The sequence below is a fragment of the Pristiophorus japonicus genome, chromosome 10 (assembly GCF_044704955.1).
Source record: "Pristiophorus japonicus isolate sPriJap1 chromosome 10, sPriJap1.hap1, whole genome shotgun sequence".
NCBI classification, from domain to species: domain Eukaryota; kingdom Metazoa; phylum Chordata; class Chondrichthyes; family Pristiophoridae; genus Pristiophorus; species Pristiophorus japonicus.
Window position 1 is genome coordinate 202,967,870 of NC_091986.1, and position 144,179 is coordinate 203,112,048.

General features: G+C 45.7%; 1 protein-coding gene across 7 annotated transcripts; it reads right to left on the bottom strand.

Annotated features, from left to right (window-relative positions):
* Positions 1-18,486: 18,486 nt before the first annotated feature.
* Positions 18,487-103,866, bottom strand: LOC139275270 (interleukin-5 receptor subunit alpha-like). 7 transcript variants are annotated; one of them, XM_070892504.1, is made up of 12 exons: positions 61,116-61,349; positions 60,021-60,110; positions 52,191-52,341; positions 48,663-48,820; positions 48,274-48,427; positions 42,770-42,890; positions 42,499-42,677; positions 42,239-42,378; positions 40,144-40,285; positions 29,605-29,698; positions 26,673-26,763; positions 18,487-20,210 (listed from the first exon to the last, which is right to left on the bottom strand). In XM_070892504.1, exons 3-12 carry the CDS (start codon positions 52,273-52,275, stop codon positions 20,124-20,126), a joined length of 1,251 nt encoding a protein of 416 aa, XP_070748605.1. In that variant the 5' UTR covers positions 52,276-52,341; positions 60,021-60,110; positions 61,116-61,349; the 3' UTR covers positions 18,487-20,123. The 7 variants fall into 7 exon arrangements, with proteins under 7 accessions (XP_070748605.1, XP_070748604.1, XP_070748602.1 ...); XM_070892503.1 differs by having other exon boundaries at positions 60,009-60,110; XM_070892501.1 differs by having other exon boundaries at positions 59,938-60,110.
* Positions 103,867-144,179: the final 40,313 nt, after the last annotated feature.

The following is a 144,179-nucleotide window of genomic DNA, read 5'->3' on the forward strand; positions in this document are numbered from 1 at the left end:
CCCTTCTCTTACCGCCCTTCTTTTTCACTGGAATATATTTTTGTTGAGCACTATGAAAGAGCTCCTTAAAAGTCCTCCACTGTTCCTCAATTGTGCCACCGTTTAGTCTGTGTTTCCAGTCTACTTTAGCCAACTCTGCCCTCATCCCACTGTCGTCCCCTTTGTTTAAGCATAGTACGCTCGTTTGAGACACTACTTCCTCTCCCTCAATCTGTATTACAAATTCAACCATACTGTGATCACTCATTCCGAGAGGATCTTTTATTAGGAGATCGTTTATTATTCCTGTTTCATTACACAGGACCAGATCTAAGATAGCTTGCTCCCTTGTAGGTTCTGTAACATACTGTCCTAAGAAACAATCCAGTATGCATTCTATGAATTCCTCCTCCAAGCTACCCCGTGCGATTTGATTTGACCAATCGATATGTAGGTTAAAATTTCCAATGATTACTGCCGTTCCTTTTTCACATGCCTCCATTATTCCCTTGATTATTGCCCGCTCCACCGTGAAATTATTATTTGGGGGCCTATAAACTACGCTCACCAGTGACTTTTTCCCCTTACTATCTCTAATCTCCACCCAAAATGATTCAACATTTTGTTCATTCGAGCCAATATCGTCTCTCACAACTGCCATGATATCATCCTTTATTAACAGAGCTACCCCACCTCCTTTCCCTTCTTGTCTATCTTTCCGAATCGTCAGATACCCCTGTATGTTTAATTCCCAGTCTTGGCCACCCTGCAACCACGTTTCTGTAATTGCCACCAAATCATACCCATTTGTAATGATTTGTGCCGTCAACTCATTTACTTTATTTCGAATGCTGCGTGCGTTTAGGTAGAGTGTTTTAATACTAGTTTTTAAACCATGATTTTTAGTTTTGACCCCTCCTGCAGCCGCTATATCTTCAGTGGCCCTTTTTGTTTTTTGCCTTGGGTTTCTCTGCCCTCCACTTTTACTCATCTCCTTTCTGTCTTTTGCTTTTGTCTCCTTTTTGTTTCCCTCTGTCTCCCTGCATTGGTTCCTATCCCCCTGCCATATTAGTTTATCTCCTCTCCAACAGCACTAGCAAACACTCCCCCTAGGACATTGGTTCCGGTTCTGCAGGGGTGCATACCGTCCGGTTTGTACTGGTCCCACCTCCCCCTGAACCGGTTCCAATGCCCCAGGAATTTGAATCATTCCCTGCTGCACCTCTACTCAAGCCACGTATTCACCTGATCTATCCTGCGATTCCTACTCTGACTAGCACGTGGCACTGGTAGCAATCCCGAGATTACTACTTTTGAGGTCCTACGTTTTAATTTAGCTCCAAGCTCCTTAAATTTGTCTCGTAGGACCTCATCCCTTTTTTTACCTATCGTTGGTACCAATGTGCACCACGACAACTGGCTGTTCACCCTCCCATTTCAGAATGTCCTGCACCCGCTCCGAGACATCCTTGACCCTTGCACCAGGGAGGCAACATACCATCCTGGAGTCTCGGTTGGGCCGCAGAAACGCCTATCTATTCTCCTTACAATCGAATCCCCTTTCTTAAATATAGATCCATAGATGTTTACAGCACAGAAGAGAGGCCATTTAACTCATTGTGTCATTGGCTCTCCAGTTTTTTCTTTTAAAATGCAATAATCTCTACCTGAACCACTCCCTGTGGCAAAATATTACATGCTGTAACACACTTCTTTTCTCACTCCCTTACTGATAATTTTAATTATTGACCACTCAGTATGTAAAAAAGAAAGAAAGACTTGCATTTATATAGCGCCTTTCACGACCACTGGACGTCTCGAAGCACTTTACATCCAATGAAGCACTTTTGGAGTGTAGTTGTATTGTGGGAAATGCGGCAACCAATTTGTGCACAGCAAGCTCCCACAGGCAGCAATGTGATAATGACCAGATAATCTGTTTCTGTTATGTTGATTGAGGGATAAATATTGGCCAGGACACTGGGAACAACTCCCCTGCTCTTCTTCAAAATAGTGCCATGGAGTCTTTTACATCCACCTGAGAGAGCAGGCGAGGCCTCCGCTTAACTTCTCATCCAAAAAATAGCACCTCTGACAGTGCAGCACTCCCCTGGAGTATCAGCCTAAATTTTTGTGCTAAAGTCCCTGAAGTGGGGCTTGAATTCACAATCTTCTGACTCAAAGGCAAGTGTGCTACCCACTGAACAACAGCTGACACTACTCCTCAACCGGAGGAAATAGTCGCTCCCTATTCACTCTATTCAAATCAGCGTAATTTTAACCACCTCCATTAACTCTTGTCTCAGCCTTCTTTATTTCAGTGAAAATAGTCCCAGTGTCTAAAGTATCTCCTCCTTATATTTTCCAACCTTAGCATCATTATGATGAATCCCATTGTTGTTTTAATGTGCTTTTTATAAGCTGAATTTTTCTAACAGGCCTTAACTTCTGAAAATCCTTATCTATTTCATCCTTTATCTATCGTATTGGTCACTTTTTCAAAGAACTTTCTTATTGGTTTCTTATTTGTATATTCTCAATTCTTACTCATTTTTAACAATGTAATAATGTAGGATTGCCAATAGTATTAAGGATTGTAGGTATAGATCGCATTTTACTGAGTTCATGGCTGCTAATACATATCTCACAGCCACATTTAAATCTTTCAATATTCCCTCTTATTTCAAAATACATAACATACTTGTCGGCAATTTCCAATAATAGAACATGTAAAGTTACATTTTTGATTCAAAGCATCTTCAATGCACCTCCCTAGTTGTTCTCATCATCATAAGCAATCCCTCAGAATCGAGAAAGACTTGCTTCCACTCCTGAAGTGAGTTCTTTGGTGGTTGAACAATCCAATATGAGAGGCACAGACTCTGTCACAGGTGGGACAGACAGTGTTGAGGGAAGGGGTGGGACTGGCTTGCCACATGCTCTTTCTGCTGCCTGCGCTTGATTTCTGCGTGCTCTCGGGGTTGAGACTCGAAGTGCTCAGCGCCCTCCCAGATGCACTTCCTCCACTTAAGGTGGTCTTTGGCCAGGGACTCCCATTGTCAGTGGGGATGTCGCATTTTATCAGGGAGGCTTTGAGGGTGTCGTTATAACATTTCCGCTGCCCACCTTTGGCTCATTTGCCGTGGAGGAGCTCCGCCTAGAACACTTGCTTTGGGAGTCTCGTGTCTGGCATGCGAACTATGTGGCCTGCCGAGCGGAGCTGATCAAGTGTGGTCAGTGCTTCAATGCTGGGGATATCAGCCTGGGCGAGGACGCTAATGTTGGTGTGCCTGTCCTCCCAGGGGATTTGTAGGATCTTGCGGAGACATCTCCAGCAACTTGAGGTGTCTACTGTACATGATCCATGCCTCTGAGCCATACAGGAGGGCGGGTATTACTCCAGCCCTGTAGATCATGAGCTTGGTGGTAGATTTGAGGGCCTGGTCTTTGGACATTCTATTCCTCAGGTGGCCGAAGGCTGCGTTGGTGCACTGGAAGCAGTGTTGAATCTCCTCATCAATGTCTGCTTTTGTTGATAAGAGGCTCCCGAGGTATGGGAAATGGTTCACGTTGTCGAGGGCTGCGCCATGGATCTTGATGACTGGGGGGCAGTGCTGTGCAGTGAGATCAGGCCGGTGGAGGACCTTTATCTTCCGGATGTTTAGCATAAGGCCCATGCTTTCGTGTGCATCAGTAAATACGTCGACTATATCCTGGAGTTCAGAATCTGAATGTGTGCAGACGCAGGCGTCATCCATGTACTGTAGCTCGACGACAGCTGCAGGAACAATGCAGCCATCCTTTATACATGGCCTTCTTCGACCTTACAAAGGACTTTGACATTGTCGACTGCGAGGGTCTATGGACTGTCCTCCCCCATTTTGGATGCCCCCAAAAGTTCGTCAACATCCTTCGCCTGCTCCATCAGCCATGAACTCATTGAATGGCGGTGCAGGCTAGAAGGGCCGAATGGCCTACTCCTGCACCTATTTTCTATGTTTCTATGTTTCTATGTGATCCTTACCAACGGATCCATTACAGACCCAATCCACGTCCGGACTGAGGTCAACAGGGCTGCGTCATCGCCCCAACACTCTTCTCAATCTTCCTTGGTGCCAACAAGCTCCCCGCTGGAGTGGAACTAAACTACAAAACCAGTGGGAACCTGTTTAACCCTCACCTCCAGGCCAGGTGCAAGACCATCCCAACCTCTGTCGGTTTTTAACAACTGAGTGGCTTACTTGGCCCTTCGCAGACCATTAACCTCATACATGCAACACAAAACATTAGTGTGCAGGTACAGCAAGTAATCAGGAAAGCAAATGGAATGTTGGCCTTTATTGCAAGGGGGATCGAGTATAAAAGCAGAGAAGTCCTGCTACAACTGTACAGAGTATTGGTGAGGCCACACCTAGAGTACTGCGTCTAGTTTTGGTCTCTGTATTTAAGGAACGATATACTGGCATTGGAGACTGTTCAGAGAAGGGTCACGAGGTTGATTCCGGAGATGAGGGGGTTGACTTATGAAGATAGGTTGAGTAGGCTGGGCCTATACTCATTGGAGTTCAGAGAGGTGACCTTAGCGAAACATATAAGATAACGAGGGGGCTTGACAAGGTGGATGCAAAGAGGATATTTCCACTCATGGGGAAACTAAAACTAGGGGACATAGGGCCCGAATTTGGTGGAAGCTAAGTTCCGCCCAAGTGCTGCCCAAAGGACCGCTGAGATCCTGACGGTACTTTGGGTGGAAGTTTCAGAGGCGATTATTCGGCGGCAATTATGGGGCTTATCGCCGATTCTGGGCAGCAGCGGGCGGTAGCTCCCAATCTCGGCGGCAAATGCAATCCTTGCCAAAGTACCGCCGAGGATTGAGTCGGGTCCAGGGAGTAACTGATCAAATAAAATATTTTCAAAACATTAAAAAAAAAATCCACTAGAAATCCTTCAGGGGACCCCATCCATCTAAATCCCTGCAAAAAATAATAAAGAAAAGAAGTGTACTAACCTTTTTTTGCAGGTCTTCATACTTACCGTTGAGGTCAGACCTGCCTCCATGTGGCGGTCTTTTCCCCTGCTGCAATGGAGCACCACCCGGACCAAATTGGCAGCTCGGCGGGCGGGAGGACTCTTACGCACGTTGTACACCAGCGGCCATCAGCGGGCGGTCCCCAGCGGTCTTCCCTCCCCACCGGCGGGAGGCCTCCACCAAACTCGCTGGGAGGAGGGACCGCCCAGAAACCAGGGGGACCCGCAGCGGGCGGTAAGTTCACCAATTTAAGGCCCATTGTCTCAGAATAAGGGGCCGCCCATTTAAAACTGAGATGAGGAGGAATTTCTTCTCTCAGAGGGTTGTAAATCTATGGAATTCTCTACCCCAGAGAGCAGTGGAGGCTGGGTCATTGAATATATTTAAGGCAGAGATAGGCAGATATTTGAGTGATAAGAGAGTAAAGGGTTATGGGGAGTGGAAGTGGAGCTGAGTCCATGATCAGATCAGCCATGATCTTATTAAATGGCAGAGCAGGCTCGAGGGGCCAGGTGGCCTACTTCGGCTCCTATTTATTATGTTCTTATGTTCACTCTCAAGAGAAATTGTATTTGCCTCATTATAAGGTGACCAGTGTTGCATATAATACTCCTGATCGAATTTGACCAATGCGTGATTTCGCAACAATGCGATCCATTAACTTACTTTTTTTTAAAGTTTCAGCCAATCACTGTGTTGATGTTTTCATAAGAATATAAGAGCACAATAAAATAGGAGCAGGAGTTGGCCAAATGCCCCCTCCAACCTGCTCCAGCATTTCAATAAGTTCATGGCTGATCTTTGACCTCAAGTCTGCTTTCCCGCCCGATCCCCTTATCCCTTGATTTCCTTTGAGCCCAAAAAATCGAAGGAGTTCCGGTGGGTTGGGTCTCGTGTCTGGTCTTTCATATCCACCATAACCCTGATCCGTTTTCCAGGGTTGAGGCTCATTAAATATGCATGGAGCAGTGTGTAACGTATGCACCTGTGAATGTGCTCACAGATTGGTAGAGCTGTTGAGTTGTGAGCGGCTTAGCCAGCCACGTGATGTTCACAAGACTCAATAAAACCCCAACCAGTTGGATTCAGGGGATCCATGATGAGACAGGTGGTTGTGAGCCTGGTGGATGAACTGGTAATGTGTCGTGTGATTGTTAAACCTTTGCTAATAAACCAACTAGTTATTAATAGCAATGTGTTGGAATGGCCAAGGGGGCCATCAGCCGGTCCAGGCAGCGGGCGGTCGAGGAAATCATTCAGCCCGACTGCCTACCTCTCTTCCGCGGTTACATCCGAGCCAGGGTGTCCCTGGAGATGGAGCACGCAGGGTCCACCGGTACGCTCGCGGCCTTCCGCGAGAGGGGGGCACTGAGAGACTGGGGTGCATCATCATCCCCAGCAAACAAATTTTAATTTGATTTTATATGTTTATAGTTTAATTTGTTTATGTATTCGGTTTTAGTGTCCCCCTCCCCTTTTATAGGGGGCACTTGTAAAATATATAATTTTAATGCCCCAAAAAAAAAATCACAAAAAGAAACACGAAAAAAAACAACAAAAAAAAATATTTTAAAAGTGGGCAGTTAAAAGTGTCTGGAGTGTCCCCCAGATCGGGGAGGCACTTGATCTAATGTTTATTTTGTTCCCCCCAAAAGAGTGGTAGAGCTGTTGAGTTGTGAGTGAATTAGCCAGCCACGTGATGTTCACAAGACTCAATAAAACCCCAACCAGTTGGATTCAGGGGATCCATGATGAGCGAGGTGGTTGTGAGCCTGGTGGATGAATTGGTAATGTGTCGTGTGATTGTTAAACCTTTGCTAATAAACCAACTAGTTATTAATAGCAATGTGTGGGAATGGCCAAGGGGGCCATCAGCCGGTCCAGGCAGAGGGCGGTCGAGGGAATCGTTCAGCCCGACTGCCTGCCTCTCTTCCGCGGTTACATCCGAGCCAGGGTGTCCCTGGAAATGAAGCACGCGGTGTCCACCAGTATGCTCGCGGCCTTCCACGAGAGGGGGGCGCTGAGGGACTGGCGTGCATCATCACCCCCTGCAAACAAATTTTAATTTGATTTTATATGTTTATAGTTTAATTTGTTTATGTTGTCGGTTTTAGTGCCCCCCGCCCCTTTTAGCCAGGGGGCACTTTTATAATTTGTGTTTCTAGTGCCCTCAAAAAAAAACAACAAAAGAAACCAAGGGGGCACTTGAAAAGTTTTTGGAGTGCGCCCCCCCCAGTGCCCCCCACCCCCCGCCCCTCCTCCCGCCTTTAATCAGAAGGGCACATTTGATTACTGATACAACTCAAATAGTTGTAGAGCTATTGAGTTGGGAGTGGCTTAGCCAGCAACGTGATGTTCACAAGACTCAATAAAATCCCAGTCAGTTGGGTTCAGGGGATCCGTGATGAGACAGGTGGTTGTGAGCCTGGTGGATGAACTGGTAATGTATAGTGTGATTGTTAAACCTTTGCTAATAAACCAACTAGTTATTAATAGCAATGTGTTGCGATTAATTCTTAAGCAAAGAAACCATGAAGCAAAAACATTACACAGTGGGATTCTCACTGTCAAGAGGCAGCCCACCAGTACAACTGAGAAAACACTGACACGGGCACCAGAAGAAATGACGAGGTACCATAAGGGGTCAGAGATCAGAATCAAGACCAAGGCCTACAGTGGGGAAATGCTTGGCCCCGCTTGAAGGGATGGGAGACGGCTACAGGGTCCTCTCCCTTCATTGGGGGATCTGCCGGCCCTTAACATCGAGTTCCTAGGCCTTTTGCTACCTTCTGTATGTTGTAGGAGCTCTACTCGGCAGAGGAAACATTTCAAGGACACCCTCAAAGCCTCCTTGATAAAGAGCAACATCCCCACCGGCACCTGGGAATCGCTGGCCCAAAATTTCCCAAAGTGGAGGAAGAGCATCTGGGAGGACGTTGAGCACCTCGAGTCTCGTCGCCGAGACCATGCAGAAAAGAAGCGCAGATAGCAGAAGGAGCGTGTGGCAAACCAGACTCCCCACCCACCCTTTCCTTCAATCACTGTCTGTCCCACCTTTGACAGAGACTGTAATTCCCACATTGGACTGTACAGCTACCTAATAACTCACTTTTAGAGTGGAAGGATTTTGAGAGACTGCCTATGATAATAATTGTTATATATGCAGACTATAGATATACTCTCTGTGTAGTCACTGTATAGTTGCATAAGATGGAGACTTGTTACCTGATGTACTAACAATAAGGTTCACACTATGTTTATACTATGCTGGCACCACTAGAGGGTGCAACTGGTGGAGACCCTGTGGCAGAGGCTGTCCACCAGAGGGCACTGTGGTGGGAGACCTGAGGGTCACCTGCATAGGTGTGCAGGGCCCAGTATAAAAGGCTGCCCACCATGTTTGTGTCTCACTCTGGAGTTACGAATAAAGGACCAAGGTCACTACAGTTTGAGTTCAACACATTGCCTCATGGAGTCATTCATAAGTGCATTACAAACATAACAATGATGATCGCCCAAGTAAGTAGCGGTAAATAGGTGGACCTGAAAGAAATTCTGCTGGGGTCCCAGCCCACATCACCACCACCAGTTTAATGTGGCTGGAGGGGAAAGAGTTGCTGGAAGCGGTCCTGGCAAAAGGGAAATCCCGGTTGGAGTGTGAGGCAGCAATCTCTCCCAGCACCTGAATTTCCCATCTTTCCCTACTACAGGCGCACTCAATTTTGGGCAATTACATAATGCCTTTCATGACCTTAATACATCCCAAAGAGCTTTTCAGCTAATGAAGTATTTTGCAGTGTGGTCATTGTTGTAAAGTGGGAAATGCGGCAGCCAATTTGCACACAGCAATCTCCCACAAACAGCAATGTGACAATGACAAGATGATCTGTTTTAGTGATGTTGATTGAGGGATAAATATTCACCAGAACACCGGGGATAACTCCCCTGCTCTTCTTCAAAGTAGTGCCGTGGGATCTTTTACGTCCACCCAAGAGGGCTGATGTGGGCCTTGATTTAACATCTCATCCAAAAGACGGCACTTCCAACAGTGCGGCACACCCTCAGCACTGCACTGGAGTGCCAGCCTAGATGTTTGTGCTCAAGTCTCTGGAGTGGGACTTGAATCTCACAACCTTGCTGACTCAGAGGTGAGCATGCTACGCACTGAGCCACAGCAATGCCAGCTAAAACAGAAGGTAGCCTTATCAGTGCTGCATCTGCTGATACATGCGAGCAAGTTTCGGCATCCTTCGGCACTCTACAGATACAGAGCAAGTGCTCTACTCGGAACTCGTCCATGGCAAACGAGCCAAAGGCGGGCAGAGGAAATGTTACAAGGACACCCTCAAAGCCTCCCTGATAAAGTGCGACATCCCCACTGACACCTGGGAGTCCCTGGCCATAGACCGCCCTACATGGAGGAAATGCATTTGGAAGGGCGCTGAGCTCCTCGAGTATTGTCGCCGAGAGCATGCAGAAATCAAGCGCAGGCTGCGGAAGGAGCGTGCGGCAAACCAGGCTCCCTGCCCACCCTTTCCCTCAACGACTATCTGTCCCACCTGTGACGGAGACTGTGGTCCTCGTATTGAACTGTACAGCCACCTGAGAACTCATGCTAAGAGTGGAAGCAAGTCTTCCTCGATTCCGAGGGACTGCCTATGCTGACAGATACCTTTCATTCACGGATGGGGTTTAATTAGACATTGGGATGGCCTGTATTGCATCCGTTGCCCGTTATACATCCCGTCCGATATCCAGTTCCATCAATATCAATCGAACTGAGTATCGATGGTGTACAATACTGGTTCACAAATGCAGCTCCACCTGTATAACAACTCCACCCCTTTTCAATCTCATCCCCAATGTGCTCGACTGAATAAGGAACTTAAATGCAAAAAGCAAATAAAAAAGCAAATAATACATACTTTTAAGCACATAGAAGATTATTTTTGGGAACAGGAAATGACAATTAGGCCCAACAAGCCTAAATCCTTTTTGTACATCAACCGTATCTATCTGCCTTTGAACCATGTTCCTCAGTACCTTCTCTAACTCTAACTACATGTCTAACTGCCTTTTGAACCTGTTCAATAACCCATCCGCACAATTCCATTGTATTTTGAATAACCTCCCCTTCAACCTCCTAACATCCTCATTTTTAATTTACATCTTTCTACATAGCAGTTCTGACATGTCAACACGCCATGTTTTTCTAGTTGCATTGTACACCAAAGATAACAATTGCTTGCGTGTAAAGAGTGAAAGCATAGTGGTTAAGTTATGGGATTTAATAATCCAGAGCCTTGGGTGAATGATCTGGAGATGTAAGTTCAAATCCCCCCCACATCAGCTGGGAAATTTAAATTCAGTTAATTAAATAAATTCTGGCATAAAAAGCCAGCAGCAGTAATAGTAACTGACCTCAAAACTACTGGATTGTTGTAAAAATCCACCTGGTTTGCTCATATTCTTTTGGAAGGAAGTTACCTTCACCTGGTTTGGCCTATATGGTGACTCCAGGCCTATATCAATATGGTTGACTTTGAAATGACTTAGCAGAGGTCAGTTGTACGAAACCACTTTCACCGTGCAGACTGTGCCAGTTCAAGAAGGCAGCTCAATTCTCAAGGCAGTTTGGTTGGGGATGGTCATTATCACATTGCTGTTTGTGGGAGTTTGATGTGTGCAAACTGGTTGCTATGTTTCCCACATTACAACAGTGACAACACTCCAAAAGTACTTTATCAGCTGTGAAGCGCTTTGAGATGTGAGGTGCTTATATAAATGCAAATGTTTTATTTTATTTTATGGGCAATAAATGCTGGCCTTGCCAGCGATTGCCCACAATCCAGGAACGAATGACAAAGAAAAGATGCCTGTCCCTGTGCAATTTTTTGACATCTGCGCAGAGGGTGGGGGTGCCTTCTGGAGCTGTGAGAAACATAATCCAAAAGCAGCACACTGGTATTTCCGACAACATGTCCAGCAGTCTGTGTTGATGATCTTTATCAATGGGGAACCGTTCTGCAGCAGCATATTATCTGTTTAAATCTGTATTTGTGAGCTGTCACACGACTGCAGAAACCATGCCCTTGCAATTCGGGAACTACAGTTCTGATAAAAAAAAACAGTTCTTGAAAATTACATTGGAGGACTGCGATAAAGAAATGTTATGCTACTTGCGGTAAGCTTTGTCTGCAGAGCTGTCAACATTGAACACGGTCGAGAGGTGAGAGTTTTGTCGTGAGTTGTATACCCGAGGCACTGACTCTAGCCAGAAACATGAACATGGATGACACCGGTAAGCTGCAACTGGCAATCAGAAAATGAGTTGACCCAGTCAAACTCTCTTCTCAACCCTCAGCATTAACGCCACATGATCGGCAGGGATGTGGCATTGGGTAAACTAAACCAGGCACATCATTCAAGGCAGTCATACAAAGTGTTGGAAGGCATGAGGTTGTACTCTCACCTCTCGAGTCAGCAGGTTGTGGGTGCAAATCCCACCTCGGGACTTGAGCACATAATGTGGGGTGACACTTCAGTGCAGTAGTGAAGGAGGGCACAGCACGGGCCAATAGCGAGGCTGTGAGGTCATTAGGCTCACATTGTGTGCTATGAATTCTACGTAGAGAGAGGTCCTGTGGGAAGGAGGAAGGAAGGACAGTAGGAGTATGTTTGAGTTTGTGTGTGTGTATTGGCACATGCGACGGAGTCTGGTCTCCAGTTGTCTTGGACCCCCTTGCCACTGGACCAAGACCTTGCTCCGTCAAGCCCGTGTGGTGGCTGGTGTGCAACGGCCATCCCACATTAAAAGAATTCACGCACAGGCAATTTCCACCGTTTAAAATGAGTTCATCAGTCACCTGAGTACTCATTTTTAGTGTGGAAGCAAGTCATCCTCGACCCCGAGGGATTGCCTATGATGATGATGATGATGATGCAATGGCACATAGGCTTCAGTGCATATCAATAGCTTCTTCTCTACCTCTCTCATTTTTTTCCTTACAGCCCATTGGAAATGGGATGTGTTTGCTCTTATTGAAGTGTTGTGTATGCGTAAATAACTGACAAACTGAACCAGGAGTAATGTAACTTAACTTAACTGTGCTTTTATACAACCCAAAGTAGAGTCTCAAACCGGCATGAACCAGCATGAGGACAGCAACTGTGAATAGCTCCCGCAGGATCCTAATGCCCGTCATGTGAGCTGTAACAAACAGAGTATGAACACAACATAAAGTGCGAGAGAAAGCAGAATGTCACTGAGACAAAGCCATCCCACCATCCACAGCAGTGGTGGTCACCGTTAAAAACGCAGGCCTATATACAGTGTCAGTGGGAAGCACTTTACATCTCAGTCAGAAAGTTGCAGGTTCAAGTCCCATTCCAGAGACGTCAGAACAATATCAAGGCTGACATTCCAGTGCAGCACTGTTGGAGGTGCCATCTTTAGGATGAGATGTTAAACCCTGTCTGCCATCTCAAGTGAGCATAAAAGGTCTCATGGCACTATTTCGAAGAGCAGGAGAGTTATCCCCGGTGTCCTGGACAGTATTTATCTCTCAATCAACAGAATAAAAACAGATTATCTGGTCATTATCACGTTGCTGTTTGTGGGAGTTTTCTTGTGCACAAATTGGCTGCCACATTTCCTACATTCTTCTTAGGAAGTCCCTCGCAGTCGAGGATGACTTGTTTCCACACTAAAATGAGTTCTCAGGTGACTGATGAGATCAATGCGGGACCTACAGTCTCTGTCACAGATGGGGCAGACGGTGGTTGGAAGGGTGGGTGGGGTGCTTGATTTGTCGTACGCTCCTTCCGTTGTTTGTACTTGGCTTCTGCATGCTCCCGACGAAGAGACTCGAAGTGTTCGGCACCTTCTCTCCTCCACTTTGAGCGGTCTTGGGCCAGGGATTCCCAAGAGTCGGTGTGGATGTTACATTTTTTCAAGGAGGCTTTGAGGGCGTCCTTGAAGCGTTTTCTCTGCCCTCCTGGGACTCATCTGCCGTGATGTAGCTCGGAGTATTCGGACTGGAGGCGACGGAGGTTGAATAATTTCCCGCTTGTCCTGTAGATTAACTCCACTCCAATGGGGAGCTTAATAAAGATGAGATGAAGCATTGCAGTGAGGAAGTTTGAGCAGAGTGTTGGAGCGATGACACAGCCTTGCTTGACCCTGGTCTGCACTTGTATTGGTTCTGTGGTTGATCCACTGGTAAGAATCATGGCTTGCATATCGCCGTGAAGCAGGTGGAGAATGGTGCCAATTTTTTGAGGGAAGCTGAATTTGAGGAGGACACTCCATATTCCCTCAATGTGTGTTTCCTACATTACAACAGTGACTACACTCCAAAAGTACTTCATTGGCTGTAAAGTGCTTTGATACGTCCGGTGGTCAAGAAAGGTGCTATATAAATGCAAGTCTTTCTTTTCAATAAAGTTCTAAATAATTACCATCACTGTATTAGTAGCATTCAGACCTGCTGCAAGGAATCCCTGGGGCTGATACCACACTGAGGAGGGCATTTTTTGTGCTGCGATTGAAGGTGGGCCTTTCTTTGCCTGCATTGCGATATTTTTAGTGCTTTGAGGGATGAATCATAACACTTGCTATTACCTTTACTCACCTCTGTTCAAAGTTCTGCTTTGCACTTTAAACACAGATTTCTCAATCCATAATCAAACGTTATTTTGTTGTTATGAAGAGGGGGACGATGAAGATATGGAAGAGGCTAGATTGTTTTAGAGTTTTAGTCAGAAGACTTTTCATTTGCTTTGTTAGATTAATGGAAGTAATACTGTTTATATTTGAACCTTATTGCGAAATTACTACTTGGAAAATACCGTTTGAAGTACTTTTGTTCGGTCTGGAAAGCTCAGAGACAAACAGGCCCGAAAATAAATCTCTGCCTGCACCATTCTTGTCCCCCTGCCTCTGGCTACTCACCACATCCTTCTATGGTGCTCAGTGCCTGGCCTCTTTTTTTTCTTTGGCGGGAGAAAAGAAAATGGCCGAGAATATCATCCAGGTTGCTCCTTTCCACCGCCATAACTTCTTTTATGCCGGCATTCGATAAAGTGCCAGAGGTTACTGCACAAGATAAAAGTTCACGGGGTTGGGGATAATATATTAGCATGGATAGAGGACTGGCTAACTAACAGAAAACAGAGAGTCGAGATAAATGGGTCATTTTCCGGTTGGCAAACAGTAACTAGTGGGGTGCTGCAGGGATCAGTGCTGGGTCCTCAACTATTTACAATCTATATTAATGACTTGGATGAAGGGACCGAGTGTAATGTAGCCATGTTTGCTGATGATACAAAGATGGGTGGGAAAGCAAATTGTGAGGAGGACGCAAAAAATCTGCAAAGGGATATAGACAGGCTAAGTGAGTGGGCAAAAATTTGGCAGATGGAGTATAATGTTGGAAAATGTGAAGTTATCCACTTTGGCAGAAATAATAGAAAAGCAAATTATAATTTAAATGGAGAAAAATTGCAAAGTGCTGCAGTACAGAGGGACCTGGGGGGTCCTTGTGCATGAAACACAAAAAGTTAGTATGCAGGTACAGCAAGTAATCAGGAGGGCAAATGGAATGTTGGCCTTTATTGCAAAGGGGATAGAATATAAAAGCAGAGAAGTCCTGCTACAATTTGTACAGGTTTTGGTGAGGCCACACCTAGGGTATTGCATACAGTTTTGGTCTCCGTATTTAAGGAAGGATATACTTTCATTGGAGGCTGTTCAGAGAAGGTTCACTAGGTTGGTTCCGGAGATGAGGGGGGTTGACTTATGAAGATAGGTTAAGCAGGTTGGGCTTATACTCATTGGAATTCAGAAGAATGAGAGGTGATCTTATCAAAACATATAAGATAATGAAGGGGCTCGACAAGGTGGATGCAGAGAGGATATTTCCACTCATTGGGGAAACTAAAACTAAGGGACATAGTCTTAGAATAAGGGGCTGCCCATTTAAAACTGAGGTGAGGAGAAATTTCTTCTCTCAAAGGGTTGTAACTCTATGGAATTCTCTGCCCCAGAGAGCTGTGGAGGCTGGGTCTTTGAATATATTTAAAGCGGAGATAGACAGATTTTTAGCGATAAGGGAGTAAAGGATTATGGGGAGCGGGCAGGGAAGTGGAGCTGAGTCCATGATCAGATCAGCCATGATCTTATTGAATGGCGGAGCAGGCTCGAAGGGCCGAATGGCCTACTCCTGTTCCTATTTCTTATGTTATTATGTTCTGTAAACGTGGTTTCTGCTGCACTTCCGATGAAGTTACAGCAGCTGCAAGGAAAATTCCCGACAAATGTCGCAGGTCTGCAAGTGCCATGGGAGACTTGCCCCAGATGAGGTCATGCATTTCATGATGAGGAGAGGTGACAGTATCGTGACACTTCAAGAACCTTGAAGACTCGCAGAAACCATTGCGTTAGGGTGGGTGCGTGGTTTTCAGTAAAGAAAGTGTTGGGGTATGAGGTAACGTTTAGTAGACGTGAGTTTTTCTGTCGCCTGCTGCTGAGAGAGTATGATAGGCAAGGAGGTAAGTCAAGCTATATGAGCTGTAGAGGATGTATATTGTGACCAGAACCTTGACTTACCTTAGCCCTTTTTGTGGGGTAATTAAACTGCTTTCTGCACCATATGGTAGTTCTTGGGTTGTTGGAGCCTGCGCTAGCCAGTTCTACTATCTCCCTCCCCGCAAGACTGCACCAATCTCCTATGGGACCTGCTCCTCTCAAGAGTTCATCAGAAAGTCTTCCCTGACCCTCACTTCTGCCAGACTCCACTGACTCATTGACAAATCTAGAGGCCCTACCAGCCGCTGATGCCCCCAAGGCTGCTGTTCCTTCTTGCTGAGAAGTGATGGTCTTTTCTACATTGGGGAACACCTCCGCTCAGTAGATAAGCATGACCCCAAGCTTCCGATCGCCTGTCACTTTAATTCCCCTCTGCACTCCCACTCCGACATCTCTGTCCTCGGCATCCTGCACTGTTCCAATGAAGCTCAACGTAAACTCGAGGAACTGCATCTCATCTTTTGTTTAGTCACTTTACAGCCTTCTGGACTCAACATTGAGTTCAACAATTTCAGACAATAACCTCTGCCCATATTTGTTTCTCTCCCCCTCCTCCTTTCAGTGCTCCTTAAGAATTCTTTCATTTCAAATATTCACCAGTTCTGACGAAGGGTCATTGAACTGAAAATTTAATTCTGTTTTTCTCTCCACAGATGCTGCCTGACCCACTGAGATTTTGTGCATTTATATAGTGCCTTTCACAACTACCGGATGTCCCAATGTGCTTTACAGCCAATGAAGTACTTTTGGAAGTGTAGTCACTGTTGCAATGTGGGATCCCTGTCGGCCAATTTGCGCACAGCAAACTCTCACATACAGTAACGAGATAATGGCCAGATAATCTGCTTTTGGAGTTTGTTAATTGAGGGATAAATACAGGCCAAGACCCCAGGGATGACTACCCTGGTCTGCTTCAAAATAGTGCCATGGGGTCTTTTACATTCACCTGAGAGAGCCACAGGGCTGTGGTTTAACGTCTCATCTGAAAGATGGCATCTCCAACTGCACAGCACTCCCTCAGTACTGCACTGGAGTTTCAGCCTAGGTTTTTATGCTCAAGTTCCTGGAATGGGACTTGAACCCACAACCTTCTGACTCAGAGGCGAGTGTGCTACCTACTGAGCCACAGCTGACACTGAGGGCCAATTAACTGGCTACCAAAATTAATTCATTGGCCCAGTGAGGTTTCTGGCTGAAAATTGTTGCGAGATAGTGGTGGTCGTTGTTAGTGTAATGACTCAAGAGTCTGGTTACGGTAAACTCACTCAGGTGCCACCTGATCCATCTTTATTCCAGCCCAAGAGTGCCTGCGTGACCAAGACACCCAGCTTATATACAGGTGACCAAGCACACATGCCGCATGTGTACAGCCCGATGACCTCCGACCGCAGCGCCCTCTGGTGTCTGGTGACCCCCAAGCTTTAATACATAACAATTCGGACCAGCCCACTGCAAGCAGACCTTGATGTTTTGAGCTGAAGGGGAGCAAGGGGGAAAAGTTCAGAGCAAAACCGATAATTGTGGCATCAATTCCCCACGTCTGCTACTGTATAGTCCATAATGTCTACTTGTCAGCTCGTGTACATGTTCGCAGTTATACATTTACTAGAGAGGGGGAGCTGAGAGCAGGATGTCAGTGATGAAGAAAATAACTTCCATTTATTTATCTGCCATCTCAAATGGGTTCAATGGTTGCACAAACAATGAGGTTTTCCCTTGCTGAGTAGCTCGTGGCAATTCCCTCCAGACAGATATGTTGGCCACAGTGAGTCCCCTTTGGGAAGGTCTGATTTCCTCCAAAATACGGAACGCCACTGCTCATGAACAAGTACTGCAAAATCGGAACATTAGTTCCTATGAGCAAACTTCAATAAAAACATTGGGACGCACAAAGAAAAAAGAAAGACTTGCATTTATATAACACCTTTCACAACCACCAGACGTCTCAAAGCACTCTACAGCCAATGAAGTACTTTTCGAAGTGTAGTCACTGTTGTAATGTGGGAAACACGGCAGCCAATCTGCGCACAGCAAACTCCCACAAACAGCAATGTGATAATGACCAGATTAACTGTTTTTAGTGATATTGATTAAGGGATAAATATTGGTCAGGGCACCGGGGAGAACTCTCCTGCTCTTCTTCAAAATAATGTCATGGGAGCTTTTACATTGACCTGAGAGAGCAGACAGGGCCTCGGTTTAAGGTCTCATCCAAAAGACAGCACCTCCGACAGCGTAGCGCTCCCTCAGTGCTGTACTGGAACGTCAGTCTAGATTCGTGTGCTCAAGTCCCTGGAGTGGGACTTGAAGCCACAACCGTCTGACTCAGAGGCTGCCCACTGAGCCACTGCTGACATATATATTGTACACGCGACCTTTGTGAGAACACCACCACAGGTCGGGGCTATAAATACAACTGGAGCGCTGGGCCCTGGAACATCGCGGGCGAAGATGCGGCGAATGAGGGTACGGGGCCCAGAAGAGCTGAGGGCCCAGAGACAGCACGGGCCAGCCCACACTGTGATATGTGTGTGCACTAGGTCTGTGCAGCAGAGCAGGTCTCCAGTCGTCCTGTTAACCCTTGCTACTGGCTAAAGGCCGAGCTCTGTCGATCCCATGAGGTGGCTGCTGTGCAACGGTCACCACACGTTAAGTAAAATCCACGTACAGGCATCTTCCACCCCTGGAGTTCAGGACTGGAATATCGGGTCTTTCATTGAAACATCTGTGACCTCTTGTGGAAGCAAGTCATCCTCGTTCGAGGGACCGCCTGTGATGATATGTATATGAATCTATTCATTACACAATTAAAATAAATCACAGCTTGGCAATAATTTTATCACATGACTATTTGCGTAAAGTATGAAACTAAAGACACGCACAGGTCAACTTTAAGTTTTGCAAAAATAAGTCTTTAATGTACTGTGACAATCTCACCAATGACAGAGAACGATAACCTTTAAAATAACCTACAGCTCCGAACTCTTTGCACATTTCTTCAACTGCAAGCTGCAAGGCTGTGTTCAAAGAACATTTTAGTTAAGAATGACAATGGATGTTTGAGATAGACTGAAATAGATACTTGCCATCAAACTGCTTAATATAAAAATGACTGTCGCTGATGTAGCTGCCTAACACGTGCTAATACATTCTCGCATCTGCTGTCACACCTTTACACAGAATTAGCCAAGTGGCTATTACAACAGAATTTTCCCTCGTGATGTGCAAAAAGCTACAAGGAGGATGTCCAAGTAAACTTAGAAATAGAATCATAGAAACTTACAACACAGAAAGAGGCCATTCAGCAAATATTAGGCTAACTGGTCTAGAATTCTCTGGTCTCACCTTTCTTAAATAGTGGACTTGCATGCACAATTTTTCAATCTAAATGAACAGTTCCTGAATCGAGAGAACTTTGGAAGATCATAATAGTGAGGGCATCTGCAATGCTCTCACTTACTTCCATTAGAACCTTGGGATGAAAGCCATCTTGTCCTGGATATTTGTCAGTCTCTGATGTTTTTCAGATTTGCTACAATAACACACCACAAAAAACCCCACAAAATTATCAGAAAAAAAAGTTACAAAAAAAAACAATTTTAATTATTTTCACATTATTCATTTTTTTTTCATTATTTCGTTACCTATTCACACAGTTTGGAAGCAATGCACGTTCTGTATATCAATTTAAAGTACACAGTTATTTATCTCTAAGCAAAGTTATGTACCCGTTGTTCCAGTAGCGAGTAAGATCGGCCAATGAAGTAGTCATTGTTGTAATGTGGGAAACGTGGCAGCCAATTTTCGCGCAGCAAGCTCCCATAAACAGCAATGTGATAATGACCGGATCATTTGCTTTTGTTATGTTGATTGAGGAATAAATATTGTCCAGGATAGCAGGGATAATTCCCCTGCTCTTCTTTGAAATAGTGCCGTGGGATCTTTTGCGTCCACCTGAGAGAGCAGATAGGGCCTCAATTTAAGGTCTCGTCCAAAGGACAGCACCTCCAACAGTGCACGCTCAGCACTACACTGCAGTGTCAGCCTACATTTATGTGCTCAAATCCCTGGAGTGAGATTTAAATCCACAAACTTCTGACACAGCTGCAAGTGTGCTCCCCACTGAGCCACAGCTGACACTCAGAATTGAGCAAATATAAAAATCATACTTGAATAAGCGAAGCAACATTTTTATACATGCACACCCAATGCTTGAAATAAATTCTTATTTAAGGGAGGAAATTTAATTACAAGAGAATAGATTGGGATAAAAACAGAAAAAGCTGAAAATACTCAGCAGGTCAGACAGCATCTGTGGAGAGAGAAACAGAGTTAACGTTTCAGGTTGGCGACCATCCACCAGAACTGGCCACTGAGCCACAAGGGAACATTGATTGACGATGACTATTGCAGTTTAGAATAAATAAGACATGGGGAGAAACTAAACATTCTGATTCGCGCAATTAGGATTGTGGTAGTCTGCCGGATGTAAAGATTTGTGGTGATGAAAGTAGTCCATGTCTTAATTCATGCTTCAAAGTTGATGCTTTCTTCAATGACAACGGGATAAAATTCGTCAGCTTTTGAGATTGGTATCTGATAGCCAATCCATTTCTGTTGAGCAAGGAAACACTCAGGTTAATATGAATGCTTTTGGTTTGCTTTCGTTATCATAGAATCAGAGAATGATGCAGCACAGAAGTGGGCCATTCGGCACATTGTGCCGATACTGGCTCTTTGGTAGAGCTATTCAATTAATCCCACTTCTCCGCTCCTTCCCCATAGACATGTAAACTGCTTTCTCTTCAAGTATTTATCCAGTTCTCTTTTGAATGTTACTATTGAATCTGCTTCCACCACACTTTCAGGCAATGGATTCCAGATCACAACAACTCGCTGCATAAAAAACTGCTTCCTCATGTGGCCTCTGGTTCTTTTCTCAAACACCTTAAATCTGTGTCCTCTGGTTACTGACCCTCCTGCCACTGGAAACAGTTTATCTTCATTTATTCTATCAAAACTGTTATGTATGTAATAACTCGATAGGCTGAATGCTGTACAAACCTGGCTCTGCTTTATTCGGGCCCAGAGTGATTACATTACATGATGGCATGCCTTTTATATCTGGGCCGCACACACATGCGTACAGCCCAATGACCTCCGACCGTGGCGCCACCTGGTGGCTAGTAACCCCAAGCATACATACATGACAAAATCCCCCCTTTAAGATATTAGTAACAGTCCTTTTACAAACTGAGATGCTCCAGGGTTTTCCGCTCCCGAGTTGATCGTCTCAGTTTAACTCCAGTCTTGGGCGAGCGCTCTGAGTCTGTTATGACTGGGGGCTGGGTGGCCGATCTGATGGGAGTGGCAATCACCATGTCTGGGATTGAAAGTCCAGTTTCATTGATGACAGCGGAGTCCTCTGATGACTGAGGGTAGGTTGGTTGGTCACTGATTGTGTCTTCCTCACACTGTTCCGCTTCATCCGTGTGCCGCAGCTTTATCTGATCAACACGTTTCCTGCATGTTTGCACATTCTTGAGCTTGACGATAAACACTCTGTTACCCACCTTGGCCGTAACAGTACCGGTGATCCACTTGGGACCTTGACCATAATTTAGTACATACACAGGATCGTTAACAGAAATGTCGCGTGACACAGAAGCGTGATCATGATACCACTGCTGACTTTGACGTCTGTATTCAACATGATTGTTCACGTCAGGGTGGACACAAGAGTGACACTTAAAAAGATGGCATGCATGCTCAGCCAATTTAAAGGGACCGTGCATGTTCTGTTTTTATTTATAATAGTTTCTTCCATCCAATTCAAACACTTCCTAATTTCCATCTGGCCCTTTTGGTATTCAGTAGCTAATAAGTATTTACTTATGCGGTTTGGCTTGAAACTGGTGGGATGCATCACATTTTGATGTGTGTCTCTCCATATCCTTGTTCATCAGAAGCCAATAAACCACTTCTCTAGCTATCCATAGAGAACATTGAAATCTGCTGTGGCTTGCGTGAACTCTGTACTTTATCTCATCTCATCCAGAGTGGTCTACCTACTCAATCCTCCTTAACTATCAATGCACCCTCTATGCTCATCAATAAAATATAAGATACTGAGAGGGATTGATAGGGTAGATGCTGAAAGGTTGTTTCTCCTGGCTGGAGAGCCTAGAACTAGGGAACATAGTCTCAGGATACGGGGTGGGCCATTAGAGACTGAAATTTGGGAGACATTTCTTCATTCAGAGGGTTCTGAATGCTAGGGAATGGAAGACCAGCAGGAAGAGCAGTGCAAGGAAGGTAGTGCAGGGGTCCCCTGTGGTCATCCCCCTGCAAAACAGATATACTGCTTTGAGTACTGTTGAGGGGGATGACTCATCAGGGGAGGGCAGCAGCAGCCAAGTTCATGGCACCGTGGCTAGCTCTGTTGCACAGGAGGGGGAAAAAGAGTGGGAGAGCGATAGTGATAGGGGATTCAATTGTAAGGGGAATAGATAGGCGTTTCTGCGGCCGCAACCGAGACTCCAGGATGGTATGTTGCCTCCCCGGTGCAAGGGTCAAGGATGTCTCGGCACGGGTGCAGGACATTCTAAAAAGGGAGGGAGAACAGCCAGTTGTCGTGGTGCACATTGGTACCAACGACATAGGTAAAAAAAGGGATGAGGTCCTACGAAACGAATTTAAGGAGCTAGGAACTAAATTAAAAAGTAGGACCTCAAAAGTAGTAATCTCTGGATTGCTACCATGTGCTAGTCAGAGTAGGAATCGCAGGACAGCCCAGATGAATACGTGGCTTGAGCAGTGGTGCAGCAGGGAGGAATTCAAATTCCTGGGCATTGGAACCGGTTCTGGGGGAGGTGGGACCAGTATAAACCGGACGGTCTGCACCTGGGCAAGACAGGAACCAATGTCCTAGGGGAAGTATTTGCTAGTGCTGTTGGGGAGGAGTTAAACTAATATGACAGGGGGATGGGAACCAATGCAGGGAGACAGAGGGAAACAAAAAGGAGACAAAAGCAAAAGACAGAAAGGAGATGAGGAAAAGTGGAGGGCAGAGAAACCCCAGGCAAAGAACAAAAAGGGCCACTGTACAGCAAAATTCTAAAAGGACAAAGGGTATTAAAAAAACAAGCTTGAAGGCTTTGTGTCTTAATGCAAGGAGTATCCGTAATAAGGTGGATGAATTAACTGTGCAAATAGATGTTAACAAATATGATGTGATTGGGATTACAGAGACGTGGCTCCAGGATGATCAGGGCTGGGAACTCAACATCCAGGGGTATTCAACATTCAGGAAGGATAGAATAAAAGGAAAAGGAGGTGGGGTAGCATTGCTGGTTAAAGAGGAGATTAATGCAATAGTTAGGAAGGACATTAGCTTGGATGATGTGGAATCTATATGGGTAGAGCTGCAGAACACCAAAGGGCAAAAAACGTCAGTGGGAGTTGTGTACAGACCTCCAAACAGTAGTAGTGATGTTGGGGAGGGCATCAAACAGGAAATTAGGGGTGCATGCAATAAAGGTGCAGCAGTTATAATGGGTGACTTTAATATGCGCATAGATTGGGCTAACCAAACTGGAAGCAATACGGTGGAAGAGGATTTCCTGGAGTACATAAAGGATGGTTTTCGAGACCAATATGTCGAGGGACCAACTAGGGGGGAGGCCATCTTAGACTGGGTATTGTGTAATGAGAGAGGATTAATTAGCAATCTCGTTGTGTGAGGCCCCTTGGGGAAGAGTGACCATAATATGGTGGAATTCTGCATTAGGATGGAGAATGAGACAGTTAATTCAGAGACCATGGTCCAGAACTTAAAGAAGGGTAACTTTGAAGGTATGAGGTGTGAATTGGCTAGGATAGATTGGCAAATGATACTTAAGGGGTTGACTGTGGATGGGCAATGGCAGACATTTAGAGACCGCATGGATGTACATTCCTGTCTGGCGTAAAAATAAAAAAGGGAAGGTGGCTCAACCGTGGCTATCAAGGGAAATCAGGGATAGTATTAAAGCCAAGGAAGTGGCATACAAATTGGTCAGAAATAGCAGCGAACCCGGGGACTGAGAGAAATTTAGAACTCAGCAGAGGAGGACAAAGGGTTTGATTAGGGCAGGGAAAATGGAGTACGAGAAGAAGCTTGCAGGGAACAGTAAGACGGATTGCAAAAGTTTCCATAGATATGTAAAGAGAAAAAGGTTAGTAAAGACAAATGTAGGTCCCCTGCAGTCAGAACCAGTGGAAGTCATAACGGGGAACAAAGAAATGGCAGACCAATTGAACAAGTACTTTGGTTCGGTATTCACTAAGGAGGACACAAACAACCTTCCGGATATAAAAGGGGTCAGAGGGTCTAGTAAGGAGGAGGAACTGAGGGAAATCCTTATTAGTCGGGAAATTGTGTTGGGGAAATTGAGGGATTGAAGGCTGATAAATCCCCAGGGCCTGATGGACTGCATCCCAGAGTACTTAAGGAGGTGGCCTTGGAAATAGCGGATGCATTGACAGTCATTATCCAACATTCCATTGACTCTGGATCAGTTCCTATCGAGTGGAGGGTAGCCAATGTAACCCCACTTTTAAAAAAAGGAGGAAGAGAGAAAACAGGGAATTATAGACCGGTCAGCCTGACATCAATAGAGGGTAAAATGATGGAATCAATTATTAAGGATGTCATAGCAGCGCATCTGAAAAGAGGTGACATGATAGGTCCAAGTCAGCATGGATTTGTGAAAGGGAAATCATGCTTGACAAATGTTCTGGAATTTTTTGAGGATGTTTCCAGTAGAGTGGACAAGGGTGAACCAGTTGATGTGGTATATTTGGACTTTCAGAAGGCTTTCGACAAGGTCCCACACAAGAGATTAATGTGCAAAGTTAAAGCACATGGGATTGGGGGTAGTGTGCTGACATGGATTGAGAACTGGTTGTCAGACAGGAAGCAAAGAGTAGGAGTAAATGGATAATTTTCAGAATGGCAGGCAGTGACGAGTTGGGTACCGCAAGGTTCTGTGCTGGGGCCCCAGCTGTTTACATTGTACATTAATGATTTCGACGAGGGGATTAAATGTAGTATCTCCAAATTTGCGGATGACATTAAGTTGGGTGGCAGTGTGAGCTGCGAGGAGGATGCTATGAGGCTGCAGAGTGACTTGGATAGGTTAGGTGAGTGGGCAAATGCAGGCAGATGAAGTATAATGTGGATAAATGTGAGGTTATCCACTTTGGTGGAAAAAACAGAGATCAAGACTATTATCTGAATGGTGACAGATTTGGAAAAAGGGAGGTGCAACGAGACCTGGGTGTCATGGTACATCAGTCATTGAAGGTTGACATGCAGGTACAGCAGGCGGTGAAGAAAGCAAATGGCATGTTGGCCTTCATAGCGAGAGGATTTGAGTACAGGGGCAGGGAGGTGTTGCTACAGTTGTACAGGGCCTTGGTGAGGCCACACCTGAAGTATTGTGTACAGTTTTGGTCTCCTATCTTGAGGAAGGACATTCTTGCTATTGAGGGAGTGCAGCGAAGGTTCACCAGACTGATTCCCGGGTTGGCGAGACTGAGATATCAAGAAAGACTGGATGAACTGGGCTTGTATTCACTGGAGTTCAGAAGAATGAGAGGGGACCTCATAGAAACGTTTAAAATTCTGATGGGTTCAGAAAGGTTAGATGCAGTAAGAATGTTCCCAATGTTGGGGAAGTCCAGAACCAGGGGTCACAGTCTAAGGATAAGGGGGAAGCCATTTAGGACCGAGATAAGGAGAAACTTCTTCACCCAGAGACTGGTGAACCTGTGGAATTCTGTACCACAGAAAGTTGTTGAGGCCAATTCACTAAATATATTCAAAAAGGAGTTAGATGAAGTCCTTACTACTAGGGGGATCAAGGGGTATGGCGGGAAAGCAGGAATGGGGTACTGAAGTTGCATGTTCAGCCATGAACTCATTGAATGGCGGTGCAGGCTAGAAGGGCCGAATGGCCTACCCCTGCACCTATTTTCTATATTTCTATGTTTCTATGTTCTGAATCTTTGAAATTTTCTGCCCCAGAGGGCTGTGGATACTCAGTTATTGAGTATATTCAAGGCTGAGATAGAGAGATTTTTTGTTCGTAAGGGAACCAAGGGATATGGGGATTGGGCGGGAAAGTGGAGTTGAGGTAGATCAGCCATGATCTTATTGAATGGCGGAGCAGGCTTGAGGGGCCGTATGGCCTACTCCTGCTCCTAAATCTTATGTTTTTATGGGACGTAATTTGGGCACTGTTTATAACTAGTGGGCGACATACTCCACCAGGTTACCACCCATGCAGCAAAGACAAACATTTGCCCCACCAACTCTTCGTCTCCCAACTCGTCCCCCCACCATCCTGCCAATTATTTTATTTCTGTTTTGTTGAATATGAACAGTAAAATGTTTGAACCCTGAAACTCTCATAAGAACATAAGAAATAGGAGCAGAAGTAGGCCATACGGCCCCTCGAGCCTGCTCCGCCATTCAATAAGATCATGGCTGATCTGATCATGGACTCAGGTCCACTTCCCCTCCCACTCCCTATAACCCCTTACTCCCTTATCGGTTAAGAAACTGTCTATCTCAGTCTTAAATTTATTCGGCCTCTCTGCCACTTGGATCATCAATCAAGCCCAGTATTCATTCTCAGATGAAACATTGAGCGTGAGAAAGAACTTGCGTTTCTACAGCACCTTCCCCACCCAGGTGAGGGCACTCAAAAACCAACCCCGAGTACTTTGTAAAAATGACTCATTGGCATCGTTCCCGCTAAGCCGCATGGCCGAACAGTGATCTGGATGTCCCACGCAGGCCGCTCACCGGCTTCTCAACGGAAGAGACGGAACAGGCGCGGAAATCTGAATGGGCCACGCAGCCAGTTAAAGGGACCACGCACAAAAAAATTCAGGAGGAACATTGGTCACTGGGTAAGTCTTTTTTGACAATGTGCATTGCATGCCTTCCTTGTAACGTTGAGTTTTTCCATTCCACACAAAATACAAAATGCAGCATTAGACACAAATATACGTTTCATTGGTGCCTACCTGAAAATCACCATTGTATTCCTCAAACAATTCTTTGAACTTCTTCTGAGGATCGGGGATTGGTTTGAATATAATTGCCAACACTTTGTACCTGAGCGATGTTAAACACATTCAGTAAATCCAACTTGGCTTTAAAATATTTTGCGTAGCAATATAGAGGAGAATTTGGGGTAGATCGTGACTTTGTGCGAGAGAATAAAGCGGCAGTCGCTCGTGTAAAACGTGCGATGGCAGGCCGACAGCCCGCGTTACATCATCCTGGTTTTTATTTCCATTGAAGTTAATGGAAGGGATGTAACAAGGGCCACCGACTCCCTATCACCCATTTTACACTATCGCACAAAGTCAAAATCTACCCCTTTGTGTGTTCATACAAATCTTAAATGTAAGTTAAAATAATATGGCTTATACACTACTCCATAGGAACAGACTTTGCATTAGCTTCACCAGTGTGATTTCAATAGTATTCTTTTGGACAAGGGCATCCGGGAGGGCACTGAGCACCTCGAATCTCATCACTGAGAGCATGCAGAAACCAAGCGCAGGCAGCGGAAGGAGCGTGCGGAATACCAGACTCCCCACCCACCCTTTCCTTCAACCACTGTCTGTAATTCCCATATTGGACTGTTCAGTCACCTAAGATTTCACTTTTAGAGTGGAAGCAAGTTTTCCTCAATTTTGAGGGACTGCCTATGATGCTGATTGATACTAACTTTTTATTCCAAATTTATTTAACAGATTTTAAATTCACAAGTTGCTGCAGTGGGATTTGAACCCACATCTCACAACCAGTAGTCCACACTTCTGGGTTAATAATCCAGTAACACTACCACTATACTATCATTTCCCAGGCTAATGAGGGCATAAAAAAATAGCCAAGCATCTTGTTCCTAATTGTTAGCACTGTCCTCTGTTGGAACGTGCACAAGGATAGACATCAAAGAAGGACAGGGTCAGGCTTGGCTGGGAATTTTCCTCCTCTTGAATAACCTGCAAATGCTCAGGATTGAGGCCCAAATTATTCAAATATCGACCCTGAATTTCCCGGATGTTCTTACCTGGTCTCTTGTCTAAGAATAAAAGTGTTCAGTAATGACAAAATTGATTCTGTGTATGTATAAATGTTGAAAGTATAGATTATATGGAAAGGCTGCAGTTTGAAGAGACAAAATGGATACCTTTTCCAAGTTCATATCTCCATGGATTTGAAACTCACCAAACTAGAAAAGATGTTAATTGGAAAGCCATTAACCTAATCAAGGTGTGGCACCGGGTCCTCCAGACAGACACATGTGTGAGGAGAGTCAATAAGGAACTGCCCTGGATCTAAGACCCAATCCTGGGGCTTTCTGAGGAATAATGGACTTAAGGGATATAAAAACCCAAGCACAGATTGCTCTCTCTTTTCTTCTCTCCTGAGTACACGGCAAACCGTCCCCTCAAGGAAGGATATACTAGCCTTGGAGCGGGTACAGAGATGATTCACTAGGCTGATTCCGGAGATGAGGGGGTTACCTTATGATGATAGATTGAGTAGACTGGGTCTTTACTCGTTGGAGTTCAGAAGGATGAGGGGTGATCTTTTAGAAACATTCAAAATAATGAAAGGGATAGACAAGATAGAGGCAGAGAGGTTGTTTCCACTGGTCGGCGAGACTAGAACTAGGGGGCACAGCCTCAAAATACGGGGAGCCAATTTAAAACCGAGTTGAGAAGGAATTTCTTCTCCCAGAGGGTTGTGAATCTGTGGAATTCTCTGCCCAAGGAAGCAGTTGAGGCTAGCTCATTGAATGTATTCAAATCACAGATAGATAGATTTTTAACCAATAAGGAAATTAAGGGCTATGGGGAGCAGGCAGGTAAATGGAGCTGAGTCCACGGCCAGATCAGCCATGATCTTTTTGAATGGCGGAGCAGGCTCGAGGGGCTAGATGGCCGACTCCTGTTCCTAATTCTTATGTTCTTATGTTCTTATACGGCCGAAACAGCAGGCCGTATGCTCAGCCAGCCAGCCAGAGGAGAGTGACGTATACCTTTTTAATAAATCATTATTGTAACATTGTATCTGTTGTAACTAAGTCGATCCGTATGATAGCTGATGACTGCTGATAGATGTGCATGTGTGTGTGTGTGTGTGTTTAATAAACTATTCCAAATTATTTTAAAAGAATCAACCTCGCTGACAATTTAATGCCAGAGATTTAGAAATCTTACACTTGTGGGGTTGCCAACATTGGTTGGACATATTCCGAGAGGTGCCATCACATGACTCTACCTCCTGCCCCCAACTGCCCCACCCCTACACCCCTGCCATTGGTCACCTGACATGTCCTTACCCATGGTGCACTGCTTTCCACCACCAATTGGGAAAGCGATTAGACTCTTAATGACCCTACTGGCTGATGCTTGACTGCCCTTATTCCAACCAATGTCCAATATTTTTATAACTAGTGAGCTAAAAAGTGTTCAAAGAAAATTTAAAAAAAAATACACCTATAATTTAATGCCCCTATGATTTTTCTCCTGGGTTTTTCTCAGCAGCTACCTGAAAATTAGTTTTTAATTCCCTGGAGACACTAGGAAAATCCTGAAGGGTTGGTGACCCTATCTCCCACTGTAATTTTGGCAGGAGATTGACGGACCCCCAGAGAAAAGGCAGAGCGGCCATTTACACTGCTTCTCCGGAGATTCTGCTGGTCTCGTGCCAAATTTGCGGCAGGAAACTGGGAGAACACACCCAACGCGCCGCCCCCCCCGCCACCCCCACTCCGCAATGAAGTTCAGGCCCGTTGACTTTAGCGAGGCGCCCCGGGGCTGCTGAAACCCGTCGGAGCTGAGCCCCAATGTCAGTCAGTGGTATCAGGATAAGAGGGGCAAGGGGAGAAACATGGAACTAGTCACAACTCAATAAACCTTTGTTATGTAGAATTACCTTCTGAATGCAAACATGAGAAGCAGTATTACCAATACTGTAATCATGGCCAATGTAAACACAGTCTGCATTACATTAAACGTGTGTTCAGGTTCTGTAAATAAACAAGGCAGTTATTGTAGGTCACACGCGATATTCATTGTTTGAGAAGACATGAAAGTTGCTTAAAAAGGAGTTGAGATGCCATGGGGATAGGACAAATCGTAAAATTGATTAGTATGGACAAATTCAAAGAAATGGGCCTCGAAATTGGGCATAAAACAAGTGAGGAAGGGACCAATATGGCAGGCAGAGAGCGCGCAGTAATTCTGCACCGGAAGTGATAACTTGGTCAAAGTTCCTTCATAGGCTGTGTACCTGAAACTGGTGTTAGGCCCATTGCTACAAATATCCAACCCTTTGCATATTTGGCCTGCGAATTGCTAAAGCCGTGGCTCAGAGGGTAGCACTCTTGCCTCTGAGTCAGAAGGTTGTGGGTTTAAGTCTCACTCTGGGGACTTGAGCACATAAATCTGGACTGACACTCCAGTCATCATCATCATAGGCAGTCCCTCAGGATCGAGGAAGACTTGCTTCCACTCCTGTAGTGAGTTCTTTGGTGGCTGAACAGTCCAATACGAGAGCCACAGACTCTGTCACAGGTGGGACAGATAGTTGTTGAGGGAAGGGGTGGATGGGACAGGTTTGCCACACGCTCTTTCCGCTGCCTGCGCTTGATTTCTGCACGCTCTCGGCATTGAGACTCGAGGTGCTCAGCGCCCTCCCGGATGCACTTTCTCCATTTAGGGTGGTCTTTGGCCAGGGACTCCCAGGTGTCAGTGGGGATGTCGCACTTTATCAGGGAGGCTTTGAGGGTGTCCTTGTAATGTTTCCGCTGCCCACCCTTGGCTCGTTTGCCTTGAAGGAGCTCCGCATAGAGCACTTGCTTTGGGAGTCTCGTGCCTGGCATGTGAACTATGTGGCCTGCCCAATGGAGCATTCAAATGTGGTCAGTGCTTCAATACTGGGGATGTTAGCCTGGTCGAGGATGCTGATGTTGGTCCGCCTGTCCTAGGGGATTTGTAGGATCTTGCGGAGACATCGTTGGTGATAAATCCCCAGCAACTTGAGGTGTCTACTTTACATGGTCCATTGTCTCTGAGCATCAACGCCCCAGTGCAGTGCTGAGGGAGCACTACACCTGAGAGAGGTGCCATCTTTCGGACTGGACGTTAAACCGAGACCCCATCTGCCCTCTCGCGTGGATGGAAAAGATCCTCTGGATCTTTTTCGTCCACCCGAGAGAGCAGATAGGGTCTCGGTTTAACGTCCAATTTGACTCTGTTCATTATGTGCATACAGGCACATCTACATGAAGAGGAAATGAAGAATCTCAGCCATAAGTAATCACTTTAACCAATCATCTAATGGAAGCCAAGATGACCATGAATAAATTAACAGAAGACAGTGTAAGCACCCATAAACAAACACATCCCCAGAGCTTCACATAAAACATTAAGCAATGCGACCCTATTCACTATTTCGAAGAAGAGCAGGGGAGTTATCCCCAGTGTCCCGGCCAATATTTATCCCTCAATCAAGATAACAAAAACTGATTATCTGGTCATCATCACATTGCTGTTTGTGGGAGCTTGCTGTGTGCAAATTGGCTGCCGCCTTTCCTACATTAAAACAGTGACTACACTCCAAAAGTTCTTCATTGGCTGTAAAGCACATTGAGACGTCTGGTGGTCATGAAAGGCGCTATATAAATCCAAGTCTTTCTTTTTCTTTTAAAGCATAGCCATGTGTACTGCGATCAGTTTCTTCAGGCACTCGGCAGTCCTTAAAGGGATGGCTGAAGCCTGCCACCCGAAAGACAAGTTTCATGTTGCCTTACTTACCCTACTGTAGAGTTAGTAGAAGTGGGAGAGCACATTCTCACTGCGGACCACTTGCCAGCCACTGCTTGCTCCGCTCCACCCCACCCTCTCCCTGATTGGCAACACCAATCTCCTTTTTTTAATATTCGTTCATGGGATGTGGGTGTCGCTGGCAAGGCAGGCGTTTATTGCCCCTCCCTAATTGCCGTTGAGAAGGTGGCGGTGAGCCGTCGCCTTGAACCGCTGCAGTCCGTGTGGTGAAGGTACACGGTATACAGTGAGTATACTTTTTGTAGCGGTTTGGTACAACTGAGCTGCTCACTAGGTCATTTCAGAGGGAAGTTAAGCGTCAACCACATTGCTGTGGGTCTGGAGTCACATATAGGCCAGACTTGGTAAAGACGGCAGATTTCCTTCCCAAAAGGACATGAGTGAACGAAATGGGATTTTACAATAATCCGGTAGTTTCATGGTCACCATTACTGATACTCGTCCCGTCTGCTCTCTCAATTGGACATAAAAGATCCCATGGGAGTTATCCCTGATGCCCTGGCCAATATTTATCCTTCAATCAACATAACAAAGAAACAGATTATCTGGTCATCATCAAATTGCTGTTTGTGGGAGCTTGCTTGTGCGCAAATTGGCTGCCGCATTTCTTACATTACAATAGTGACTACACTCCAAAAAAATACTTCAATGGTTATAAAGCACTTTGAGACGTCCGGTGGTTGTGAAAGGGGCTCTATAAATGCAAGTCTTTCTTTCTTTCACCATTACTGATACTGGCTTTTTATTCCAGATTTATTTAATTAATCAATGGAAATTTATATCTCTGGATCATTATTGCAGGCCTCTGGATTACTAGTCCAGAAACATAACAACTATGCTACCGTACCCCTTGTGTTTTGGCCTACCCGAGGCCTCAGCCTGTGTTCAAACCGATCGATCTTGCTGTTGCCCCAGTGAGTTGCCTATGGCGATGCCAATAGCAGCCTGCAGGTACTATATTACTGAGTCTGGTGGGTTAACTTGGTGTGGTTCTGCTGCCAGTCTCATAAGGCACGTGCAGGATGCACGTCTCCAGAAACACACCCTCATTTGGGTGCGAACAAATTTTTAGGCCCTGGTCTCAAAAACATTAGTAGGCTAATACTCGAAACAAAACGATAAAATGTGTAATATAGCAAAAAGCATTCTTCTTTCAAAATATTTGACAATACAGTGGGGGTTCAAACAATTGGGATCTCGTATTAAAAATAAATCTTGCAAATGAATGAAAATGTTACTGAGGCTCTTGAATGCTTCACTTTCCAGGTGTGCACTCAACACATTGCTTCTTGTTGTCATATGTCGAGAGTGGGAAAAGCAAAATCTCCTTTGCAAAAGTCACCGCCTAGCGATTAAGCTGGCAAATGGCTCCAGAATAAGTACTAGATTGTTGAGGAAGTGCATTCGGGAGGGCGCTGAGCACCTCGAGTCTTATCGCCGAGAGCATGCAGAAAACAAACGCAGGCAGCGGAAGGAGCGTGCGGCAAGCCAGATTCCCCACCCACCCTTTCCTTCAACAACTCTCTGTCTGTGACAGAGACTGTAATTCCCGTATTGGACTGTTCAGTAACCTGAGAACCCACTTTTAGAGTGGAAGCAAGTCTTCCTCGATTTCGAGGGACTGCCTATGATGATGTTTTTTTGAAACGATGTGCCATATATTGCGGCCTCTCCGGGTGCGTACGATGCTGGTGTCGGTGAGTCGTTTGTTGGGCCCTCGCTGGGCTGCTGCGCAGCTGTCCTTGCTCGGCTGCCGCGGGTAGTGAGTCCTGCTGGGCTGCTGCGGGTGATGGGTTCTGCTTCGTGGTCAACTGCTGGGTCGGTTGCCACGTGTGTGTGTGTGTTGGAGGGTTGAAAAAGGTGGTGAGTCTATTGTGGGTTGTTCTAGATAGTCCATAAATCTGAGTTTGGTTTGGTCCAAGTATTTCCTGCAGGTGAGTCCATTTGAGAGTTTGACCACAAAGACCCTACTCCCCTCTTTGGCCAAAACAGTGCCAGGAAGCCACTTGGGACCTTGTCCATAGTTCAACACAAATACAGGATCATTTATCTCAATTTTGCGTGACACATTTGCGCGATCATGATATGTATTCTGTTAAAGCCGCCTGCTCTCTACCTGTTCGTGTAGATCTACGTGTTCTAACGAGAACCTTATCTTAAGTGCCCTTTTCATGAGCAGTTCAGCAGGAGGGACCCCAGTGAGCGAGTGGGGATCTTGTGCGGTAACTAAGAAGGACTCGGGATAAGCGAATCTGCAGTGAGCCTTCAGTTACCCTTTTCAAGCTTTGCTTGATTGTTTGAACTGCTCGTTCTACCTGACCGTTGGACGCTGGTTTAAACGCGGTAGATGTGACATGTTTGATCCCATTGCGGGTCATGAACTCCTTGAACTCGGCACTGGTAAAGCATTGTCACTTACAAGGACATCAGGCAGGCCGGGTGTGGCAAACATGGCTCATAGGCTTTCAATGGTGGCAGTGGACGTGCTTGCCGACATTATCACGCATTCAATCCATTTGGAGTACGCATCTACAACCACTAAGAACATTTTTCCCAAGAATAGAAACATAGAAACATAGAAAATAGGTGCAGGAGTACGCCATTCGGCCCTTCTAGCCTGCACCGCCATTCAATGAGTTCATGGCTGAACATTCAACTTCAGTACCCCATTCCTGCTTTCTCGCCATACCCCTTGATCCCCCTAGTAGTAAGGACCTCATCTAACTCCTTTTTGAATATATTTAGTGAATTGGCCTCAACAACTTTCTGTGGTAGAGAATTCCACAGGTTCACCACTCTCTGGGTGAAGAAGTTCCTCCGCATCTCGGTCCTAAATGGCTTACCCCTTATCCTTAGACTGTGACCTCTGGTTCTGGACTTCCCCAACATTGGGAACATTCTTCCTGCATCTAACCTGTCTAACCCCGTCAGAATTTTAAATGTTTCTATGAGGTCCCCTCTCATTCTTCTGAACTCCAGTGAATACAAGCCCAGTTGATCCAGTCTTTCTTGATAGGTCAGTCCCGCCATCCCGGGAATCAGTCTGGTGAACCTTCGCTGCACTCCCTCAATAGCAAGAATGTCCTTCCTCAGGTTAGGAGACCAAAACTGTACACAATACTCCAGGTGTGGCCTCACCAATGCCCTGTACAACTGTAGCAACACCTCCCTGCCCCTGTACTCAAATCCCCTTGCTATGAAGGCCAACATGCCATTTGCTTTCTTAACCGCCTGCTGCACCTGCATGCCAACCTTCAATGACTGATGTACCATGACACCCAGGTCTCTTTGCACCTCCCCTTTTCCTAATCTGTCACCATTCAGATAATAGTCTGTCTCTCTGTTTTTACTACCAAAGTGGATAACCTCACATTTATCCACATTATACTTCATCTGCCATGCATTTGCCCACTCACCTAACCTATCCAAGTCGCTCTGCAGCCTCACAGCATCCTCCTCGCAGCTCACACTGCCACCCAACTTAGTGTCATCCGCAAATTTGGAGATACTACATTTAATCCCCTCATCTAAATCATTAATGTACAGTGTAAACAGCTGGGGCCCCATGGGCCTGCATAGTTGACATGGACCCTGGACCACGGTTTGTAGGGCCAGGACCAAACATTTAGTGGCGCCTCCCTGGGTGCATTGCTTAACTGTGAACATGTATTACATTTGTGCATGCAGGACTCTAAGTCTGCATCAATACCGGGCCACCACCCATGGGATCTGGCTATCACTTTTATCATTACGATGCCTGGGTGGGTGCTGTGGAGATCACTGATGAAAGTGTCCCTGCCATTTTTTGGCACCACTACCCGATTACCCCATAGGAGGCAGTCTGTCTGTATAGACATTTCATCTTTGCGCCGCTGGTACGGCTTTATTTCCTCCTGCATCTCTAATGGGACACTAGACCAACTCCCGTGGAGCGCACAGTTTTTCACTAAGGACAGTAAAGGGTCCTGGCTCGTCCAGGTTCTAATCTGTCGGGCGGTAACATTCCATTGACTCTGGATCAGTTCCTATAGAGTGGAGGGTAGCCAATGTGACCCCACTTTTTAAAAAAGGAGGGAGAGAGAAAACAATGAATTATAGACCGGTCAGCCTGACCTCAGTAGTGGGTAAAATGATGGAATCAATTATTAAGGATGTCATAGCAGCGCATTTGGAAAGAGGTGACATGATAGGTCCAAGTCAGCATGGATTTGTGAAAGGGAAATCATGCTTGACAAATCTTCTGGAATTTTTTGAGGATGTTTCCAGTAGAGTGGACAAGGGAGAACCAGTTGATGTGGTATATTTGGACTTTCAGAAGGCTTTCGACAAGGTCCCACACAAGAGATTAATGTGCAAAGTTAAAGCACATGGGATTGGGGGTAGTGTGCTGACATGGATTGAGAACTGGTTGTCAGACAGGAAGCAAAGAGTAGGAGTAAATGGGTACTGTTCAGAATGGCAGGCAGTGACTAGTGGGGTACCGCAAGGTTCTGTGCTGGGGCCTCAGCTGTTTACACTGTACATTAATGATTTAGACGAGGGGATTAAATGTAGTATCTCCAAATTTGCGGATGACACTAAGTTGGGTGGCAGTGTGAGCTGCGAGGAGGATGCTATGAGGCTGCAGAGTGACTTGGATAGGTTAGGTGAGTGGGCAAATGCATGGCAGATGAAGTATAATGTGGATAAATGTGAGGTTATCCACTTTGGTGGTAAAAACAGAGAGACAGACTATTATCTGAATGGTGACAGATTAGGAAAAGGAGAGGTGCAACGAGACCTAAGTGTCATGGTACATCAGTCATTGAAGGTTGGCGGGTACAGCAGGCGGTTAAGAAAGCAAATGGCATGTTGGCCTTCATAGTGAGGGGATTTGAGTACAGGGGCAGGGAGGTGTTGCTGCAGTTGTACAGGGCCTTGGTGAGGCCACACCTAGAGTATTGTGTACAGTTTTGGTCTCCTAACTTGAGGAAGGACATTCTTGCTACTGAGGGAGTGCAGCGAAGGTTCACCAGACTGATTCCCCGGATGGCGGGACTGACCTATCAAGAAAGACTGGATCAACTGGGCTTGTATTCACTGGAGTTCAGAAGAATGAGAGGGGACCTCATAGAAACGTTTAAAATTCTGATGGGTTTAGACAGGTTGGATGCAGGAAGAATGTTCCCAATGTTGGGGAAGTCCAGAACCAGGGGTCACAGTCTAAGGATAAGGGGTAAGCCATTTAGGACCGGGATGAGGAGAAACTTCTTCACCCAGAGAGTGGTGAACCTGTGGAATTCTCTACCACAGAAAGTAGTTGAGGCCAATTCATTAAATATATTCAAAAGGGAGTTAGATGAGGTCCTTACTACTAGGGGGATCAAGGGGTATGGCGAGAAAGCAGGAAGGGGGTACTGAATTTGCATGTTCAGCCATGAACTCATTGAATGGCGGTGCAGGCTAGAAGGGCCGAATGGCCTACTCCTGCACCTATTTTCTATGTTTCTATGTTTCTTTAGCACACGCGCCCAAAGAGGCCCCGCAAGTTCTGGGTTGCGTTCCTGGGATGCATGGGCTTCTGCGCTGGGCTATGTATCTCGGGCACGGACCGGAAATGTGCGTTTCTCCGGGACTACCAGGTATTTTTGTCATTTATTTTGCGGTCGGAGGCATCTCCCCGCAGGAAGCCTTCGAGCGCAATTTCTGGGCCAATTTGTTTTAAATCTCTTATTATTTCTATTTACAGGACTCCTCTGTGTGAAGCCCTTTATGTCTTTCGTTTTATCTGAACTTGTGGAGTGGATCTGTTGGGGTAACACAAGTCATAGGGAATTCCCTTTAAAACAGTTTTGCTTCCAACCATTCCCAACAGTGACAATCCAGTCATTCAGTTTCCTCACCATTAAACAATAAAAATACCACGACTGCCCATCAGAATGTGTCATTTGCCTTGCACCATCATCCCCTTTGTCATGTAATCACTCTTGCCTCCACCTGACCACAAACCTTTCCCTTTTGTTCTTTTCCTGATGCCCTTTTTCCTGGCTGTGCACTTGCTTAAAAGCTTAGAAACATAGAAACGTACAGCGCAGAAGGAGGCCATTTCGGCCCATTGTGTCCGCGCCGGCCGACAAAGAGCCGCACGGCCCTCGGTCAGCCCTGAAGGTTACATACAATGAACATACTACGAACAATGAACAATGGCAGAAAGGTAAAGAGCACCCAGCCCAACCAGTCCGCCTCACACAACTGCGACACCCCTTATACTGAAACCCTCTACACTCCACCCCAACCGAAGCCATATGATCCCCTGTGAGAGGCAAAAAACAGATAAAAACCCAGGCCTAATTAGGGAGAAAAAAAATCTGGGGAAGTTCCTCTCCGACCCATCCAGGCGATCGAAATTAGTCCAGGAGGTCATCCTGGCCATATTCTATTCCCTGCAGTACTTACCATTATATCTGCGCCGGCCAACAAAAGGTCATCCAGTCTAATCCCAATTACCAGCTCTAGGTCCGTAACCCTGCAGGTTACTGCACTTTAAGTGCCCATCCAACCATCTCTTTAAAGTCTGCATCCACCACCCTTCCAGGCAGTGAGTTATCATTTTGAACAACTTCCAGGTCTGATGAGAGGTCATCAGCCTGAAACGTTAACTCTGTTTCTATCTCCACAGGTGCTGCCTGACTTGCTGAGTGTATCCAGCATTTTGTATTATTAGTTCAGATTTCCAGCTGCATTTTGCTTGTGTTTGAGGTATGTAAACAGAGCTGGTTGACTGATGAAGTAGAGAATTTGTACCTCTTTATGAAGGAACATTGTAAATGGGATTATTAAAAAATTAAAATTAAAAAAAAAAGTAAATATAATTTTAAATCATGAAGGGTTTAGAGAGAGTAAATAAAGAGAAGCTGTTTCCAATGGCTGAAGGGTTGGTAACCAGGGGGCACAGATTTAAGGTGATTGGCAAAAGAACCAGAGGCAACATGAGAAAAACTTTTTTACGCAATGAGCGGTTAGGATTATGGGATGCACTGCCTGATAGGATAGAAACATAGAAACATAGAAAGTAGGTGCAGGAGTAGGCCATTCGGCCCTTCGAGCCTGCACCACCATTCAATACGATCATGGCTGATCATTCACCTCAATACTCCTTTCCTGCTTTCTCTCCATACCCCTTGATCCCTTTAGCCTTCAAAAGGGAATTGTATAAGTATTTGAAGAAGAAATAATTGCAGGGATATGGGGAAAGAGCGGGGGAGTGGGACTAACTGGATTGCTTTTCGAAAGATACTCGATGGGCCGAATGGATTCCTTCTATGCTGTACGATTCTATAACCTGGCTCATACCCAGAGCTAATTATTTATTCATGGCCAAGTCATGAACACATTATGGGTCAACATTCAAAATTTGATATATGTTTGTTACCGAATTTTATTTGCTCACTGTTTTTTTTAAAAGCAAAATATATCCATGTCCTTTTAGGGACAAGCTTATCAGACGAACTAGAGTTAAAGCAATTTGCTCCGAAGCATATTAGGGGAAAAAGCAGGGGGAGTGGGACTAATTGGAGAGCTCTTTCAAAGAGCCGGCACAGGGCAATGGGCCGAATGGCCTCCTTCTGTGTTTGCATGATTCTATGATTTGCTCTTCGCAAATGTTTCATCCACCATTTCAACACGGCACGTTTTTCTGTCTTGGCCTGTGCAGCAGACTGAAAAGGAGAAGGTTGAGGAAAAGAGACATCACAGGACCTTGGGGTCGAAATTCAGTTTCTTACGCCGTCCGTTACCGCCGGAGATGGGCGGCTAATTCCTTACCGCCGGCGCCGACCGAGGTCCTGGGCTTTCGGCAGGTTTAGTTGGGCTGCGCGCTCGGCTGCCACCCACGGGGTGACGTCATCGAGCGGGCAATGCCCCCTTGCCGCCGTGGCTCCGAAATTAGTCGAGTACGGTGTCCTTACCGGCAGGCTTCCGTACAGCCTGGGAAAGGTGGTGGGACATCGGGGATCCCGGGGTGGTAGCGTCCGGGGATCAAGGTAACTATTTATGTTTATTTTGTTTTGCATTTGGCTATTATTGGGACCTGTGGGGAAGTGTGGGTGAGGGAAAGTGTGGGAAACATTTTTTTTCATTTTTTTCTTTTAAACTCGCTTGCCGGCAGCCTACCGTCGGGAAATTCGGTCAGCCTCCTGTGGTACCACTCCGTTAGCGCCTGTGCAACGCCACTTTTAGCACTGCTCTTTCATCTTTGAGCGGCAAAGCTGAATTTTGCAGTTGGAGGCGGCATCTACCGCCTGCCATTAAAACCAGCACTCAGCCGGTGTCACCGCCTCAAAAACGACAGGAACAAATTTCGACCCGCCTTGTTTCTTGCGTAGAATAATGGGCCTGTTGCCTGCGGGCGCTCAAAGATCAATGGTAAGTTTACTTATTATTATTCTCATCTCACTGCCGCCCTATTCAAGCTGGAAAAACAAGTCAGTCGAGAGAGACAAAAAAAAAATCAGCCCAGGATCTCTCTGGCAGCAGTAGTGGAATGTTTCCATGCATTAAAATCTTCAGTCCGCGACAAAACAGAAACTACGGGAAGGGGACACGACAGTTAACAGAGGTTGAAGAAAAAAAATCGCGGGAGCCTTACCAATAAAATCCTCATTGCTCCAGTCACTCCAGAACTTAGTCTCTTTGCAATACTTTAATTTTACCCTCACTTTCACCGAGTAACGCTTCGACGGGTTGATGTTTCCAAGAAGGAATTTGGTTTTACCACTGGCAGATAAAAGCTGATAAAAAAAAAACAAACAACAATTAGGGATACAAGCACTAAAATACACTATAACAGAGCCAGAGGCGGCGATGAGAAGATTTATTTTTCTAACGCAGCGAACGTGATCTGGAATGCACTGCCTGAAAGAAGTGGTGGAGACGGATTCAATTGTAACTTTCAAAAGGGAATCGGATGAATACTTGAAGGGGAGACAATCTGCTGGGCTCTGGGGAAAGAGCGGGAGTGGGATTAACTCTTTCAAAGAGCCGGCACAGGCACGGTGGATGGTTTTAAGATTCGATAATGAACTGCATGTCGTGTAATGCCTTACTTGGTTCACGCTTGGAGAAAGGGATTAATTGGCTACGAAATCCCGTGGGGCTTCTACCAGTCTCCTGCCAGAACACCCTTGGTGGACAGATGGAATTTCCAAGGGAAGCGGCATCAACAGATGAAAATGACCATTTCTCTGGGGGAGTTTTCAACAGTTTCTCACCAGAGTTCGGCAGGAGCGGCTGAGAGAAGCCATGTAGAGTTTGAAGACTATTGAGTATAGACTCATCCTCAGTCTTTGCCTCAATAGCACCCTTTAGGCTCTTTACCTCTTCCCTGACTGTTCTCTTATGTTTTTTGTTAAAAAAAAAAATCAAACTATAACTTGTTGAGGGTTCTTCACATCAGCTAAAAAGAATTGTGGTTTACTTCAAACAGTAATATCACACTGAAACTTGTGCCGATTTTTTTAAACAAATGGTACAGTTTTCAGTTATAGCCCCGACCACTGATACCAGAACTGAGAGGGTTCAACTGTCAGGAAAGGCTGAACAGGCTAGAGCTCATAACTCAAGAAAAGAAAAGACTGAGAGGTGACCTGATAGAGGTCTTTAAAATTAGGAAGAGGTTCGACATGGAGAAGATGTTTCCACTGGGCGGGGCGGGGGTGTCTAAATGTCGAGACCATGTATATAAGCTAGTCACTGATTAATCCAATAAGGAATTAATGAGAAACTTCTTTACCCAGAGAGTGGTTAGAATGTGCAACTTACTAACATAAGGAGTGGTTGAGGCGAATAGCATAGATGCATTTAAGGGGGAGCTAGAGAATTACATGAGGGAGAAAGGAATAGAAGGATATGTTGATGGGGTGAGATGAAGTAAGGTGGGAGGAGGCTGGTGTGGAGCATAAACACCATCATAGACCTGTTGGGCCAAATGGCCTGTTTCTGAGCTGTAAAATTCTACGTAATTCTAATTTATGAGACTTTGAAAAATTGCTCTTTGGCGACACAGATTGGAGAAAAGAGTGCAGCGGACAGTGCAGCTGATCTGCTGGACATTAAGATCAATGGCCCGAAAACTGGGAGCAGCGCAACTAAACCACGCTGACCTCTGCTCCCAAATATTCAATCTATGCTCCCCTTGAGTGCGATTCACTGCCGGGTGCAGTGTCGCATTTTTCAAGCTTTTATTCATACACGTTATTATCTCTGTATCATTTTTGGTACTTGTGTTGTGAAATAAGCTCTACCTTAATACAATAAGCACATAAGAACATAACAATTAGGAGCAGGAGTAGGCCATCTGGCCTCTCGAGCCTGCTCCGACATTCAAAAAGATCATGGCTGATCCTTGACCTCAACTCCGCCCGATTCCCATATCTCTTCGTTTCCCTAGAGTCCAAAAATCTAGCGATCTCTATCATGAATCTCCTCAACGACTCAGCATCCACAGCCCTCTGGGGTAGAGAATCCCAAAGATTCACAACTCTCTGAGTGAAGAAATTCCTCCTCATCTCAGTCTTAAATGGCCGACCCCCTTATCCTGAGTCTATGCCCCCTAGTTCTAGACAAAAGGGGTATTGTACCTGTAATCGCTACTTAAATAGACTGTAAACTCAAGGTGGATTTTAAAAAAATGTCAATTGTTCGCAACTCACAAGAGAGTGAATCAAGGAATATATATGCTTTACCTCAATACGATTCTCAGCCAATTCTCTGACTTCCAGTTGATATTCAAAGCAATCATCTTGAATAGCATAACCTGGAGCCTTGTCCCATTTCACAGTCAGATTTGGTAAAATCTCAACATTTAACGGTGGGTCGTACTTCTCTGAAAGTCAGTAATACGAAAACCACACAATCAATTGAACATGTAAAGCATTGAGCATCGCAATAATCCAAAAAAATGTCGGGGACGATACACTGCATTAGGAAAGGGGCTATTTTATACCATAAATCTGTGGGTCAAAATCTGTATAATATGGCAGAATCATTGTAGAATTACTAGATCCATTGACACACACTAGGACATCCTCCTCGAGGTCAATTCTGTCTTGCTCAATGTGGCATCCGTGCCTCCCTTGCGCATCCATAAAATATTGAGCACATCTCGTGGTGGTCTCACTCTGTCTTAAAGGGAGAATATTTGTAATTAAGGTAACAAATTTATCACCAAATTTGGAGGCATTTTAACATATTACATGCCTACATTTCACACTTACCTGTAATACATTATATATAATGTGTCACTGGGTGCTTTGCTGCCAATACTCCACGTGCAATTCATGTTTGAATGGTTATACACAACACAAGAAAAATTGGAAACCAATGTTTCTGGATCACCTGCATTAATAAAATAAACAGGATATTAATTAAAAGATATTGGGAGAGAAATTGGCCTCCTTTGCACCTACCGTTAGTGCCTCTGGGGGGCGCTCTCGGGGCGCTACTGGTTCTGCGAACGGGCGTGCTGAGAGTACCGACGCCTGCGAACTTGCCTTGCAGGTCAGTGGTGGCGGTAAACCCTAAGGACATGATCTCCAGCGTCCCGGTACCACCCCAGACGCAAACTTCGGTTCCGCTGCATCAACACCGCTGCAGGTGCAGGAGGCATTGCAAGGGCAGCCAGCCGCTTGGGGAGCAGTATTTAAAGGGATTGCCGGTGAGGTAGGGGAAATTTTTTTATTGAGCACTCATGTCATTTTTTTTTTACATTTTCTTCTGGCGCGATTGATTAGCTTTGCACTCTGTTAAAGTGCTTGGGGCTAATCGTCGGGGAATCACAGGTGCCGTGGGCGAACAGGCGATTCGATTTATTGCAGAGCCCTCAGCAATGGGCTTTCTTTTATGGGAGGGAAGGAGCCACTGCTCCTGGCAGCACTGCACAGGACATTGTGCAGCGCTCTGCCGCTACTGCCACGCCTGCCTGGTTTAGCGCTCCACCTCCCTCCTGGAGCGCTAAACCGGAAGTTTGCGTCTGCTAGATTGGGTAGCACCGGCGATACTTTTGCCCTCCCGCAAAAGTTATCACCCCAAATGGGGCGGTAACACAATTTCTAGTCATAGCATATCAGTGGTCCATTAACAATACTTTTAGGCCACATGATTTTGAAAGAAAAATTATAGCACAAAAGGGGTAGAGTTTCCGCATTGGCCGCAATCAGAGATTCCGGTGCAAATTGTGCTTAAAATTGCGTCCGTTTTGAAAAGTGTTTTCTTTCCCCCAGAGTTTCCACTCAAACACATTTTTATATTGCCGAACGCAAAATCTGCCATGAACCAGTACAATCAGGCAATGTTTCAAAATATAATTTTTTAAAAATCAGCTTTAAAAAATATTCATTAAGGACCAAATATATATTTTTTACTTTTTTCGTGTCTCTTTTATCTCTTTCTCTTTATCCCAGTTGTGTTTCCCAGTCTTTATTTTGCTTTCTGTGCATGATTTAAATCTAATTTATAATCCTGGTTTACACTTCCTGGTTTTGACTCTGCGTGTCTCAGTGAAGATTCTTCAATCTGATTGGTTGAAGAGCCTTGCTGTTTCATTTCCCTGTTCAGAGATGCCACAGAGGCTCAGTAGAGGGCGCCGCGCTGGATCTGACGCTGGATTAGAGCAAGTGTGGACTCAAAAGCCCGCATAGATTTTGTGGGCAGCTGTCAGCGAGGTGAATGGCAAGCGCCGTTCCTTCACCATTGACAACAAAATTTGGGCCATTGCCTTCTTCTGAAATTTCTGTGTGCTATTTCAACAGAGGCAATTACTTAAAATAGATTGAAATCCTTTCATTAGAAAAACGACAAACAAATTTCATTATGAATGCATCAAATGCTGGTGCTAAATTTGCACCGTGTGATTTCACCCGATTCATTTTTGATCCTAGTAGATTCCGAAACAGCAAGAGGTCACGGTAAGCAGTTCTGCACAGATTAGCTGTTCCCTGACTGTCTGCAAATTGATAATATAACAATAATTTGCAGTTATATAGCGCATTTAACTTTGTAAAACCTTCCGAGGAGCTTCACAGGAACACAATCAGACAACAATTGACAAGAGACATCAGGTCAGGTGACTAAGAGCTTTTTCAAAGAGGTAGATTTAAAGAGGCATCTTAAATGAGTAGAGAGAGGCGGAGTGGTTTAGGAAGGGAATTCCAGCACTTAATGGCTGAAGACACAGTCCCCATAATATGGTAATGATGACTGAAAGACACAGATAACATGATCAGAATGCACTTTCACAGAAGTGAAACTAAAGGATATGTACACCACATTTAAAAAGTATTTGGATGTGCACATGACATGCCATGACCTACAGGGCTATCGACCAAGAGCTGGACAGTGGGATTAGGCTTGATAGTTCTTGGTCGGCCGGCGAGGACATGATGGGCCAAAATGGCCTCCTTCCGTGCTGTAAATTTCTAGGATTCTATTGTACCTCCCACATCAAGCAGCTCCCGTTCCTATGTAATCCTAATTTAAATATTGGAATAAGGCCCCTGCCTGTCTCGGGTGTGGCACTGCCTGCTTATTTTGATACCCACCTATTCAGAACATCGCGTCGGACAGGCCTCAGGCAGGCAACGGGCGTCGATTGCTTCTTTTTCTATTTTCAACTGCCCGCTGCCTTGTTTTCTGGAGTAAATGGGATGAGTGCCAATTGAACATTCCCTGGCCTCACCCCACACCCTGCCCCTTCCATCACCATCCAGTCAGCCCCTACTTTCCACACAGGATGCACTATCCTGTGTGCACTTTTTCTTACAGTTTGTAAACAAACACCGATGCACCATTGTACGCACATGAGCTTCAGTATAAAGCAGTAGCTGACGCGACTGACTGACTCCAAGAGGACCGCCTGCCCTGAGACCAATCCGAGCGAGGGATCATTTCATGAATGCCTCGTCTGCTGAACGTTTGCGATGGGTATTGGCCGCCCGAGCCCATCACCAATTTTGATGGATCGAAAATCATAGTTTGATGCACTTTCATTAGATTTTTCTGTTGTGCTGATTGTTCCCTCATGTTTGAGGAGTGGATGATCGGTACGGGATTTACAGTTCCGCCTGCTGATATTTTGTTGAGGCCTGTGCGGGAAGCACAGTTTGAGGAATGCGTGTTCCCAGTGTGGAGCCTCACTTGCCAGAATTAAAGATGGCAACATTCCTACCGACATTTATAATGAAGCCATTTTAGAATTCAGAAACATATATATATAGATATATATCTCATCATCATCGGCTGTCCATCGAAATCGAGGAAGACTTGCTTCCACTCTAAATGTGAGTTCTTAGGTGACTGAACAGTCCAATATGGGAATTATAGTCTCTGTCACAGTGGGACAGACAGTGGTTGAAGGAAAGGCCTGGTTTGCCGCACGCTCCTTCCGCTGCCTGTGCTTGCTTTCTGTATGCTCTCGGCGATGATATATATCCACATTAGTAACTTACAGGTTATGTAACTGTGTGCGCGCCATTAAAGATACATATAATTCAGGGGTATAGTAGCTTAGTGGTTATGTTACTGGACTAATTATCCAGAGACATGAGTTCAAATCCTACTGTGACAGCAGGGGGAATTAAATATAGTTGGAATGAATAAGCTAGTATCAGTAATAGTGTCCATGAAACTACCGGATTGTCAGAAAAACCCATCTGGTTCATTTAATGTCCTTTAGGGAAGGAAATCTGCCGTCCTTACCCGGCCTGGCCTATATGTTACTCCAAACCCACAGCAATGTCATCATCATAGACTTGCTTCCACTCTAAAAGTGAGTTCTCAGGTGACTGTACAGTCCAATATGGGAATTACAGTCTCTGTTACAGGTGGGACAGACAGTGGTTGAAGGAAAAGGTGGATGGGGAGTCTGGTTTGCTGCACGCTCCTTCCGCAGTCTGCGCTTGTTTTCCGCATGCTCTCGGCGACGAGACTCGAGATGCACAGCACCCTCCCGGATGCTCTTCCTCCACTTAGGGCGGTCTTTGGCCAGGGACTCCCAGGTGTCGGTGAGGATGTTGCACTTTATTAAGGAGGCTTTGAGGGTGTCCTTGAAATTTTCCTCTGCCCATCTGGGGCTTGCTTGCCGTGTAGGAGTTCTGAGTAGAGCGCTTGCTTTGGGAGTCTTGTGTCGAGCATGCGAACAATGTGGCCCGCCCACACTGATCGAGTGTGGTCTGTGCTTCGTCACAGCAATGAGAAGACCACTGCATGTTGGGGCTATAAATAGAGCTGGAGTGCCAGGCCCTGGGACATCGTGGGCGAAGGTGCGGCGAATGAGGGTATGGGGCCCAGAAGAGCCGGGGGCCCAGGGGCAGAACGGGCCAGCCCACACTGCGATATGTGTGCGCACAAGGTCCGTGCAGCAGAGCAGGTCTCCAGTCGTCCTGGTTAACCCTTGCCACTGGATAAAGGCCTAGTTCTGTCAAGCCCGTGTGGTGGCTGATGTGCAACGGTCACCACACGTTAAATAAAATCCACGCACAGGCATCTTCCACCCCTTCAACTGGAGTTCAGGACTAGAACATCGGGTCCTTAAACATCTGTGAGCTCTCATGGAAGCAAGTCACCCTCGTTCGAGGGACCGCCCATGATGACAGCAATGTGGTTGACTCTTAACTGCCCTCTGAAATGGCAGTTGTGATAAACTGCTATGACAAAGATAGCATTGCTGGGAGTACCTTCACCACAAGTACTGCAGCGGTTCAAGATGGTGGCTCACCACCACCTTCTCAAGGGCAATAAATGCTGGCTTTGCCCACGACGCCAACATCCCGTGAATGAATGAATACATTTTTTTTAATTGTACAACACAGAAACAGGCCATTCAATGCATCTGGTCATCTGGTCCATGTTTGTTTTTTTGTTCCACTCTGCCTCCTCCCATCAAAGATGGAAGATGCCATCTATCTATCCTAGACAGAGAAACATAGAAACATAGAAATTAGGTCCAGGAGCAGGCCTTTCGGCCCTTCGGGCCTGCACCGCCATTCAATATGATCATGGCTGATCATTCTGTGTCTGTGGGCTAGAAATGAATTTGGTTAGTGCCCCGAGAGGGGGGCTAACAGGCCGCTTACCACCCGAGCACCGCGCTGTCAGTGCCTCCCGCGACCTTCAGTGGCGGTTTAGCAGCGGCGCCGACAGTTAGCGCTGTGCTCGCTAGCACCACCCACTCGGTGACATCACTGAGTGTGCAATGTCCCTGGAGCGCCGCAGTCGTGAACTTGACTGCTTTCGTCTGCTGCAGCGCCCGGCGCTACTCCCGACAGGGAAAGCCGGTGTCACGGAGAAGCTGCCGAGGTGATATGTCCGAGAGGGAGCCGGTGGCCAGTTAAAATGACATTTTTTTTTCCATTAATGCATCTCTCCCAGATGCTGGACACTGTTGTTTCGCTGCCTTGGCTTTTCTTTAACTTTTTGGGCGATCCAGCTGACCTCCCCTTTAGGCGCTGGGATGCCGGTTTCCTAGCGACAGAACTCCAGCAGCGCACCCACGATAGAGGCGCCAGGAATCAGGGTTAGCGCCCCGAGAGAGGTGTGAAACGCTTCCTTTAGTGCTCCACTCCCCTCTTGGGGTGCTAAAAGTGACTCTCCCGGTTGGAGGAGGTAAACATCGCCCGGTGCTAAAGTTAGTGCCTCAAACCGGGCTATAACGAATTTTTTGCCCTTAATACATAAACATACACACACACACACACACACATATGCATACAAACAGCTGCCATACCTGGTGGTGGCTGGATACCCTTTACAGTCCAATTGCTTTCTTTCATCTGTTTTTTTTTGTCTTCAATATTCAGGAGCACATTTTTAACTCGTACGTAAACACCCCTGTGTAATTCAAATGTTTTGGTATAATCTGGGGTCGAAAGCCTGATATCCTGTGATGCAAATTAGAACAATTAATGTGATTATTGTCCTTTATCCGTACATTTTTAAAGTGCCATTTCTGGGAAGTGGGTTGGGCGCGGGGTAAAGCGGGGTAAAAAATAAATAAGCAAAGTCTTGTTCAATTTCCTTTCCCCAAACAAAAGTTCCAAATGCCCAAATAAATTACAATATATTTGAATTAGGTTTCAACATAATAAAGAGAGAGAGAAAAGAAATAAAACTTACTATTTCCCAAGTGTGAGAATCAAAGTATTTATAGTCAAATATATATTTAACATTATAATGATTCTTTATGTCTTCACTGAGGTTGTCGCTCCAAGTAATTGTCAGTTCTCCGAGCTGAATATCTATAGTCTGGAGGTTGGTTGGTGGATTAAGATCGGCTGTTTAGACATGAGTGAAGCAAAAAGAATTGCAACAGTATAAAAATTTGAAAATATGTAAGTATAATTCATATTCGGGCTACAGTTCTGCATTAACAGATACTGGTAGACAATTAATGTACTTCTGCATACTTTGCTGATACATTACACAACTCTTATTAACGTAGCAATTTTTTGGGCGGGAGACGTCCATCTAACCTGCCCTTCAAAACCTTCCATCGGGTTCCTGACTAGAATTCTGCAAACAATAGCCCTTATATCCCCTTTCCGAAAAGGAATGCGTCCATTCCTGTTCTGAAACCTGCTATTGTTTTCTGGCCCACCACGCCCACTGCTTATTTGATCTGCAATTCTATCTCATGCTAAATTAAAACAGAGTGACTCCTGCCAATGAACCGGAAGCTGTGCAGAAGCAACTTCTGATTCGTTGGCAGCAGTCGTTCCAAATTTTTAAAAGTTGCCTAAATTTCTTATTTTCCTTCGATGCAGTTAATTTTAAACTGATCCGCAAATCCATGCCGATAAAACAGCTTTCCTGGATTCAAATTCAGCCATGGGAGATGGGAAATGTCCTCCTCCTCTCTTCCAGGTGAAACAGCGATTTACTTGCACTTCTTTCAATTTAGTATACTGTTTTCGCTGCTCACGATGTGGTCTCCTTTGCATCGGGGAGACCAAGCGTAGATTAGGTGACCGCTTTGCGGAGCACCTCCGTTCAGTCCGCAAGTGTGACCCTGAGCTTCCAGTCGCCTGTCACTTTAATTCTCCACTCTCACTCCGTCCTCGGTCTCCTCCACTGTTCCAATGAAGCTCAATGCAAGCTCGAGGAACAGCACCTCATCTTTCGCTTTGGCACTTTACAGCCTTCTGGACTCAACATCGAGTTCAAAAATCCCCTCTCATTCTTCTAAATTCCTGTGAATATATGTCTAGTCGATCCAGCCTTTCTTCATATGTCCGTCCTGCCATCCCGGGAATCAGTCTGGTGAACCTTCACTGCACTCCCTCAATAGCAAGAATGTCCTTCCTCAGATTAGGAGACCAAAACACAATATTCAAGATGTGGCCTCACCAAGGCTCTGTAGAACTGCAGTAAGACCTCCCTGCTCCTATACTCAAATCCTCTCGCTATGAAGGCCAACATGCCATTTGCCTTCTTCACCGCCTGCTGTACCTGCATGCCAACTTTCAATGACTGATGTACCATGATACCCAGGTCTCGTTGCACCTCCCCTTTTTCTAATCTGTCACCATTCAGATAATATTCTGCCTTCCCGTTTTTGCCACCAAAGTGGATAACCTCACATTTATTATACTGCATCTGCCATGCATTTGCCCACTCACCTAACCTGTCCAAGTCACCCTGAAGCCTCTTAGCTTCCTCCTCACAGCTCACGCTGCCACCCAACTTAGTGTCATCTGCAAACTTGGAGATATTACACTCAATTCCTTCATCTAAATCATTAATGTATATTGTAAATAGCTGGGGTCCCAGCACTGAACCTTGCGGTACCCCACTAGTCACTGCCTGCCATTCTGAAAAGGACCAATTTATTCCGACTCTCTACTTCCTGTCTGCCAACCAGTTCTCTATCCACGTCAATACTTTACCCCCAATATTTAATTTTGCTTTGATTTTGCACACTAATCTCTTGTGTGGGACCTTGTCAAAAGCCTTTTGAAAGTCTAAAAGCACCACATCTGCTGGCTCCCCCATGTCCACTCTACTAGTTACATCCTCAAAAATTCTAGAAGATTTGTCAAGCATGATTTTCTTTTCATAAATCCATGCTGACTTGGACCGATCCTGTCACTGCTTTCCAAATGCGCTGCTATTACATCTTTAATAATTGATTCCAACATTTTCCCCATTACTGATGTCAGGCGAACCGGTCTATAATTCCCTGTTTTCTCTCTCCCTCCTTTTTGAAAAAGTGGTGTTACATTAGTTACCCTCAAATCCATAGGAACTGATCCAGAGTCTATAGAATGTTGGAAAATGACCACCAATGCATCCACTATTTCTAGAGCCACTTCCTTAAGTACTCTGGGACGCAGACTATCAGGCCCTAGGGATTTATCGGCCTTCAATCCCATCAATATCCCTAACACAATTTCCTCACTAATAAAGATTTCCTTCAGTTCCTCCTTCTCGCTAGACCCTCAGTCCCCTAGTATTTCTGGAAGGTTATTTGTGCCTTCCTTAGTGAAGACAGAACCAAAGTATTGGTTCAATTGGTCTGCCATTTCTTTTTTCCCCATTATAAATTCACCTGAATCCGACTGCAAGGGACCTACATTTGTCTTCACTAATCTTTTTCTCTTCACATATCTATAGAAGCTTTTGCAGTCAGTCAGTTTGCAGTCACATCCTTTTCCTTAAATAATTCTACCCATTGTATTACTTTCTGGCAGCATTTTAACCCTCCAAAGCCTACATTCCTGAATCCCAGTTTCTTAATAGTTTTTTTTTATTATCTATTCTGTCCTCATTTCAACCAAATGTTCCCTTACTTCAATCTGACTTATTACCCATTCCTGACTAGTCAATAGCAAATCTAATAGGTGCACATTGACAACATTAATGTAGATTTGTTGATGAAAATGTGGAACACATTGCCCCAAAGACCAATGGGGAGAAATTCGGTTGGATAGCGCCTCTCACTACAGGGTGCTAAAGGGTTTGCAGCCGCGAGCGCCGAGCGCCGCTCGGCAAATTCGGTGTGCCGGTACCGGCGGTGCTGAGGTGTATCGCCCGGGAGCGTAGTGCTGGTGTGCAACCCTTCCGGTATCGACCCGCTTTCAAAATTTGGTTTGCGCTGCACCCGCAGCGCCACCTAATGACACCGCCAGAGAAAGCTGGCATGCAGAGCTATCCCGGGGCACTCAGGGAAGGAATGAGGTAAGAGCGTTTGATTTTTTTTTTTGCCATTTAACTTCATTTGGGGAATGTTTTTGTGTTTTTTTTTGTTCCGATTTTTTTTTGGCAGGGAGGCCTCTCTTAGTGCGCTACGAAGCCGGCTCTTTAGCTCGAGCGATTCAGTTGATCACCCGGCCCAGCGCCCTAAGAACGCCTCCCTTAGCACACCGCTCCACTCTCAGGGCGTTGAAACTGAATTTTGTGGCTCCCGTCGCTAACCATTTTCTGCCGCTAAATTTAGCGACCGCCCGACATTAGCGCCTTAAAAATCCTCCAACCGAATTTCTAGCCCCAAAAGTGCAAAGTAAACAGAGGTGCTTAAAGAAAAGATAGTGTCTTGGGAACTAAGAGCTGGAAGGATTATGGAAGTGCGACTGAAACGATGGGACCAGCATTGCTAAAAGGAATGGGGAAAACATGCTCTATGTTTAATGAAAGTTCAATACTTACTCAGGTTCGCCAGGAACTCTGGGCTGCCACTTAGCACAATTGGTAAAACAAAGGAGATTGTAAGGTAAGCTGCCAGTAGGAACATAGTGGAGATCTTCAGCAGAAATACTGCCTACTCTGAAATAAGGTCAGTTGCCAGATAATAAAATACCTTGAAAAAAGGAACAAAGGAAAGCAATACCATGTTATTAAAACGTGCAAGAAAAATTGTAAACACAGTTTCAAAATAATTTATTTTTATTGCTTTTTGCTAAATTTTAACTTGCGACCAGCAAGGTAGTCACATATAGTAAAGTCTCATCCGAAAGACAGTACCTCTGACAATGCAGCGCTCTCTCAATACTGTACCTCTGACGGTGCAGCGCTCTCTCAGTACTGTCCCTCCGACAGTGCAGTGCTCCCTCAGTACTGCCCCTCTGACAGTGCAGCGCTCTCTCAGTACCGTCCCTCCGACAATGCTGCGCTCCTTCAGTACTGCTCCTCCGACAGTGCAGCGCACCCTCAGTACTGCCCCTCCGAAAGTGCTGCGCTCCCTCAGCACTGCCCCTCCGAAAGTGCTGTGCTCCCTCAGTACTGCCCCTCCGACAATGCAGCGCCCTCTCAGTACTGCCCCTCCGACAGTGCAACGCACTCTCAATACTAACCCTCTGACAGTGCTGTGCCCCCTCAGTACTGCCCCTCTGACAGTGCTGCACCCCCTCAGTACTGCCACTCCGACAGTGCTGCGATCCCTCAGTATTGCCCAGCACTAGCATGTCAGCCTCAGTTATGTGCTCAAGTCCCTCACTCAGATGCGAGAGTGCTACCCACTGAACCACAGCTGACCAAGTGGCTTATCACATCAAGAAGGAAGAGGAAGCTTCAAACAGAAATAGATATGGAAACCACCAGACCAACATTACACAGTAGTTACAGAAACCATTGTGTGACAGTCTTTTGCAGTGCAAAGATTAGATTGCTGCTGCTATTGGTACCATTTTCTTCTTTGGAGCTGGAGATTGCCCCCGACTTGGAAAAAATTAATGGGATCTTCAAACTCCGATGGGTCCTTCCCAAATATTTTAAACTGATGCACAATATCTGAAACAGGCAAGGTATTTCAAGGCACTTACATACCCAAACCATTCATAAGTGCAGCACAGAGTGCTTGCAGATACCATAATGATAACACTGCCTCTCTGCAGTGACATCAGAATGTTGATCTCTTGCAATCAGAGGGGATTATCTACATGTTTTAAAGAATGGAGGCCAAAGTAGTTCAAAGAACCTTTACCTCCAGCAAAGACAAGCCCATGACACAAAGCTTCTCCAAGTGTGGTTCAAACTTATAATACACTTCCAGTGGTATGTGAATGGTCCTCCCTTGATAATCTTCTTCTTAGGCAGTCCCTTGGAGTCAAGGATGACTTGCTTCCACACTAATCTGAGTTCTCAGGTGACTGATGAGTCCAATGCGGGACCTACAGTCTCTGTCACAGGTGGGGCAGGCGGTGGTTGAAGGGACGGGTGGGTGGGATGCTTGGGTTGTCGTGCGCTCCTTCCGCTGTTTGCGCTTGGCTTCCGCTTGCTCCCGGCAAAGAGACTCGAGGTGTTCAGCACCTTGCCGGATGCTTCTCGTCCACTTTGAGCGGTCTTGGGCCAGGGATTCCCAGGTGATGGTGGGGATGTTGCACTTTTTCAAGGAGGCTTTTGTTATGTTCAGAATAAATCCACAGGACTGTATTGCAATCTCAAACTGTTGTGACCTTGGTCTCTGTATTCAGACTCCAGAGTGGAGAAGCAGCATGGTGAATCACCTTTTATACCTGTTTGCCCCAGGGTGCACAGGTGACTCTTAGGTCTCCCACAGGTGTGCCCGCTAGTGGCAAGTCTTACATTTTGGTGAGGTTTACATATATACATAACATCACTCCCCCCCAAAGTCTTATGTGCAAGTTATTTGCAAGTTGAGGTGATCAGGTGCCCCGTGTCCCCCGGGTCGATCGCCTGGGTCGAAGTCTTGACATGGTGGGTTCATCCTCATGGTTGACGGTGAGGTCGATGTGTTAGTGGGTCGCTGGGGGCCAGGTCCTTTCACAGTGGTCTGGTCCAAGTGTTTTATGCGTTAGCCCAGTACATGGTTTCACAATCAAATGCTCCGTTTTCGTCATACACACTCCATTCTCCCCCGTTGGCTAATATGGTGCTAGTGGCCCAACATAACTTATTCTGATGTCGCGTGGATGGGCCTTGAGATCATGGTACATTCTCTGCTGAAATCATATGGATGGCTCAGTTCTGAGTGATTCTGTTTGGTGACTGCGTAGCACCTGGGATAGCCGGGTCTGTAGGGAGTCTCCCGATGTTGGGGAAGACCAGACCCAGGGGTCACAGTCTAAGGATAAGGGGTAAGCCATTTAGGACCGAGATAAGGAGAAACTTCTTCACTCAGAGAATTGTGAACCTGTGGAATTCTCTACCACAGAAAGTTATTGAGGCCAGTTCGTTAGATAGATTCAAAAGGGAGTTAGATGTGGCCCTTACGGCTAAAGAGATCAACAGGTATGAAGAGAAAGCAGGAATGGGGTACTGAAGTTGCATGATCAGCCATGATCATATTGAATGGTGGTGCAGGCTCGAAGGGCCGAATGGCCTGCTCTTGCACCTATTTTCTATGTTTCTATGTTTCTATGTGACACGCGTGGTGCTTGGCTTTGTGATTTGGGCTGCCTGCTCCGGACTGACCCTAAGGTCTAGCAAGCCCAGGACGGCTGCAATGGCCTTGAGACTTTCGGTAGTGGCGGGAGGCTTCGTGGTCCTCGTGGATCCTGGGCCATAGTATGGGGGCCCCTGAGCAGCGACTGTGTGCAGCCACCCTGCCTTACTTTGCAACATCCCATCTAGCCGTTCACCTTTGTCAGGTGGTAACGTGGGATCCTGGCTGGTCCATGTCCTAAGCTGGGGGGCCATTACGGTTGACCCCTCGCTTTCTAGCACTTCCACGACCGCGAGTGGGTCTGCAGGCTGCGCCGTTTCCACGCTGGTGGTGGGCAATGGTCGCCAATTGAGGGCATTAGTACCATTCTCAGTGCCTGGCCCTTGGCGGATCATGTTACAGTGCACAGACAGTGTTAGACATTCTCGAAACAACGCATCGATAATCGTGTCTCTGCTCTCCCAAGCTTGTGGGATGAGCAGCTTGTCTGACTCAAGCACATATTGGGACACTCTTTGGTACGTCTCTTTTGTCCCGTGAACACAAGCTGCTGCCTTGGTTAACTTATTGGATATATGTTCAATCATTTGGGGCTCACCCGCTACTTTGGCTTGCTGCACAACACTCCCAACCCCGTGTGGTAACACATCACGTGCTACGAATATTTTGTTAGATACATATACAACTGGTTGGGGTTCGCCCACTACTTTGGCTTGCTGTACAACATACCTGACCCCGTGTGATAACACATCACTTGTTACAAGTACTTTGTCAGATACATAGATGACCGGTTGGTGTTTGCCTGCTACTTTGGTTTGTTGTAAGGTCTCCCCGATCCCATATAATAGTACATCATTGGCCACGAAAGACTGCTCACATGGATTACATAGTGCAAGCAACTTATTGGAATGTAGAGGGTTCCTGGCCTTCTCAGCGGCCGCCCTTTTACCTTTGCCCCAAACCCAGTCGTCTTCCTTGCTGGGCGACACATTCCTCCGTTCCGTTGCGGCGACCTCCCGTGGTCTAGATGCTCTCTTGTCCCGTGGTCTGGATACACTCTCGTCCCGTGGTCTAGACGCCCTCTCATCCGTGTCCGTGATGCTGACTGCCGCGATCTCCCTCCCCAGGGATTTGGCCTCTGGCGTTGGGGAGACGCATTCAGATCATTTCGGCTGGAGTCAACATGGAGCCTCTTCCATCGTCGTGAAGAGGTCGTCGGCTTTGGGTAGTGGGTACCGCACCTCTATCGCTGCTCGGTTGATCTTCACCTCCTCGTGGTCGTGATGAGCGTGTGTGCCTCGGGGATCTGCAAATGGATCTGCATTTCGATGCCTGGTTCAGCTGAAGGTGGGAGTTTGCTCAACCTTTGAGAAGGGGAGATGTCGATCGCTGGAGAAGGTACGCAGAGGTCTTCCAAGTTCCATCGAATCTTCCCCATCCACCTTCTATCAAGCAGCGTTGGCCCATCACCTGAAACAATCCACATTGTAAATCGTGCACCGCTCCCTCATGGGATACTCTTATGTCCGCACTACCAATAACTGGTATCAGTTCCTTGGTATACGTGCGTAGCTTTGCCTGAATCGGAATCAGCTTGGGTCGTTGTGCTTTGTCCCCCCACAGCCTCTTGAATGCCTTCTGGCTCATAACTGATTGACTCGCCCCCGTGTCTAGTTCCATGGAGACTGGAGTGCCGTTAAGTTCAACTTTTAACATTATCGGAGGGCTTTTGGTGGTGAAGGTGTGTATCCCATATACTTCCTCTTCATCCTCAGGTTGAGTTGCCTCTCCTGCTTGTTCAGCGTGATCCTAGCTGGATCGGTCGTCCTCTCCTGACTCTGCCACATGGTGAGTCAGCGGTCGTTTGCACATTCGCTGGAGGTGTCCCATTGTTTCACAGCTCTTGCACACATAGGGCTTGAATCGACATTGATGAGCTGTATGACTGCCCCTGCAGCACCAACATGGTGCTAATGGATGCATTCACGCCCCACGGCAGATTCTGAGTCACTCTAGGCCTAGGTCTGGCCTCTGCAGTCGTGTGGGCCCTGCCCTGTGCCGTTCTGCCTGCTGAAGGTCGCCCATCCTCTGTCATTGAATTACAGTACGCAGACAATGCTTGCGTTTATGCACACTCGGAGGTCGAACACCAAACCATCGTCAACACTTTCACCGAAGCATGCGAGAGCATGGGCCTTACACTAAACATCCGTAGATAAAGGTCCTCTACCAACCTGCCCCCACCACATAGTACTTCCGCCCAATTATCAAGATCCACGATGAAGCCTTGGACATTCAGTTGCAGTTAGCGTGAGACTTTTTGAGAGTGTACTAGTGTACTACAATGATCAGGAGAGGAGTTTTCCTGGTGTCCTACTTAACATTTATCCCTGACCAACATTGTTGAATCCGATTATCTGGTCAGTTATCTTATTGCCGTGCACAACTGAAGACGTGAAAAAAAAAAGTAAAGAAAGACTTGGATTTATATAGCGCCTTTCACGACCACCGGATGGCTCAAAGCGCTTTACACCCAATGAAGTACTTTTGGAGTGTAGTTACTGTTGTAATGTAGGAAAGGAGGCAGCCAATTTGTGCACAAGCAAGCTCCCACAAACAGCAATATAATAATGACCAGATAATCTGTTTTTGTTAAGTTGATTGAGGGATGAATATTGGGCAGGATACCAGGGATAACTCCCCTGCTCTTCTTCGAAATAGTGCCATGGGATCTTTTGCATCCACCTGAGAGGGCAGACAAGGCCTCGGTTTAACGTCTCATCTGAAAGACGGACCTCCGACAGTGCAGCACTCCCTCAGCACTGCACGGGAGAGTCAGCCTGGATTTATGTGCTCAAGTCCGTGGAGTGGGACTCGAACCCACAACCTTCTGACTCAGATGCGTGTGCTACCCACTGAGCCTTGGCTAACACTACATAAATGCCATGTGTTTTTCTTTCTCTCCTTTCCATGTCTTCCTCACTTGCTGTTTCCTCCTTCCTCAATTATACTTTCATGCTCTCTCTCATTCCCTCTTTCCTTGCTCTCTCCTTCAACATCTGCTGCCCTGCCCTCTCTCATCATTCTCCTTTTACTCCTCATCTCTTTGGGGGTAGATTTTGACTTTGTGCGATAGTATAAAATGGGCAATAGCAAACAAATCAGTGTCCCGTCTTACATCTCTCCCAAATTTTACTTCTTGTTATGCAAATGGGGCCATTTTGCATTTGAAGTAAAAATAATGCACTTGTATATTTATAAAAATCTACTTAACCTATTGGAGGTGTGTTAAGTAAAGTTAAAAAAAAAATGAATGTATGTAAGTTTATCATGGATTAGTTGATTTTTTAGAATACTTGCTTTACTATCATATAACCATTAATATCTTATAATCATCAGTAATAGATCTATAATCATGTGTAAGGATTAAATATAAAAGTATGTAATCATCAACTGTATGCAATGGTAATGTGAATTAAATATGACAGGTAACATATAAGGATAATTAAAACCTGTGAGTAAGCTGTAACCAGACAGCCTGGGGTGAGAATGAGGACTGCTATAGTCGAATAGTAAAGCGGTGAGTGAAGGTTGGACATTGGCCAACAGTAAGGATGAGACAGTGTAGCTCTCCTGGGAACCAAGGTTAGCTGCAGTTACCATTGTGCTGGAATGTTACAACATACGCAGTGAATTATAAAAAAATAGGCCAACAGAGAGGGCTACATCTCAACGTACGAAGACATATTCCTTTTGTATTGCCATAACAACCCCCAGATAGGAGCCTTGATGGTCAAAAAGAGATGATGTAAGAGTATCATGAGACTAAAAACCTGCGCATGCCGGGATGTTATGGGATCGTTATGATTGGATTTTGAGTTTGGGTGTCAGCCAGTGATTGGTTCAGGAGGACTCCATGGGTTTTGAACGTGAGTAAGGATATAAGAAGAGAGTCATAACAGATTATCGAAGATTTCAGGAGTAGAATACTTGAAACGTAAAAGATTCTGAGGAGGCTTGACAGGGTAGAAGCAGAGAGGATGTTTCCCCTCGTGGGGAAATCTAGAACTAGAGGACATAGTTTCAGAATAAGGGTTTGCCCATTCAAAACGGAGATGAGGAGGAATTTCTTCTCTCAGAGGGTTGTAAATCTATGAAATTATCTGCCCCAGAAAGCTGTGGATGCTGGATCTTTGAATATATTTAAGGTGGAGATAGACAGATTTTTGAATGATAAGGGAGTCAAGGGTAATGGGGAGTGGGCAGGGAGTTGAGGCCAAGATCAGATCAGCCATGATCTTATTGAATGGTGGTGCAGGCTCGAGGGGCCCATTGACCTACTTCTGCTCCTATTTCTTATGTTGCTATATTCTTAAGTAGAAAACGTGGACCACTTTCCATACCTCGGGAGCCTATTATCAGCAAGGGCAGACATCGACGACGAGGTCCAACACCGCCTCTAGTGCACCAGCACAGCCTTCGACCGCCTGAGGAAGAGAGTATTCGAAGACCATGCCCTCAAATCTGGCACCAAGCTTATGGTCTAGAGGACTGTAGTGATACCCGCCCTCCTGTATGACTCAGAGACATGGACCATATACAGTAGACACCTCAAATCGCCGGAGAAATACCACCGGCATTGTCTCCGCAAGATCCTGCAAATCCCCTGGGAGGACAGGCGCACCAATGTTAGTGTCCTCAATCAGGCCAACATCCCCAGCATCGAAGCACTGACCACACTCGACCTGCTCCGTTGGGCGGGCCACATTGTTCGCATGCCCAACACAAGACTCCCAAAGCAAGCGCTCTACTTGGAACTCCTACACGGCAAGCGAGCACCAGGCGAGCAGAGGAATCGTTTCAAGGACAACCCTCAAAGCCTCCTTGATAAAATGCAACATCCCCACTGACACCTGGGAGTCCCTGGCCAAAGATCACCCTAAGTGGAGGAAGAGCATCCGGGAGGGTGCTGAGCACCTCGAGTCTCATCACCGAGAGCATACAGAAATCAAGTGCAGGCAGCGGAAGGAGCGTGCGGCAAACCAGACTCACCTGTTCCTTCAACGACTGTCTGTCCCACCTGTGATAGAGACTGTGATTCCCGTATCGGTCTGTACATTCACCTGAGAACTCACTTTTAGAGTGGAAGCAAGACTTCCTCGATTTCGAGGGACTGCCTATGATGATGATGATGTAGAAGATTACAGCACGAATGAAGGAGACACCTGGGAGACGAGGAGAGATGAGACACAAGAGACACAGGGTGTAGCCTAACTATGGTTGCAGTTTCTACCCAGAGTGTAAGCGGTGTTTCAAGTCTCAATTATACTCTGTAAACTGCTGCTTGAATACTGTCATGTTTTAAGTCTTGCTGGTGCTGAATAAAGTTAAATCATTGCCCTTAATATGTGTCCAACTTGAGTAATTTGGAACCAAGAGTCCCTCTGGGATCTTATATGTACGTGCATTATTTTTATTTCAAAACTTACAGTTTAAGAAACGCATAATGTATTTCCTTCAAATATATTTCTGTCATGTGTGTATGCTTGGGGTTACTAGCCACCAGGTGGCGCCACTGTCAGAGGTCATTGGGCTGTACGCACGTGTGTGGCGCCCAGGTATAAAAGACAAGCCATCATGTAATGTAATCACTTTGGGCCCTAATAAAGGAGAGTCAGGTTTGTACCTGTGTTAGGTTACAGTATTCAGTCTATCGAGTTATTACATACATAACAATTTCGCTAGCAAAAAGGGACTTATTTTTCAGAAAGGCGAGAGCCAAATTTTGTAATTCCAATTATCATCACTGCTGCAACACAGCAGAGGAATGTAGTGTTTCTTACTGTAAATAGTTATAATTAATTCAAAACCTTTGGGTGAGTTGAGTCAGAATGGAAGGCTGAAGTAGATTCGGGGCCATGGAGATATCTGTGACGGAGGACGGAATGAGAAAGACTTGCACCATAGGATGGCGAGCTAGTCGAGATGGGCAGGGAAGGGGTAACGGATGATCAGGAGTTAGTAACAGGTGTGTATTGCAAGGCTGTTGAGTGCCCAGCAGGTCAGCAGTTGAAGAGCACTCAATTTAGATGACTTGAAATCACTCGCTTCTACTTGATATTATTCAAAACCTACACACGACTTAGAAATTCATTGAAACTTACAGCACAGAATGAGGCCATTCGGCCCGTCGTTTGGAAGAACAGTCGTGCTTAGTCCCACATCCTCACCTTTTGTCTGTGACCCTCTAAGTTCCTCATCCGCAAGTACCCATCGAACTCTGTTTTAAAATTATTCATGGAATCCGCTTCCACCACCTTTTCAGGGAGAGCGTTCAATATCCCGACAACTCTCTGAGTGAAAAACATTTCTCCTCAGAGACCATCAATATAAGATAGTCACCAAGAAATCCAATAGGGCATTCAAAAAGAAAGAAATGTTTATACAGCGCCTTTCGCAACCACCGGACGTCTCAAAGTACTTTACAGCCAATGACGTACTTTTGGAGTGCAGTCACTGTTGTAAAGTAGGAAACGCGGCAGCCAATTTGCACACAAGCAAGCTCCCACAAACAGCAATGTGCTAATGAGCAGATAATCTGTTTTTTTTTTTGTTATGTTGATTGAGGGATAAATATTGGCTGGACGCCAGGGATAACTCCCCTGCTCTTCTTCAAAATAGTGCCATGGGATCTTTTACAGAGCAGACAGGGCCTCGGTTTAACATCTCATCCAAAAGACGGCACCTCCAATAGCTCCCTCAGCACTGCAGTGGAATGTCAGCCTAAATTTTTTGTGCTCAACTTGAAGCCACAGCTTTCTGACTCAGAGGAAAGTGTGCTACCCACTGAGCCGCAGCTGACAATGAGCACCATGCAAGGCATTAAGTGAGGCGAGCGAGCTGGTTTGGTTTAAAGGGGTTTGGTTTGGTGGTAAGGCCCAAGTCAAACTACCCACTCTCAGAAGAAACTTCTTTACCCAGAGAGTGGTGAGAATGTGGAACTCGCTACCACAGGTAGTGGTTGAAGCGAATAGTATAGATGCATTTCTGGGGAGGCTGGACAAGCAAATGAGGGAGAATGGAATAGAGGGTTACGCTGATAGATTTAGATAAGGAAAAACAGGAGGAGGCTCGAGTGGAGCATAAACGCCGGCATGAACTGGTTGGGCCGAATGGCCTATTTCTGTGTCGTATATCGTATGTAATCCTGTGCAATCTCCCCTCTAGATCTTTTTCCAATGATTTAGAATTTATTGACCCACTTGCTGTAGAATTTACCAATATTTCGCAAAAATTCCTGGTACCTTTCCCCTGCAGAGGAGAAGAATCCCTTTCTGGACTTTTAAAATGGACAGAAAAAAAAACTTCGGGACACAAATGAGTTTAAAGGGGCAGACGACGCCTGCAGGGGATAAAAGGGGCTGCATTCATGGAGAACCCCCCCCCCCCTCCAGTGTTCGGACTCATAGGAAAGGGAATTTAATTTGGAACTCGATGAACATTTTGGTATCCTAGGAAAAACTCTGAGGAAGAGCTTTACAAGTTTAAGATCTCTAAAGGAGCATTTTGGAACAGACTGCCAGAACAGAGGGGTGGGACTTCACTCAGTTTGGACATTGGAGCTAATCAAATTGTCTGGGAACTGTTTACCCTTGAAACTTGCCCCTAGAAAACATTAGCATTTAAACAATCGATCATGGAAGAAACAGTATCACCCCACCCAGAGGACCCAAATGTCACATACATATTCCAACACCTTTTCAACAGGCATAGAAATATCTGGCTCAGGCCAGACTAGAACAATGGATGAGAGCTCATCAACTTCAAAAAGCCTACTAACGCCAGATTAAAACCACTTAATCAAGTTTCAGTTAGCTGGGCTGCACAATCGAAACAAAGAGCTGGGCCAGATTCGGTGGGAGATAAGGAAGCCTTTTTTGGGGTATATCCATTCCCAGTTTTACAAGGAAAGATACACAGATTCGGACACAGACTCGGACACAAGCAGCAGGAGCTGGGGAGTGAAGAAATGGAATAGTGAAGGAAATGACTCAAACTCATCAAGAACTGACCAAGCACGAGGCCCCCGAAACGGAAGGTTGTCAGCAAACAAATTGACAACCACTCTACAATCTACTTCTGAACGACCAACGGGTGAGAAATTACCAAAAAGAACTAACTAAAACTATTCCTAACCAAAGAAAGTGGGTACTTACCCCATACATCCAAAACGCAACTTACCACATCAATGGACGCACCCCAACTGAAGACTATGCAGTCCGAAGTCCTCTCCTCCGTCCGGGGTACGGTTCGCCTAGAAGGCCAAGTGCAGCGAACCCCGAAACCACGATTCACCGGCAACTGTCAAAAGGGATTGGTGAGTATAGCCCCTGAACCCCCCATAGCTATAACTTAGTTAGTTCAGGGAATTGGGAGGGGGAAGGCTGGAATTACTTGTGTAAATATAACTGCATTCTCCACTTTACCCCATTTAGAGTTTAAGCTGTATTCTTTTCCCCACAGGCTGTAATTTGACACTTTATTCAATGTGGTGTATCCCTCAGGGTGTATTGGTATTACTATTCTGTGTGTGTTATTAAAGGTGTGCCTTTTTACTTCTTTTTTAAACACAATAAACCTGCTTCCTACCTTGAAACCGATTGTCTGTCCAAGTCCGTCATAGTTCCTTCATAATTCCAGTGTCGAGAACCAAAGGTGTGGGAGCGATTCGGAACCGCTCATTTCAGGTCAGAAGGGAAAGCTGACTCTCTGAAAACCACCCCTTCCCAAAGGGAATATTTTTTTTCTGTTTACTCTATCAAAACCGCTCATCATCTTGAAACCCTCTATTAGCTCACTCTTAACCTTCTCTGTTCCAAGGCGAATGGTCCTAACTTTTCTTTGTATGAGAATGTTTATTAGCTTGTGCTATTCTCATGTGGCTGGCAGATATACGAGTGAAGGAAGAGGCAGATATGCTTCACGGCAACAGCTCAGTTCTTTAATTTGTAGGTTTTTCTCAAATTGAATTGAATTGAAATTCTCAGAAAAAAAAAAAATTTTGGCTCGTGGGTACGAATGAGGTGAGGTGACATAGAGCAATGTGAATTATTTCTGTGCTGTAGCTCTGTAATCCAAATGAGCTCACCTAGATGTCTTTAAAAGGGATAGAAATCTACTCTGCACTCGGGGATGGGAAGTTGGTCGAGGGAGTAAAGGATTATGAGGAGCGGGCAGGGAAGTGGAGCTGAGTCCATGATCAGATCAGCCACGATCTTATTGCATGGTGGAGCAGGCTCAAGGGGCCAAATGGCCTATTCCTGCTCCTATTTCTTATGTTCTTATGTTCTTTACTCCTTCAAGCTGCTCCTTAAAACCTATCTCTTTGACCAAGCTTTTGGTCACCTGTGCTAATTTCTACTTACGCAGCTCGGAGTCAATTTTTTTGCCTCATAATATTCCTGTGAAGCGCCTTGGGATGTTTCACTATGTTAAAGGTGCTATATAAATACAAGTTATTTTTGTTGTTGAATCACTTCCACTGACCAGCCCAGAAAGGTTAGCTCATGGTGATAGATAGTCTAAAAGAGGAATTAACATTCTCGGTGAACGGCTGTTTTTCTGACCGAGGAGAAGTATGCAGTGGGTTCCCCAGAAGCCAATATTAGGACCATTGCTTCTCTTGTATTATATAAATGACCTGGGCTTAAATATAGGGAGTACAATTTCGAAGTTTGCTGATGATACTAAACTTGACAAGATAGTAAATAATGAGCAGAAAAGTAACAGACGTCAGGAGGACATAGACAGGCTTCTAAAATTGGCAGATGCCATATGGATGTGATGCACTTTGGGAGGAACAACATAGAGAGGCAGTATAATCTAAATGGTATTATTTTGAGGGGGTTGCAAGAGCAGGTGGACCTGGGATAAATATTCATATTCCTTGAAAGTGGCAGGGCAATTTGATAAGGCAGTTAAGAAAGCGTATGGGATACTTGGCTTTGTAAATAAGGGCATTGAATAAAGAAGTTATGCTAAACCTTTATAAATCACTGGAGTACTGTATCCAATTCTTGGCACCACACTTTAGGAAGGATGTCAAGGACTTGGAGAGAATACAGAGAAAATTTACCAGGGATGAGGGATTTCAGTCTCTCAGAGCATTGTAAATCTATGGAATTCTCTGCCCTATAGAGCTGTGGAGGCTGGGTCATTGAATATATTTAAGGCGGCGATAGACAGATGTTTGAAAGATAAGGGAGTGAGGGGTTATGGGGAACGGGCCGAGTAGTGGAGCTGAGCCCAAGATCAGAATGGTGGAGCAGGCTCGAGGGATTGACTGGCCTGCCAGTTCATTAGATATATTCAAAAGGGAGTTAGATGTGGCCCTTACGGCTAAAGGGATCAAGGGGTATGGAGAGAAAGCAGGAATGGGGTACTGAAGTTGCATGATCAGTCATGATCATATTGAATGGTGGTGCAGGCTCGAAGGGCTGAATGGCCTACTCCTGCACCTATTTTCTATGTTACTCCTGCTCCTATTTCTTATGTTTACAACCTATCTTTTTGACCAAGCTTTTGGTCACTTGTCCTAATATCTCTTCTGATGAAGGGTCGTCGATCTTGAAACGTTAACTCTGCTTTTCTCTCCACAGATGCTGCCTGACCTGCTGAGATTTCCAGCATTTTCTGTTTTTATTTCAGATTCCAGCACCTGCAGTATTTTGTTTTTGTACTAATATCCCTTAATGTGGCTCAATTTTTGTTTGATAACGCTCCTGTGAAGTGCCTTGGGGCATTTTACTACTAGCATTGATTGAGGATTGCTTAACGGACAGAAAACAGAAAAGGAATAAACAGGTCACCTTCAGATTGGCAGGCTGTAACTACTGGTCCACCACAAAGATCTGTGCTTGGGCCCAGTTATTCACAATCTATATCAATGATTTGGATGAGGCGACCGAGTGTAATATATCCAAGTTTGCTGATGATACAAAGCTAGGAAGGAATGTAAGTTGTGAGGAGGATGCAAAGAAGCTTCAAGGGAATATATACAGGGTAAGTGAGTGGGCAAGAACATGGACCAAAATGTGGAGAAGTGTTATCCACTTTGGCAGGAAAAGTGGATAAATGTGAGGTTATCCACTTTGGTGGTAAAAACAGAGAGACAGACTATTATCTGAATGGTGACAGATTAGGAAAAGGGGAGGTGCAACGAGACCTGGATATCATGGTACATCAGTTATTGAAGGTTGGCATGCAGGTACAGCAGGCGGTTAAGAAAGCAAATGGCATGTTGGCCTTCATAGCGAGAGGATTTGAGTACAGGGGCAGGGAGGTGTTGCTACAGTTGTACAGGGCCTTGGTAGGCCACACCTGGAGTATTGTGTACAGTTTTGGTCTCCTAACTTGAGGAAGGACATTCTTGCTATTAAGGGAGTGCAGCGAAGGTTCACCAGACTGATTCCCGAGATGGCAGGACTGACCTATCAAGAAAGACTGGATGAACTGGGCTTGTATTCACTGGAGTTCAGAAGAATGAGAGGGGACCTCATAGAAACGTTTAAAATTCTGATGGGTTCAGACAGGTTAGATGCAGGAAGAATGTTCCCACTGTTGGGGAAGTCCAGAACCAGGGGTCACAGTCTAAGGATAAGGGGTAAGCCATTTAGGACCGAGATGAGGAGAAACTTCTTCACCCAGAGAGTGGTGAACCTGTGGAATTCTCTGCCACAGAAAGTTGTTGAGGCCAATTCACTAAATATATTCAAAAAGGAGTGAGATGAAGTGCTTACTACTAGGGGATCAAGGGGTATGGCGAGAAAGCAGGAATGGGGTACTGAAGTTGCATGTTCAGCCATGAACTCATTGAATGGCGGTGCAGGCTAGAAGGGCCGAATGGCCTACTCCTGCACCTATTTTCTATGTTTCTATGTTTCTATGTTTCTAGATCCTCGGGTTGAAATGACAGAATTTAGGATTTATGGGTGAAATAGGGTGGGGTCGTGGTGAAGAATGAGGTACAGTCAGGTGGTGAGGCCTATTACCTCCTCACTGACCCAACCTGGATTTCCTTCCCCTTGCCAGGACCACCCCTGACCGGCCCTTCCCCATCCATCACATGCAAATGGTCTGAGGACATGGGGCCCCGTGGCAGCCCTCCGTGGAAGATTCACCTCATGTTCGCCCCTGTTACCACTGCTTCCCAGAACCACCAGAGGAAAGACGGAGCTAGGCCCTAGAAAATGGTGGTAAAAGCCCCAAGGTTCCCCAGTTGAGGGTGAAAGACTTGCAGCGGCCTCCTCTCCCTCCGACCTGGCCCCTAGTAACTTCCTGTCTCTGCCAAGACTCTACAAGACCTTGGTGTCAGCTGTGGCTAAGTTGGTAGCACCCTTGCCTCTGAGTCAAGAGCTTGTGTGCTCAAGTTCCACTACCGAGATTTGAGCAGAAGAGTCTGGGCTGACATTCCCATGCAGTGCTGAGGAAGTGCTGCACTGTTTCAGATGAGATGTTAAACCAAGGCCCTGTTTAACCTCTGAAGTGAACATAAAAGATCCCATGGCACTTTTTCAAAAAAGATCAAGTGAGTTATTCCCGGTATCCTAGCCAATATTTATCCCTCAATCAATATGACTAAAACAGATTGTCTGATCATTATCACATTTCTGTTTGCAGGAGCTTGCTGTGTGCAATTTGGCTCCTGCATTTCCTACGCTACAACAGTGACTGCACTCCAAAAAAGTACTTCATTGGCTGTAAAGCGCTTTGAGACATCCAGTGGTCGTGGGCGCTGAGGCCAGCGGGGAGCAGCGTCATCGGGAGGTCGGAGGAGAGACCTTTAAAGGCCCAGCAGGAGTTCGTGGTCGCTGAGGCCAGTGGGGAGCAGTGTCGTCGGGAGATCAGAGGAGAGGCCTTTATAGGCCCAGCTACAGCAGGGTGAGAAGGCAAAAAAGAAGGAGCAAGAAATCGAAAGGTGATGTCACAGCCAAGGGGGTAAGTGGTAAGTAGCTTTTCTTTTTCTTTTCTTTATCAGTAAGTAACCTTTGAGCATTGTTGTTGCAAAATTAAGTTGATCTAGGGGTTAAAACATGGCAGGAGAGCTCGAACACATGTTATGCTCGTCCTGTACTATGTGGAAAGTCAGGGACACTCCCAGTGTCCCGAACGACTACGTGTGTGGGAAGTGTATCCGGCTGCAGATCCTGACAGACCGCATTGCGGCACTGGAGCTGCGGGTGGATTCACTCGGGAGAATGCACGATGCTGAGAATGACATGAATAGCACGTTTAGTGAGTTGGTCTTATCGCAGGTAAAGGTTACACAGCCAGATCGGGAATGGTGACCAACAGGAAGAGCAGTGCAAGGAAGGTAGTGCAGGGGTCCCCTGCAGTCATCCCGCTGCAAAACAGATACACCGCTTTGGGTACTGTTGGGGGGGATGACTCACCAGGGGAGGGCAGCAGCAGCCAAGTTCATGGCACCGTGGGTGGCTCTGCTGCACAGGAGGGCAGGAAAAAGAGTGGGAGAGCTATAGTGATAGGGGATTCAATTGTAAGGGGAATAGATAGACGTTTCAGCAGCCGTAACCGAGACTCCACGATGCTATGTTGGCTCTCTGGTGCAAGGGTCAAAGATGTCTTGGAGCGGGTGCAGGGCATTCTGAAAAAGGAGGGTGAACAGCCAGTTGTCATGGTGCATATAGGTAGCAACGATATAGGTAAAAAACTGGATGAGTTCCTACAAGACGAATTTAGGGAGCTAGGAGCTAAATTAAAAAGTAGGACCTCAAAAGTAGTAATCTCAGGTTTGCTATCAGTGCCACGTGCTAGTCAGAGTAGGAATCGCAGGATAGCTCAGCTGAATACGTGGCTTGAGCAGTGGTGCAGTCGGGAGGGATTCAAATTCCTGGGGCATTGGAACCGGTTCTGGGAGAGGTGGGACCAGTACAAACCAAATGGTCTGCACTTGGGCAGGACTAGAACCAATGTCCTAGGGGGAGTGTTTGCTAGTGCTGTTGGGGAGGAGTTAAACTAATATGGCAGGGGGATGGGAATTTATGCAGGGAGAAAGAGGGAAGTAGAATGGGGGCAGAAGCAAAAGATAGAAAGAAGAAAAGTAAAAGTGGAGAGCAGAGATACCTAAAGCAAAAAGCAAAAAGGGCCACATTACAGCAAAATTCTAAAGGGGCAAAGTGTGTTAGAAAGACAAGCCTGAAGGCTCTGTGCCTCAATGCGAGGAGTATTCAGAATAAGGTGGACGAATTAACTGCACAGATAGCAGTTTACGGGTATGATGTAAATGGCATCACGGAGACATGGCTCCAGGTTGACCAAGGTTGGAAACTCAACATCCAGGGGTATTCAACATTTAGGAAGGATAGACAGAAAGGAAAAGGAGGCGGGGTGGCGTTGCTGGTTAAAGAGGAAATTAATGCAATAGGAAGAAAGGACATTAGCTTGATTGATGTGGAATCGGTATGGGTGGAGCTGCGGAATATCAAGGGGCAGAAAATGTTAGTGGGAGTTGTGTACAGACCACCAAACAGTAGTAGTAAGGTTGGGGATAGCATCAAAAAAGAAATTAGGGATGCATGCAATAAAGTTACAGCAGTTATCATGGGTGACTTTAATCTACATATTGATTGGGCTAACCAAACTGGTCACAATGTGGTGGAGGAGGATTTCCTGGAGTGTATTAGAGATGGTTTTCTAGACCAATATATCGAGGAACCAACCAGGGAGTTGGTCATTCTAGAATGGGTGATGTGGAATGAGAGGGACTAATTAGCAATCTTGTTGTGCGAGGCCCCTTGGGGAAGAGTGACCACAATATGGTAGAATTCTTTATTAGCATGGAGAGTGACACAGTTAATTCAGAACCTAGGGTCCTGAACTTAAGGAAAGGTAACTTCGATGGTTTGAGGCATGAATTGGCTAGATTAGACTGGCAAATGATACTTATGGTTGACAGTGGATAGGCAATGGCAAACATTTAAAGATCACATGGATGAACTTCAGCAATTATACATCCCTGTCAAGAGTAAAAATAAAATGTGGAAGGTGGCTCAACTGTGGCTAACAAGGGAAATTAAGGATAGTGTTAAATCCAAGGAAGAGGCATATAAATTTGCCAGAAAAAGCAGCAAACCTGAGGACTGGGAGAAATTTAGAATTCAGCAGAGGAGGACAAAGGGTTTAATTAAGAGGGGGAAAATAGAGTTTTAGAAGAAGCTTGCCGGGAACATAAAAACTGACTTCACATAACCATAGAAGCTTTTGCAGAGAAAAAGATTAGTAAAGACAAACGTAGGTCCCTTGCAGTCGGATTCAGGTGAATTTATAATGGGGAACAAACAAATGGCAGACCAATTGAACAAATACTTTGGTTCTGTCTTCACGAAGGAAGACACAAATAACCTTCCAGAAGTACTAGGGGACCGAGGGTCTAGTGAGAAGGAGGAACTGAAGGCTATCCTTATTTGGCGGGAAATTATGTTAGGGTAATTGATGGGATTGAAGGCTTATAAATCCCCGGGGCCTGATAGTCTGCATCCCAGAGTACTTAAGGACGTGGATCTAGAAATAGTGGATACATTGGTGATCATTTTCCAATAGTCTATCGACTCTGGATCAGTTCCTATGGACTGGAGGGTAGCTAATGTAACGCCACTTTTTAAAAAGGGAGGGAGAGAGAAAACAGGGAATTATAGACTGGTTAGCCTGACATCGGTGGTGGGGAAAACATTGGAATCAATTATTAAGGATGAAATAGCAACGCATTTGGAAAGCAATGACAGGATCGGTTCAAGTCAGAATGGATTTATGAAGGCGAAATCATGCTTGACAAATCTTCTGGAATTTCTTGAGGATGTAATTAGTAGGGTGGACAAGGGAGAACCAGTGGATGTGGTTTATTTGGACTTTCAAAAGGCTTTTGACAAGGTCCCACACAAGAGATTGGTGTGTAAAATCAAAGCACATGGTATTGGGGGTAATATACTGACATCGATAGAGAACTGGTTGGCAGACAGAAAGCAGAGAGTTGGGATAAACGGGTCCTTTTCAGAATGGCAGTCAGTGACTAGTGGAGTGCCGCAGGGTTCAGTGCTGGGACCCCAGCTATTTACAATATACATCAATGATTTGGATGAAGGAATTGAGTGTAATAGCTGCAAGTTTGCAGATGACACTAAACTGGGTGGCGATGTGAGCTGTGAGGGGGACACTAAGAGGCTGCAGGGTGACTTGAACAGGTTATGTGAGTGGGCAAATGCATGGCAGATGCAGTATAATGTGGATAAATGTGAGGTTATCCACTTTGGGGGCAAAAACGCGAAGACAGAATATTATGTGAATGGTGGCAAATTAGGAAAAGGGGAGGTGCAACGAGACCTGGGTGTCATGGTTCATCAGTCTTTCAAAGTTGGCATACAGGTACAGCAGGTGGTAAAGAAGGCAAATGGTATGTTGGCCTTCATAGCTAGGGGATTTGAGTATAGGAGCAGGGAGGTCTTTGTTCAGTTGTACAGGGCCTTGGTGAGGACTCACCTGGAATATTGTGTTCAGTTTTGGTCTCCTAATCTGAGGAAGGATGTTCTTGCTATTGAGGGAGTGGAGCGAAGGTTCACCAGACTGATTCCCGGGATGGCTGGACTGACATATGAGGAGAGACTGGATCAACTGGGCCTTTATACATTGGAGTTTAGAAGGATGAGAGGGGGTCTCATAGAAACATACAAGGTTCTGACGGGACTGGACAGATTAGATGCGGGTAGATTGTTCCCGATGTTGGGGAAGTCCAGAGCCAGGGGACACAGCCTTAGGATAAGGGGTAGGCCATTTAGGACTGAGATGAGGAGTAACTTCTTCACTCAGAGAGTTGTTAACCTGTGGAATTCCCTGCTGCAGAGAGTTGTTGATGCCAGTTCATAGGATATATTCAAGAGGGAGTTAGATACAGCCCTTGTGGCTAAGGGGATCAAGGGGTATGGAGAGAAAGCAGGAAAGGGGTACTGAAGGAATGATCAGCCATGATCTTATTGAATGGTGGTGCAGGTTCGAAGGGCCGAATGGCCTACTCCTGCACCTATTTTCTATGTTCCTATGTTTCTATGTGAAAGGCGCTATATAAATGCAAGTCTTTCTTTTACAAGGCTGCCGATTCCCTGATCTTTGAGATCTTCTGCCCCTTTAATTGCCCGCTGCCTCTTCTGGCGCAGTGACGATCTTGCTGCAGAAATGCCATCATTTTTCAGCTAGCTACTAGAGGGCTCCCTCCTGGTGTCAGGACTCTCGCAGGGAGCCCCCCTCATGCATGGATGATGAGCCCCAACCGAGGCAGTGTCAGAGGGTTGGGCCGAAGTCCAGCATCACGAATGCCAATACTGGGAGGAGAATCTAGCCGGTGATGTCACCCTGCCTAAAGCCATCATTTGCATTCTGCAGCATAGCTAAGTTGAACACATTGTACACCCTACATCACTTCCAACAGAATTTAGGATGGAACTTAAAGATGGCATGCAATTAGTGTAAACATCTCCAAGTCCCACATTCTGTCCTCACACACAAAGATCCACCGGGTTTAGTGCCGCAAGACGTAGGCGGTGAAATTCTGGTAACATCCGGGAGACGGGACATTTTGTGCCAGGCGCGGGAGTCCCACCCTGCTCGAAACATTCGGGTTACCGCCCCCCCTGAAAGTAAGTGAACTGCAAAATAACCCACTCCACTTCCTTTCTGGGGCTGTCGTGGGGCGGACAGGTCGGGACCGGGATGCAGTGTCACGCACTGGAGCCGCATAGCGCTGCCGCGTAGGAGGGTTCCCTTCATATAAGGCAAGGGCCCACGCTGCAAACTCTGCAGTGAAGACACGGGCCTCCCTGGACTACCAGGGAGTGGGGTTGCCATGCCAACAGCCCAGCACTCAATCAGAGTGCCGAGCTGCCCGATCGCGGCATGGACCCCGCGTTCAAAGCGGCAATGGGACGTAGAAGAAAGCCACCAGAATTTCTTTTGAAATGACCGCCAGCTCCCTTATCAGTGTCACCCCGTGAGCGGCCGGCCGCCCGGTTTACGACCCCTGAAGCTGTCGCTGGCATCGCCCAGCACAGCTTCAGGGGGCGATACCCAAGTTAGCGTTCGGGCGATAACGGGGCGCTGCGCACAGTGATGACATCATCATCTCTGACACAGCCAAGCGGGGTGCTATGGGCTACCGCCACCACTAAATTCTCATTGAGTTAAGTGAGAGCCATTAGAGTTACCATGCCCAGGCGAAAAACCTCCAGGGACACTAGCTGGAGGTGGAAACGACCCCAATTTCTCGGCCCTAGTGTTTAGTAAATGCTGACTAAGTCAAAATTTATTTGATCCTCTGATTATAGCTCATACACTGACTTTTGTCTTTTTTGAGAATTGTGCTTGTTAATATAACAACAACTGCATTTATATACTGCTTTTAACATAGTAAAATGTCCCAAGGTGCTTCACAGGAGAGTTATAAATTAAAATTTGACACCAAGCCACAAAAGGTGATATTAGGGCAGTTGACCAGAAGCTTGGTCAAAGAAATAGGTTTTAAGGTGCGTATTAAAAGGAGGAGAGAGAGGTCGAGAGGTTAAGGGAGGGAATTCCACAGCTTAGGGCCTAGGCAGCTGAATGCACGGCCACCAATGGTGGAGTGATTAAAATCGGGGATGCTCAAGAGGCCAGAGTTAGAGGAGCATAGACATCTCGGGGGGTTGTGGGGCTGGAGGAGGTCACAGAGATAGGGAGGGGTGAGGCCCAGGAGGGGATTTGAAAATAAGGATGACCATTTTAAAACTCAAGTTACAGAAATCCTGGCTCATGTCAAATGATTACTTCTTATCTTTGCTGAGTATGATTACAGAAACTACTCCTGTTTCTGTATCAAGTGACTACCATCGATTCGTTTTACTTTTTTCTGAAGTACAATACAGAAATTTGAGTCTGTCACTTGTAGATTAGTGGATAAGAAATAAGTGTGATGGAGGGAGAGTGTATTCTGTGTTGTTTTAATTATTTTATGAACCAGTTTTTTATTAGTATTACAACCAATCTTCCATCGCACCCTTCACAGCAAGACAGAGGATGCACTGTTTTATAAGGATACCTAAATTATATCATGTGAAATACAATGTATTATTCTGATAAGTATACATTGGGTAAGTTCATTCAAGTTTAACATGATCAGGTTGGATATTCGAACCATGGGTTTCTGTTAGTTGGGGGTCTGTAGACACTGGCTCTGGTGTGTCCTGTGTATTTCTGTATATTGCACTTGACTGCCTTTGTCCCTATATATATTTATAACGAAATGCAGAAATTTTGCTTTGGACAATGCATGCCATCCAGAATGTGATGGACAACTGAGGTGCAACACACAAAAGAGCATGTATATGTAAAATATGTGTCTCACCTCCTGATTTTCCAAAGCCTTTCCACCATCTACAAGGCACAAGTTAGGAGTGTGATGAAATACTCTCCACTTGCCTGGATGAGTGCAGCTCCAACAACACTCAAGAAGCTCGACACCATCCAGGACAAAGCAGCCCGCTTGATTGGCACCCCATCCACCACCTTCAACATTCACTCCCTCCACCACCAGTGTACAAAAGACTAGTATTAGAGATTCATAAATATATATTCCATTTGTAGTCATTGACCAAATTCATCTTATCCATGATTCTTGAATATACGCAGAACTCAGTTCTGACTAGTTTCAAATAACAAACCAACACGAGTTGCGAGCCAAGGTCACATTATTACAATAACAAAGTATAAATTGCAGTCAGTCTAATCAAACCTAACAGTTAGAACACAGGAGCATAAATAAGACAAGTGCCAAGGAGATGAAGGCATTTCTAAACAAGATAACATGGACAAGCAGGCATTGATGGAAAATTACTGGAGATAGGAGTGGCCACATGCTAGCTCTGGTTTTGAGTGACAATGGTATTTTAACCATTAGAGCCAATGGTGATTTTGTTGAAGACCAGATATGGACACTGGCGAAATGAACTTTTGTTAAGAAATTGATCAAAACATCGATACTGAAAGAATGCCTTAGCACAGAGATGGCTGGAGTAGCAAGGTACATATTTAGGACAACATTGACCTGTGCATGGGAGCTCCAAGGACCAGGGCCTGTGAGCTTTCGTCAACTGTTGCTTTTTGTTACATACTATTGCTGTAAGCTTAATAAATGTAATCCATTACACAAACCGTACTGACTACTGTGTAATTGGTATGTCTGGTTATGGAACCTTAAAAGGAACCCTAAAAGTTTCTACACCGGCGCACTGTGGCTGCAGTGTGTACCATGTATAAGATGCACCGCAGCAACTCGCCAAGGCTTCTTCGGCAACACCTCCCAAACCAGCGACCTCTACCACCTAAAAGGACAAGGGCAGCAGGCACATGGGAGCACCACCACCTCCACGTTCCCCTCCAGGTCACACACCATCCTGACTTGGAAATTTATTTGCTTTACTTCATCGTCGCTGGGTCAAAATCCTGGAACTCCCTCCCTAACAGCAGTGTGGGAATATCTTCACCACACGGACTGCAGTGGTTCAAGAAGGAGGCTCACCACCGCCTTCTCAAGGGCAATTAGGGATGGGCAATACCTCCCACATCCCAGAATGAATAAAAAAATATATATCACGCATGAATGTTATGGTCGCATTACAAACAATGAAGACTACAAATGAAAGTTGGGCTGAAATAACGTCGACCATTATGATGCCATTGTTCCTTACAGGAAGGATGCAATCCACAGCGATATGGCAGATAGGAAGCAGGGTGACACAGCATTGAGATATTGACAGTATGTTATATAATGGTGACCTGTAGAAAATTGAACTGTCCCAAAAATGCAGGAGGTAATGATTAATGCGGAAAGTTTCTAAAAATGTATTCAATCAAAATGGACTCAGTTGAGTGAACAACTCACCTTGAATAACCAAATAGCAACTTCTGCCTAGTATTTGAAGGTCCAGTTGAGAACAATGCTCACTTTCATCCTTTTTTGGGTGCGCGGCCCATTCAAAATATCGCGCATACGCGGTTTTTCCTGTTCCACGCCGGTCAGCCGGTTGCGCGGGAGCTGCAGAGCGCTGCATGGCCTCACAACATAAGGGGAACGTTGGTTGAGAACTCACAAGTTAGGGGTAATTTTGACATTGTCCAATAACGTAAGATGGGCGATCACGAATCGGCAGCCTGTTTTACTTCTGCCTTGATTTTTATTTCCAAAATGACCCCTGTTGACCTTTACGCTGAGTGACTAGCAAGAGATTGGCCATACTGTGACATATTCTTTACGACATCACAGACTCCAAGGTGGCACCATTACTCTTGTTCTTGTTGTAAACAGCAATGGCTGCATTACCACACTAGGCCACTGGGCGGAGCAGTTGTCCATTAGGTGGAACTATATATTACACTTCTCCCTCCTTAATGAAGAAGTAATTAGAATAGACAATCATCATAATAACTTACATGGTTATACATAACAAAAGATGTGGATTTATTGCACCATATTTATAAATTAAACTTAACCACGGGTTTTCTGCTTCGAAGAGGATACCTTTGCTCTCGAACAGAACCTTCCAAACATGGTGTCGAACTCAGACTCATTCTAGGCCTTCAAGGAATACCCTAGATCTATCTACATTTGAACTCCCTACAACTTCAGACTGTTTGTCTGCCTGACTTGGACTCAGACTTGAATTCTGACTTCCTTTTGGACTTGTTTCTAGTACATCTGATGTAGGATTTGCGACTGATACTCTACTTGTAACTAGACTATCTGATGAGTCAGAAATAATCGAATTATTCCAACTTTCAACTCCTTTCACATCTGTAGATAAAATATAATCAATGTAAACAAACCTAACCTATCCAAGATAAACATCTTGACCAAATATGTGCGAGGACCACATATCTTCAACACTCTTCCAAGTAACCACTTTACCCATTTATGGTGATGGTTCTTCACTCTCATCTTCTGGTTTCATTTCATACTTCTCTCTCTTACTCTACCTCTATCATGATTCCCTTTAGATACATCATAGTGAACTAACATGGTACTCTCGACCAATTGGCTTTTACACTCCTTGAATGCTGTGTCGCATTCTTCTGACCACTTCCAATGTACTTGTTTTTCCAACAGCTCATTCAGTGGATGCAATACTGTAGCCACATTTGGTAGGAACTTCCCATAATAGTTCAAAAGACCCAAAATGATCAAAGTTCAGTGACATTCTTGGGAATGGGTGTATTTCTAATTGCATCCAGCTTTCCCTTGGTTGGATGTAAACCATCTTTGTCTACTCTGTGCCCTAACTACTCCACTGAGTTTTGAAATAACTCACACTTGTGAGCAGACACTCGTTCTCTGTGCTTCTCTAGCCGTTTGAGGACTTCATTCAATATGTTATTATGGATTTGCCTGTTTGGTGCTGAAATGAGTATGTCATCTAAATAACATACTACCCCTTCAATACCTTGCAAAATCTGGTTCATCACCCTTTGGAATATGGCAGGGGCGGAAGACACTCCAATTGGTAGCTTATTAAATTGATATAGGCCTCGATGAGTATTTATAGTCAAGCATAATTTGGACTCCTCATCTAGTTCCAGTTGTATGTAAGCATTTGTAAGATCCAACTTTGAGAAGATCTGGCTACTTGTCAGCATTGTGAACAAATCTTCTACATTTGGCAATGTATTGGGTAGATTACCCTTTAGAACCTGGTTTACGGTAACTTTATAATCACCACACAACCTTACTTTACCATCAGACTTGGGAAACAACAATGGGTGTAGCTCAATTACATAGATCTATCTTAGAGATAATGTTGTCAGTCTCTAGTCTTTTGAGTTCTTGCTCAACTTTCTCCTTGCGTGCATATGGTACAGGATATGGCTTGCAGTAAACTGGTATAGCATCCTTCTGTACCCTGACACTCGCCTTGAAGCTTTGGATCGGACTGCCTGTTTTGCAGAACACCTTTGGATACTTCTTAATGACATCATCCTTCGATGCAAATTTCGTTTCAATCCAGCTTCAGTGATCCCAACCAATTTCTTCCTAGTGAGACAGGCTTGTCTCCTGCCACCATTAAGAGAGGAAAGCTCTGAAATTGATCCTTGTATTTCACTGGTACAGTGATACGACCTACCACAGTAATGTTCCCTCCTGAGTAGCCTCGCAGCCCTACCTTGATTTCTCCGATGGGAAATCACGCATTTTGTCGAGATGTAGCAATTCCAGTACTATGCTCACGGATGCACCAGTGTCAATTTCCATGGGTATCCTGGTTCCTGCAACATCTACATGGATGATGATACTTTGCGAATCGCTGTGAGATACCTTTGTGCTCCTGATGATGTGTATCTCCAAAAACTCCTCATCCTGTTGCTTTTCTTTCATGCTATGTAGTCTCTGGGGATTTCTACTTATAACCTTGAAAACTGGTTTACTCTTCATTCGGCATGCTTTCGCAAGATACCCAGTTTTCACGCAGAAGAAACACTCTGCCTTCATATATAGACAACTTTGAGCAATGTGTTGTCCCAGACACTGATAGCATGACTTCAATGTAGTGTTACCATGGACAGTTGCTGAGGCCTTGTGGCCCAACTGCAGGCGATTCATCTTGGTTGTCTAATGACGGGAAATGGTAAAAAATTCTCGGGAGTATTGATCGGCCATATTCATTGACATTGCTGTCTGACAAGCTAAATTAAAAGTCAAGTTAGGAGTTGTCAACAACTTTCTTCTGATCGCTTCATTTTTCATCCCACAAGCAAAGCGGTCATGCAATGCTCGGTCCTGTAAGTTTCCGAAATTACAGTGAGTAGCTTCTTTAATGCTACACTGTACTCACTGATACTTTTGGCAATGAACTGATCTCATGTTCCAAAATGATAACTTTCAGCAATTTACAGGGGCTCAGGACTGTGGTGCTGTTCAAAGCCCTCAGAATCTCCAGAAGTATTCTTTGGCTTGATGGGAACAAGCACATTCTTCAGGTTTAAGAACATAAGAAATAGAAGCAGGAGTAGACCATACGGCCCCTTGAGCCTGCTCCACCATTTAATACAATCATGGCTGATCCAATCATGGATTCAGGTCCACTTCCCCGCCCGCTCTCCATAACCCCTTATCCCCTTATCGTTCAAGAAACTGTCTATTTCTGTCTTAAATTTATTCAATGTCCCAGCTTCCACAGCTCTCTGAGGCAACGAATTCCACATATCCACAACCAGCTGAGAGAAGAAGTTTCTCCTCATCTCAGTTTTGAATGGGTGGCCCCTTATTCTAAGATTATGCCCTCTAGTTCTAGTCTCCCCTATCAGTGGAAACATCCTCTCTGTATCCACCTTGTCAAGCCACCTCATAATCTTATACGTTTTGATAAGATCACCTTTTATTCTTCTGAATTCCAATGAGTAGAGGTCCAACCTACTCAATCTTTCCTCATAAGTCAACTCCTTCATCTCCAGAATCAACCTTGTGAACCTTCTCTGAACTGCCTCCAAAGCAAGTATATCCTTTTTTAAATATGGAAATCAAAACTGCATGCAGTATTCCAGGATATTCCATTTGCCTTCCTGATTATTTGCTGTACACGCATACTGACCTTTTGTGTTTCATGCACAATTACCCCCAGGTCCCACTGTACTGCAGCACTTTGCAATCTTTCTCCATTTAAATAATAACTTGCTCTTTGATTTTTCTGCCAAAGTGCATGACCTCACACTTTCCAACATTATATTCCATCTGCCCACTCACGTAGCTTGTTTATGTCCTTTTGCAGATTTTTTGTGTCTTCCTCACACATTGCTTTTCCTCCCATCTTTGTATCATCAGCAAACTTGGCTACATTACACTCGGTCCCTTCTTCCAAGTCGTTAATATCGATTGTAAATAGTTGGGGTCCCAGCACTGATCCCTGTGGCACCCCACTGGTTACTGATTGCCAACCCAAGAATGAACCATTTATCCTGACTCTCTGTTTTCTGTTCATTAAGCAATCCTTTATCCATGCTAATATATTACCCCCAATCCCGTGAACTTTTATCTTGTGCAGTAACCTTTTATGTGGCACCTTGTCGAATGCCTTCTGGAAGTCCAAATACCCACATCCACTGGTTCCCCTTTATCCATCCTGTTCATTACATCCTCAAGGAATTCCAGCAAATTTGTCAAACATGACTTCCCCTTCATAAATCCATGCTGACTCCCTGATCGAATTTTGTTTTCCAAAAGTCCTGCTACTGTTTCTTTAATAATGGCCTCCAACATTTTCCCAACTACAGATGTTAGGCTAACTGGTCTATAGTTTCCTGCTTTTTGTTTGCCTCCTTTTTTAAATAGGGGCCTTACATTTGCAGTTTTCCAATCTGCTGGGACCTCCCCAGAATCCAGGGAATTTTGGTAAATTACAACCAATGCATCCACAATCTCTGCTGCTACTTCTCTTAAGACCCAAGGCTGCAAGCCATCAAGTCCAGGGGATTTATCAACAAGGTTCCACAAACAGCAATGAGGTAATGACCAGAGGTAATGAGGTAGAGACATGGACCATGTACAGCAGACACCTCAAGTTGCTGGAGAAATATCACCAACGATGTCTCCGCTTGATCCTACAAATCCCCTGGGTACACCAACATCAGCGTCCTCGTCCAGGCTAACATCCCCAGCAGTGAAGCACTGACCACACTCAATCAGCTCCGCTGGGCAGGCCACATAGTTCGCATGCTAGACACGAGACTCCCAAAGCAAGTGCTCTACTCGGAGCTCCTTCACGGCAAACGAGCCAAAGATGGGCAGCGGAAACGCTACAAGGACACCCTCAAAGCCTCCCTGATAAAGTGCGACACCCCCACTGACACCTGGGAGTCCCTGGCCCAAGACCGCCCTAAGTGGAGAAAGTGCATCCGGGAGGGGCGCTGAGCACTTCGAGTCTCAACGGCGAGAGCATGCAAAAATCAAGCACAGGCAGCGGAAAGAGCGTGCGGCAAACCAGTCCCACACACCCCTTCCCTCAACGACTATCTGTCCCACCTGTGACAGAGTCTGTGGATCTCGTATTGGACTGTTCAGCCACCAAAGAACTCACTTCAGGAGTGGAAGCAAGTCTTCCTCGATGATGATGAATGACCAGATAATTTTTTTTGTGATATTTATTTTTCATACACCTCAGGGTCTGCTTCAGTGAAGAAAACAGCCCGTTTTCTTTCCAACACCACTTGGTTACGGTTTTCATCATCGGGGACTGCGATGATAATATTTACAGTGAAAAGCATTTCTAGCCGCTCCACATACACTCCAAAATTCCCCCGGTTGTGATGGAATTCACCCAAGTGCCTTATTATTCCCATTAGTGCTGCCATTTGGACTCTGGCGGTTCAGCCAAGTATGCTTGTTTAATTTACTTTAGATTTTTAGCTGTTCTGGAAACAAAGGACCTCTCTTGTCTCTCTGTTGCTTGGCTGGAATCATCCACCAACAAAAATTGCAGCTAGGGAATCCAATTATCCCATCCTTCGTCGTCAACGTGATATATTTTTTACGACATCACAACGCACACTTTTACAAGAAGGCTGTTAATGCCAGGAACTTGTCAGGTGACCTGTCACCTGATATCTTTATTTGAAAACAGCCATGGCTGCATTACCACAGTAGTCCACTGGGTGGACCTATATATTACACATACAAGTATGCAAGTCTTCACTGTTACACAAGGAAACAGCCACAGAAGTGGAATTCAACTCGCCGCACAGGCATTTAACTGTGTTGAGGATTGACTGCCCATTATAGAAACCAAAGAAAGACTGGTATTTATATAGTGCCTTTCATGACCTCAGGAAGTCTCAAAGTGCTTTACAGGCAATGAAGTACTTTTGAAGTGTAGTCACTGTTGTAACGCGGTAGCCAATTTGCACACAGCAAGGTTCCACAAACAGCAATGAGGTAATGACCAGATAATCTGTTTTTAGTGATGTTGAGGGATAAATATTGACCAGGGCAGCGGGAGAGAACTCCCCTGCTCTTCTTCAAAATTGGAGCATGGGATTTCTACATCCACCCGAGAGTGCAGACAGGGCCTTGGTTTAACGTCTAACCTGAAGGATGGCACCTCCCACAGTTCAGTACTGCACTGGAGTGTTCAGCCTACGTTTTGTGCTCAAGACTCTCGGACTTGAATCTCACAACCTTCTGACTCAGGGAGTGAGAGTGCTACCAACTGAGCCATGGCTGACGCCCGGGCTGAAAGTTGAAGATCTTCCCAATAATATCGAATCTATTTCTACCAGACTGGGTGGGAAAAAAATGCTAAAATTGCGGCTCTCTTATCTCTCCCTGCCATGGGAGGGTGTGACTGCGCTTGTCAAACAGCAAATAAAACTAAAAGCCATAAAAAGTGATGTACATTAAAAACCTGATTAAATCTGAGCTTTATCCTGAAGCAGCAATGTGATAAAGTGACCTTTTTAATTTTGTTCCCTTATTGCACTAAAGCGGGCAAGATATAACAAGAATTTTGTAATATAAAAGTGATTTTTGATATTATAGATCCAGTCACACTGTCAGGAACTTATTCTTGCTGCAGTGTCTTCATGGAATAAAACACGATTTTTTTGTAATGTTTTGAGAAGTTGGATGAGCCAAAAGTGATCGCAGTGGCATTGATGTCAAGTGCAAATGATGCACTTTGGAATTCTCTACACCGGCGAGCTGTGGAGGCTCACTCGTCAAGACAGAGGTCACTAGATTTTGGCATACTAAGGGAATCAAGGGATGCAGGGATAGTGCGGGAAGGTGGAATTGATGTAGAAGATTGAAAGGCGGAGCGGACTCAAAGGGCTGAATGGCCTACTCCTGCTCCTATTTCATAGGGTATGTTATCAAGGGCTTCGATGAAATTTGCAGCACCACACTACATTTGTAATGAATCAAATGAACTTCCGATAACATTTTTTTCAAGATGTCAATTAACTATAAAAAGATAAAATACAGTTACAAAGAATGGTTAGCATGAAACATTGCTAATTTGGATCTGTTCCATGCAATTTATTGTTTTGCATTTTCTTTAAACAGCAAGCTGATAAGATTATCAGGGATACTTTCTTAGAAAAGTTATTGAGCTCCTTCTAAATTGAGGAGCTGAGTTAATCTAAATATTCGATCCGCTTCACGCATCGCCCCTATATTCGCTGACCTATTGTAAGAATAAAAGTGTTTATTGATGATAAAATTGATTCTGTGGATGTATAAATGTTACAAATGAGATTATATGAAAAGACAGTTTTGAAAGAGACAAAATGGAAGCTCACAGACTTCCATAGAAACATAGAAACATAGAAATTAGGTGCAGGAGTAAGCCATTCGGCCCTTCGAGTCTGCACCGCTGTTCAATAAGATCATAGCTGATCATTCACCTCAGTACCCCTTTCCTGCTTTCTCTCCATACTCCTTAATGCCTTTGGCTGTAAGGGCCATATTTAACTCCCTCTTGAATATATCAAACGAACTGGCCTCAACAACTCCAGCATGCTGTTTGTATATTGTCTTAATTGGAAAGCCATTAACCTAATCAAGGGATGGCACCGGATCCTCCAGACAGACACATGTGTGAGGAGAGCCAATAAGGAACTGCCCTGGAACCAAGATCCAATCCTGAGGCTTCCTGAGAAACAAGGCCATAAGAGGTATAAAAACTCAAGCCAAAGATTGCTCTCTCTCTTTTCTTAAACACACGGCAAAAGCAGGGCCTTCCTCTACAGACCATGTGTGCAGGCCGTGTGCTTTGCCAGAGGGAAGTAAAGTGTACCATTTTAACGGTAACCTCATTGTATCTGTTGTAACTAAGTCAATCTGTAGGATAGCTGATAGATGTGCATGTGTGTGTGTTTACTAAACTATTCCAAATTGTTTTTAAAAAAATCAGTCTTACTGTCAATTTAATGCCAGAGATTTAGAAATCTTACACTATGTTGACACCCAGTCCAGCAATGCCTCTATTTAAAAATGTTCATATCTCCATGGCCTTGTCTGTCCCTATCTCTGTAACCTCCTCCAGCCCCACAACCCTCCAAGATCTCTGTGCTCCTCCAATTCTGGCCTCTGGCCAATCACCAAATTTCATCGCTTCATTATTGGCAGCCGTGTCTTCAGCTCTGGAATTCCCTCCCTAAATCTTTCTAACTCCCCTGCTCTTCTTCGAAATAGTGCTATGGCAATTTTTATATCCACCTGAAAGAACAGTTGGGGCCTTGGCTTCATTAATTCAAAAGACAGCACCTCCGACAGTGCGGCACTCCCTCAGCACTGCACTGCAGTGTCAGCCTCGATTTTTGTGCTCAAGTCTCTGGAGTGTGACTTAAACCCACAACCTTCTGACTCAAAGAGCGAAGGTGCTGCCAACTAAGCCACGGCTGAAGTCATAGTTTGTCAGGATCATCTGATGGTGAATCTGCCTCTTTAACCACAGTAAGACACTATCAGGTTTTGACTACACTTTTGAATGCACTCATGGTGAAGAGAGAATCTGCTGTCTGAAGTGGAACAAAAACGTACATGCTCGTAGCTTGCCACTAGAATGACTGTATCCTGACTCCTATCACAAGATCATCCGCCTACTTTCACTGAATGCTTATGTCAACACAACGTTGCCTGCTTGCTGCCTCTCTTAAAACGCAAATGTTTGACTTCCTTTTTCTTTTTTCTTGCAGAGGCGATGACTTGTATTTATATAATGCTTTTACTATAATAAAACATCCCAAGGCGCTTCACAGGAGTATTATGAGACAAAACATTTAACACCGAGCCGCATAAAGAGAAATTAGGGCTTGTTCAAAGCCGTAGGCTTTAAGGGGCGCCTTAAAGGCAGAGAGCTGAAAAGGGTTAGGCAGGTAATCCCAGAGCTTGGGGCCTAGGCAACAGAAGGCACGGCCACCGATGGTTGAGCGATTAAAATCAGGGAAGCTCAAGAGGACAGAATTAGAGGAGCGCTGATATCTCAGGCAGTTGTGGGGCTGGAGGAGATTGCAGAGATAGGGAGGGGTGAGGACATGGAGGGATTCAAAGACAAGGATGAAAATGTTTAAATCGAGATGTTGCTTAACCGGGAGCCAATGTAGGTCAGCGAATGCAAGGGTAATGGGTGAGCGGGACTTAGTGCATGTTAGGAGTCAGGCAGCGGAGTTTTGGATGACCTCAAGTTTACGTAGAGTAGAGCCAGCCAGGAGTGCGTTAAAATAATCAAGTCTAGAGGTAACAAAGGTATGGATGAGGGTTTCAGCAGTGAATCAGCAGAGGCAGGGGAAGAGACGAACGATATTACGGAGATGGAAATAGACGGTTTTAGTTAATCCGAGGATATGTGGTCGGAAGCTCATTTCAGGGTCAAATATGACACGAACTTTGAGCCTCAGTCAGAAGTTGGGGAGAGGGATGGAGTCTGTGCTTATGGAATGGAATTTGTGGCAGGGACCGAAAACAATGGCTTCGGTCTTGCCAATATTTAATTGGAGAACATTTTTGCTCATCTTTGGACAAACAGTCTGACAATGTAGAGACCGTGGAGGGGTTGATGAAGCAGTATTGAGGTAGAGCTGGGTGTCGTCAGTGTACATGTGGAAACTGACACTGTGTTTTTGGATGATGTTGCCAAGGGGCAACATATGGATGAGAAATAGGAGGGGGGCCAAGGATTGATCCTTGGGGGACACCAGAGGTAACGATGCAGAAGTGAGAAGAGAAGCTGTTGCAGATGATTCTCTGGCTATGATTAGATAGATAAGAAGGAAACCAGGCGAGTGCCGACCCACCCAGCTGGACGATGGTGGAGAGGCGATGGAGAAGGATAGAGTGGTCAACCATGTCAAAGGCTGCAAACAAGTCACGAAGGACAAGGAGGGATAGTTTGCTTTTGTCATAGTCACAAAAGATGTCATTTGTGACTTTGATGAGAGGCGTTCCGATACTGTGGCGCAGCGGAAACCTGATTGGAGGGATTCAAACACAAAAGCAAAACACTGCGGATGCTAGAAATCTGATATAAAAACAGAAAATGCTGAAAATACTCAGCAGGTCAGGCAGCATCTATCGAGAGAGAAACAGAGTTAACGTTTCAGGTCAATGACCCATCGTCAGAACTGGAGGGATTCAAACTTAGAGTTGTGAGAAAGATGGGCACGGATTTGGGAGGCGACCACACGTTCAAGTGCTTTGGAGAGGAAAGGGAGGTTGGAGATGGTGCGGTAGTTTGCAAAGGTGGAGGGGTCGAGGATTGGTTTATTGAGGAGAGGGGTGATGACGGCAGATTTGAGGGAGAGGGGGACAGTACCTGAGGAGAGAGAACCGTTAACAATGTCAGCTAACATAGGAGCCAGGAAAGGAAGTTGGGTGGTCAGCAGTTTGGTGGGAATAGGGTCGAGGGAGCAGGAAGTGGGTCTCATGGACAGGATGAGCACGGAGTGGCCATGAGGAGAGATCAGAGAGAAACTGGAGAAAGATGTGAGTTCAAGGCTCGGGCAGGGGGGAACCTCAGAGGAAGTTTGGCCCGGTAGGCTAGGGGAAGGAAGGGAAGAGGCAGAGGCAGCTGAACTGGTCTTAGTGTTAGAGACAAAGATGTCCGTGATCTCCTCACACTTGTTATCGGAGGTGAGAGTGGAGGAAACCAGAGAGAGGGGTTTAAGAAGACAGTTAGCAGTGTAGAATGTCTGTTTGTTCAATTGGATTTCACTGATCCCATGGCACTAGTTGAAGAACAACAGAGAATTATCCCGATGTCCTGGATAACATTCACCCCTCAATCAACATTGTAATGTATTTGCTTCATGGGTTCTTTGCTTAAGAATTCATAGCAACACATTGCTATTAAGAACAAGTTGATTTATTAGTAAAAGGTTTAACAATCACACTACACATTACCAGTACATTCACTAAGGTCACAACCACCTGCCTCATCATGGATCCCCCGAACCCAAATCGGCTGGGGATTTATTGAGCCTTCCACAAACAGCAATGAGATTTGTGACCAAATCATTTGTTTTGGTGTTGTTAGTTGAAGGATAAATATTGGCCAGGAAACAGGGGAGAACTCCCCTGCTCTTCGAAATAGCGCCATGGGATTTTTTTCGTCCACCTGAGAGGGCAGACAGGGCCTCGACTTAATATCTCATCCAAAAGACGGCACCTCTGACAGTGCGGCACTCCCTCAGCGCTGCACTGCAGTGTCAGCCTCGCTTTTTGTGCTCAAGTCTCTGGAGTGTGACTTAAACCCACAACCTTCTGACTCAAAGAGCGAGGGTGCTGCCAACTAAGCCACGGCTGAAATCATAGTTTGTCAGGATCATTTGATGGTGAATCTGCCTCTTTAACCACAGTAAGACACTATCAGGTTTTGACTATGCTTTTGAATGCGTTCATAGTGAAGAGAGAATCTCGTGTCTGAAGTGGAACAAAAACGTACATGCTCGTAGCTCGCCACTAGAATGACTCCTATCACAGGATCATCTGCCTGCTTTCACTGAATGCTTATGTCAACACAACGGTGCCCGCTTGCTGCCTCTCTTAAAATGCAGACAATGCTTGACTTCCTCCTTCTTTGTTCGTGCAGAGGCGATGACTTCCTCTAGTCAGCACTTGACAGTTCAAACACATTAACCACAGCAGCTCTTCCTCTCCTCCTCCTCTGTCAGGGCGCAATTTTCCCCAACCCCTATTTTCGGCGCACTTACCCTAGATGCGGCGACTTTGTGCGCTGGAAAAGGTGCGAAAAAAATGTGCCGCCATCCTGGCCGCTCTGCCGAGTGTTCCGGATCCTGGCGCGGTGTATATAGTGCAGTGGGGGGGGGGGCAGAGCTACAGCCCTGCGCTGAAAACAGTGCCGGCAGCTACCCGCATGCGCAGTGGTGTCGGGTCCGATGTGCGGCATGCTCAGTAGCGCCGAAACTTGGCACTCGGGCAGCATCTTTCTCTCAACCCCCCGCCCCCCCCTCCCACCACCACCGATGCCGCGTTCGGTTGCTCTGCTTCACCCCCCCAGCCCCCGCCGATTGATTTAAAGGGCAGCATCTCTCGCTCTCTCACCCTCCGCTCCCCCCCTCCCCCCTCCCACCACCACCGATGCTGCGTTCGGTCGCTCTGCTTCACCCCTGCCCCCCCCATTCATTTGCAGCCGCCCCTAGCCCTGGACGACTGGACTCCCAGTGTGCGTCTTGCCGCCCCTATCTCGGGCCAAATGGCCTCACGCACAGGTCGGCCCACTGCCGTCCCGGACACTTTAAAGATTAAGGTAGGATTTACTTGATTTCTATTAGTATTTTAATTGTTTGAGCTTTTCCTTGCAATGTTTAGTTTCAGGTCCTCTCCGGTTCCCTTCCCTCCCCTATCCCAGGCCTAATGTCTGCCGATCTATGAATGTGCGCTGCTTTCTTAACTGCCCGCAAGGTTTTTCAGGCCACATACGCTGACCTAAGTCGATTTGGAGTAAGTTTTAGCTGGCCAAAGTGGCATAAATGGCCAAAACTGGCGTAAGTATCTAGGAATGTCCCCTTTTGAAAAAATAACTCAACTGAAAAAAAATCGCACCTAACTGATTTACTCTGGAGCAAGTTTATTGGGGAAAGTGGCATTATTTAACTTACGCCAAAAAAAACAACTTACTCCAAAAAAATTGGAGCAAGGCATGGCCAAAATTTGCCCTCAAGGTGTTGATTCAGCAGGCCCTGAAGACTCACTGTCTCTGGTTGCAGTAAGGCAGCTTCTCTTACTCCAAATATGGCAGCAGTTCAGCCATCAGGCTCACAACAGCTAAGTGGCTAAGCCACTCCCAGTGCAACAGCTCTCCAACTATTTTAGTTGAACCTATAAATCAAGTGCCCCCTTATTAAAGGGGCACTGAAACCAACTCATTGAACAAATTAAACTTTTAACTTTAAACGTTCAAATTAAAATTTGGTTGCCGGATGTAATGCACTCCAGTCCCTCCGGCGCCCACCTCTCGCGGAAGGCTGCGAGCGTTAGATGAAGTCCTTACTACTAGGGGGATCAAGGGGTATGGCGAGAAAGCAGGAATGGGGTACTGAAGTTGCATGTTCAGCCATGAACTCATTGAATGGCGGTGCAGGCTAGAAGGGCCGAATGGCCTTCTCCTGCACCTATTTTCTATGTTTCTATGTTTCTATGTACCGGTGGACACCGTGTGCTCCATCTCCAGGGACACCCTGGCTCGAACATACAGCAGGCTCTGTACTAAAACATTTCAAAACGCAGTTAAAGATTGCACGGCCCAAGTTGTTGTGTTCTTTCAAACTCACTGTTTATCTAAACCATCGATAACAATCTTGAGGCATTGTCATTTGTTAATGCAATATATGTTGACTACAGATTATCTCTGTGCAATCAGACCGTGACAGGAAAGTAACAGGACTTATTTACAAATCAAAAAGACTGACTCACAGGACTCCAGCTTCAAGAATATTGGATTATTAAGCTCCAAAGATCTTCATCATTAAGCCAGACATATTATTTTTTGTGTAGTACTGAAGGACTAATGCAATGTCAGAGGTGCTACCTTTTGGATGGGATCTTAAACCACGAATGTCTGCTTGTTCAATTGGATTTCACTGATCCCATGGCACTAGTTGAAGAACAACAGAGAATTATCCCGATGTCCTGGATAACATTCACCCCTCAACCAACATCACCAAAGCAGATCCATGATCATTCATCTCATTGCTGTTCATAGGATCTTGCTGTGGACAAGTGTGACTGCACTTCGAAAGTAATTAATTGGTTGTGAAATGCTTTGGGTTGTGCATCAGTGCAAGTTTGTTCTTTCTAGTTCTGGTTAGAGTACTGGAGACAAATTCTCTGAAGTAATTCAAGAGAAAAAAAAGCTTTGCATTTATATAGTGCCTTTCACCACCTCGTGATGTCCCAAAGCACTTTAAACAATTAAATACTGTACTTTTGAAGTGTAGTCACTGTTGTAATGTAGGAACTGTGGCACCTAGTTTGCACACAGCAAGTTTCCGCAAACAGTGATGAGATACATGACTAAATAATCTGTTGTTATGTTGGTTGAGGGATAAATATTGGCCAGGACACTGGGGATAACTGCGCTGCTCCTCTTTGAAATAGTGCCATGGGATCTTTTACGTCCACCTGGGAGGGCAGACAGGGCCTCAGTTGAATACCTTATCCAAAAAACGGCACCTCCGACAGTGCAGCTCTCCCTCAATACCACACTGGAGTGTCAGCCTAGATTTTGTGCTCAAGTTTCTGGAGTGGGACCAGAACCCAGTTTTACTGACTCAGAGGCAAGAGTGCTACCCACTGAGCCACAGCTAGCACTTAACGAGGAGGTTAGATGCTGTGAGGGAGCCGGGGTGGGTTTCTATGGGATTTATGTTTCTGTGGGAAGGTGCGCTTGATTCAACTGACCTCACTCATCGATGAACCCATTGCGATGTGAGAGGTGATACTACCCACTCCTACAATGTTCACATTGTGAGGTATTTGCGAGAAATTTCGGCAGCACTGGAGCTGAATAACAACAGGACACAAATCACAAATCTACCACGTAGCTTCAAATAATATGGAACGGTACCAAACATTACTCAAACCATTCGTTATGCTATGAATTCATTATGTATGGCACTCCCCCAAGGTTGAGTGCATAAATCATGAACAATAAAGCCACAAGTAAGTTATAATTAGTTACAGAAGTGAGAATATTAATCATCCTTTTGCATTCTAATGAAAAACCACAGACTTGCTCCCCTAATGTATCAGCTGGTTGAGGTAGTGAGTATTTGAGTCAGACAGAGAAAGGGCGGTCTGGTTTCCAGGTTCAAACTAAAGCCTGTGCTGTGTTAGCTGATCTAAATAGTAGTAGCGGTTGGCCTCAATATCCCTTGATTTGGGGAGGGGAGAGATTGCAGTCAAGTGGGGCACCCACCAGATGGCTATCCAGTGCTGGAGATGTGGATGGCCATCAAGCAAGATCAGGGGCACGAGGAATGCATCCCACTAAAAATACCTTGATGCCACTCATTTGCCTAGATAATTTGTCTGAGGTACCAAACGCCTGGTGGGGCCTTTGGAGCCTTAGTCCAACAGCCTGAATATTTTGGAGAGGGGGAGGGGAAATCTGGAGGTAAAACAGGATGCGTGTTGAAATATTCCACTTGCCTGACATAGATTAACAAAATTACAAACACCAGTATCCAAAGTGGGGCCGAATGATAGATATAAATCAATTGTTCGATCAAAGACTACACATGAGCTTCTCTAGTTAACATAAGGGGTTGAAGTAGATCAGAAACACTTCCCAAGAGGGGGGGAATTTAAATTAAAAAAAAAATGAAAATGGCAAATTACCCCCTGCCCTCCTTGCACACCAAACGCTTAAAGCAAGACTTGCATTTATATAGTGCCTTTCATGACCACCCAAAGCGCCTTACTGTAAGAACTTTTTGGAGTATAAAGCAGGAAAGGTGGCAGCCAATTTGCACACAGCAAGCTCCCACAAACAGCAATGTGATAATGGCCTGATGGACTGTTTTAGTGATGTTGATTGAGGGATAAATATTGGCCAGGACACCAGGGGATAACGCTCCTGCTCTTCTTTGAAATAGTGCAATAGGACTTTTCACGTCCACCTGAGAGGGCAGACAGGGCCACGGTTTAAAGTCTCATCCGAAAGGCGGCATCTCCGACAGTGCAGCACTCCCTCAGCACTGCACTGGAGTGTCGGCCTAGATTTTTGTGCTCAAGTCCCTGGAGTGTGACTATGAACCCACAATCTTCTGACTCAGAGGCGAGTGTGCTACCCACTGAGCTGCGGCTGACAAGGATAATCAAAAAAGAAGACAAACATGAATGTCGCAATTAAAAAAACAAGATTTGCTGGTAAGTGCAGGGCGTGTCTGTTAGCAGGAAACAGACTAACATTCTGGAAATGAGTTCTGAAAAGGGGTCATGCCAAAATATAAAACGAGTGCTCTTCGACAATTCCTGATCTTCAATGGGAAACATTCTGAACTTAAAGTAGCCACAGCAAGGGGGATAGCGCGTGTAAAACTAATGCCTTTGGTCAACTGTATTATGAGGTGTAGCTTCTCTATAGGCCAACACTTGTTCAGGCCTGATTGCTGTAAAAGGAACACTCCAGGACTGCTGAGCCAGCAGACGTTTTCAGGAAAAAAAAACAGAACTGCAAACTTACAACTTTTCAGACAAGTGCGCAGTATTTTTATTTATTGTGACTAATCGCTCAGACACCACGCACAGGACAACATTTTATTTCCTTTGTGCCAACCAGCAATGGTGTTGATAAATAAGTATTCCTCTCTCCTCTCCCCCCCCAATTTTTTTTCAGCATGGTTTATGCCCCCCCAATTCCTACTCATCTCCCCCACCCCCCGCCCCCAAATACCTGAATTGTTTCAGCCAGAGTTCCTGAATGCTGTCTAGTGATTCCTGTTGGAGGCACTGAGATAAATACTTCGGGCCCAAGTTGCAGCTGGATTTGCTCCTATTTGTTTGGAGCAACTAGTTTTTTTTTGGAGTATCCCAGAAATTGCAATTCTCCATGTTTAGTTTGCTCCAGTTTCAGTGAGTTAAGTTAGTTTTGTTTTCGTTCCGTTTTTTTTTCAGAAGGGGGCGTGTCCAGCCACTTACGCCTGTTTTGCAAGTTTGAACTGCGAAAAGTTACTCCAAACTAACTTAGAACGGAGTAAGTGTCCCCTTTTGTACGCCACGCAAAAACCTTGTGTAGAGTTAAGAAATCAGTGCAGCTAGCCAGAGATTGGCGGGGGGGAAGGAAGAGAGAGTACTAATCACCTTCACTTTTAAAAATAAAGAACCATCATCAATAATATATGATAAATCAATCAATCAAAAATAAAAAATAAAAAAAAATAAAAAATCAATCAATAAATCAATAAATAAAAAATTTAAAGTTCCTACCTCACCTATCCGTTCGGGAGCACACAGCAGCCCTGCCTGCCTGCCTGATTAGAGGCCCGCCACCGGAGAGGAGTTCGGGCGAATCCCGCCCTGGCAGAGAAGTGCTCGGGCGGGGCCCCACCACCGGAGAGGAGGTGTTCGGGCGGGCCGGCGAGGAGGTGGTCGGGCGGCCCCATCGCGGAGGAGGTGTTCGGGCGGCCCCATCGCGGAGGAGGTGGTCGGGCGGCCCCATCGCGGAGGAGGTGGTCGGGCGGCCCCATCGTGGAGGAGGTGTTCGGGCGGGCCGGCGAGGAGGTGGTCGGGCGGCCCCATCGCGGAGGAGGTGTTCGGGTGGCCCCATCGTGGAGGAGGTGGTCGGGCGGCCCCATCGCGGAGGAGGTGGTCGGGCGGCCCCATCGCGGAGGAGGTGGTCGGGCGGCCCCATCGTGGAGGAGGTGTTCGGGCGGGCCGGCGAGGAGGTGGCCGGGCGGCCCCATCGCGGAGGAGGTGTTCGGGCGGGCCGGCAAGGAGGCCTCGAGGTAAGAGCAGTGGCGGCGAGGCGAGGGATGGAGAGGCAGGCAGGCCACTCGGCCCGGGCTAGGGACGGCGAACATCGTGGTGTGCCTTCGGCCATGGATAGGGTCGCCCGGAGACGGGATGCGCTGGGACGGCCAGGAGCTACTGCGCACGCACGCAGACTCCACTGCGCACGCGCGCAGCTGCCGGCAGTCTTTTCGGCGCAGGGCTGTAGCTCCACCCCCTGCTGTTGCTGCTGCGCTGCACCAACTGGGATAGAAAGTCCAGAATACCGAGGTAATTATCTGGTGCACTTTTCATTCTACAAACTCGGCGCAAGGCTCGGAGGTATGCCGTTTTAACAAACAGTTCAAACTTGGGCCCATATTCCCATACCAGAGACTGACAGGCACAGAGATAGATACATACTCCCGTACCAGAGACTGACAGGCACAGAGATAGATACATACTCCCATACCAGAGACTGACAGGCACAGAGATAGATACATATTCCCATACCAGAGACTGACAGGCACAGAGATAGATACATACTCCCATACCAGAGACTGACAGGCACAGAGATAGATACATACTCCCATACCAGAGACTGACAGGCACAGAGATAGATACATACTCCCATACCAGAGACTGACAGGCACAGAGATAGATACATAGTCCCGTACCAGAGACTGACAGGCACAGAGATAGATACACACTAGCTAGGAATAATTATTGGCCTTGAAGGAAGTGCAACGGAGGTTTGTCAGAATGATACCCAGACTAAATTACAAGGAGAGATTAGACAAATTATAGGGTTGTGTCTCTGGAAGTTAGAAGGTTAGGGGGTGATCTGAACAAAGTTTACAAGATATTAAGAGGAACAGATATGGGAAGTTAGCGGTTGTAAAACATTTTCAGATGCAGTGTGGAGTTTTTGTAAAGAGCTATTAGAGATTAAATAAATATTCTAATGAGGATTATAAACCAACTCAATCTATATTTGTTTATGCTAAAAAAATAGTAACTCATGAGTTCTTACCAAAGCTCATGATTTTTAAGAGTTTATCTGATGATTTATGAGATGGTGGAGTTTGCATTACTGATGTATGCATGACTGAACACCGTGAAAGTTTTCAGCTGATCAGAGAGAGCCAGCGTGGCTTTTTGAAAGGTAGGTCATACCTGACAAACCTGATTGAACTCTTTGAAGAGGTGACTAAAGTAGTGGACAGGTGAATGTCCATGGATGTTATTTATATGGACTTCCAGAAGGCATTTGATAAAGTCTGTCATAACAGACTGTTAACTAAGGTTGAAGCCCACAGAATTGAAGGCAGATTATTGACCTGGTTAGTTTTCAAGATATTAAAGAGAACAGATAGGGTAGGTAGAGAGAGACTATTTCCTCTGGTTGGATAGTCTAGGACTAGGGGGCTTAGTCTAAAAATTAGAGTCAGACCTTTCTGGAATGAAATTAGGAAACACGTCAACACGATTTTTGTTAACCAAAGGAATGAAGGGATATGGGGCAAAGGTTGGTATATGGAGATAGGTCACAGATCAGCCATGATCTCATTGAATGGTGGAATGAGGGTCTGAATGGCCTCCTCCTGTTCCTATGTTTCTATAGAAGGTGCGGGTATGAGAACCAGATCAGACTTGGCTGTGATGTCTTTCACAATCAAATAAGCTGTCAACGCTCACTGTCTTGGCTCGCACATGAAAAATAACCACCTGACTGAGCCCCTGGAGCATGTGGGACGATAACCCAAATGCTATCTGGATAAGAGGGGAGAAATTATCAAAAGAAACCCCAAAGGGATTATGAGAAATGTAAAAGTTCAATACACATTTGAAAAAAGTTTGCATTTTCAGTTTCTACTGAGTCACAAACTCGCCGGACTAGCAAAAAAAAATGGAAGTACTTCGAATGATTTCTGTCCCTTCCAGGAATGAAAGTTTGAAAACTCCCCCCCCCCCCTCCCCCACTCATCGCAATGGGAACATTCCGGCTCAAGCACATGGGCTTTTCCTTGCTCTTCCAAGAATTTGAAATATCGTCAAAACTTTCAGTTACAACAATTTGGGGTTTTGGATGGTCTCAGACTAGATGGCAACTTCTTCTCAAAAGAGCATTACTATTACACAAATACTTAACACACACACACATTTGGCAGAGGGTCAACAATAATGCTTTGGTTTGCAATTGAGACAAAAATATGTTGCTTCAGAATCCAACACTGAATGAACGCCAAGACCATAGATCGAAACTATGGTGTCTCAATAACAAGATGTGCTCTGATTTGTAACTACTGTGGGGAGTGGGGGGGGGGGGGGGGGGGAGTGCGGAGGGAACATGTCTCCCTCAAGCATTGTTCTAAATCCAATATTTGATTTTATGTTGCCCTCCCCACTTCTCCTCCCTCCCCCGCCACCCAGCAAACTCTTTAAATGGTTATGTTTCTGCCTAGTTTTACAGAATGGAGTGTTAAGTCTGACCATCTTAAAATGGGAACCACCTTCACGAAATAAGTTTTTCTAACACATTTATAAATCAACAACGCAAACAATATGAATCATGTTGAAATAGTCATCTTTGATTCAATCGATGCATCGGAAATTATGCCTGTTTCGTTTTCTGAATCATGTTAGATGCTCCCTCGATACCTTGGTTTGGAAATTAAACAACCAGTCTGGAATTGAGTCACACAGACCATTAAGGTCTTACATTCAGTCCCTGGTCTGCGCTGAATTTGCTAATACTTACATTTATATAGTGCTTTATCACATCGACGCACCATACTAATAATCACATTTGGAGTGCAGTGATCGTTGTTTTTCTATTCGACCCCAAAGTTATTTTTGAATCTCATCTCTCTCCACTAAAAAGACCATTTAATCCTTCATCATAGTATCTTCCCCTGCCTCAGCCTATCTGCCGCTGATCTCCTCATTCCTGCAGGTGTCACCTCGAGACTTGACTATTCCAATCCCTGCCGTGTTCCTACTCCACCCACCGTAAACTTCAGCTCATCCAATCCTATTCTGCCCATATCCTACCCTGCACCAAGTCCTGCTCACTCGGCACTCCTGTCCTCACTGATCTACATTGGCTTCCAGTCCCTCAACGCTTCAAATGTAGAACTCTCATCCGCATGTTGAAATTGTTGTGTCCTTGGATGCTCTAATAATGACTCCACGAGGCAATGTGTTGTTTTGAACTGTAGTGACCTTAGTCCTTTATTTGTTAACTCCAGAGTGAGGATCACACCTAGTGGCCTGCCTTTTATACTAGGCCAGGCACACCTGTGCAGGTAACCTACAAGTCTCCCACTGCTGTGCCCTCTGGTGGCACACCTTGTGATAGTACCAACAGTAGCCATGTAGGATACATGACAGAAATCCATCTTGGTGTTACCCCTCCCTATTTCTGTAACCTCCTCCATTCCTACAAGACCCGTTGAACTCTCCATTATATAGAGCTTTGGTGAGACCACACCTGGAGTACTTGTGCACAGGTTTGGTCTCCTTGCCTGAGAAACGTTATTCTTGCTTTTGAGGTGGTGCAACAAAGGTTCACTAGATTGATTCCTGGGTTCAGAGGTTTGTCGTTTGAGGAGAGAATGAGGAGGCTAGGCTTATGTTCCTCAGAATTTAGGAGAATGTGAGGTGATCTCATTGAAACATATAAAATTCTTAAGGCGGGACTGAGATGAGGAGACACTTCTTCACTCAGAGAGTTGTTAACCTGTGGAATTCCCTACCGCAGAGAGTTGTTGATGCCAGTTCATTGGATATATTCAAGAGGGAGTTAGATATGGCCCTTACAGCTAAGGGGATCAAGGGGTATGGAGAGAAAGCAGGAAAGGGGTACTGAGGGAATGATCAGCCATGATCTTATTGAATGGTGGTGCACGCTCGAAGGGCCAAATGGCCTACTCCTGCACCTATTTTCTATGTTTCTATGTTTCTATGGTTCCTCTGGCTGGAGAGTCTAGAACATGGGGGTCACAGCGTCAGAATAAGGGATCGGCCATTTAAGACTGAGATGAGGAATAATTTCTTCAATCAAAGGATTGTGAATCTGGAATTCTCTGCCCCAGAGGGCTATGGATGCTCAGTCGTTGAATATATTCAAGGCTGAGATAGCTACGTTTTTGGACTCTAGGGGAATTGAGGGATGTGGGAACTGGACAGGAAAGTGGAATTGAGGTTGAAGATCAGCTATGATCTTATTGAATGGTGGAGCAGGCTTGAGGGGCCGAATGACCTATTCCTGCTCCTAATTTGTATGTTTGTTCCTCTGTCTCTGGCCTCTAGTGCAGATCCCCCACCCTTTGCCCCACCATTCTCCCCACCATTGGCACCATTCAGCCGCCTATACCTTATGCTCTGGAATTCTCTCTCTAAACCCCTCCATGTTCCAGCTCCCTATCCTTTTTTACAATTCTACTTAAGAGCAATCTCTGCGTCAACCCTCCGAATAACTCCTTTTTTGGCTCGACATCTATATTTAGATGACTCCTCAGTAGAGCACTCTGGGATGTGTTCTAACGTCTCCGATGCTATATAAGTGCAATCTGTCTTTGATTCCGTCATTTCTCTGTTTTTATTTCTGATGAAGCGGTATAACTGTTATTTAATTTGCAATGGACTTAAAATTCCCTTCCAAGATACACTAGGTTGCTATTTCCTCAAATTCTACCCTCTCCCATATATAGGCAAACTCTTTGCACAACGCAACAATACAGATGCTAGCAAGGAGGAAAGAAACCTCAGCCTGGATTCTCAGCCGTTGACTGGACACGTATATGTGCTACAGACAGGATTGGCCTTAGCTGTGATGTCTGTACTGCATGTGGCATATTTGGAGTTTCAAAAGGCTTTTGACAAGGTCCCACACAAGAGATTAGTGTGCAAAATTAAAGCACATGGTATTGGAGGTAATGTATTGACATGGATAGAGAACTGGTTGGCAGACAAGAAGCAAAGAGTGGGAATAAACGGCTCCTTTTTGTCATGTGTTCAACTATCATTGTAATCCATGTATAAACTGACCTAAGTTGCACACCGTGAGAACACTGACCATTAGGTGGTGAACTTAGGTGGGAGACACTCCTAACCTGGACTTTCAGGTATAAAAGGGGAAGCTCCACCCACCTTCATCACTTCAGTGCTGGAATAAAGGTTACTGGTCACAGAGTGACTTTCTCTCAAGTATGGGCCTCGTGTGCATTTATACTGTATAGTAAGGACATATCATTGGCGGCGAGAAACTGGGATTTAAACCACGCGAGCATGGCCACTAGCAGCACAGACGAGAGATACTGTGTTGGTGATGATTGGGACGATTTTATTGAGAGACTACAGCAAAGTTTTGTCACTAAGGAATGGCTGGGACAGGATTCGGCCGACAAACGCAGGGCTCATCTCCTGACGGTTTGTGGATCCAGGACGTACTCCCTGATGAAGGACCTTCTAGCGCCAGAGAAGCTGGCGGACAAGACTTTTGAAGAGCTCAGTAAGTTGATCGGGGAACACCTTAAACCGGCGAGCAGCATGCACATGGCGAGACACCGGTTTTACACGTACCAGCGGTGAGAAGGGCAAAGGGTTCCAGACTTCGTGGCAGATCTCCGGCGACTGGCCAGCCTATGTAAGTTCACAGATGCATGCAGAGCGGAGATGCTGTGAGACTTTTTTATTGAGGGCATCGGGCACGCTGGGGTTTTCAGGAAACTGATTGGGACCAAAGATTGATCCTGAAAACGGCGGCTTTGATGGCCCAGACATTCATCTCAGGGGAGGAAGAGACCAGAATAATGTTTGACAAAAATCTTGGTTTAAAATGCAGCAAATGGAAAGGGAGTCAACATTGTTAACATGGCACACAGTTCTCCAGGCAGACAAGGGCAATCAGACATGCCCGAGCATGTAGTCGAACCCAAAGGGGGAATTCAACAGAGACAATGGCAAGCTGAACGGTGATTCATGCCATCGCAAGGGACAATGCGGCATTAATGGGGCAATCAACACCTGTCAATGGTGCATTTAAGGACAGTTACAGAGACAGTCAGAGACGATCGACTGGTAATGGACCTTTTGTTTCCAACAATGGCTCATGTTGGAGGTGTGGAGGCAAACACACAGCCAGAGCTTGCAGGTATCAGCAAAATACCTACAGAAATTGCAACATCACTGGTCACTTGACGCGTATGTGCAGGAAGCCTGCACCCAGGTTGATGTTCGAGGAGGACGGGCCCAATGTAAGCCCTACGAGGCCAAATGGACACTGGGGAAATTGCTGGAAGCTGAAGTTCAGCGAGTTCATGTGGAGCACATATACAGTTCATACACCAGGACGCCACCGATAATGATGAAAGTGCTCCTCGATGGCATCCCAGTATCAATGGAGCTAGACACGGGGGCCAGCCAGTCCCTGATGGGTATCAAACAGTTTGACAAGTTGTGAGTTTCCAAAGCCAGGAGGCCAAAATTATTGCCGATTGACGCATAGCTGCGGACATATACAAAGGAGATCATTCCGATGCTAGGCAGCGCCATGGTAGTCATGACCTACAAAGATTCGGAGAACAGGTGGCTACTCTGGATTGTCCCAGGGGACGGTCCCACACTGCTGGGGAGGAGTTGGCTTGCTGTCATGAACTGGAAATGGGGACTGGGCAGCCACGTACGGGGCATGCCCTGAGGAATTTAAACCATTTCACAGGCGCAAGGATGAACTCTCGATTCAGGCCGATTGCCTACTATGGGGGAACCGAGTAGTCATGCCCCAGAAGGGCAGAAAGTCATTCATCCGAAAACTCCACAAGGAGCACCCGGGCATTGTCACGATGAAGGCAATTGCCAGGTCACACATTTGGTGGCCAGGGATAGATGCAGACCTGGAACTTTGTGTTCGCAGGTGCAACACGTGTGCCCAGCTGGGCAATGCGCCCAGGGAAGCCCCCCTTAGCCCCTGGTCCTGGCCCACCAAGCATTGGTCATGCATCCATGTGGACTATGCAGGTACCTTCATGGGAAAAATGTTTTTGGTTGTAGTAGATGCCTACTCCAAATGGATCGACTGTGACATTCTCAATTCAAGCACATCCTCTATCACGGTAGAAAGTCTACGGGCAATGTTCGCCGCCCATGGTCTACCGGATGTCTTGGTCAGCGACAATGGCCCGTGCTTTACAAGCATTGAGTTCCAGGACTTGATGGCAGGAAATAGTATCAACCATGTCAGAACGGCACCGTTCAAGCCGGCCTCAAACGGCCAGGCGGAACGAGCAGTGCAGATAATCAAACAGGGGATGCTCAGAATCCAAGGGGGTTCTCTACAAAGCCACTTTATCATGCCTCCTGTTGGCCAATAGATCTCGACCACACTCGATCACAGGGGTTCCACCCGCAGAGCTGCTAATGAAAAGGACACTCAAAACCAGGTTATCCCTCATGCACCCCACCATGAAAGAAATTGTTGAGAGCAGGCGCCGGTCACAATGTAACTACCATGACGGGAATGCGAGGGCGCGATATATTGATGTCAATGACCCTGTCTTTGTCCTCAACTACGCTGCAGGGCCCAAATGGCTCGCAGGCACTGTGATTGCCAAAGAGGGGAATAGGATTCTGGTAGTTAAACTTACCAATGGACAAATCTGCCTCAAACACGTGGATCAAACAAAAAGGAGGTTCAGCAACCCCATAGAAGAAGCAGAGGAAGAACACGATGTAGAGTTCACTCCACCACAGGTGACCAAACACCGGAACCAAGTGGAGGAGAGCCCAGTCACTGCGGGCAGTCCGGACAGGCCTGAGGCACCGCAAACAGCAGACACTCAGGCCAGTGCCCAACAACCGGAGCCCCAACTCAGGTGCTCTACAAGGGAGCGTAAACCACCAGAGAGACTTAAAACCTGTGATCCAATAAGACTTTGGGGGGGGAGGTGATGTCATGTATTCAACTGTCATTGTAACCCATGTATAAACTGACCTAAGTTGTACACCGTGAGAACACTGACCACTAGGTGGTGAACTTAGGTGGGAGACACTCCTAACCTGGACTTTCAGGTATAAAAGGGGAAGCTCCACCCACCTTCATCACTTCAGTGCTGGAATAAAGGTTACTGGTCACAGAGTGACCTTCTCTCAAGTATGGGCCTTGTGTGCATTTGTACTGTATAGTAAGGACATATCACTTTTCAGAATGGCAGGCAGTGACTAGTGGGGTACCGCAAGTTTCAGTGCTGGGGCCCCAGCTATTTACAATATACATTAATGATTTAGACGAAGGAACTGAATGTAATATCTCCAAGTTTGCAGATGACACTAAGCTGGGTGAGCTGTGAGGAGGATGCAAAGAGGCTGCAGGGTGACTTGGACAGGTTAGGTGAGTGGGCAAATGCATGGTAGATGCAGTATAATGTGGATACATGTGAGGTTATCCACTTTGGTGGCAAAAACAGGAAGGCAGAATATTATCTGAATGGTGACAGATTACGAAAAGGGGAGGTGCAATGAGAGCTGGGTGTCATGGTTCATCAGTCATTGAAAGTTGGCATGCAGGTACAGCAGGCGGTGAAGAAGCCAAAAGGCATGATGGCCTTCATAGCGAGAGGATTTGAGTATAGGAGCAGGGAGGTCTTACTGCAGTTGTACAGGGCCTTGGTGAGGCCACACCTTGAATATTGTGTACAGTTTTGGTCTCCTAATCTGAGGAAGGACATTCTTGCTATTGAGGGTGTGCAGCAAAGGTTCACCAGACTGATTCCCGGGATGGTAGGACTGACATATGAAGAAAGACAGGATCAACTAGGCTTATATTCACTGGAATTTAGAAGAATGAGAGGGGATTTCATAGAAACATATAAAATTCTGATGGGATTTGACAGGTTAGATGTAGGAAGAATGTTCCCGATGTTGGGGAAGTCCAGAACCAGGGGTCACAGTCTAAGGATAAGGGGTAAGCCATTTAGGACTGAGATGAGGAGAAACTTCTTCACTCAGAGAATTGTGAACATGTGGAATTCTCTACCACAGAAAGTTGTTGAGGCCAGTTCATTACATATATTCAAAAGGGTGTTAGATGTGGCCCTTACGGCTAAAGAGATCAAGGGGTATGGAGCGAAAGCAGGAATGGGGTACTGCGGGAATGATCAGCCATGATCACATTGAATGGCGGTGCAGTCTCGAAGGGCCGAACGGCCTACTCCTGCACCTATTTTCTCTGTTTCTATGGTTCTATGTCTCCTACACTAGCCAGTATAGCCTGTTGGTTTTTGGTACATAAGCATAAGAAATGGTACCTTTGAGGGGAGGGTGGCGCCAATAGATAGCACCCCAGCAATGAGCTGGTGCTTTCAGGAGAGCAACTCATGAGACAAAAAAGTCCAGTGGGTAGAAATTTGACTTAGACATTGGCACAAAACCAAACTCCTTTCAATCAAACCAGCTCACTCGCCCCACTCAGTGCCTCGTTTGGCATGTATGGTCGGCTGTGGCTCAGTGGGTAGCACACTCGCTTCTGAGTTAGAAGTTTGTAGGCTCAAGTCCCACTCCAGGAACTTGAGCACATTAAAAATTCAGGCTGACATTCCAGTGTTGAGGGAGTGCTGCACTGTCGGAGGTGCTGTCTTTCTGATGAGATGTTAAACCGAGGCCCCATTTGCCCTCTCAAGTGGATGTAAAAATTTCATAGCACTATTTTGAAGAAGAGCAGGGGAGTTAATACCTGATGTCCTGGCCAATATTTATCCCTCAATGAATAGAACAAAAACAGATTATCTGGTCATTGCTTTGTGGGAGTTGACTGCCACGTTTCCCACATGACAACAGTGACTACACTTCAAAAGTACTTCATTGGCTGTAAAGCGCTTTGGGACATCCTGAGGTCATGAAAGGCGCTATATAAATGCAAGTTATTTCTTTTTTGCTAAGTTCCTCTCTCTTTCTTTCTGTCTTTCTTTCTCTAGAATCCAGACAGCTACAACTAGATCAGAAAATTCCCTCATCCCTCATTCTCAGAAACCCAACTAAAAAGCCCTGCACTGTCTATTCATATGTTAACAGCGCACCGAGAGAAACCGAAAGAACAACGTCAAAAAAAGATATTTGTGGAAAATTTCCCACAAGAAAATAAAGTAAATTAAAATTAAAACCGAAACAGTAAACGACTTGCAGATGATGATTGCTAAATGTTTGTTTTAAAAAGTATTTTGGCCCGTGCTAGTCGAAAGATCCAATTTAAAAACTCACCATTAGAATGAGAGGGCTGGAGGGTTTGGTGTGAGGAGAGAGACGAGAAGCGTCCTTTTCCTTCCCAGGCCGTTTCCAGGGACAAGTGTTCTCTTCTTCCTATGCAGCACACTGTGGGGACAGCTGTCAAAGAGGGAAGTCAATCTCTGATTGAGCGATCACTGCTTTCATAAGCTAAGCAGCAAAGCTTCCTGTTCATCTGATTTACCGTAATCTCTGAAGCCAGGGGCCAAACAGCAAGTGAGGCATCGCACAAACTTCATGTTATCAGTTTGTAACCTTGAATATTGTAATAAAACAAAGGCTGAAGTGTTTAGAAGCACATGGGAATACCAGTGTTCCAAGATCCTCTCCAAGTCATACCTCGCCCTGACTTGGAAATATATCGCCCGTCCCTTAACCTGTGGAATTCACAACCGCAGAGAGTTGTTGATGCCAGTTCATTGGATATATTCAAGAGAGAGTTAGATATGGCCCTTAAGGCTAAAGGGATCAAGGGGTATGGAGAGAAAGCAGGAAAGGGGTACTGAGGTGAATGATCAGCCATGATCTTATTGAATGGTGGTGCAGGCTCGAAGGGCTGAATGGCCTACTCCTGCACCTATTTTCTATGTTTCTATGTTGCTATGTTTCATCGTGGCTGGATCATAACCCTGGAACTCCCTCCCCAACACCAGTTTAGGAGCACCTTCACCGCACGGACTGCAACGGTCCAAGAAACATAGAAACATAGAAAATAGATACAGGAGTAGGCCATTCAGCCCTTCGAGCCTGCACCACCATTCAATATGATCATGGCTGATCATGCAACTTCAGTACCCCATTCCTGCTTTCTCTCCATACCCCTTGATCCCTTTAGCCACAAGGGCCACAAGAAGGCGGTTCGCCACCACCTTCTCAAGGGCAATTAGGGATGGGCAATAAATGCCAGCCTTGCCAGCGACGCCCACACCTCGAGAATGTATAAGAAACATTGGAAATTTAATCTGCGCCCAGCCTTGAACTCTGTTTCCTCCCTCAAGACTCATTCATACTCTAACTATGGGGCAGGAAATTCATCACCTCACCGCCCGCTGCCGCCGACTGCTGCCCACTGCCGCTGACATTGCTCTTGCAGATCCGCCCAGTCCAACTTTCGAGGTGGCCTGCAGCGGGCGTGAGTGGTGAGCTGCCGGGAAACGCCCGCTGACGTCAGCGGACGGCCGAGTGGCGCAACTGAGCTCCCGCCCGGTGAGCTCTCGTATTGATGTGCGCGGGAGTCGGCGGGAGGACGGGGCTGGACCGCTGGCTGGAGGCTGGTCTGTCCCCGACGGGGATTCTGAAGGACCTGAAAAAAAAAGGTTAGTGAACATTTTAAAACTTTTTTTCCACAGCGACTTACCTGGATGGGGTCCTCTGAAGGTCTTCCAATAGTTTAAAAAATGTTTACTGATGATTTTTCTTTTCCAGCTCTTCCACCCTCCGTGGGCCCGACTCCATCCTCGGCGGCACTTGGGCGGCAAGCGCCTCTTGCACCGAGAATGAGACCTCCCGCCCGCTGCCGCCCAGATTGGTGGCCTACGTTGTCCATTTGCCGCCTGCCGACCTTCGAGGGACCTCGGCGATGAATATCCCGCCCAAAGTACCGTCCGGTACCTCAGCGACCACCGGCGGCACTTTGGGCGGGTGGAGGCCTTGCTGAAAATCGGCCCCTCTGATGCTGATTTACTCTGACCACTGTAGGTGAGTTGTCACCATTCCTCTGAACTGTCCTGTTTATTATACCCTGTGGTGAATCATGTGGCAATGCTACTCTGCTGTTGTAGCACATAACAGCCTCTCACAATATTCAACAAATGTAATTTGCCACGTTACTTTTAACGGTCACCGGTGTTGTTTTCAATGCAAATAAAGATAGCAAATGTGTAATAAAAACATCATTCAATGTCGGACGTTCAGTAGAAGATCTGAAACCACTTGTGCTGCAAAACTGAGCTTCAATCTTGTGGTTTATGATGTTCTTCTCTGGAGAGAGACAATAGCAGCGTGAAGCCGACATATTCAGCCAAGAGGAAACCCTCCCCCATTCTAACCCAAATTCCACCCTTTCAAGGTACAGCAGGTTGAGAGTCTAACATTTGTCTAAAAACTGATGACGCTGGAAAAGTACACACCAGAAATAAAAGACAAATCTGTTAGCAGGAAAGACGTGGGTAGAGTGTCGGCTTCGGGGCCAACCGGGAAAGTGGGCACAAGATTGCATTTCAAGTTAAGCTGGTTCGCTTACGGTTCAAGTTTCCGCTAAAATTCATTTGCACAATCACAAACGTAAACTCTTCCATGACCAGCTACAATCGGCCAGCGCAATAGAACGTAATTGTTTCTTTTCTTTGCATTGAAAAATATTCCTTGATATATTTAAGAGTGGTAACTTGGCGCATTTTATTAATAATGGGTTTATCACAAAATATCAGCGTTTTTATTCAGTGCCCATGCCATTGTTATCTATGTCATCCATGCAATTGTTACCTCTAGGCATGATTATTCCAACGCACTCCTGGCTGGCCTCCCACATTCTACCCTATGTAAACTTGAGATGATCCAAAACACGGCTGCCCATGTCCTAACTCGCACCTAGTCCCGCTCACCCATCACCCCTGTGCTCACTGACCTACACTGGCTCCCGGTTAAGCAACGCCTCGATTTCAAAATTCTGATCCTTGGCTTCGAATCCCTCCATGGCCTCGCCCCTCCCTATCTCTGCAATCTCCTGCAGTCCCACTCCTCTAATTCTGCCCTCTTGAGCATCCCCGATTTTAATCAATCAACCATAGATGGCCGTATCTTCTGTTGCCTAGGCCCAAGCTCTGGAATTACCGGCCTAAACCTCTCCGCCTCTCTACCTCTTTTCTCCTTTAAGACGCCCCTTAAAACCCTCCTCTTTGACCAAGCTCTTGGCTACCTGCCCTAATTACTCTCTGTGTGGCTCGGTGTCAAATGCTTTGTCTCATAATACTCCTGTGAAGCGCCTTGGGATGTTTTATTATGGTAAAAGCATTATATAAATACAAGTTATTGTTGTAGTGGAAGTCATCACCTCTGCAAGAACAAAGAAGAAGGAAGTCAAGCAGTATGCATGTTTCTGCAGATATCAAACTGAGTAACCAATCCGTCACTTAAGGAAGTGACCCGAGAAATAGTGGATAATTGGTGATAATTTTCCAACAGTCTATCGACTCTGGATCTGTTCCTATGGACTGCAGGGTTGCGAATGCAACACCACTTTTTAAAAGAGGAAGGAGAGAGAAAATGGGTTATTTTCGACCAGTTAGCCTGATATCAGTAGTGGGGAAAATGTTGGAATAAACCATTAAGGATGAAATAGCAGCGCATTTGGAAAGCAGTGATAGGATTGGTCCAAGTCAGCATGGAGGGGAAATCATGCTTGACAAATCTTCTGGAATTTTTTGAGGATGTAACTAGTAGAGAGGACAGGGGAGAACCAGTGGATGTGGTGTATTTGGACTTTCAAACGGCTGTTGACAAGGTCCTGCACAAGAGATTGGTGTGCAAAATCAAAGCACATGGTATTGGGGATAATGTACTGGCGTGGATAGAGAACTGGTTGGCAGACAATAAGCAGAGAGTGGGGATTAACGGGTCCTTTTCAGAATGGCAGGCAGTGACTAGTGGAGTGCCGCAGGGCTCAGTGCTGAGACCCCAGCTCTTTACAATATATATAAATGATTTAGATGATGGAATTGAGTGTAATATATTGAAGTTTGCAGATGACACTAAACTGGGTGGCGGTGTGAGCTGTGAGGCGGATGCTAAGAGGCTGCAGGGTGATTTGGACAGGTTAGGCGAGTGGGCAAATACATGGCAGATGTAGTATAATGTGGATAAATGTGAGGTTATCCACTTTGGTGGCAAAAACACGAAGGCAGATATTATCTGAATGGCGGCAAATTAGGAAAAGGAGAGGTGCAGCGAGACCTGGGTGTCGTGGTTTATCAATCATTGAAAGTTGGCATACAGGTACAGCAGGCGGTGAAGAAGGAAAGTGGTATGTTGGCCTTCAAAGCTAGGGGATTTGAGTATAGGAGCAGGGAAGTCTTACTGCAGTTGTACAGGGCCTTGGTGAGGCCCCACCTGGAATATTGTGTTCAGTTTTGGTCTCCTAATCTAAGGAAGGATGTTCTTGCTATTGAGGGAGTACAGCGAAAGTTCACCAGACTGATTCCAGGGATGGCAGGACTGACATATGAGGAGAGACTGGACCGACTGGGCCTGTATTCACTGCAGTTTAGAAGGATGAGAGGGGATCTGATAGAAATATATTAAATTCTAATGACGGGACTGGACAGGTTAGATGCAGGAAGAATGTTCCCGATGTTGGGGAAGTCCAGAACCAGGGGACACAGTCTAAGGATAAGGGGTAAGCCATTTAGCACTGAGATGAGGAGGAACTTCTTCAATCAGAGAGTTGTTAACCTTTGGATTTCCCTACCGCACAGAGAGTTGTTGATGCCAGTTCATTGGATATATTCAAGAGGAAGTTAGATATGGCCCTTGCGGCTAAAGGGATCAAGGGGTATGGAGAGGAAGCAGGAATGGGGTACTGAAGGAATGATCAGCCATGATCTTATTGAATGGTGGTGCAGGCTCGAAGGGCTGGATGGCCTACTCCTGCACCTATGTTTCTATGTTTCTATGTCACCTCTATCTTTGTCCCCGGTAAAACCATTAACTCTCTTTCATCCCAATCATTCCCCTGGCTTGGCTGCCATATTAATTCCCTCATGTCCAAGGGGTGTAGATTTGAGCATATCTGGTGCACAACATCCCTCAGCACATCTGGCTGCACTACATCAAGGTCTACCTGCCCTCAGCCTCCTCAAAAACTGCCCACTATTACAAGATCATCCTGTGGAGCAAAGATAAACCCAGTTTATTTTCTCCTCTACCAGCCTTCTGCTAAAAATGCTCTTTCCACCCCTCAACCCTCACCTCCAACAATAAGTGTGAGGAGCTTATGGACTTGTTTGTCACTAAAACTGAGACCGTCTGTTTTTCCCCATGCCCACCAAACTCAATCTCCCCAAGAATGACCATGTCATGGCCCTGATCCTACGTCTTCCGCTCGCTTTTCTCCTACCTCTCATTGTGCCCTCGCTGAGCTTATCCTGTTCATGGGACCCACCTCCTGCTCCTTTGACCTCGTTCCCATTAAACTGCTGACCACCCAACTTCCTTTCCTGGTCCACATGCTGGCTGACCTTGTAGATGGTTCCCTCTCCTCTGGTACTGTTGTTCGCCCTGGCAAAACTGCTGTTATTACCCACCTCCTCAAAATAAAACACCCTTGAACCATCCATCCTGGAAATCAACCCCCCCATCTCCAAACTCCCTTTCCTCTCCAAAGTCCTTGAATTCTTTTCCGTGGCAACTGGTGATCATTCCGCCATTCACACCCTATCTGGACTCATCTTTTGTTTCTTAACTTGTGCCATTACCATCTCATTCTTGCCCATCATCCCTTTTGTCTCTAATCTCTCCTGCCTCCCACCCTATCACAGACCTTCCCTTTTGTTCTTACCACCCCTCCCCCTTTCCCTGCCCCTGCACTTCCTTCCATCTCGAGCTCTTTCAGTTCTGACGAAGGGCCACAGATCTGAAACGTTAACTCTGTTTCTCTCACCACAGAAGCTGCCTGACCTGTTGAGTATTTCCAGCATTTTCTGTTCTTATTTTAGATTCCAGCATCTGCAGCGTTTGGCTTTTGTGTCCTTGAACATGTGGCTGTCTTCCAAATTTGTGTCCATTTTTCTCACATCACCATGCTTGAATGTCTCCAGTCATGTTTCCACTCCTGCCTCAACACTGCGATGGCCCTAACCAAAGTCCTCTGTGACTGTGCCTGTGGTGCATTATTCCACCTCATCCTCCTTGAACTCTCCACACCCTTTGACACAGTTGAGCACGCCATCCAATCATCTGCTCCGTTGTCCAGCTCAGTGGGACTGCCCTTGCTTGTTCCACTCTTCCATATCAGATGCTCGAGCAGCTCCAGCAGTACTTTCTCTTCCTGTCTCCACACCCTGAAAGAGCCCCCAAGGATCTATCCATGGTCTACTTCTCTTCCCCATCTACATTCTGCCCTTGGTAACGTCATCCACAGACATGAAGTTAATTTCCACATGTATGCTGCTCACAACCTCTCTCGACCTCTCCACTACACTGGAGTACTTGTCTGACATCCAGACTTGGATGTGCCATAATTTCCATCGTCTCTGCCCCCATCCTTCTCCGTAGCCATTGCCTCAAGTTGAACCAGACTGTTCACACCCCTGGTGACCTATTCGATCTCAAGCTGAGCTTTCAACCCCATAATCTCTCCATCGCAAAGCCTCTGCCTACTTCTACCTGCACAATATTGCCTATCTCCGTCCCTGCTTCAGCCCTTCTGCTGTTGAAACCTTCAGTCATGTCTTTATCATCTCCAGACTCAAAAATTCCAACGCTCTCCTGGTCGGCCTCCCATCTTACATAGAAACATAGAAAATAGGCCCTTCGAGCCTGCACCACCATTCAATATGATCATGGCTGACCATGCATTTCAGTACCCCAATCCTGCTTTCTCTCCATACCACTTGATCCCTTTAGCCGTGAGGGCCACATCTAACTCCCTTTTGAATATATCTAACGAACTGGCCCCAACAACTTTCTGTGGTCGAGAATTCCACATGCTCACAATTCTCTGTGTAAAGAAGTTTCTCCTCATCTCGGTCCTAATTGACTTACCCCTTATCCTTAGACTGTGACCCCTGGTTCTGGACTTCCCCAACATCGGGAACATTCTTCCTGCCTCTAACTTGTCCAATCCCGTCAGAATTTTATATGTTTCAATGAGATCCCCTCTCATTCTTCTAAATTCCATTGAATACAAGCCTAGTCAATGCAGTCTTTCTTTATATGTCTGTTCTGTCATTCCGGGAACCAGCCCTTCATAAAGTTCAGCTCGTCCCAAAACTTTTCTGCCTGCATCCCACCATGCACCGAAACCATCCTCGCTGACCCACATCCAGTCCTGGTCGCTGAACACCTCAACTTAAAATTCTCATTCTCAGGTTTAAATTCCTACATGGCTTTATTGTTCTCTGTCTGTGTAATCTTTTCCAGCCCTACTACTTTGACGCAATCCTCCATTCCTCGGTCTCAGGTTTCTTCGCCATCTCCCCCTCTATTCACCCCTCCATTGGCAGAAGTGCCTTGAGGCCCCTAAGCCCCATACTCCAGAGACCTGCCTCCCTAAATCTCCACCTCCCTCTCCTCATTTACGACCTTCCATGAAATCTACCTCTTTGACCAAGCTTTTGGTCATCCCTTCTTATAGCTCCTTCGTTGACTCAATATCCATTTTCTGTCTGGTTATGCCTCTCTGAAGCACGATGGGACATTTTTTTCTGCATTAAAGGAGTTATTTCAATGCAAATTGCTGGTGTAATAAAAACATAAGAAATTAATCCATCACTTAATTTTTGATGTTGAGACTATGTTCATAAATCACTTATGCTTTGCTCTGGTGGTATATGATGTCTGGAGGCTAGAATTCACCTGCGCAATGGAAACGGCGAACTATCCGGAGAAATTCAGCTCCTTGAACTTTTTTTTCAAGCGGGGTGGAAGTGGCCTCATTATGGGGGTTGAAGTGGGGGCGGAGTGGAGTCAGCCATCAGCGCCGCGCCAATGACATCATTGCGCTGACGCGTCAGCACATCTCCCTCCTTCAGTTAAGTGGGAGGGCCGCTGCGAACTCTTCATCTTTTTCAGTTCGATCCACTGGGCCACCAGGGAGGGTTTCGGTCGGGGGGGCCAGAGGCCTGGCACTCAAGAGGGGGTGCCAGGCTGCTGCCTGTTGGCGGGCAGGCCGAACCCGGGGGCATAATTGTCGGCAACACCACCTCCCCTTTAAGGACGGTCGTGCCCCCACCAGAAAGGCCCAACAAGGAGTGCACTGACATTGAATCTGTTTGGGCATCGAGCGGCTGCCGGGAGACTCTTGCAGGTGGATTTCCCTCCCAGGGTGGCCTCGATGTGGGGTGCACTCCGATGATGTCTTTAAGACGCATCTGCAGGAGTGGGGTGGATCGTCACACCACAGCAAAAATGCCCCAAGGCGAATTTAGCGAGCGGCGGCCATTCAGCACTGCCCTGTGGCCTTATCGGGAGACTGAATTTCGGCCCCCCTGAACTCCTCGCTTAAACTAGCTAAAGGATACGAGATACTTTTCTGTGAATTACAAAATTGAAACTCTATGAATAACTCCGAGTGAAGTCGTAAACGGAGAGCAAAGCTTCAGCATTTTATTCTTGCCATTGTGAGATTGGATTATTATCTTGCACTCATGCGGAGATATTGAGTGTTATCTGTCACATGTGAAGGGCGCAGTGGTTATGTTCAATGTTACCTGTCACTTTGTTTCGCGCGGGGTCCCTTTAAGTTTGCTGCATGCATCTCTTTCAGCGGCAGCGCTTGGTGCATGGCCGCGCACCTTCGGGGAATGTTGGTTAAGTTACTGGACTAGTAATCCAGAGGTTTGGACTAATAATTAGAGACTGTGAGTTCAAATCCCACCATGGCAGTTTGAGAATTTAAATTCCGTTTTTTTTTAAATCTGAAAATATAAAACTGGTATCAGTAAAAGTGACCATGAAGGTGTTGGATTGTCATAACAACCCAACTAGTTCACTGAAGTCCTTTGGGGAAGGAAACCTACTGTACTTAGCCTGTCAGGATTCCAGTCTATGTCTTTGTTATCTCTAGAGTTGACTATTCCAACGCACTCCTGGCTGGCCTCCCACATTCTACCCTACGTAGATTTGAGGTGATCCAAAACTCGGCTGCCCATGTTCTAACTTGCACCAAGTTCTGCTCACTTGTACTCGCTGACCTACATTGGCTCCTGGTTAAGCAATGCCTCAATTTCAAAATTCTGATCCTTGTCTTCGAATCCCTCCAGGGCCTCACCACTCCCTAACTCTGTAATCTCCTCCAGCCCCACAAGCCCCCGAGATGTCCGCACTCTTCTAATTCTGCGCTCTTGAGCATCCCTGATTATAATTGCTTAACCATTGGTGGCCGTGCCTTCTATTGCCTAGGCCCCAAGCTCTGGAATTCCCTGCCTAAATCTTTCCACTTCTCGACCTCTCTTTTCTCATTTAAGATGCTCCTTAAAACTTACGTCTTTGGTCAAGCTTTTAATCATCTGGCCTAATTTCTCCGCATGTTTTTTGTCCTATATTACTCCTGTGAAGCGCCGTGGGACGTTTTACTACGTTAAAGGCGCTATATAAATACAAGTTGTTAGGAAACATACTGTCCTTAGCCAGTCTGGATTCCAGCGAGCCACTCAGCTGCAAAGAAACTGCTTCAAAATATAAGTTGCAGGGGTTCAATAATGCCCACCACCACTTTCTCAAGGCAACTGGAGAGGGGCAATAAATGGGGGCCTCTTCCAGTTGCACCCAAACTGATTGCAATACCTCGAGCATCACTTCACCCCCAATGGTGCTTTGGTGTATGTCATTTGTTCATTTCACAGTTGACTAATAGGAATCGAACCCCAACTTGTACCGTGGAGAAAGTGACAATTATTTTGTTACCTCTAGAATTCGCAGCAGCCACAAACAAGGTTCAAATAGTTAAACCATCATTTCCTCTGACCTTGCCAATTATTTTAGCAGCATTTGTAGCCAAATAATCTAGTTTTGATCTTTAATTGTTTTGTTATAGAATCATGAAATCTTACAGTGCAGAAGGAGGCCATTCGGCCCATCGTGCCTGTGCTAGCTCTTTGAAAGAGCGATCCAGTTAGTCCCACTCCCTCGTTGTTTGCAGAATGTTTCAGGTTGCTGATTTTTAAAAATATGATAATCATGGAGATTCTGGGTAAACTTTAAGGTGAATCATTCTAAAGATGCTGGCATGTGCCTGATCCTGATCATGGGATGACAGAGAACATAAGAACATAAGAAATAGGAGCAGGAGTAGGCCATTCGGCCTCTCGAGCCTGCTCCACCATTCAAAAAGATCATGGCTGAACTGATCATGGACTCAGCTCCACTTCCCTGCCCGCTCCCCATAACCCTTTACTCCCTTATCGCTCAAAGATCTGTCTATCTCTGCCTTAAATATATTCAATGACCCAGCCTCCACAGCTCTCTGGGGCAGAGAATTCCACAGATTTACAACCCTCTGAGAGAAGAAATGTCTCCTCATCTCAGTTTTAAATGGGCGGCCCCTTATTCTCAGACTATGTCCCCCAGTTTTAGTTTCCCCTGTGAGTGGAAATATCGGGGCAGAATTTCCGATGTCCCGGGTCCGTACGAAGTTTCTATGGACCCGGAAAGGCATCGTAAAAGCCGGTTTTCTGCGCGCAATGCGCATGCGCTGAAAACCGGCTTTTCCGATATGACAAGCTGGAGCTCGACAGATCATCCGCAGATCAGGAACGAGGACATTTGTACGTGGAAGTTTGGGCTATTTACCCATATCTTGCACGGCAAATGTCCTCAAAACTCTTGTGCCTGAAAAAGCAGGCACATAGCCTACTTTTACAGACGTAAGAGTTTAAAAACATAGAAAAAACATGATTAAAATTTAAAAAACACATTTATGTTAAAACCCATTTAGTTAATGTTAGTATAAACCCTAACCCTAACTTTTTTTTAAAATTGGGAATTTTTTTTCTTTAAAAAACATGTGTATCATTTTTAATTTCTATTAGTTTATTGTGTGAGGTGTTTTTAAAATGTTTTATGTGGTGTTTGAGCGTTTTGGGGTTTCCTCATTCATTGCAATAGGAGTTTCAGAATTTACGAAACTCCTATTACAATGAATGAGAAAATACTTACCTGTGATTGGGTGTCCAGTCAAACGTGACTCCTGCGGATGTCCCGACGTGTGTCGCAGGGAGAGGAGGCGTGAGGATCTGGAGTTCAAGCGGGCACAGCAGCTTCAGGTAAGTGCATCAAAGATAGTAATCTCCTGATTACTCCCAGTGCCACGAGCTAGTGAGTAAAGAAATTGGAGGATAGAGCAGATGAATACTTGGCTGGAGAGATGGTGCAGGCGAGAGGGCTTTAGTTTTCTGAGGCAATGGGACCGTTTCTGGGGGGAGGTGGAACCTGTACAAGCTGGACGGGTTTCACCTCAACAGAGCCGGGACCAATATCCTCGCAGGGGGGATTGTTAGTACTGTTGGGGAGGGTTTAAACAAGCTTGGCAGGGGGTTGGGAACCGGACAATAGAGTCAATAGGGAGGGGAGTAAAGCTGGGATTGGAAAGCAAAAATAAAGAAAGTAAGTTTGAAGGAGAGAGGAAACAAGCAGGAAAAAAAGGTAAGAAAACAAACTTAAAGGCATTTTGTCTAAATGCACATAGCATTTGTAACAAAATAGATGAGTTGACGGCACAAATTGAGACAAATGGGTATGATCTGATGGCCATTACAGAGATGTGGTCGCAAGGTGACCAGGACTGGGAATTAAATATTCAGGGGTACTTGACAATCCGGAAGGACAGACAGAAAGGAAAATGAGGTGGGTAGCTCTATTGATAAAGGATGGAATCACTGAAATAGTAAGAAATGATATTGGCTCAAATGATAAGGATGTTGAAACAGTTTGGGTGGAGATAAGTAACAATAAGGGGAAAAATTCACTGGTGGACATAGTCTATAGGCCTCCGAACAGTAGCAACTCTGTTGGTCAGAACATAAACCAGGAGATAGTGGGGACTTATAAAAAGGGAACAGCAATAATCATGGGTGATTTTAACCTCCATATTGATTGGACAAATCAAATTGGTCAGGGTAGCCTTGAGGAGGAGATCAAAGAGTGCGTGAGTGGGTTCTTTGAGCAGTATGTAACGGAATCAACCAGGGGGCAGGCTATCTTAGATCTGGTTCTGTGTGATGTGGCAGGATTAATAAACAATCTCCTAGTAAAGGATCCTCTCGGAATGAGTGATCATAGCATGATTGAATTTCAAATTCAGATGGAGGGTGAGAAAGTTGGATCTCTAACCAGCATACTAAGCTTAAATAAAAGGAGACTATGAAGGTATGAGGGCAGAGTTGGGTAAAGTGGACTGGGAAAATAGTTTACAATGTAGGATGGTTGATGAACAGTGGTGTACATTTAAGGAGATATTTCACAACTCTCAGGAAAAATATATTCCAGTGAGGAGGAAAGGGTGTAAGAGAAAAGATAGCCATCCGTGGCGAACTGAAGAAATAAAGGGTGGTATCTGTTATATATGTAAACCTGTAAATACCTTGTTTAACCACCAGAAGACTCATCCCCTGGAGACACAAGGGATCCCACAATCCCTTGGGAGCACCTGTACTTAAGGAGGTCTCACAGGCTGGAGAGGCACTCTGGAGACCTGCAATAAAAGACTAAGGTAACACTTTACTTTGAGTTCACTTTTGAGTATCTGGTCAGACTCTTTATTCATACACTACAGTATCCAATTAAAAACAAGGGCATACAAAGTGGCCAAAACTAGTGGGAGGACAGAAGACTGGGAAGCTTTTAAAAGCCAGCAAAGAACGACTAAAAAAATGATTAAGGGAAGATAGACTATGAAAGTAAATTAGCGCAAAATATAAAAACAGATAGTAAGAGTTTCTATCGGTATATAAAAAGGAAAAGGGTGGCTAAAGTAAATGTTGGTCCCTTAGAGGACGAGACCGGGGAATTAGTAATGGGGAACATGGAGACGGCAGAAACTCTGAACAAATATTTTGTATCAGTCTTTACAGTAGAGGACACTAACAATATTCCAACACTGGATAGTCTCGGGGCTATAGGGGGAGAGGAACTTCACAATCACTAAGGAGGTAGTAGTCAGTAAGATTATGGGACTAAAGGCAGATAAATCCCCTGGACCTGATGGCTTGCATCCCAGGGTTTTAAGAGAAAAAGCGGCAGGGATTGTGGATGCATTGGTTGTAATTTACCAAAATTTCCTGGATTCTCGGGAGGTCTCAACAGATTGGAAAACTGCAAATGTAAGGCCCTTATTTAAAAAAGGAGGCAAACGAAAAGCAGGAAACTATAGACCAGTTAGCCTAACATCTGTGGTTGGGAAAATGTTGGAGTCCATTATTAAAAAAGCAGTAGCAGGACATTTGGGAAAACAAAATTCGGTCAGGCAGAGCCAGCATGGATTTATGAAGGGGAAGTCATGTTTGACAAATTTGCTGGAATTCTTTGAGGATGTAACGAACAGGGTGGATAAAGGGGAACCAGTGGATGTGGTATATTTGGACTTCCACAATGCATTTGACAAGGTGCCACATAAAAGGTTACTGCACAAGATAAAAGTTCATGGGGTTTGGGGTAATATATTAGCATGGATAGAGGATTGGCTATCAAACAGAGAACAGAGAGTTGGGATAAATGGTTCATTCTCTGCTTGGCAACCAGTAACTAGTGGAGTGCTGCAGGGATCAGTGCTGGGACCCCAACTATTTACAATCTATATTAACGACTTGGAAGAAGGGACTGTGTAACGTAGCCAAGTTTGCTGATGACACAAAAATGGGAGTAAAAGCAATGTATGAGGAGGACACAAAAAATCTGCAAAAGGGCATAAACAGGCTAAGTGAGTGGGCAAAAATTTGGCAGATGGAGTATAATGTTGGAAAGTGTGAGGTCATGAACTTTGGCAGAAAAAAATCAAAGAGCAAGTTATTATTTAAATAGAGAAAAATTGCAAAGTGTCACAGTACAGCGGGACCTGGGGGTACTTGTGCATGAAACACAAAAGGATAGTATGCAGGTACAGCAAGTGATCAGGAAGGCCAATGGTATCTTGGCCGAAATTGCAAAGGGGATGGAGTATAAAATCAGGGAAGTCTTGCTGCAGCTGTACAGGGTATTGGTGAGGCCACACCTGGAATACTGCGTGCAGTTTTGGTTTCCATATTTACAAAAGGATAGACTTGCTTTGGAGGCAGTTCAGAGAAGGTTCACTAGGTTAATTCCAGGGATGAGGGGGTTGACTTATGAGGAAAGGTTGAGTAGGTTGGGCCTCTACTCATTGGAATTCAGAAGAATGAGAGGTGATCTTATCGAAACTTATAAGATTATGAGGGGGCTTGACAAGGTGGATGCAGAGAGGATGTTTCCACTAATGGGGGAGACTAGAACTTGGGGGCATAATCTTAGAATAAGCGGCCGCCTATTTAAAACTGAGGTGATCATTTTCCAACAGTCTATCGACTCTGGATCAGTTCCTATGGACTGGAGGGTAGCTAATGTAACACCACTTTTTAAAAAAGGAGGGAGAGAGAAAATGGGTAATTATAGACCGGTTAGCCTGACATCAGTAGTGGGGGAAATGTTGGAATCAATTATTAAGGATGAAATAGCAGCGCATTTGGAAAGCAGTGACAGAATCGGTCCAAGTCAGCATGGATTTATGAAAGGGAAATCATGCTTGACAAATCTTCTGGAATTTCTTGAGGATGTAACTAGCAGAGTGGACAAGGGAGAACCAGTGGATGTGGTGTATTTGGACTTTCAAAAGACCTTTGACAAGGTCCCACATAAGAGATTGGTGTGCAAAATCAAAGCACATGGTATTGGGGGTAATGTACTGGCGTGGATAGAGAATTGTTTACAGACAGGAAGCAGAGAGTCGGGATAAACGGGTCCTTTTCAGAATGGGAGGCAGTGACTCGTGGAGTGCCGCAGGGCTCAGTGCTGGGACCCCAGCTTTTTACAATGATTTGGATGAAGGAATTGAGTGTAATATCTCCAAGTTTGCAGATGACACTAAACTGCGTGGCGGTGTGAATTGTGAGGAGGATGCTAAGAGTCTGCAGGATGACTTGGACAGGTTAGGTGAGTGGGCAAATGCAGTATAATGTGGAGAAATGTGAAGTTATCCACTTTGGTGGCAAAAACAGGAAGGCAGAATATTATCTGAATGGCGACAGATTAGGAAAAGGGGAGGTGCAACGAGACCTGGGTGTCATGGTTCATCAGTCATTGAAAGTTGGCATGCAGGTACAGCAGACGGTGAAGAAGGCAAATGGCATGTTGGCCTTCATAGCTAGGGGATTTGAGTATAGGAGCAGGGAGGTCTTACTGCAATTGTACAGGGCCTTGGTGAGGCCTCACCTGGAATATTGTGTTCAGTTTTGGTCTCCTAGTCTGAGGAAGGACGTTCTTACTATTGAGGGAGTGCAGCGAAGGTTCATCAGACTGATTCCAGGGATGGCTGGACTGGCATATGAGGAGACACTGGATCAACTGGGCCTTTATACACTGGTGTTTAGAAGGATGAGAGGGGATCTCATAGAAACGTATAAGATTCTGATGGGACGGGACAGGTTAGATGCGGGAAGAATGTTCCCGATGTTGGGGAAGCCCAGAACCAGTGTTAGGATAAAGGGTAAGCCATTTCGGACTGAGATGAGGAGAAACTTCTTCACTCAGAGAGTTGTTAATCTGTGGAATTCCCTGCCGCAGAGAGTTGTTGATGCCAGTTCATTGAATGTATTCAAGAGGGAGTTAGATATGGCCCTTACGGCTAAAGGGATCAAAGGGAATGGAGAGAAAGCGGGAAAGGGGTACTGAGGGAATGATCAGCCATGATCTTATTGAATGGTGGTGCAGGCTTGAAGGGCCAAATGGTCTACTCCTGCACCTATTTTCTATGTTTCTATGTTTCTATGAGGAGAAATTTCTTTTCTCAGAGGGTTGTAAATCTGTGGAATTCGCTGCTTCAGAGAGCTGTGGATGCTGGGACATTGAATAAATTTAAGACAGAAATAAACAGTTTCTTAAACGATAAGGGAATAAGGGGTTATGAGGAGTGGGCGGGGAAGTGGAGCTGAGTCCATGATCAGATCAGCCATGATCTTATTGAATGGCAGAGCAGGCTTGAGGGGCCGTATGGCCTACTCCTGCTCCATTTCTTATGTTCTTATGTTCTTATGTTTAGTGCGCATTTTATTTCTATTTTTTATTGATTTGCCTGTGGGTAGTCCTACACTGAATTTCTGCCCCATTGATCCACCTTGTCGAGCCCCCTCATTATCTTATACGTTTCAAAAATATCACCTCTCATTCTTCTGAACTCCAATGAGTAGAGGCCCAACCTACATAAGAAATAGAAGCAGGAGTAGACCGTCTGGCCCCTCAAGCCTGCTCCACCATTCAATATGTTCTTGGCTTTGAGACATCCGGTGGTCGTGAAAGGCACTATATAAATGCAAATCTTTCTTTCTTCTTTCTAATCTGGTTTCATCTTCTACAGTGGTTCCAAAAGGAAGAAAAAAGACTTGCATTTATATGGAGTCTTTCACAACCATCGGACATCCAAATCGCTTTATTGCTGAATTTTTGAATTGTCGTCTCTGTTGTAATGTTGGAACTGCGGCAGAAAATTTGCGCACAGCAAGTTCCCACAAACAGCTATGTGATAATGACCAGATAATCTGTTTTAGTGATGATGATTAAGGGCTAAATATAGGCCAGGACACCGGGGATAGCTCCTCTGCTCTTCTTCGAAAAGTGGCCCCGAAATTCCGGTAACACCATTCCCGTGGGCAGACAATCTAAAAACAGCAAAAAGATACGCACTTACCTGCTGCTGCTGCGACTGTCCGAACCTCCGCCCCTGAGGCCCAGAGATGACTGCGCGTGCAACTCGTGCATGTGGGGACGTGCGCAGGCCGGGATCTAGTGACAGCAGCCAATCAGGTACAGTATAGTTTCTCATTCATAGCACTAGGAGTTCTATAAGAGTACAGATCTCCTATTGCTATGAATGAATACCCCCCCTGCAAACACTTAAAAAACAATAAAAAATAGAACATAAAGTACACAGTTAACCTGCATTTAATTTAAAGTTGTTATAAAAAAAATAGTTTTCCAACTTAAAAACATTTTTGTTTTATTAACACTAAATTTAAACTTACCATAGTGGGGAGGGATTTATAGAAAAAAAGTGCTTTTATAACTTTATTTTTTATTTGTATGTGTATTTTTAACCACTTGCTCCTGTAAAAGTAGGTGCAGGATTTTAAAAGACATTTGCAGGACAAGATATTCGTAAATATCAGAAATCTTACCCTGCAAGTAAGATTGCGGCCATCTGTCAAGACCAAAAAATTGACAGATCAGAAATGTCGCTTTCCAGCGCATGCACATTGCACGCTGGAAACCAGCTTTTCCAATGCCTTCCTGGGTCCATAGGAACTTTTTACAGACCCGTGACATCGGAATTTCAGGGCCAATATCATGGGATCTTTTACATCCACCTGAGAGGGCAGACAGCACTCCTTCAGCACTGCACCAGAGAGTCACCCTGTAAGTTTGTGCTCAAGTCTCTGGAGTGGAGACTTGAACCCACAACTTTCTAACTCAAAGGTGAGAGTGCTACCCAACTGAGCCACAGCTGACACACCCAAGGGACTGTTGCACTGTTGAAGGTGGCACTGCTGGTAACCACCAAACAATGTGTGTGTATCTGAGTTTTTTCTAACTGTGTTTAAAATATCTTCAACGTCTCAGTTAAACTGGTAAAACTACAGGCAGTACTTACCAGTTCAACTAGAAGTCATAATGTGATCAGTCACTGCAGTCAGTCGTACGTCTGCTTTGCTCACAGAACTAGCCAGCATCTTCCCTTTGAGAAGAAACTTTCAACCTCTCCACCCACAATGTTGTTTTGATTCCACTTTAGGCTCTTCTTGAACTCAATTCCTCTTTAGTACAAGCAGAGTTTCTCAAGACAGAACTTCTACCAGACTGAAATGATGGTTGTCAGGAATTCCCCTCTTTGTTTTCAGCAAATTACCACTGAGCAATTGCTCTTGATAAGATCACAAGATAATGACGGATCCTGTAAGCTACTGCACATGTGCTAGCTCATTCATCCAAAAAGATCCCAATGTCTCCCAAATTGTTTGATAAATGAATCCAGAGATTTTAACTCCACGCCAGCATTCTATGATTTGATCACTCATTGTGTGAAGAAATCGTTTTGGAAGGTGGCAGGACAATTTGGTAAACAACAACAACAACTTGTATTTATATAGCGCCTTTAATGTAGTCAAACGTCCCCAAGGCGCTCCAGGAGTGTTATAAGACAAAGAAATTGGACACCGAGCCACACAAGGAGAAATTAGGGCAGTTGACCAAAAGCTTTGTCAAAGAAGTAGGTTTTAAGGAGTGTCTTGAAGGAGGAAAGAGAGGTTGAGAGGTGGCGAGGTTTAGACAGAGAGTTCCAGAGCTTAAGGCTCAGGCAACAGAAGGCACGGCCACCAATGGTTGAGCGATTATGATCAGGGATGCTCAAGAGGGCAGAAATAGAGGAGCGCAGACATCTCGGGGGGGCGGGGGGGGGGGAGTTGTGGGGATGGAGGACATTACAGAGATAGGGAGGGGTGAGGCCATAGATGGATTTGAAAACAAGGATGAGCTTTATAAATAGAGAGATAGGGCCAGTGGGTATGGTGGCGTACTCTCAGAGTACGCCCTCAAACCACCTTTGAAATGGACCACAAGTTCCCGCATGCGCTAAATCCAGAACTTGTTATCTGTCAAGTTCTGTCAAGTTCCGCACCGACACTGCACTGCCATTGAAAGCCTAATTGCTGGGGCAGAGTTGGACTAATTGCCCACCAACTGCCCAACAATTGCGTACAAAAATGTTACGGCAGGTGCAAACAGGCATCGGGCCTGTTTCCACAGCGTAAGGGGATACCTCCTGACAAATCCAAGTAATAATGAAAACTTCTCAGGTCGGAAATGGAAGCATTTTAGCATTTTGCCCGCGGAAAGTATTTATATGCCCATGAAAGTTTTGGAGGAAGCAATTGCTACATTGATCAAATTATTTATATTTTTGGCAACTATGTAGAGCATAAGCTTAAAAAGATCCAAACTATAAATATCGCTGTTTATCCCAGAGGGCTCGATCTTTTTCCATTTCCGGTGATTATGTGAATGAGAGACCAGGGGGCTGAAATTGATCAACTCACTGCCCACTGCTGCCCACTGCCACCGATGTTCCTCTGCAAGATCCGCCCAGTGCCACTTTCGAGGTGGCCTGGAACGGGCGGGAGGGGAGAGCTGCCGGGAACCGCCCGCTGACGTCAGCGGATGTCCGAGTGGCACAACTGAGCTCCCGCCTGCCGAGCTCCCATGTTGATGCGGGCGGGAGTCGGCGGGACTCGGCGGCAGAATGGGGATGGGCCCCTGGCTGGAGGCTGGTCTGCCCCCAACGGGAAGTACGAAGATCCTGAAAAAAAGGTGAGTGAACATTTTATATATTTTTTTCCACAGCGACTTACCTTGATGGGGTCCCCCGAAGGTCTTCCGATAGTTTTTTAATTTTTTTCCTGATTTTTTTTTTTTCAGCTCTTTGACCCTCAGCGGGCCCGAATCCATCCTCGGCCGCACTTGGGCGGCAAGCGCCTCCGCCGCCGAGAATGCGACCTCCCGCCGGCTGCCGCCCAGATTGGCGGCGTACATCGTTCATTTGACGCCCGCCGACCTCCGAGGGATCTTGGCGACGAAGGCCTTGATCAAATTCGGCACCCTGCTGTTTGCTGATTGGAGCACCAGCTGCACGTGATCCCAGCTACGCTTCTGCACAGGCTACACCTCTGGGATCCGTGGGCCATTACACTGCCCTCCAGCACACAGTGTCAGGCAGCAAGTTTGCGAAGGAGGGTAAGTTCGCATTCTATTCGGGTGCTGGCGACCACAAAATCCAGGTACAAAAGCATTGAAATGATGCTAAACCTTTATGAATCGCTGACTAGGTCTCAACTAGTATATTGTGTGTCCCATTCTGGGCACCACACTTTAGAAAGAACTTCAAAGCCTTGGAGAGGGCGCAGAGGAGATTTACTGGAATGGCGCCAGGGATGAGGGGTTTCAGCTATCTGTAGAGACTAAAGCTGAGATTGTTCTCCTTAGATCAAAGAAGGTTAAGGGGAGATTTAATAGAGGTGTTTTAAATTATGAGGGGTTTTGAAAGAGTAACTAGGGAGAAACTGTTTCTACTGGTTGGCGCATCAGTAATCAGACGACACAAGGTTAAAAATAATTAGCTAAAAGCCAGGGGGGAGATGGATAGAAATGTTTCTACTCACCGAGTTATGATCTGGAATACACTGCCTGCAAGGGCGGTGGAAGCAGATTCAATAGTAACTTTCAAAAGGGAAATGGCTCTCTATTTAAGAAAGAAAAATGTACAGGGCAATGGGGAAAGAGCAGTGGAGTGTGACCAGTCGGCACAGGCACGATGGACACAGTGGCCTCCTTCTGTGCTGCAGCATTCGAAGATTTTGTTTGATAACACTCCTGTGAAGTGCCTTGGCATGTTCTGCTAGGGTGTTGGGAGGATATCAGAGTCATGGAGACCAGAAAGCCAGGAAAATGGATATATTTACTGTCATGTATCCTACATGGTTACTGCTTGCACTATTACAAGGTGTGCCACCAGAGGGCACCACAGTGGGAGACTTGTAGGTTACTTGTACAGATGTGCCTGGCCTAGTATAAAAGGCAGGCCACCAGGTGTGATCCTCACTCTGGAGTTGTCAATAATGGACTAAGTTCACTACAGTTCAAGTACAACACATTGCCTCGTGGAGTCATTATCAGAGCATCTGAAGATATAACATTAACACCATGACAAGTATGCCTTAAATGGATTCCTTTTTCCATTTTGTCATATATCAAACTTCGCTGGTCATTTATATACGGGAATTATGGAGCAAGTCTTCCTCTCCATGCTATGTGCAGCAACATTGTAAATGCATTCAGAAACTTGCATTCAAATAACACCATCAATGTAAACAATGCTCAAGGCAATTCACAGATAAGCCTACTGAAGGCAGAGGTGAGCCAGCAAGGGAGAGGTTAGGAGGGGTAAACAAAGGTCTGCTCAAAGATGGGTTTGGAGGAGGTTTTTAAAGGGGGAGAGAGAGGCAGTCCTATAGAAAAGTTTAGGGAGGAAAAAATTGTAAAGAGTAGAACCCAGGCAGTTGAAGATGCTGTCACCAATGGTGGGATGAATGAAGGGTGAGTGCACTAGATGCCCACACCCTAAGAACAAATTAAAAAAAATAAGTGCACAATGTACCTTTGAATATGTCCAAGCAGAACAACAGATTAAAATTGAGCATAACCTCTGGACTTGTTACCTTAGTTACCTCTAGACATGACTATTCCAAAGCACCGCTGGCTGGCCTTCCACATTCTACCCTACATAAACTAGAGGCGATCCAAAACTCAGCTGCCCGTTTCCTAACTCGCACCAAGTCCCGCTCACCCATCATCCCAGTGCTCTACATTGGCTCTTGGTTCAGCAACGCCTCGATTTCAAAATTCTCATCCGTGTTTTCAAATCCCTCCGTGGCCTCACGCCTCCCTATCTCTGTAATATCCTCCAGCCCCACAACCCTCCAAGATGTTTGCGCTCCCCTAATTCTGCCCTCTTGAGCATCCCTGATTATAATCGCTCAACCATTGGTGGCCGTGCCTTCTGTTGCCTAGGCCCTAAGCTCTGAAATGCCTTCGCTAAATAATTCTGCCTTTCTGCCTCTCTTTCTTCCTTTAAGACGCTCCTTAAAACCTACCTCTTTGACCAAGCTCTTGGTCACCTGCCCTAATTTCTCCTTATGCGGCGTGGTGTAAAATATTTTATCTCATAACACTCCAATGAAGCGCCTTGGGACATTTCACTACTTTAAAGGCGCTATATAAATACAAGTTGTTGTTATAAATACACTCATGCCATATTTGATTGTTTTTATTTAAAAGTGTCTGCATTACCATCGTTCCCCTTTTCATAATTGTTACTGTTAACTTCCTCAATGCCATCAACCTTCATTTGATTAAAGCTGAAGACTTCATAGTTCTTCTATTCCATTTGGTTGAGTTAGAGGAGTGGAGTTTTCTCGGGGAGATGTTGGGCTCTAGGGGTTTGCTGCAATAGGGTAGGGGAGACAAAATGGATGGATTGAAAGACAAGGAGAGCTAAATTGGACAGCCCTTGCGATTACCCCACGCCCATTCAATGTAGTGCAGGCACCGTGCCATCTTCGTGCTGCCTGCTCATTATAATGATTTCTGCGTTCAGGCAGTTCATTGGCTGCACGCATCAGCATGGGTTGCGTGCACAACTTAAAGCTAGCCTGCACTGCTTAAAGCTAGCCTGGACCTCTTAAAGGGAAGTTGCATTGTGGCTGATGGAGGTGCTGACATTATTGGGAATAGTGCTGTGCAACAAAGAACAATGGCTGACCATGGGAGAGCGCGGGCACCAAGGCTTTACTATGCTGCACTGGAGGTATTGGTGGAGGAATTGGAAGGGGGGAGAGATGCCCTGTGCTTGTAGGGGGCCAGGAGGGCCTTGCAGACAGACAGTGAGATGGCAGTGGGAGTCAATAGTCGCAGATGCCAATGCCAGGAGTATAGCCCCAAGAACCTGGATGTAGTGCCAGCAGTGCCACAAGAAGTTTAATGACCTCACAGCGTGGTCAAGGTCAGCAAATGCATCTTCAAATGCCATACTTTACCAACTGCACCACTCGTCTCAGCCACTGCTCATTTCACCACACCCCTTCACTTACCTACCAACAATCTCTATCAGTCAGGACTCATACCTGACATTCATATGCTTCACCTCACCCTCACACACTTAGCACTGCTGCAAGCCTCACGCTCTATATCTCACAGCTTGCGCACACTGCCTGCAATTCAACCATGGCAGCCACGTCATCTAAACACATTACCCGCTGCTCACTTCTCTTTCTCTTGCAAGAGACGATGGCGCACAATCGGAGGCACCAATAACTAACCGGAGGCAGGGAGAGGCTCGCCTGCATGTTGTAACTCCCATGGAGGAGATGGTGCTGGCAATTATTGGACGGGCCATTGCTGAGAGCGTAGCCAGTAGCGGGGCTGAATCCATTGAAGATGCCGATCTGCTCATATTTCCTTTTCACATCACACTTCTCCCTCATCCTATACTCTCTTCTATCTTACAGGCTGCAGATAGTGTAAGCATGCTCATCCTGCTTCCCCGCCACCCCTACCACAACTTTACCCTTGTGCTTTTTCCCTTTCACATACCCAAGAAGTGCAACCTGGCCAGGCAGTGGAGAAAGACCAAGAAGACAATGATGATGAAGATAAACCGTCACTTGATTTCACACGCGCAGCCAACAACACAGACGTTGACACTGCGCTAATCTTAGAGGATAGCAGAGAGGAGGGGTCTGCACGTGGTGAGACACCAGGCACAAGGACCTTGCAGCCAGGGCAGGGGGCAATGATAGCGCAGGTGCCAGTTGGCTGGGGGGAGAGGTCGCACATGAGTTCTGCTGCAGAGAACTCATATGAGGACTTTGATGGGCCAGGCTATAGATGAAGGCTGATGGGTTCACACAACGAAATGCTTAGTGCATTGGGAAGCCTGCCAGAAACATAGAAACATGGAAAATAAGTGCAGGAGTAGGCCATTCGGCTCTTCGAACCTGCACCGCCATTCAATAAGATCATGGCTGATCATCACCTCAGTACGCCGTTCCTGCTTTCTCTCCTTACCCCTTGATCCCTTTAGCCATAAGGGCCATATCTAACTTCCTCTTGAAAGCCTGCGTTCAATATCAAGGAGTGTGGAGGAGGCCAGCACCAACGTGGCATAGGGCTTTGTTCAGAGCTGGGAGCCCATCCTATCCAGCATGGAACTGGTGGCCAACTCCATCAACACATGTGTGACCTCAACCGTGATGGGGCTGGACAGACTGTGTTGTGTTTTGAATGAAGAGTCAGACTAAATACTGCGAGCTCAAAGTAAGGTGTGGACCGTAGTCCTTTATTACAGATCTCAGAGTGCCTCTCCATCCTGTGAGGTCTCCTTATATACAGGTGCTCCCAAGGGATTGTGGGATCCCTTGGAACTCCAGGGGATAAGCCCTCTGGTGGTTAGACATGGTATTTACAGGTTTACATACGTAACAGACTGGAAGCGGGGAGAATGTTTCCTCTGGCTGGGAAATCTAGAACAAGGGGTAACAGTTTCAGGATACGGGGTAGGAAATTTAGGACTGAGATGAGGAGAAATTTCTTCACAGAAGGTGGTGAACCTGTGGAATTCTCCACCACAGAAGGCTGTGGAGGCCAAGGCACTGAATATATTTAAGAAGTAGATAGATTTCTAGACACAAAAGGCATCAGGGGGTATGGGGAGAAGGCGGGAATATGGTGTTGAGATGGAGGATCAGCCACGGTCATACTGAATGGCGGTGCAGGCTCGAAGGGCCGAATGGCCTACTACTGCTCCTATTTTCTATGTTTCTATGTTTCTTTGTTTCTGTGTCTGATGGCCGATGTCTCAGCTTCTATTGCAAGCTGCTTCCACCAAAGGTTTGAGTGCTGCAGTGGAACCTCAAACTGATGTCTGGTAAGGTCAGCTCACTGCTATGCAGTGTGTCACAGCAGCCCTGCAACCTGTCCTCCGACAGATTGCTAGGATTGCTGACGCATGGCCCCGGGGGGAGTGACTCCATGGAGCCCGAACCTGCTGTCCTCTCTTAGAATGACAGCATTTATGACCCCACCCCTGCCACTCCACCAGTGCCCTTGCTTGTGCCTATCAGCCAGCCCAGACAGCTGCTGCCCACGCCAAGATGGTGCAGTCTGAAGCCGGGCCTTCCAGGCCCAGAGCTGCTCAAGGTCATCCTCCAATGTCATCTGCAGTCTCCTCGACTGAAAATCAGCAACTTTCCACTAGCCATGCTGCAGCCATTTGAGAGGTTCCCAAAGATATTTGGCTCAGGGCACAGGAAGATGCCAAGGTTTGGAGACTAATCGATGAAGGACATTGATACTGGACATTGGCATGTTTCAAAGCTTTTCTGATTGGCACTAGAACAATTTAGAATGGAAGTCAGAAAATAGTACCCCAAGCAGGAATTTAGCTTTTTGCTATCTTAAAGATCAATGAACAATGTCAGTTTCCACCCCCTTCCCCAGCATAGGAAATTAAGTAAAATAGTTTCTTGTATAACTAAATAAGAAGATAATAGCATTTTCTGTGCCAAAGAATTTTTTGACCATATGTCTGTACAGCTGTAGAGAGAGAATACTTTTATTATGTCAATTACATCTATGAATTGTTACCGGCTGGTATCGTGTATATGTTTTGCATGCAATCTGTTATGTCTTGAATAAAGAATCTGACCAGATACTGTGAGCTCAAAGTAATGTGTGACCGTAGTCCTTTATTGCAGGTCTCCAGAGTACCTCTCCAGTCTGAGAGGCCTCCTTATGTACAGGTTCTCCCAAGGGATTGTGGGATACCTTGGGACTCCAAGGGATGAGCCTTCTGGTGTTTAAACAAGGTATTTACAGGTTTACATATATAACACAATCTATGACCTTTTGTTTAATAAATTCAAATTGACTCAAAGGCGCATCCATGGAAATATGTGGCCTGGAATCTTGAGCAAGCCTCGATTGATTTCGATGGGAGAAATTAACATCTGGACAATGCTCTAGGTTTCACTCAAACAATGTGATCAGATTAGCTTCATGGCCTGAGTCAGAAAAATGTTTATCTGCGAGCCGACGGCCATGCTGCTCCTTCCACTCTTAGGCCTGCCAGTGTGCCATAGGAGCACTAGGACAGGCAAAGACTTACGGAAGACAGGCATTAGTGGAATAATTTAAATTTGTGTGCAATATGGCATGGTTTGATTTATAAATTTAGTTTGCAATGTTTATTTTGCGTTGGCCTTTACTTTTGCTTTGTGGCCTCGAGGACAATGCGATGGTCAGTGACAGAGAGAAGTTAAGGAGTGTGGGACTGTTGGTGAATGGGGAATTAGGGTTGAGCTTATTGGTATTACAGTTGGATGAGTTCTTCATGTACAACCCAGGCAGGAAGGGGCTGTCGAGGTTGCCGTTTCCTTTCCTCTTCCTCCTCTCCCGCCTCCTCCTCTTCCTCCTCCAAGTACTGCAGGGCTCCTCCAGGGCGGTCCAGGCAACAGAAACATTGTTTCAGCGTGCCAATGGTCTGCTCTATCACATTTCTCGTGGCAGCGTGCCTCTCATCGTACGCATGCTGCACACGTGTGTGCGGGGGTGGTGCACCGGAGTCATGGACCATGTCGATAGCCCTTGTCGTCCAATAGCCACCCTTTGGTTCGCCGTGGTGGCTGAAACACAAAATGACGCAGAATGAAGGCATCATGACTGCTGCCAGGATACCGGGCATTGACCTGCATGATACGCTGCCCTTTGTCACACACCAGCTGCACGTTGAGGGAGTGGAACCCCTTTCGGTTCAGAGACGTGACAGAGTTGACACGCAACGGCCGCAAAGCAATGTGCATGCGCTCAATGGCATCCTGCACCATGTCTCCAAGCCTTTGTGCTCACTCCACCTGCTTCGCTCTGGCAAGAGGAAAGGAAAGGAAATGATCTCTGAATAGAAAGCCACGTGACCGTATGCAACAGCGATCTGCAAACTGCGAGATGTTGCTAATATCTCCAGCAGCAGCCTGGAAGTAGCCAACCCACAAAAGTTCACAGCCACAGTTACCTTCACAGCCAGTGGCAATGCGCTTCTTGCCCCGCTTTGAGTTTGCAGTTGTGATGCAGCAATTGGCGGTGACACCTTCCTTACTGTCAGCTGTGGCTCAGTGGGTAGCAAACTCACTTCTGAGTCAGAAGGTTGGGGGTTCAAGTCCCACCCCAGTGACTTGAGCTCATAAATCTGGGCTGACACTCCACTGCAGTGCTGAGGGAGTGTTGCACTGTTGGAGGTGCTGTCTTTTGGATGAGACATTAAACTGAGGCCCTGTCTGCTCTCTCAGGTGGACATAAAAACCCCATGGCACTGTTTTGAAGAAGAGCAGGGGAGTTATATTCTGGCCAATATTTTTCCATCAATCAACATAACAAAAAAACAGATTATCTGGTCTTTATCACATTGCTCTTTGAGGGAGCTTGCTGTGCAAATTGGCTGCTGCGTTTCCCATATTATAACAGTGACTACACTTCAAAAGTACTTCATAAGCTATAAAGAGCTTTGAGATATCCGGTACTCATGAATAGCGCTATATAAATGCAGTCTTTCTTTTTTTTAATGAAGTCAAACATTGTTCTTGCTGAGGTTCAGGTAGGAGAAAAAAATTGCTGCCTGAACACAATGGGTGGATACAGCCTCCTGCTGAGAGCCTTTCTCCCCCCCCTCCTCCTCCTCCCTCTTCCAGCAGCTTGTCCTGTTCTGTGTGGCCTCTCTTCATTCTCCCAATCATGGTCAATTCCAAGAGAAAGGCTTCCTAGTGCACCCATGTCTGGGAGCAACTGGTTTGTGCAGAAGCCTTGAAGTCAACAAAAACTCCTTTAGCACCTGCCACACCTCCCATTACACTTTTGAAACTTGAAACAATTATGGAAAGCACCAAAAATGTGCAGAATTGTAGTAACAGCCAGAATAAATCTACCATAAATGAACTTGTTAAGTAGCTGATGGTCCCTGTAATGGTTGGAGCGTCTTCACTGATTGTGGCCACTATAGCATAGAAACATAGAAACATAGAAAATAGGTGCAGGAGTAGACCATTCGGCTTTTCGAGCCTGCACCACCATTCAATAAGATCATGGCTGATCATTCAACCTCAGTACCTCTTTCCTGCTTTCTCTCCATTTCCCTTGATCCCTTTGGCCGTAAAGGCCATCTCTAACTCCCTTCTAAATATATCTAACAAACTGGCCTCAACAACTTTCTGCAGTAGAGAATTCCACAGGTTAACCACTCTCTGAGTGAAGAAGTTTCTCCTCATCTCGGTCCTAAATGGCTTATCCCTTATTCTTAGACTGTAACCCTTGGTTCTGGAACTCCTCAGCAACGAGAACATTCTTCCTGCCTCTAACCTCTCCAATCTCATCAGAATTTTATATGTTTCTATGAGATCCCCTCTCATTCTTCTAAACTCCAGTGGATACATGCCCATGATATTTTCCCACCACTGGGAGGCATTTTCCGATTGGACACAGACAGGCAGAAAGACAGAGAGGAGCAGGGAGAGAGAAAGAGAGAGAGGGAAAGCATGGTTTGCCTCCATTTTAGCTAGAACTATCTGTAACTTTTGTCAACCAGAAACAAATCTTCTGCAGTAGCAAACCTTCCCAGAAATACAATTATGTAAGTAACTTCTCCGTATGGAATGAGAGGTGATCTTATCAAAACGTATAAGATTATGAGGGGGATTGACAAGGTGGATGCAGAGAGTTTCCACTGATGGGGGAGACTAGAACTAGAGGGCACGATCTTAGAATAAGGGGCTGCCCATTTAAAACAGAGATGAGGAGAAATTGCTTCTCCCAGAGGGTTGTAAATCTGTGGAATTCACTGCCTCAGAGAGCTGTGGATGCTGGAATAATGAATAAATTTAAGACAGAAATAGACAGTTTCTTAAACAATAAGGGAATAAGGGGTTATGGGGAGCGGGCAGAGAAGTGGAGCTGAGTCCATGATCAGATCAGCCATGATCTTATTGAATGGCAGAGCAGGCTCGAGCGGCCATATGGCGTACTCCTGCTCCTATTTCTTATATTCTTATATTCTTATGTTAAGTGCGCATTTTATTTCTATTTTTTTATTGATTTGCTTGTGGGAAATCCGACTCGGAATTTCTGTCCCATCCTCTCTGTATCCACCTTGTCAAACCCCCTCATTATCTTATAAGTTTCAATAAGATCACCTCTCATTCTTCTGAACTCCAATGAGTAAAGGCCCAACCTACTCAACCTTTCCTCATAAGTCAACCCCCTCATCTCCGGAATCAACCTGGTAAACCTTCTCTGAACAGTTTCCAATGCAAGAACATTTGCTGCTTCAAAAGACTGCGGTTTTCTTTCCAGCATTTGATGGCAAGTGTCTAAAGACAGAAATAGGCAGTTTCTTAAGCGATAAGGGGATAAGGGGTTATGGGGAGTGGGCGGGGAAGTGGAGCTGAGTCCATGATCAGATTAGCCATGATCTTATTGAATGGCGGAACAGGCTCGAGAGGCCGCATGGCCTACTCCTGCTCCTATTTCTTATGTTCTTATTTTCTTACGTATACAATCGTTCTGGAATTATTGTATTTTATCTTGGATGTACAGTAAGAGATAACATTTCTCTTTATTGCTGTTTTTATTCGATTGTTACTGTTGTATCACAAGAATTCTAGACCTGTCTTTTATTTTTTATCAACAGTTTCACACTGCATTTATTAAAGGATTTGGATTCTGAAGCTCTGACCTTTAGCCATATTTCTTGGTGTAGTGTTGAAGCTGGCTGGAGAATGAGTGATCGCTCGTAGTACGCTGCACTCTGACAGAAACCAGTACAATCCCTTTAAATAGCGCTGGTGGGGTTTTATTCATGCTGCTTCACACTGCGTGAGCTTAAGAGAGTGCGTCGGCTGGAGCGTGGAACTCCAAAATGGCAGTGCTGCTGTCAAATTGGCGTTGCACGTTGATTGACGTCACGATCTGCCTGCAATGCGTACTTCTGGCAGATGTTAAGTGCGCGCATGTTAACCCCTTCACCAAGATGGTGTCCAGCGGGTTTTGTGACAGAAACATGCGCGCGCAGCGAAAGCCATTTTGGAATATTGAGCACAATATCTCGCCCAAGGACTTTAATTTTGTTTTCATTCTCGGGAGTTGGGCGTCACTGGCATGGCCGGCATTAATTGCCCATCCCTCAAAGGTGTTGGTGGGTCTTCTTCTTGAACCGCTGCTTTGTAACAGTTTGATACAACTGAGTGGCTTGCTAGGCCACTTTAAAGATCAGTTAGGCATCAAGTAGCATGCAAGCCAGACTGGGTAAGTGAACCAGTTAAGTTTTCATGACCATCCGACAGCTTCATGATCACTTTTACTTACACCAGCTTTTTATTTCCAGATTTTTGAACTGAATTAAAATTCTCAAACAGCCATGGTGGGATTTGAACTCTCAGCCTCTAGGTTATTATCCCAAAAACTTTAACCACTACGCTACCGTACTCTGGGACTGTGCATGCCAGTGTAGGTCAGCAAAGACAAGGGTGAAGAGTAAGTGGGAGAATGCCGGACAGGATAAAGGCATCGATGGGGGGAGGAAGAAGAATGGAAGAGCTATAGTGGTAGAGGATTCAATAGTCAGCGTTTCTGCGGTCACAGACGTGACTCCAGGATGGTATGTTATCTCCCTGGTGCCAGGGTCAAGGATGTCACCGAGCGGCTGCTGGGAATTCAGGGGGGAGAGGGTGAACAGTCAGAGGTCGTGGTCCATATCAGGACCAATGACATAGGTAGAAAGAGGGATGAGATCCTACAGGCAGAGTTTAGGGAGCTAGGAGAGAGGTTAAAAAGCAGGACCTCAAAGGTAGTAATATCCAGATTGCTCCCGATGCCACGAGCTAGTGAGTACTGAAATAGGAGGATAGAGTAGTTGAGTACGTGGCTGGAGAGATGGTACAGGAGGGAGGGCTTTAGATTCCTGAGGCACTGGGACCGCTTCTGGGGAAGGTGGGACCTGCAGAAACCGGACGGGTTGCACCTCAACAGAGCCAGGACCAATATCCTCATGGCGGGTAGGGGGAGAGGGGGTTTCCTTGTGCTGTTGGGGAGGGTTTAAACTAGCTTAGCACGGGGATGGGAACCTGAGAATAGAATCAATAGGGAGGGGCGTAAAGCTGAAATTGAAAAGCAAGAATGTAGAAAGTGAATTTGAAGGAAAGAGGAAACAAGCAGGAAAAAAGGGTAAAAAAACAAATTTTAAAGTTCTTGGTCTAAATGCACGTAGCATTCGTAATAAAATAGATGGGTTGATGGCACAAATAGATACAAATGGGTATGATCTGATAGCCATTACAGAGACGTGGTTGCATGGCGACCAGGACTTGCAACTAAATATTATGGGGTATTTAATAATTCGGAAGGACAAACAGAAAGGAAAAGGAGGTTGGGTGGCATTGTTAATAAAGGATCAGATCAGTGAGTTAGTGAGAAACGATATTGGCTCAGAGAATCAAGATGTTGACTCAGTTTGGGTGGAGATAAGGAGTAATAAGAGGAAAAAGCCGCTGGTGGGCGTAATCTATAGGCTCCCTAACAGTAGCTACACTGTTGGACGGAGTATAAATCAAGAAATAATGGAGGCTTGTAATAATTTTAACCTTCATATAGATTGGACAAGGCAAATTGGTCAGGGTAGCCGTGAGGAAGAGTTCATAGAGTATATCCAGGATAGTTTCCTTGAACAGTACGTTGCGGAACTAACCAGAGAGCAGGCTATCTTGGATCTGGTACTGTGTAATGAGGTAGGATTAATAAATGATCTCATAGTAAAGGATCCTCTAGGAATGAGTGACCATAACATAGTTGAATTTTAAATTCAGTTGGAGGGTGAAAAAGTTGGTTCTCAAACCAGGATCCTAAGCTTAAATAAAGGAGACTAAAAAGGTATGAGGGCAGAGTTGGCTAAAGTGGACTGGTAAAATAGACTAAAGTATGGGACGGTTGATGAGCATTTAAGGAGATACTTCATAACTCGCAACAAAAATATATTCCAGTAAGAAGGAAGGACTGTAAGAGAAGGGATAACTATCCATGGCTAACTAAGGAAATTGAAATTGATCAAATTGAAAACAAGGGCATACATTGTGTCGAAGACTAGTGGGAGGCCAGAGGATTGGGAAATTTTTAAAAGCCAGCAAAGAATTATTAAAAAAATGATAAAGAGAGGGAAGATAGATTATGAAAGTAAACTAGCACAAAATATAAAATCAGATAGTAAGAGTTTCTACAGGTACATAAAAAGGAAAAGAGTGGGTAAAGTAAATGTTGGTCCCCCTATAGGATGAGACTGGGGAATTAATAATGGAGAACATGGAAATAGCAGAGACGTTGAACAAATATTTTGTATCGGTCTTCACAGTAGAAGACACTAAAAACATCCAAATAGTGGACAAGCAAGGGGCTATAGGGAGGGAAGAACTTAATACAATCACTATCACAAATGAAGTAGTACTTGGTAAAATAATGGGACTAAAGGTGGACATGTTCTCTGGACCTGATGGATTGCATCCTAGGGACTTAAAAGAAGTGGCTGCAGAGATAGTGGATGTATTGGTTGTAATCTACCAAAATTCCCTGGATTCTGGGGCGGTCCCAACGGATTGGAAAACCGCAAATGTAACACTCCTATTTAAAAAAAGAGACAGACAAAAAGCAGGAAATTATAGACCAGTTAACCTAACATCTGTCACTGGGAAAATGCTGGTGTCCATTATTAAGGAAGCAGTAGTGGGACAGTTGGAAAAGCATGATTCAATCAAGCAGATTCAGCATGGTTTTATGAAGGGGAAATCATGTTTGACAAATTTGCTGGAGTTCTTTGAGGATGTAACGAGCAGGATGGATAATGGGGAACCAGTGGATGTGGTGTATTTGGATTTATAGAAGGCATTTGATATGGTGCCACATAAAAGGTTACTGCACAAGATCAAAGCTCACGGGTTTGGGGGTTATATATTCGCATGGATAGAGGATTGGTTAACTAACAGAAAACAGAGAGTCGGGATAAATGGGTCATTTTTCCGGTTGGCAAACCGTGACTAGTGGGGTGCCGTAGGGATCGGTGCTGGGGCCTCAACTATTTACAATCTATGTTAATGACTTGGATGAAGGGACCGAGTGTAATGTAGCCAAGTTTGCTGGTGATACAAAGATGGGTGGGAAAGCAAATTGTGAGAAGGACACAAAAAATCTGCAAAGGGATATAGACAGGCTAAGTGAGTGGGCAAAGATGGAGTATAATGTGGGAAAATGTGAGCTTATCCACTTTGGCAGAAAAAATAGAAAAGCAAATTATAATTCAAATGGAGAAAAATTGCAAAGTGCTGCAGCACAGAGAGACCTGGGGGTCCTTGTGCATGAAAATCAAACAGTTAGTATGCAGGTACAGCAAGTGATCAGGAAGGCAAATGGAATGTTGGCCTTTTTTGCAAGGGGGATAGAACATAAGAACATAAGAAATAGGAGCAGGAGAAGGCTATACGGCCCCTCGAGCCTGCTCCGCCATTTAATACGATCATGGCTGATCTGATCATGGACTCAGCTCCACTTCCCTGCCCGCTCCCCATAACCCCTTATTCCCTTATCATTTAAGAAACTGTCTATTGTCTTAAATTTATTCAATATCTCAGCTTCCACAGCTCTCTGAGGCAGCAAGTTCCACAGATCCATAACCCTCTGAGAGAAGAAATTTCTCCTCATCTCAGTTTTAAATGGGCGGCCCCTTATTCTAAAATTATGCCCTGTAGTTCGAGTCTCCCCTATCAGTGGAAACATCCTCTCTGCATCCACCTTGTCAAGCCCCCTCATAATCTTATGCATATTGATAAGATCATCTCTCATTCTTCTGAATTCCAATGCGTAGAGGCCCAACCTACTCAACCTTTCCTCATAAGTCAACCTCCTCATCTCTGGAATCAACCTTGTGAACCTTCTCTGACTGTCTCCAAAGCAAGTATATCCTTTCGTAAATATGGAAACCAAAACTGCACGCAGTATTCCAGGTGTGACCTCACCAATACCCTGTATAACTGCAGCAAGACTTCCCTGCTTTTATACTCCATCCCCTTTGCAATAAAGGCCAAGATTCCATTGGCCTTCCTGATCACTTGCTGTACATGCATACTATCCTTCTGTGCTTCATGCACAAGTACCCCCAGGTCCCGCTGTATTGCAGCACTTTTCAATCTTTCTCCATTTAAATAATAACTTGCTCTTTGATTTTTTCTGCTGAAGTGCATGACCTCACACTTTCCAACATTATACTCAATCTGCCAAATTTTTGCCCACTCACTTAGCCTGTCTATGTCCTTTTGCAGATTTTGTGTGTCCTCCTCACACATTGCTTTTCCTCCCATCTTTGTATCATCAGCGAAACTTGGCTACGTTACACTCGGTCCCTTCTTCCAAGTCGTTAATATAGATTGTAAATAGTTGGGGTCCCAGCACTGATCCCTGCGGCACCCACTTGTTACTGATTGCCAACCCGAGAATGAAACATTTATCCCTACTCTGTTTTCTGGTCGTTAGCCAATCCTCTATCCATGCTAATATATTACCCCCAACCCTATGAACTTTTATCTTGTGCAGTAAACTTTTATGTGGCACCTTGTCAAATGCTTTCTGGGAGTCCAAATACACCACATCCACTGGTTCCCCTTTATCCACTCTGTTCGTTGCATCCTCAAAGAATTCTAGCACATTAAAATAAAAGCAGATAAGTCCTGCTACAACTGTACAGCGTATTATTAAGGCCACACCTGGGGTACTAGATACAGTTTTGGTCTCCGTATTTAAGGAAGGATATACTTGCATTGGAGGCTGTTCACAGAACGTTCACTCGGTTGATTCCGGGGATGAGAGGTTTGACTTATGAATATAAGTTGAGTAGGTTGGGCCTATACACATTGGAGCTCAGAAGAATGAGTGGTGATCTTATTGAAACTTATAAGATAATGAGGGGGCTCGAAAAGGTGGATGCAGAGAGGATATTTCCACTCATAGGGGAAACTAAAACTAGGTGACATAGTCTCAGAATAAGGGGCCGCCCATTTAAAACTGAGATGAGGAGAAATTTCTTCCCTCAGAGGGTTGTAAATCTATTGAATTCTCTGCCCCAGAGAACTGTGGAGGCTGGGTCATCGAATATAGTTAAGGCAGAGAGCGACAGATTATTAAGCGATAAAGGAGTAAAAGGTTGTGGGGAGCGGGCAGGGAAGTGGAGGTGAGTCCATGATCAGATCAACCATGATATTGAATCGAGGGGCCAAATGGCCTACTCCTGCTCCTACTTCTTATGTACATATGTTCTTAAATAGTGAATGGCTACTGTAGTGTCTGCAGTGTCATCATCATCATCATCATCATAGACAGTCCCTCGGAATCGAGGAAGACTTGCTTCCACTCTTAGCATGAGTTCTTAGGTTACCATCTACAAAATGCACTGCAGCAGCTCACTAATCTTCTTCAGCAACACCTCCCAAACCCACGACCTCTACCACCTAGAATGACAAGGGCAGCAGGTGCATGGGAGTACCATCACCTCCAAGTTCCCCTCCACATCACACACCATCCTGACTTGGAAATATATCACCATTCCTTCATCGTGGCTGGGTCAAAATCCTAGAACTTACTCCCTAATAGCTCTGTGCGAGTGCCTTCACCACACGGACTGCAGTGGTTCAAGAAGGTGGCTCACCACCACCTTCTCAAGGGCAGTTAGGGATGGGTAATAAATGCCGGCCTTGCCAGCGACGCCCACATTCCAGGAACTTTTTTTTTAAATGGGAAATTATCCCTCATAATTATTAATTTTTATGTGTCATTCACTGCTATGTAATATACATAGTTGAATCTTTAATTCCCTCAGGGTACCTAGGGGTGAGCAATAAATACTGTATCTTAAGTGTTTCTCATCCGAAGAACAAATTAAATCTAATATGTGAACAATATACCTTTAAATTTTCCACAATACAACAGTGACTAGCTCCAAAATTACTTCATTGGCTGGAAAGCACTTTGAGTCGGGTGATCGTGAAAGGCACTATATAAATGCAAGTCTTTCTTTCTTTCTTTAAATGTGTTCAAGGGAAACAGCAGATTAAAATAGAGCATAAATGCACCCATGTCTCACAATCTTTATCACACAATCACTTCAAATTTACTGCACAGGAACAGGCCATTCGGTCCAACTGGTGTTCTTATGCTCCACACGAACCTCCTCCCCCTCCTGCTTCATCGAACCCAATCAGCATGTCCTTCTATTCCTTTCTCCCTCATGTACGTTTCTAGTTTCCCGTTAAATATATCAACGCTATTCGCCTCAACCACTGCATGCGGCAGTGAGTTCCACATTCTCACCCCTCTCGGGATAAAGAAGTTCCTCCTGAATACCCGACTGGATTTATTGGTTACTATCTTGCACTTACGAGTTTTAAGTTTTGGATTCCCCCACAAGTGGAAACAGAATTATTTTCACACAAACCAGCGTACTGTTCTCGTAGGGAGTTGAGGTTAATTTTGTTCAACTTCGTTGTCGTCGACTGAGTTCCTTATCTTGTGTTTTAACACCATTGGCTCACAAGGCCCTATTTTTGGCTTTCAAATTTGTTTCAACATAGCCACAAACATCAAGCAATCAGTCCTTAATCTGGTTCAAGGTTCTTTTCCAATGTAAGTGAGGATTTTTTTTTCTGATACAATCTAGAAATTGCTGATGGTGTGACTGCCACAGGTTAATTGAGCATCGCTGTATGTTTTTGGTTCAAAGAAAACCACCGAACACTTGATTTTGCTAAAGTGTCAGCTGTGGCTCTTTTAGCAGCACTCTCGCCTCTGAGTCAGAAAGTTGTGCGTTCAAAGCGTTCTGATGGCGAGGTACCGGTTCTACACCGACAAAAGGTCTGAAGGTCAGGAAGTGGCGAGTTATGTCGCCGAGCTGAGACGCCTTGCAGGACATTGCGAATTTGAAGGACATTTGGAGCACATGCTCAGAGACTTTTTTGTACTTGGCATTGGCCACGAAACCATACTTCGCAAACTTTTGACTGTAGAGACCCCAACTTTGAGTAAGGCCATAGCGATAGCCCAGGCGTTCATTGCCACCAGTGACAATACTAAGCAAATCTCTCAGCGCACAAGTGCTGCTACAAGTACTGTGAACAAAGTGATGTTGTTTTCGAATCATAACATACAGGGCAGGTCACACATACCTGCAGCTACATGTCCGCAGATGTCTCAGAGTCCACCATCAAGGGTGATGAATACTAGGCCATTAACACCTTGTTGGTGCTGCGGGGGTGATCATCGTTTCCATTCATGCTGATTCAAAGAGTACGTTTGCAAGGGCTGTGGAACAATGGGACACCTCCAACGAGTGTGCAGGCGAGCTGCTAAGCCTGTTAAACCTGTAAACCACCACATTGCAGAGGAGGACAGATCCACGGAGGATCACTACAAACCAGAGCCTCAGATAGAGAAGTTAGAGGTACATGGGTTGCACACATTCACCACAAATTGTCCCCCAATAATGCTGAATGTTGAACTAAATGGACTCCCGGTGTCAAAGGAACTGGACACGGGCGTGAGCCAGTCCATCATGGGCAAAAGTTTGTAGTGCAACAAGGCCTCAAGGCCAGTCTTAACTCCAGTTCACACGTGATTAAGAACTTACACTAAAGAACTGATTCCTGTAATCGGCAGTGCTACCTTAAAGGTCTCCTACGATGGAACAGTGCACAAGCTACCACTCTGGGTGGTACCGGGCGATGGTCCCACACTGCTCGGCAGGAGCTGGCTGGGAAAGATACGCTGGAACTGGGATGACGTCCGAGCGCTATCGCCCACTGACGAAACTACGTGTGCCCAGGTCTTATACAAATTTCCTTCGCTGTTCGAACCAGGCATCGGGAAATTCCAAAGAGCAAAAGTGCAGATCCGCCTAATTCCAGGGGCGTGAACCATCCATCACAAGGCGAGAGCAGTACCGTACATGATGAGAGAAAGGGTAGAGAGCGAGCTAGACCGGCTGCAACGAGAGGGCATCATTTCACCGATCGAGTTCAGCGAGTAGGCCAGTCCTATTGTCCCAGTCCTTAAGGGAGATGGCATCGTCAGAATCTGTGGCGATTACAAAGTAACTATCAATCGTTTCTCTCTGCAGGACCAATACCCTGTACTACCAAAAGCCGATGACCTCTTTGCAATGCTGGCGGGAGAAAAGACGTTCACGAAGCTGGATCTGACTTCAGCCTACATGACTCAGGAACTGGAGGAATCATCGAAGGCCCTCACCTGCATCAACATGCACAAAGATCGTTTTGTTTATAACAGATGCCTGTTTGGAATCCGATCAGCGGCGGCGATATTCCAGAGAAACATAGAAAGTTTACTGAAGTCAGTCCCGCACACAGGTGATCTTCCAGGATGACATCTTGGTCACAGGTCGGAACACAGTTGAGTACCTGCAGAACCTGGAGGAAGTTCACCAACGCCCACCAATGCGAAGACGTAGGCAACAGAACGTGACGGAGCTGTGGTCGTTTTGGACTCTTGAACTACTTTGGTAACTTCTTACCGGGTCTCAGCACACTGTTAGAACCACTGCATGTCTTACTATGAAAAGGGGACGAATGGGTTTGGGGCAAAAGCCAAGAAAATGCCTTTGTAAAAGTGAGAAAATTGTTATGCTCAAACAAATTGCTTGTGTTGTATGATCCCTGTAAGCGTCTGGTACTAGCATGTGATGCGTCGTCATATGGCGTCGGGTGTGTATTGCAACAAGCTAATGATTTCGGGAAACTGCAACCAGTTGCTTATGCATCCAGAAGTCTGTCTAAGGCCGAGAGAGCCTACAGCATGATTGAAAAAGAAGCGTTAGCGTGTGTCTATGGGGTAAAGAAAATGCATCAATACCTGTTTGGGCTAAAATTCGAATTGGAAACTGACCATAACCACTTATATCCCTGTTTTCCGAGAGTAAAGGAATAAATACCAACGCATCAGCCTGCATCCAGAGATGAGGGCTCACGTTGTCCACATACAACTACGCCATCCACCACAGGCCAGGCACAGAAAACTTTGCTGATGCTCTCAGTAGGCTGCCATTGCCCACCACGGGGGTGGAAATGGCGCAGCCCGCAGATCTAGCCATGGTTATGGAAGCATTTGAGAGTGAGCAATCACCCGTCACTGCCCGACGGATCAAAACCTGGACAAGCCAGGGCCCCTTATTATGTCTAGTCAAAAGTCATGTGCTTCATGGTCCAGTGTCCCAGTGAAGATGAAGGAAGAGATAAAGCCGTTCCAGCGGCGCAAAGGTGAAATGTCTATACAGGCACACTGCCTTCTGTGGGGCAATCGTGTAGTGGTTCCCAAGAAGGGCAGAGACACCTTCATCAATTATCTCCATAGTACCCACCCAGGCATCATAATGATGAAAGCGATAGCCAGATCCCACGTGTGGTGGCCCGGTATCGATGCGGACTTAGAGTCCTGCGTTCACAGATGTAATACATGCTCGCAGTTAAGCAATGTACCCAGGGAGGTGCCACTAAGTTTATGGTCTTGGCCCTCCAAACCGTGGCCTAGGGTACACGTTGACTATGCAGGCCTGTTCTTGATAAAATGTTCCTTGTGGTTGTAGACGCGTACTCCAAGTGGATTGAATGTGAGATAATGTCGGCTAACACGTCCGCTGCCACCACTGAAAGCCTGCGGGCCATGTTTGCCACACAGGGCTTACCCAATGTCCTGGTGAGCGACAATGGGCCATGTTTTACCAGTGCTGAGTTCAAAGAATTCATGACCTGTAACGGGATCAAACATGTCACATCTACCCCATTTAAACCAGCGTCCAATGGTCAGGCAGAGAGAGCAGTGCAAACCTTCAAGCAAGGCTTGAAGAGGGTAACTGAGGCCCACTGCTGCCTCACCTATCCCGAGTCCTGCTTAGCTACCGCACGAGACCCCAATCACTCACTGGGATCCCACCTGCTGAACTGCTCATGAAAAGAGCAATTAAGACAAGGCTCTTATTAGTTCACCCTGATCTACATGAACAGGTAGAGAGCAGGCTGCTTCAACAAAGTGCATACCATGATAGCGCAAATGTGTCACGCGAGATTGAAGTCAATGATCCTGTATTTGTATTAAATTATGGACAAGGTCCCAAGTGACTTCCCGGCACAGCCGTGGCCAAAGAGGGGAGTAGGGTGTTTTGGGTCAAACTTTCAAATGGACTCATTCACCGGAAACACTTGGACCAAATCAAACTCAGATTCTCGGATTATTCTGAGCAACCCACCTTGGACCCTACCTTTTTTGATCCCGCAACACACACACCAGTGGCAACCGACACCTTGGTTGACAACGAAGCAGAACCCATCATCCACAGCAGCCCTGCAGGGCCCCACACCAGGCAGCCCAGCAAGGCCAGCTGCACAGCAGCCCAGCGAGGGCCCAACAAATGATTTAACAACACCAGCTTTCACACCGAGACGATCAACCAGGGCAAGAAGGGCCCCAGATCGACTCACATTGTAAATAGTTACACTATTGACTTTGGTGGGGGGAATGTTGTTCTGTATGTGGACTTGTATTTGCTCTGTACAGCCACCAGAGGGCTCATTTGCCGGAGTCCCAATGGATCCCATAATCCCTTGGGAGCACAGGTATTTAAGAAAGCTTCACAGGTTGGAGAGAGACTCTGGAGATCTGCAATAAAAGACTGTCACACTTTACTTTGAGCTCACAGTGTTCAATCTGACTCTTTCTCTATACACAACAGCACAAAATCATAGAATCATGTAGAATTATAGAAAATTTACAACACAGAAGGACGCCATTCAGCCCATCATGTCCATGCTGGTTG

Coding starts and splice junctions, on each gene's coding strand:
- LOC139275270 (XM_070892505.1), bottom strand. CDS start 52,275: ATGTTCCTACTGGCAGCTTACCTTACAATCTCCTTTGTTTTACCAATT. Junction 42,379..42,498: donor TTTTGACCCACAGATTTATG/GTATAAAATAGC, acceptor ACTGACTTTCAG/AGAAGTACGACCCACCGTTA. Junction 29,699..40,143: donor GAGCAATGAGGATTTTATTG/GTAAGGCTCCCG, acceptor GTTTATTTACAG/AACCTGAACACACGTTTAAT.